The following is a 144179-nucleotide window of genomic DNA, read 5'->3' on the forward strand; positions in this document are numbered from 1 at the left end:
ATACATGGAAATAGCCTCAGTTTGGACAGAGTGATCTAACACATAATACAAGTGTAGGAATGTTAATACCATACCACCCATTGCTTCAGTGTTGTCCTTTGCCAGGCTTTATTTTAATGGTTGATGCTCAATTAAATGTCCATTCATATTCTCAATGCACATATCTAAAGGCTGTCAAAGTCTGCATAAATATCTTGTTGAAATGCATTAAAAGCACAGGACATAAATGCATGCGATATGTTGGCTTGTACTTTATGCAGTAATGACGTGCATTTACCAAGGTGATCCAAAGTAATGTACAGTGCTACACTGGATGCATTTTGTTGAGCTGCTTTTGTAACATACAGAAGTGGTGATTAAATCTTTTTCTGCCATTCACATATACAGGGTATGTGAATAACTGAATGTACATAATCTCAGGAAGGCTTAAATATAGGGAGGACAGTGAACACCACCAAGCATTTTGCAAGAAGTGTTATCTCCTTTTACTTTGGAATAACCAAAGCTGAATGGGAACATTTCACTGATGCAGAAGCTCAAACATTGTGATCATTAGGTATTAAGTATGGTTGGGCATCAATATCCTGCTTTGCACTTGTTTGACAAGGTAGCTTTCCTTATATGACAACATAAATGAAAGAATAGGACTCTTTCAAAGACACCAAGACAACTGTTCACTGACAAATCATCATAATAATCTAAACAGCAGACATAGCTTTTGAACATACTTTAGTAGAGCAAACTTAAAATTAATATTTATAGCAAGTTGCCAGAAATATGATGTCTTGTTAGTAATCTTTGGTCTATGTGTGAAGGCTGTGTGCGTAAAAGAGAAACTGACTTGGTGCAAGCAGCATAGCAGGCTGAAATAGCTTTTTTTGATGATATAACCACAAAACTGTTAGATAAACCAAAGTAGATGTTTTGAACTGCAGGAAGTAGGATGTTGGAAAGCATTAGGCAAGACAGCATAGCTCATGTAAAACACTTTCATTTATTATCATACTATTTTTATAAAGTGTTGTTTGTGGCAATTTGGTACAGTGGTTTTCACTGACGCTTCATGGCAACCTGGGTGTCTAAATTAAATACTGGTGTCTCAAGTGGTTTAGCTGTCAGTGGGTGAAAAGCATGTTAGAACAACCAACAACTGCCATCATGGAAAACATAAGAAGGATTTGATCTTTAAATCTTATAAAAATAAGAATTAAAAAAAAAACTCATCACATGAAACGGCAGTAATTCTAGTGAGACACAAATGAATATTGTAAAGGTGATTGCTTAATTTTGACTGTGTAATTGAGCAAGAATTTCACACAATGCAGATTGAGCCTTTCTGCTCCACACAACTCTGTGTTTCTCAGTATGACGGTGTTAAGGTCCTATGTTGCCTGGCAACATTCCTACACTGCACACAGGACATGATGTGCTTTATGTCAAGACAGACAAAGGCAACAGCGATATTGTGCTCGGAAAGTGAAATGGCCACAGGTTGGTGTATGACTGAAAATACAAATAAGTGCCCATGAAAGGTTTCATAAGTTATTTCTGCTGCAACCTGTTCATTCAGAAGTTTGATGGCATAAATGCTTCCTGCCTCCACTCTCCCCTTAATTTTCTGCTGCTGCTGCTGTATACACAGAAGCGCTCCCTCATTCAGATCTAATGGCATTTGTTTGACACAGCCTGTTTTTAGACCCCACCAAATACTGTTCTGTTCACAAAGACCAAACAGAGGCAGAACAATTACATCAACAACAAAAATCACCTAAAGCTCTGCGTTGCACTGTTTTAAAATTTAGACCACAGAGATTTGAGATGATAAGCCATGAAAACAGGAGTACACACACGTTTCCATGTTTTGTTATTGCTATATAGCCGACAGCTGTTTACTTACCACTTAAGCAAATTTACCATTAAATGCTACATCAAACCTGCATCTCCCCACTGACAGAAAGTTGGCACACTAATCCAAATCAGTCATCATTTTTCGATAGTGAATAACTGTAGAGTCAGTCCGTCTAGAACATGCATAATCCTGGTAAGAGGGCATAAGAAAATGTCTCGTCTTTTCGTAGCTCTTTACATGTGATCAACATCACATTTGCATGACATCCAGGAATAGAGAAAATTCACACATGCCACCTAAAGAGCTTCTGATGAAAATCTTAAAACTCACTTATTCTTAATGAAGGAGTACAGGCAGCCTATCTTTAATTTAATATCAGCCTGTTATTGCTTGGATCTTGGGAAACATTAAGGTTTAGTATTTGAGCACTGGCATAATCCTTAAGATACAATTCCTAAAGGAAAAATTATAAAGCTCAGCCGTTATCATCCATCATTGTCTTAATCACCAACGTCTATGCTCTGGTATTATTTGCTGCGCTGCAAAGACCGGCAATTAAAATATTAAAGAAGATTTGCCAAAAGTGCAGCATGAGTACTGTATTGTACAATGTGTTATAAATGTAATCTACTTTACTCATTTCAGGAAAGCAAATCTAACTGTTTACAGTCTCCAGGAGAACAGAAAAAACAGCATCTAGTTGTTAAGTGGAGCAGTGTTACACAGCCGTCACTGACATGTACAATATAATCTGCAAGAATCCAAATGTACACATGTTTGTTACATATAAAACACCATGATTTTGGATTAAACCATTTGAACAGTTGCAAGTGACAGCTGCTTCTGTTCATTCACTGCAGAGTGATAATGAATCCAGGCTCAGAGGATTAACACTCAGAGCAACTATGGCTCATGAATCTGATTTGCTCTATGGTAGATCCTGATAGAAAATACAGTGTTGGATCAAACACAGCAAGAAGTACATCCCACTTACAATTTTAAACAAAAAAGGGTTTTCAGTTTATTTTGTCTAACAGTGTTAAGAAGCATATAATTGAGATATCATAGGCAAAAAATTTACGACTTGAGCCTTTGGTTTTCCGTTCCGTCTCAGTGTCCATGTATGTGCTCTCTGCTCAACAGAAACATCGGGAAAGGGGGAAAATAAATCAAACATGCCAAACCTTTTGTTGGGAAGTTGGGAGGCATCCCAGATGTGACCTCAATTGTTGTTCTGTATGGCCACACGATCAAATTTCCCCAAACCCTCATTGTGCTTAGAACAGGATTTCTTAATCCTGGTCCTTGGGAACCACTGCCCTGCATGTTTTACATGTCCCCCTGCTCTAACACACATCATTGAATGGGTCAGCTAATCACCAAGCTGTGCAGAAGCCTGCTAACGAGCAATTCATATAAATCAGTGGGTGTTGGAGCAGGAAAACATGTAAGGGTGCATTCACACCAGGATAGTCCACAGCACTTGGTTCCTCTCTTTGGCTCGCTGGATAGTCTGTTTGCATTTCCCACTGTAAGCGAACCACACCAGGATTCACTTGCAAGACGTTTTCAGGTTTGGTCTGCGCAGGAGTTTGGATGAGCTTTTTACACCTGCCCAAGCTCTGGTGTGAATGTGCCCTAAAACATGATGCGCTGTGGGTCCCCAGGACCAGGATTGAGGATCCCTGGCTGGGAACACTGCATACAAACATAATATACATGACAAGATGCACACAAAGTAAGACAAGTACAGAATACAGTTAGACAGTGGTGAACGAGACATGAGATACCAAGCAATCATAAAACAGGTAATTGCTGATAACATAATGTAAGAACAGGCTTGAAAACAGACAGACAGCCTCTCCTGACAGGAATCTCTAGTGGCCACGCGACAAGCTTGACGTTGTTAGAGCCACAAAGCCAATCGAGGAGAAGGTCAGGTGGTTGGAGTCACCAGTGAAATGTGAGCTTGGCATTTACAACCATTTGCATCCATCCTCCTATTAACAGACCACATGGGCTTGTATGCTGATAAGCCCATTTGATGTAGGTGAGTTTGAAAAGAACTTGATGATGACAGCATGAATACATGTCAGAATTATTTTCTGCCTCTTGTTGCTGCACCTTTAGATATTCATCGAAGGTTACAGGGTCTTTTCAATCCTTTTAACATCAGATTGTTGTTTGGTCACATTTTGAGCTTGGCAAACTCCATTTATCTGATCTAGGTCATCCTTTTGAAAATAAAAACGCTATTGGCATTCAGTAGCCAGTGCTAAGCTTTTTTTTTTTTTTTTTTTTTTTTTAGTACGCTGTCTAGTATCTTTGTAGAGATGGATGCCATTTTCTCACTCAAAGTTACATCCCCTGCTGCCCAGCACATGTGACAAGTCTGCTGTTGGCCACACAGCAGTAGCACAAGGGCAAATGGGGGTTAAGTGCTGATATCAAGGGTAGCTCAGTGCTGCACACTGAGGGAAGGAAAGATAAAACACAAACAAACACATTCTTCAATCACTTATCCAGATTTCTGAAATTAAGAAAAAAAATACAAAAACCGACCTTGCTGGAAAAGTATTTATGCAAATGTTGTCTTCAATCTTGATCATCCATTCTCTAAAGGCCCTGGTATATTTCCGCACACAGTGAGCGCAGACCCAACACGCATCATGCACATGACGAGATTTGCGTCATCAATGTGCAACACGTAGGCCGATTTTTGATTTTGGTGTAAAGAGCACTGTGTGTGGTGCGAATTGGGTGTGCGTGCAAACTGAATTTCAGCCCCACTAGTAGGTGGAGTATTAAGCCCTGCTCACCAAGCAGGAAAAAAATTGACAATAGAAGAAGTAGTCGCCCAGGGTTCCGAACCGTCTAACGGTGGGAGAGCAGAGCAGGGACGGGTCGAGACAAGAAACATTAATCCCGTCAAACTGCTGAATGACTGGGTAGAATTCACCTCTGAATCTTTTTGTGGCCACGTCTTTTTGTTTTCCGTCACAGCTGCCTTGCTTTACTAATGAAGGACCCAAGAACTGAAACAGTGACCAAAATGCATGGAAACAAACAAGGATGAACTGACTGAACACTGGGGAGCACAGAGAGTCAAACATATTTAAACATGTGTGAAACTCACCAGACACAGGTGAATCACATCAGGGTGGAACAGACAATCACAGTGGAGATAAAGCGGCACAGGACGCATGACGTAAAAACCAAGGGAAACACACTAGGAACAACTACACAATAATAAGAATTATAAAAATAGACACAAAGAAAGCAGAAAACCAGAAGAAACCAGAAACAAAGAGGTCGATAACAGAAATTTCAGCAAACACAGCAACAAAAAGTCCAAACTAAGTAAAAGTATATGCCTGAAGTAACTCAGGCATCATGATCCAGGCAAGTTGTTATGTTGTGACATTACATGATGTTGCTGCCTGTGTCTGCCCTGACATTAAACAAACCCCTTCCTGGGTGCAGCTTGGGATTGTTGAGCAACACAAGATCTATACACCCCTATCCTGAGTAACACAGAGTCGTGTAGGCTTAATCGACATTCTGTGAATTTTATTTGACAGTGGTTGGAAGGTGACAAATATTTGTATATATTTTAAAAAAAAACTACAGTTTTAAATATCTTAAAGAACTACAAAGTTTGAAAGGGAAAAAAAACACCACAATATCTAGTATGTATCTTTTACTTTTTTTTATAAATGCCACATTATGTACGTTCTAGTTCCCCTGGTCTTTTTTTTCTCTTTGGCAGTTTATTATGCAGCATATGTGAAGCCCTGCAGGACTGATTATGAAGTCATCCAATTAAACACCAGCAGTGTACAGCTACCACTTCCCGAGCCTTCCACTTGTGACCAGTGGCCTCCCGGAAAGAGCGTGAAATTCATCCTTTGAAGAGCAGAGAGAGATCGGAGAACATGGCTGTGGCTTTTTTGGCTGGAGCTCTCTGTGAGTCCAAGCTCCTTTTACTTCCCCGGAGAGGAAGGGAGACACTTGTCCCACTTTGTGCTTCCAGTATCATCTTTGCTTTTCTCTAACATTCAAGATTTTCCCACACATGCTTTTTCAAATTTGAGATGGAGGATATTTCTCGAATATACAGTAAATACAATCTGATATTTTAAAAACTCCGACTTATTTATTTTAAGAGTCCCTGTAGACTCTTTCTGGTGCAAGACGCGTTCAGTCCGTGGCACAGAGCCTGAGGTTGGCCATTTTCACAGGATGCAACTCGATTCTCTCAGACAAACACACTTGTACTAAATGAATAAATAAATAAATCACTGCAACTAATACATTTCCTTCCATTTATTTCAGCTGATTATGCCCTTTCTATTATTGACAGTATACACGTTTCGTAAAGATTAGCCTGTAGGGCAAAATAATAAATGTTATTGTTTTCAGGTCAAAGTAGTTTCTTTTGAATTCTCAAAATAAATGTATTGTTTCTAATTCTCACATTGCAGTTCATCTTGTTTGAAATCAGTGAATGCTGTACTGAAGCTTAACTTAAAAAAAATTGAAGTATATTAAAGTATATATTAAGAGTTTTTTCATTGTTTGGATTTGCTTTGTGTTTCTGGATTTATAATGATGGTCTAGTTTACCTCCTGGCTTATTTTGTACTGTTTCTTCCTCATGTGTCTGTTTAGTTGTACCTCCTGCTCTTATTACCCACACCTGCCCCCTAATTGTTTTCACCTCTGTCTTGTTATCTCACCTTCCTTCAGTATATAGTGCCTGTGTTTTCCTTTGTTCTCTACCAGTTTATACTTTCTGGTAATTGAGGAGTCGTTTTTCACCCTGCATGAATCTACTTTACCTGAACCTTTTTACTTGGTCTTGTGTGTAAACCGTGTACTGAACCTATTCAGTCCAGGTAAAGACTGTTTTAAACTGAAACCTATCTTGGGCTGATGTTACACTTTCAGCCAAACCTTGTGACTGCTGACTCTTCTGGATGTAAATAGCAGATCATTAGTACATTTCTGTCAGTGATGGGTGAAAGTAGCAACAGAATAGTCAAAATCCAGGGTTATTAAAACAGAAATTAATCCCGGTACTCACAGACTGAATGTTTTCAAGTAGGTTTGCCTTTGGAGCACGAGCAAACATTAGTAATTAAGCCCGTCTGAGATCGTAATGATTATACGCTATGGGGTTTTTATTATTATCGCTAAAAGCTTTGCACTGTTGGTGTCTCCACACAGTTTTCAGAGTGATGGATGGAACTCGCCTCTGATCACTCCTTCTTATATTATTCTCTGGCCACACAGGGCAGATACCCTCTCATTAATAAACCTCAGTGATTAATTTCCACACCTTCCTCCTGTGCCTCCTCCCTTGTTGTCTGAAAAGAAAGTTGACCTCCTCATTTGTAAACACTGAAGGAGCATTTAATACCAAGGGAAAAAGCAAAAAAAGAGCGTGGAAAGAAATCTCCATAGATGTGGCAGAAACCCATCTGTACTAGTCTAAACATGCATACAATAAGTGATACAAGTAAGTGAATCATTTTACATTTTGACTTGAGAGTGTTTCATTTAAAGCAGCAGTGCATACATTTTGGTGATTTGTGTTGTTTGTCTCATATTATTCTGCCAAACAAAGCCAGAATAGTAACAACTGAAACCATGTAACGTTATTTGTTCAACACCATTTGAAAACAGGCTCTGTCAAGCAAAACTGACGAATTGTTAGCCTCAGGGCTGAGAATGAACGTCTAAATGACCGGGTTCTTTGAGCAGTAGAATAAAAAGTATGACCAATCAGATGGCTGGGTTTCTTTGTGTAAAACCACATTAACACCCCGTCACATTTTTTCTTCTTTCAGTGAACAGTCTGTTAAATATAGCGGCTAATTTAATTCCTGAGCACACCTGAGAGACTGTAATCAATTCTTTGCTAACGTAACTGTAATGGCCACCAGTGTGATATCAAGCTCTCTGTACAGTATGCTTTTGTTTTTCAACACCAATTTATTAAAATACACCTTTACTTGCTATTAAAAGGAATAACATCTATGTCCTTCCATTAAATGAGACTGTTGCATAAAGTCATTAGCAGCCTGATTTTGTCCAAGGCTAGCTTACCAAATGTGCATCATACATCTCTAAAACTAATGACAATCTGCACAATCACAAAAACACAATCTAGTTTATTGCAATAATAGTATTGGTTTTTCTACTCATCTTTATTCTAAACGAACCTTATCCTGGCTGAAATGTTATATTTAACACTGGAATGAGGTTGATTTTCATCAAACTCTCAAACAGTGAGGAACTAATTAATATCTGTATTGAACTGAATTATAACCTTTTCAGTCAAACTTACCTTTCTATTCGGGTGACATTTATTATAGCTCGTGTCAAGTGTTATTCGTTCCTTCAATCATAAATAAAGCATAGGTTATTGAAAGACTGAATCTTTTTTGAATGGTTCCTGTGGAAAATAAACTTTTGATACTATATGAATAGAAATATCTGCCTTTTTGAAACTTTAAAGCATGTTTACATTGAAGTTTGCAAACCTCAGTGATCCTGGGTGAAAAGACACATAAACCTATAAAGACCTTTTTCAATGAAAAACAAACTGAAAACCTTGGGTATACATGTCTGTATAGAGTGTTTTATATTTACATGAATGGAATAAAGAAATAAACAGTTCAAGCTGCAGGACGCATTTGCACTTCTTTAGTATATGAACGACTCGAGGCAATCTCTACCTCTCTGAAACTCTTTGACACTCTTTGACACTTTATGATGTGTATTTTGTGACTCCTTTCAGGTTTCTTTGCGGTGTAGACTGTTATTGCTGGTGCTGGAGTAGCTTCTTTCAGAAGTTACCAGACCTGTGTCAAGAGTTGCTGCTAAAGTGATAAACAAGACAAAAATGCTTGGAGAACAACCCCTTTTGAGAGCTCTATATTATTTGGACAGTGCATTATTTGAGCACAAATTGCATTGGCTAGCACCTGCACTGGAATACTTGCATTTGGTTAATTGATCGGTTTGGAAAGTTGAACAATTGCTACCATCTGATGACTTCATGTAGGCTAAATTATTATGCATACTGGTTTCTCTCTGTGTCCAGTTGGTGATTCAGTTGTGAGCCAGGCTTGAGGTGGTCTTCCCAATGAGCAGCTTTTCCAGGCCATTGTGACAAACAGCCCCTCCATAGACGGTCCCATTTCTTCTGGCTATCAAGGTGTTTGTTCGGTGCTCTTGCCAGGATGTTCATATTAAGCATTCATATGCACACATCTCAAATGCATTGACCTTCTTCTCCTCTTGTTTGGCCATTGCCCATGACTCGCATCCATATGTTGCAATAGCAAAAGTCATTGCTCTGATCATCCTGAGCTTTTTGGTTGTTACTAATGGCTGTGCTCTTCCAGATGGTGGCCATGCCTTGGATGCTGCTCTTGGCTATATGACTAGCCTTCACGTGATCTTTTGTTTGCAGCATGCCTTGCCAGTGTTAATCACTGAGCCCAGATATATAAAGTCTTGCATGTCCTCAAGCGTGTCTCCTTCTAAATTGAAACCTGTCTGAACTTCTCGACTAGGGTCCACTACCATAATTTCTATTGTTTTGGTGTTGAGCAGCAGACCTGTGTAGCACCATGAGGTCTTCTTTAGAGCTGCAGAGTAGTGTAGTGTAGTGTCACCTGCAAACCTCAAGTTGCTTATGCATCTTCTTCCAATCACAACACCTGCCTCGGACTCCTCTGTGATGTCTAAGGCATAGATCTTGTCCAGCATTGGTGACGCTTCACATCCCTGGCGGACTCCTCTTCAAATCCCAAACTGCTCTGTCTCTCCACATATTGTTCTCATGGTGGCTTCGTGTATACAATAAATATGTATTTCTCCTCTGCAATTGTGTTATCTAATCCTTCAAAATAGTATGAACAAGTGGAAACAGCCCCTAATTTGATTCACAGCTAATCGTGCAGTTGTAAGTCAGTTCTGCTGCATATTTTCTAACCAAAACAGAGCTAGAAGCATTTCCAATATTCTCAATTTCAGGGGCTTGATAAATCCGTAAGTGAAGCAGATGGAATGCATTTAAAAAAGGAAAATTAAGAAAATTGGCTGTTTTAGAAGTAAACAGTAGCATTTGGGGTTTGGCTTTTAGCATTAGCATACATCTGTTTATGATTGCAAATAAATGACCGTATAAGACAGGTGTAGCATTTTCAAAGTTAATTAGCTAGGATGGCTAAGTCGGTGTGAGCAATCAAGACAAAGGTCTTATTCAACAATGAATAATCTTCATCTGGCGAGTGATGCTTATAATACATGGATTTTCTGGGCAATGCTGCACAATTCCTTCTTCCTTAACTTAGGAGTTTGTTGTGGATTATCACTCGTCATTATGTAGCCTACAGTCGCAAACAAAACATTTGGTTTTGGATTTCATGGAGCTGCAGTCTGCAAGTAGAGGTGGGGGCTGATTTGCATATTCATAGATCTGCAAATACTAACAGATGTAAAGATGTAGAGCTCCTTCCAAGCTCTTTGGCCATGAATGGATTTTTTTTTTATGGGGGCGAATTATAATTTGAGGAACAGAGATGAGTGATGATTAAATTATCAAACTCTGAGGCACATATGGAAATTCTGAAGTGAAATCATAGATCATTTATAAGCATCTGTAATAACTGCAAATGCCTTGTGCATACAATTTGAGTTTAGACTAAAAATGAAGGTGAAGTTTCATTTTGAAAAACCTACATGATCATTTGCGAATGAGTGAAATACAGCCACCTCTTGTCTTTATAGCCATTTTTAAAACATAAATTCCACCACACTGGAGAAAATATCCCCTAAAAGAGAAAAGAAATGCCATTGTGCATTTTTCATAGCAACAGGACATTCAGTGGCTTGCATGAATAATAGATTGCATCTCCTCACAGATAAAACCCAAACAAGGTCAAAGATAAAAGCAAATGAGCAACCCTTTCCTGACAAAAGCACAAGTTCAAATCACACAGCTTGTGTTTTACTTACAGACGACTTCTGTTCAGACATAAAGACACATCTTTACATTGAAACGGTGTCTGTGTGGGGCTAATGATGGGTAAAATGCGGGGCAAAAAGGCAGTGCAAAGCTGTGCTTTGATGAATTGGGTGATTATATTCTCAAACACAAGCTCTACAAGCTGCGATGGCAGAGAGTAATTCTGTTTAGATCACACAGGAAAGTCCTGTTTACCAGTGATGTGTGAATTACACAAGCAGAGACTTTCAGTGATTCTCGCCTCAGATCATGGAGTAGTTGAATCATGCATTGATGTCAACATTTATGTTAAATGCGATTCATTAACACATGACATAATATTAGTTCCAGCAGTAGTACCTGTATTAATTCCAGCATTTGTATTTTGTGTATTATTTGAATACATATAAGTCCCCACATTTTTTCATTGAAATGAAGTACATTATTGTAATACATATGATTGGTTTTAGATGTAAGTATTCTAGCAATTCTAGTATTTATATAGCACTTTTTTAGTCATGAGGACCACTCAAAGATTCTTTACACTACAGTTTTGTCATTCACTCACATACATACAGCGTATCTATGTGTAGCGCATTTTTCTATCACTCATCTTTCATATCCATTCACATGCTGCCGGCACAAATGTGGGCTTAAGTGTCACATAGGCATGTAGACTAGCAAAGCCAGGAATTAAGACGACTCGCTACCACTGAGCTACCATTGTCCCTTCCTAGAATCCAAAACACCGTCAGGAATTTGATTGATAATAAGAAAAAGTATATAAATATACATTTTTTGTCTTTTAGGTCACATTTACTATTCTTGGTCACAGTCTTGATGCCTGATTCATGTCTCAGTTCAGTGAACCCAATCGTTTAGCTCGTATGGACTTTGCTTGACTGCTTTCATGGTAAATCAGTGTTGCCATTAATCTTTTAATGTCCCAATGTCTTGAGTATTTTAATGAAACTGTCTTATAGTCTCACTGTTAAAAAAAAAAAAAAAAAAAAAAATGCATTACCCTAACCCAACATATTTCCCTTTATTTTCCTCTGATGTTCTAGTAAGTAAATAAGTACAGTACATATATAAGAAAATGCAGGTTATTTACTTTAGTTACTTTAAGATCCAGAAACTAATCAACCTTCCTGGTTACAGCAGCAATTACCTTGACTCATTCTGTGGTAAACTATAAGCTTTATTTTGAATAAAGGCATGATATAATTAAAAGGAATGAAAACAGTAACACATGGGGCCTTAGCTGTAATCAAAACTTGCATGAGTTGGAATTTGCAATTGAAGACTTTGCAAAGTAATAAATCAACTGACAAGCGGGCCACTGGCAGGAATAAACATTTTTATTAAGTTATAGTTTTAGAAAAAAAAATCCAACACAAATTCACAAACAATTATTAACATGCACATTTTTAGTATACAAGACAAAACAGTTACTTTTCAATATGAAAATGCCGTTCTATGTGTCAGTATCTCACAGAGATCATTGATTAATACACCAGTATTAAGGTCAGAACACACTATAAAAGCAATCGGGTTGTCTTCGATGGCCATGTTTAAAAAATATATGCAAGCTATTTACACTGCACCAGGTACACTCATTCTAGAAACAACCACCACTGAAACTGATCTAACTGAACCTACAGTGCGGATATTAGTGTTATGTTGCACTACTTCAGAGTGTGGCTCCAATCTGCTTTTCTCACTTTCTTTTAGATTGTACTTGTAGTATTTAATAAAGCCCAAGGCCAGAAACTGTACTTTTATGCTTCTTATGTATGTAAGAGGAAAGGACGACAACAACAACTATACAAAATAAGAAGGCTCAGAGAAAGCACACATGTAAGCACTGTAAATAAATAACCTATGAGCTCACCATTTGGCACAGAGGTTACCTTATTTGGATAACAATGGAAATATTAACACAATTTGGATCAACACACAAGCTACTTTTAAGCCCAGTCACACCAGTGTGGTGAAAATGAATCCACTCTTTCATCCTTTTTGTGAAACAAAGCTAGTTTGTGAACTAGTCTATCACAAAAAGCACTCAAATATGAATTGCTGTTATACATACGCTCTCACCAATCTTACACATGTCCAGTGTGTAACAATTTGGAGCGTTCATTGGCAGAAATGTGATCTTTGTATAAGTGTGAAATCACTTTAAAATGAAACTTGTCCAGTTTCCTAGATTAAGCTTTTAATGTGTAATTTAAGCAAGCGACTTGCTATAGCCAGGCCACTATCTTGTGCCACTGTGTTTCTGCAGCAGCCCAAAATGGACGTGTGTTTCACATTTTGAACAAGAAGCCACACATATTTAGAAAAATTACATCCATTCTGGTCACAAACGCCACTGTAGTTCCCTGACACACATGGCAGAGGGAGAGTTGTGCTCCGTTCATTACAATCTGCAGTCTCACTTTTAGATGCCACTAATTCTTACTTACTGGACTTTTGAATTCACTCTTATTTGGTTTATTCAAAACCATATTCAAGCTATATTTCTATCGTCAAAATCCATCTCAGGATTTCTCAAAAAAAGTCATTTCACTTCAAATAAGGAGCTAATAACAGCAGCCAAACAGGTTTAATAGAGCACTAACTTGACAATTTAATGATTCAATCATGAGATTTCATTGTGTTGAATTGTGGTGTGACTGGGCTATTTTGTAGTTAGGAAAAAAAGAAAATACAGTTCTGATGGGAGCTCAATGCCCCAACAGGAGTCTTGTTCAATGTGTAATTCCAAAAGAATCAAAACCAGCCAATCAGTATTAGGTCACTGCTCCAATTCAAAGTACCAATCCACCACTACACGACAAAACACTCAAATATCTGAAAAAAATTAAGCAATACATATGAGATTTCAGGTAAAAAAAAAAAAACAAGACACAAAAAAAAGAATGTCTTTGAAGTCTTCTGGTCGTGGAGGGCATCTGAAACATCAGTGAATGTTACACAACAGAACAAGTGCAATAGGAACGTAGCCATCAGTCAATCAAGCAGTGGAATTGTGACAGCAGTTATAATGGGGCAGGAAAATCGATATCCCATTGACTGGTCTGCAGCAGTCTAATCAAAGAGCACAGAGCTTTATGAAACCAGTCAACGAGCAGATAGGACAGCCTGATTACGTCGGCTGTTTGGCCTCTGAGGTCCGCACACCTGTCCAGACGGCAAAGCGAGCACATCCAGTCACCTCGAATCAGTTCCTTGTGCTTTCATTTGACTTTGGGGTTGGGTTATGGGGGGGGTAAAGAGTGCAAAATACCAACAGCCTCCAAGCTAATGACCGTACACAGCCCCATGTTCAGCAAAGGCACGGTAATGTGTAGCAGTTCTATATCCTTCCCCATCCACGTGAACATAGTCAGGACCGCGGTAATCACAGCTCGGCTTTCACTTGGGTGGCTTTCGACAGACTCATCCACGTGATCAAAGGGTGTAAAAAATAAATAAAGTAGCTCCCTTAGTTCCTATGTTCTGTTGTTACTGTTCAGTCTGGTATGTGTCCAATAGATGATGATGATGATGGGGGTGGGTGTAAAATGACAGCTGTGCCTTTCACTCCATCTCCAGTCAGAGCTCTATTCACCACCTCGGTGTTAGCATCAATTATTCTTAATAGCCCATAAGTTGTGCCAAGAATGGAGCCATACATTTGTTATATCACAGACCATAAATTCTGAGCCCACAATGTCCACCATATATCTCAATCCACTGCGGTTTTACTAAAGCTCCCAACCCATTTTGTCTTAGGTGCTCCAGTGCTGTATGAAAATGTAATAAGCATTCCCTTTCCAACAATGGGCATCTTGAGTTTCCTGTCCCTCGTAACTAATGTCTGTGAAAACAGACAAAAGCAAAACTGTCTCCTTTGCCACATGAATCTTTCTTTTAGTTATACAGTATATAAGAAAAAAAAGAGCTCTCGTGAAGGCACTAATATCCGGTTGTCCATTGGGCACTGTGTCAGCTGGTCATCTTGGGTGTATATGGTGCACGTTCGGTGATATGATGAACGTATCTGGAACACAGGTCATCTAAATGTAGAGAAGGAACACTCCGCATGGGATCTGCTTGACATAATAACAACAACGTCTCTCTGTTCTCTACAATCCTGGCTTTTTCCACCAGACAGAGAATGCAGCGTGTGATGGGCATTTATTTTGAGGAGCATGAGGGAAACAGGAAAAAGAAGAAGAGTACTGTGCGCTAACCTAAAGCTTTGGAGTATGTGTGTCTCATACGGACTTCATTTTAAATTGGAGCTCAGAGATGAGTCAGTGGGAGGCACAGTTGATCAATTTCCTCTGCATTTTTCATGTATTTGAAAAACCTTGGTAAAAGTCTGCAATGGAGTCTTTCTTTTGGCAAAAGCTGCAAAAACTGAATGTGTGATTGTAAATGATGAGGGCAATTTTATTCAGGATTGGTTTACTTTTAAGTCCAGTGTGTAACATTTAGGATGTTGGCAGAAATTGAATATACTACTCATAAGTATGTCTGTATGAATATAATCATATCAACATGTTTGTTTTTATAACCTTTAGAGTAAGCCTTTTTAAATGTATTTTAGGCAAAAACCTCACTTCAATGTAGGGTTGTCAACGTTTTCCAAAAAATCATGCTCGAATAAATATTACATGACACGCCATTCCTTTGAAAAGGGAGTCCACAGATTTGTTTGTTCCTTTTTCATCTGTGGTGCAGAACTGGAAATACTTCCACACGCCAAATGTCTGATGTGTTTGGTGTTGTGCTTGTCTGCCCAGGAGGACGTTTAGAGTGTGTCCTCCAATTTTATGGCAAAACAACAAAACCTCACTGTCTTATTTTTGGGGCAAGGAGCTCATTCAGGCCAAGCCGGGGGTTGTGGTGGGGGCATCTATTGCACTCGGCATTAGATGTCACTAATTCTTACACACTGGGCCCTTAAAAATGGAATTTGAGGTAAATAAAATATGGACACAACCAATACTTCACCATTCCGCTGAAACGTTTATCTACAAAACACTGTATAAATTGTTAAAGGAACCATAAAGAAAGCAGCCTCTGTTACCTACTTTGGTATGGACTGTATGTTTAAAATGGATTTTAAGGCATTAGTATCTGCAGAGATACTAAGAAGATAAACATCATAACTTCCAAAAATGAAACCTTGAAAATGACCGCATTTATGACACAGGAGCAAATACAAAAAGATACCATGCGCGCAAATCATCACATCACAATCTGATGAAAGAAGTGGTGTGGTCCCTTTAAGAGTTTGGTGCAGTCGAGTCCTTTCCACTTTTTTCCCTTGTCCTGCCACTGAAGCCCGGGCCTTGTGCCAGTCCAGTGGAGGGTTAATGTAGGACAGGCTGACTGAAGAAACGGAAGGAGAGAAGGGGGGTTGTGCGCCCTGTAAGCTCTGATTAGACATCACCAGAAGACGGAGCAGAGCTGTGCACTGATGAGGACTGCAGAGAGGAATGACGGGCCAAGGGGGCTCGCTCCTGAGCCTCGTGCTCCCATACCTGAAACCAGAGTACAGCAAAGCAGCTCATGAAGAACCAGATAACCCCTCCAATCAAACCAAGAAAAACCTGCCCTCTGCTGTAATAGCCTCTAAATTTCATACGTCATCATAAATCAAACGGCAACTGTGATTTTTTATTTTTTTTTTATTTCTACGGTACGTTATTACTCGTCTTCAACAGGAGAAGCTATTTAAGTATTGTGAGAAGATTAACTTCGTAACCCATCAAAGAGGCAAGTGACAAACTGAGCCGCCTCACAATTTCGCACAGCAGCAGCACGGAGGGAGCACAGCGCTGCTTTATATGCTGTAGCGCTGTGCAGCTAGTCAACAAGGAATAATAACCCAATGGCAGAGATGGATGACACCACGCATGCATTTCTAAAAAGGTCGTTTCCCCCCCCCCCCCTCGCACTTGAAATAAGTCTATTACATGTGGTGGGAAAGGGATGCAATGAAACCAAATTAAATATTCTCTGTCAATTATTGAATCTGCACTCACTGCTTTAAAAAAAGGGAAGTGATTTGAAGACGTAATGAGAACAGTGGACTCACTTAATTTGTGGATGTGGATGGGTTCGCTGCCCACTCCTTCGCCACCCTCACTCGAGGCCTTGATCTGAATGAGATAGTTGTCATTGGCAGAGAGGCTGAGCTCCACAGTGGTTTTGTCGGTCAAGATTGTTTGGATGTCATTATAGCGATGTCTCTTCAGCAGCACCTGAGGCCAGAGAGGGTGATGCAGAATAATAAGCGAATGCCAAACAAAAAAAAAAATTAAATAAAACACGTCATCCTTGATTGTGAAGATAAATAAGACATTAGCAGCTGAGCTGGGACCTACCAAATATCCAGTGACCTTTGACTCTGTCTCCATGGCTACTACAGGATCCCAATGCAGCGTGAGTGTGGAGCCAATCATGGTCCATTGTATTTTGAGGGGAGGCCGATCAGGGGCTGGAAAAAGAACCAGAGGTGAAGATGCACTGTGGTACAGGATATGAATATTGTAGCTGTTACCTCAGGCTGTTTTAAGAAAGCACATGTTCACAGCTCCACTATTGTGACCGAGTCATATTGCACATTAGCGGCATCAAGGAGACATTTGCTGCTTCATTCCAACCAAACTTGTGTAATGTCATGACCGATCTACAAAATAAATCTGATGATAAAATGTTAATTAAGTCTCATTTAAATTATCTCTAAATTATTAGTTTGCAAACTACATTTGATCACTTTCTAAACAAGAGGACATAAAATTAAAGTAGAATGGAACAAAAAAAAATTGCTGAAAAGTAAGATTAGGTAAAAAAAAATTAAAATACTGATTTCCTATTATGATAATGACAATAAGCATTAACACCCTACACTCTTTAAATTAATGAAAAGATGGTTTGTACTCGTCCAGCTTTTTTTTACATTATTGATGCTTTTCTATGTAGATGCACTAGCTTATAAATTCACCCTATTTACTCTTGAATGATTTAAGTCTTTCAAAGAGCTGTTAATGTCCTCTGCTGACAGGTCCTGTATTTCATCTTGTAGGTGCAATACATCATATCATACAGTAACATATCCTACTAGTGTAGATTTTGTTTGCACCTAGTAAATACTACTGCCTGTGTCATCACAAAGTTCCCTGGAATAATTTGATTTAATTTTAAGCTTATTTTTCCTACTCCATATGTTTGCACATTTTGAAGACATTTTCCTTTTGTCCATTTTTTTTTCTATTTGCATGTGATTTTATCCAGTTGCCGTGCGTTGAGCTGAGTTTCGAGCCGCACAGGAAATGAAAAAGAAAGCTGAACCCTGAATTATTTTGGTGACATGAAATATGAGCATCCTGTGGTTGTCTCTACATCGCTAGTTTGTTTTAAATACATGAATTGTCTATGCAGCTGCATTCTTTTAAAAACCACAGTTTTCTCTTGTCCTCCTTTTTTTCCAAGGTGAAAGCAAAACACTCTTGTCAGATTAAATTTTACAGCCACCAAGGCAGAAGAGATTTCTATGCGTGTTGAGGACAGTATTACGTCATTGCACTGGGGTTGACATGGTTCATGAACAAGGACCATTCAGAATTGATTTTAGTGGCTGTTGGGGGGGGGGGGGCAGTGTGGACTCACGTGGTTTCTTTGTGGTGGTGTTGATGGGTGCCGACTGCGGCCCGGGGCCAGCTGTATTGAATGCAGCCACAGAGAGATAGTACGCTGTGTTCGCTATCAGCCCCGTGATGTTCACCACTGTGTCGTTTCCAGATATGCGTACTTTACCAATAGTGTCAGGCTTTGTGTCGTCTTCCCAGTACACAACCTGTTGGGCAGAAAGAGAGGAAGAAAAAAATAAAAGAAGCAAAACGTCCCTCATATGGACACAAACAGCCTTTTTTTTTGGAGTGGTGCATTTCAATGTGTTATTGAAATTCATATTCCATCATGAAATCTGAAATACTGTTTGTATTACAGAAGGAGAAGGAGGGAGCAACGATGAATAATGCATTTTTATCACAAGTGGAGTCTCGATGACTGATGCACATCCTCTCAGCCACGGTGGTTATAGAAACAAGACATTAGTAGGTCATAGGATAAGTGACCCAGTAAGAAATATTTATGACTATTGCCCATTTGTTCAATAAAACTACCTCAGCTCTTACTTTGTTCGAGGCAAATGTGAAAAAAAATAGTGTACAAATATTTCAAAATGCTTTATTGGTACAAATACAAATCTACAGTAAGGCAGGAATCCGCACTCTGAGTTTGCTTGCCTTCAGGCTATTAGCCTCCAATTATGGGTGCAGGTGAAGTGATATTTGATGAAGCAATCAGACTAATTTGTCGCTTGCTTTCGGTCATCTTCAATATTTATGTGTCTGGTATTAAATGACACAAGTATTAAGTCACTTTAATTCCAATAATTAAATTGGAATGTGAAGACTAACCCCCCCCCAGGATACTCTCACTATTCCATCTCCCACAAATAATTGTATTTTAAATTCATCAATAAGAGCTGTGTATGATAAGGACCGGAGTTCAGTTTACAGTAATCTTTTAACCAGTAATAAGTGATTACATTAAACTGGAAATGGATTGAATTTGCAGTCCTAACCATGTCTAATTAAAGCCTGAGCATCGCACACATGCAATCCACAGCTCCGGACCAATACTGCTGGTGGCCGATTGAGATTCAGCAGCTTCAATCCACTCCAGAATCACTTTTGGAGAAATGAGCTCTGTTCTAAAAGGACAACATGGCCAGCGCTATGGCAACGGGAGAATTTTGTGCCAAGGGGCCAGAGGTGACAGATATTGAAAGAGCACCGCAGGGGGAGAAAAAACCCCAGCAAAGCCCTCTTTGCATTCTTGAAAGGATGAAGGATTTTTTTTTTTCCTCTTGTGGGCTTGCTGTTAGTGCACCAGAGTATTAAGGTCAGTTTGTGATATTATAGTATTGTGCTAAAAGCAGAATCTCTGCAGAGAAACACAAGAAGATGTGGTGGAAGCTGCATGTGCCTTTTGGTGATTTTGGTTCTTGACAATCTTATTGTTCTGCCTCTGGTCTACATGAACAGAAACCATGGAACATTATTGTTTGCTGAAAACTGATTGTGTACCGTCACATCTGAATGAAGCAGCATTTGTGTTTGGGTTTTTTTTCTTTCAGCAATAGAATTCAGACAAACTTCTCAAACTTTTCGTGGCCACTTTTTGTTTCCAGTCATATTCCAACTTGTCTGCTTCACTAGCAAAATGTTGCTGTTGCCTCCTTCTGTTTTGACATGAAATCAGAAACTTTCTGTATGTAGTGTGGGGATGTTGCAGGGTGAGAACTAAACACAACTATACTGAGAAACACAGAGAGAGTCATGAGGACCTGCTAGGCTTAATACGCATTGTGTGAACTCATTACACTGTTGTTGTTTATATATAAAGGTTGTGCACTACAGTATCAAAGAAAAAGCGGGAGAAAAAAAATGTAAGGACCAATGACGAGGATGATCATGAGCTGATAAACAAGTCAGCTCAATTATAATTCATGCAGAAATGAAGAGACAAGAAGGAAGAGAATGATTTGTAGTGAGGCATAACATACCTCATATCCAAGTACTCTTTCAGGGATGGCAGGCAGGGCTGCCCAGATCACTTCAATTTCTGCTGCAGACACACTTCTTGCCCTAACCTTCTTAGGAGCTTCACTGGGGACTGTAGAAATAGAGCACTGGTGAGAACACCATACACTCATCCAATCCCATCACACACACTAATAGCAACAAAAGGAAAAGGCACAGAAAAGGTAGTAGTAGCTGTAGTTTCACTGAAAAAAGCTATTTCCCTCCCTCTCTTTTAATGGGATCTGTGACTGACATAAGGGAAGACTATCTGCCCCGCAAATTCAATTAACAGGATACCTCCCTCCCTGACAGCTCGGTGTGGTAAGTGTCTGCTAGGATTTCCTGTAATCTACCGGCATGATAACTAATATCAAGTTGACATTCCGAGCTTGAGAGGGGAGGGAAATACCGGCACTGGAGGCACAAAACTCATTTCATCATGACTATTCAAGGTCATAAGGAAAGATTATGGCTTCTCTTTTGTTAGCACTGCTCTCTGCTGCTGGGCTGTGAAGTCTGAACCACAGACAATATATAAAGTCAAAAGTGGAAATAGTCCTGTCCAGTTTGCAAGGTGAGTCTTGGCAATAACTGTTTCTATGCGGTATAATAGTTTGAACTGTTCCATACCTTCCTCTGCTGAATACACCACTGCAATCGAGCTGAAGGGCCCCTCCCCTCGGTTGTTGTATGCCCCCACTTTCACATTGAAAGGTGCGAAGGGCGGGATGGTGTCGTTGCGGAACACGTAGCGCGCCGCGCCGATTGTGGAGATGACCGCGCGGGTCCATGTGACCGTGCCCGCAGGCCTGAAGGCGATGATGTAGCCAAAGCCCTCTCCATTCTGCAATTCCTCGGAAACAGGCTGGGAGCGAAACACAAAACTGTAGTGATATTAAAACGCATACAGACAAAGACACAGACGGGTGCGTTTCGGCGCTGCACCTCCACAAGGGGCTTCTGTGATTAGTCACAGCCTCTTTCTGTGCCAGAACACTCTGCAATCACCTTTTACCTTATCTTCTGCTCTTGTCTGGCTATATAATTGTAACTAAAGTGCAGAACTCTTGAAAAGGAAGTGCTCTCTGTCCCTGCATTTGGAGGGAGAAATGGCACTTTGAGGCTGAGCCGGAGAAGGGTTCTCTCTGTCTCTTTCTCTCTCTTGCTCTCTCTCGCTCACACACACTCACTAATGTGGATCATAAAATTGCTCCATTCAATTCTGCACAATTAAGCAAAACCATTACCAAGTGATGGAGAGAACAGTAAAATGTGACAGATGACTTACCTCCCATGTTATCACTAATTCAGACTTTGTGCCGCCTCCTCCTCCAACATCAGTAGGCGCTGTATCAGGAACTGAGAGGTAAAGCCCAGAGGGTGGCAATTAGAACACCGTTTACAAAGCTCAGCGACAAGCCTCAACTGTACTTGTAGCCTTATGACAAGCCTGCCTGCCGCAGATACGAACTCCTATTTTACACTGCACAAATCCCTCCCTCCCTGTGTGCAAACACAAACATGCCACAGAGTCGAGTGAATAAATTATTTCGCCTAAATGTCACTGTGCGTAAACCTAGAGCAATGGATTTGTAATTTTTGCAAATGGCATTCGAGTCAACCCTCTCCACACCTGCTCCCACTCAGCTCTGTGTTTGTGCACTGCAGTGTGATGGCAAAGCTGATCGTGGAGGTGGAGGAGCAGTTGTGCATGTCCTTATAGGATCCTTTAGCAAGTCAAGCATCACATTTAATGTCATATAGCAAACGGTTGAAGCGGCATTTATGTCTGACACCCTTGTGTGGATGCTTAGTATTGCTGAAGCCTGGGAACTTCAATTTTCCCATTTTTCCCAGAGCTTTCAAATCCAACAAAAAAAAAGATAATTCTCCCACTTCCCTGGAAATATGATCCACGAAATATGTGACATGTATTATGTATTTATGCAGCTCTATATGTGAGTAAAGATCATGTACTGAAAAAAAGTGAATTTGACTAACTGTACAATGTTGCAGACGTAGGTGTATTCAGACAGTTGTGTGGACAATATGACTAACATGTATAACTACAATTTTGAATATTTTAGTTCCTGATAAGTGTTCACGCTGTTTCTCCTCTCTCTCCCTCTCTATCCTGCACACATGATGGCAGGAGAAAGGGACAAAGCCACACTGGTGTGTGCAAGTTATATAAACTGTGTCTGCACACAGAAAAATGACTAAACCAGGATTTACTGCACATCTTAACAATGACAGTGTTTGAACACTAGGGTGCATTTTTCTGGATATTCCAGATATTCCAGGTACTGTGATTTCACTGTGTGGTTTGGAGTTGAATTTTGTCGTGAGATGTTCTGTAATTTCAGTTTAAAATGAGAAGCTGAACTGTAGCATTTGCAACACCATTCCCTGCAACTGTGTGCACATGCTTTATTAAACATCCCTAGCTATTCTCCCACATTATACTGAATGTGTGAATCTCCCAAGTAAAAAAGCTGTGGTCTCAGTTTTAAACATCTACAAAAAAGCCTCTTTTACCACTACATTATTTTTTCTAAATCTCAATATGCTAACAATTGGATGGACTCAATCAGTATCCTACAGCAATTTACCTTTAGCGTAGCTAGTAGCTTATTTTACATGTATGTTGCATGTGGCGTGTTGATTAGTTTCACATACTTGCGTCCTCGGTCCTGGTCTTGGCTGAGGATGGGCTGGGCTCTCCCAGGCCTACAGCATTGCGAGCCACCACTCTGAACTCATACTCTACCCAGGCGTTCAGACCCACCACTGTGGCTGTCAGCGTGTTGCCATTGATCACCTCTGGCACTGCAGTGTGTAAATGAGAGCCTTAGGAAATCAGGCTACCATGCAACTTGTCTCAAATTTATTCATAAATAAGTGAATACAAGCACAGGGCAAGAATGCATGCAAGGATATAAAGGCACAATAAAAATTCAATTTCCCATTTTTATCACAACCACTTGCCCGTTAGAACTGAATTACAAGGGGTAGGAGTTAAAATCAAACCTCTTATTTCATAAGCTGCTGCTTGTGCCACCACTTTGATGTTCTAATTTTAACATTTCTCAGTTTGGGGTGCGTGCAATGCAAGCCAAGTGTGGCAACGGCTCTACAATGCAGTTTGGCGAGACCTGACAGTGCTCCGTTCAAAGTGATTTTTCCATGCACGTGTGAATCAGCTGTCACACCTTACTCCTTCACCCTGCCCTTCTGCCTCAACAGGAGTCATGACACACTACATCCACAAGATGACACGCAAAATGGATGGGTAAAGCTAAGATGTAGGGGTAAGAGGTGAAATGGGATTGAGCCTGAGAAGAAGAGAGTTTAATGCTACCTGTGTCAACAGCCTGCCAGCCCACAGTAAAAGGCGTACGGGCCTGGGTGATGTATCCAGTGATGGGGCTGCCATTGTCTCTTCCAGGAGTCCAGGAGAGCTGGGCTGTGCTATCCGTAATCTCCTCCACAGACACCTTGTCTGGAGGACCTGGAGGACCTAAATCAATCAGGGAACAAGGAGGTTGAACGTAATGAGGTGATCGCCCTCTACAAGAAGCCCCTCACAAAACTCATAAAGACTTCTAGACAGCATGTAACACCTCAAGGCCATCACACTCTCTTTAATTAAGGTCAACGTCCTTGTTGTGTGCATTCAGGGACTTCTTTTGACTGTGTGCGTGTGATGTGCAGGGCAACCAAATGATTTACTGAACATGGGATCATCAGTGGTGGATAAGATAACCTGGATGGGATCATTTGTGAGGACAGCAAAACGGGGTTAGAGGGTGGAGGAGACACCCGTGAGAAGACTAAATGATGAAGTCAATACACAGAGAAAAAAAAGAAGAAAGCAAATGTCTGTTGCCAGATTTACAATGCTGTTTGCTCTGCTGCTCCATTATTCACACACTTCCATGATATTTTGCCAATGTATAAATGAGCCAATTATAGTAATTTTCTGTGGTAAACTTTGCCTCCACAAAGCACCCGGGACAGCTATTACTGTTTGTTAAGGACATAAATACCAATGCAAATCACCAGGGACAAGCTGTACGCATGAAGCACATGCAAAGCAAAGTTTCCACAGAGTCCCAAATGGCTGTGAGTAAGCAAACTAACTGTATATAATATAAATACAAATTGACATCAGTCTGACTGAGGTCCAGTTTAGCTTTACAATATATACTAAAAGAGGCCCACACTCGAATATTTTGTTGGACTGCCATTAGTTTAAATATGATATGCACTTTCTTTGGCATTGTTTGGATAAGCTTGGGCCCCTGGTCATTCTTTCCACATCCATGTGAGGTCCACTAGATTCCATGTATATTTTGTAAAATTCCTAAATTTTCACCCATTTCTGTGGGAGTCTGTTTACGCATGATCCCTGTAGCAAAACACTTTACAGTCCAGCTTGTGGTATGGTCTTGGTTTGGTCTAAAGGGGCAAGTGAAGTCCGCCACTGCCCACTCCTGCACAACTCAGCACTCAAATAATACAATACTCAAATGGCACTCCAGTCATGAATGCCTGTGCAGAATTTTGACGCGTCTCCCCACGAACAGAGAATGTGGAAAATGTGAAAAACGCAGGCCGTTTATTTCAGTTCACAGTTGCATTTATTTTTCACTATTCTCTCGCATTTATGATGGCGTTGGATGATTCTCAGTGGAGTTAAGGTCTATAACCTGTATTCATCCATCTCTGCATCTTCACTCTATCCTCCACATGAGGGTCGCTGTGCCAATCTCAGTTGACATAGGGCAATAGGCACGGGGTACACGGTGGATAGATCGCCAGTCCATCACAGGGCCACATAGACAAACAACCATTCACTCTCACACTCACACCTATGGTCAATTAAGTGTGTCCAATCCCCATATTGCATGTTTTTGGGCTGTGGGAGGAAGCCGGAGAACCCGAACAAAACCCACACACACACACAGGGAGAACATGCAACATGCAGAAAGACCCTTGTTCCGACCCGGTCGTGAACCTGAGTGCTAACCACTACACCAACTGTGTGGCCCATAACCTGTTTTATAATGTGTTTAATAAATATATGTTGGCCCTGTGATGGACTAACTGTCCAGGGTGTATCTGTCTTTCGCCGTGTCAGATTGGATTGGCTCCAGCCCCCCACGACCCTCATGAGGAGGATAAAGTGATAGACTGAATGAGTGAGTGAGTGAGTGAAATAGGAGCATGAAAACCATTGAAAATTGAATATACCCTGGTTCAGATGTGCTATATAACTTATATATAAAGTGCAGTGTATATGATTTGCTAATGGCATTGTTTCAAATTGCAACACAATTAGTTGTTCAGTCCTAATTCATTTGCAAGCAAATCAAAAACAAGCCTTTGGATGAAATGACTTATATTTACCTTTGACAACCAAGATGGCAGAGGTGGACAGACTCTCCACGTCTGTGTCAATGGTACAGACGTACTTCCCTCCATGGTTCAGCTGGATGTTGCGAATCATCAGGTCTCCTGATATACTCTGCAACAGAATATTATATTTAGAAAACACAGCTAAGCTCTGGAAAGGACTGGTGACACTGCCTCTTGCCCACAGCATCATCTTGAAATTGCTCCAGATAGGCCAGTAAAGGTGATAAAGTGTTATAGATAATGAAGTATATAGTAAGAGATAGTTTTGACTCATCACTCAGCTTTTGGCTCAGGGAGGCTTTAGAATTTATAATAAGCTCTGCCCCAATCCCTTTGTCTCCAGGCCACTGATTTTTGCATCTCTTCAAACATTAACAACAGACATGGCAGATGTACTTGGTACAAATAACGCTATTGGCTGTCCTTCAGGCACTACCCAGGCATGCGCCCACCCCTTCTGCCCCTACAACCCCCACCAGCTACACACAGGACACACATAAATAAACATAGTCTAGTTAATTGGCAAGACAATTGCTGATTATTTTGTAATTATGGAAGCTCAAGCAAGTCTGGTGTGAAGAACTCTGAGTGTAAGGAGCAATTTTTATTTCACACAAGCCACATGTGGGAGGTGGCCACAAGGGAAGAGAACAAAGCATCACAACAAATGTTGTTCACTTTCCTGTCTGTATAAGGACAGTTGTGTTATTTGTGGCTACCTGAAGGACATTTTTTAAGGGCAAAGCTGATTCTGCATTGCCATCGTTTATTACTGTACTTTGTTTAATGTGAATAAATCTAATGAAAAGAGCAAAATCAACATTCTCTTGGTCCGTCTCCATGCCTGCCCTGTTTCAAGGGACTCAGCCCCAAGCCTATGTGTTCCTGCTGAAGATATGTATTTTAAGATTAATTGATGCACACAGTATATAAAGTAGTTCAGTTTTTTTAAACAGCTTATAGGGATAATTTAGGTGTATTAGGTGTGATAGTATGAGGTACAAACACTAACTCAGAGACTGCTCTCCCTGCCCTGGAAACCAGCTTGAGATATGGACTGAAAACACAGCTGCCATTTGGGTCACAACAAAAAAAACAACAATTTGATGATTGAAAAGCATTTTTGCTTCAGTCCCGATCACCAGTGTTGTCATTTAAAAATACATACACAGCATGCCAAGGTTACATTCAAACCCTATTATTCTGTACTCATTTTGGCACAGGAATCTACCACCTGAAAGTCACCTCTTGAAGCAGCCTGTCATGAAGCATGTCAGCCTGTGAAAAGGAGTGTGTTACTTTAGAATGGAGTCACCTGAGGGGGGTTAGCCAGGTAAGACTCGCTGCAGTCATAGCATATTTCATCACCCTCCGGTGGCATGTGGATCAGAGCTTCACTCTGCAGCACCTGGACAAGAATGCCCCATGGATCTCCACCTCTCTAAAGCATCTGACAAAGCAGAGCCACACTGAATGGCACTTCTATGCAGCCATGAGCTAAAGAGACTTCCTCACTTCTCGTTTTCTTTCTCTCTTTTCTTTCCTCCTCTCCCTTTCATCTCCTCTCCTTTTCACCTGACAGCTTTTTACGCAGTGTTTGCCATGTCTGATTTTCTCTGCGGTGTCAGCCGCCACCTGGCCAACCTGAGAGCTTGCAACTGAATGTGTGGCGTCCTGCTTAGGCAGGAAGGAAGTGAGGAGGCATATTTGCTGTAATTATGCTAATTAATTCATCAGAAGCTGTTGAGCAGGGGGACTGGTAATCTCTGTGGACGGACGGGGGGGGGGATTTTCATTTTTTTTTTCACATTGTATGCCTACATGGAGTTCAATGTCATTAAAAATTGACATTTTGTTCTCAGAGATGACGCCAAAGTTTAACATGTGAATGGCGGCGATCAGATTGCTGACCTTGAGTATGATAAATTGCCCTATACTAGGAGAAAATAACTGCGACTTCATTCCGACAAGCACTGAACAATGAGTTTGCCCTTCATCAAAGGGAACAAATATTGAACAAAGAAGAATAACTTATCATTATTTGAGACATAAGGATTTCAAATGAGCGTTCACTGGTGCCAGGTCAGCCCTTAGTTATTGCCAGGCAGCTCATTACTTAATTATTTTGGTGCTCAAGATTCATAAATAGGTATTTAAATTCAATTATGGGCAGAAGGAGATAATAAGGAAGTGTTCTCCCTTGAGGCACAGGCATTAGAAGTTGAAGAAATGAAAAGTGTAAAGACTTCATTAATAAGGACTCTGTATGACATTAAATGGCATTTTGTTAATATATTTCCACAGGTGTGTAACTCACAAAGCCAATTCAAAAGGTAAAGATCCTGATCACGGACCTGAAAGTGCCACCCATTTCGAATTTAACAGCATAAAAATGAAGCAAACCTTTATATATATGTATTTTATTTATATATATATATATATATATATATATTCATTGTCTCATTGTCATGCCTCAATGAACACAGGGAAATGAATGGTTTCTCTGGTTGGTTAATATCAGTATTATGGAAGCCCTCAGCCGGGCAGTAGAGCATACCCTTGCACACCGCACAGTATGTCCCAATTAATCCCAGAATAGCGAGAAAGTATGAGTTTATTGCTCGAGATGACTCACCCCGCCCACTCTTTCGAAGTGATCGCTGTCTTGCTGGAAGTCGATGAGCTGGCCGTTGAATGCCCACGAGAAAGAGACATCCAGAGCTGGATCGCAGGCAATCTGGCAGGGTAACACGATGCTCTCGCCAACAATAATCTCCATGTTAGTGGGCCTCATGGTGATTCTGGTGGGCTCTGGCCAGACAACAAATGACAACGCACGCATGTCAATATCGCTGCTGTGGGAACCTTTAACACCACTGTGACCTCCACAACTGCCACCTCACTCTAATTCATGGCTAAATCAAAACACGGTCTTTAAATTACCGGTGCATGTGTGTTTTTCCTGAATTTAATAAGCACTTACATTTTCAAGTCTCGCCATTAGCAACATTTAATGACATGTGCGCATCACACTTCGCACTCCATGTTCTGGGATCAATTTAGAAGAAAATGTTAAAAACAGGATAGCAGAGATGCAAGCACCTTCCCACTGATGATGGCTGCAGATTGGAGGCCTCACAGTATGTTGAGGAAAGGTCAACGTAATTAAATTGTATGACATTAAATGGTTCAGCTGTCGGTGTTTGAGAAGAATAGAAGCTAATGAGAAAAATAAGTCGGGTGGCTACACACACACACAGAGAACAGATGGAACAGAGGATTGCATGAACATATTATGTCATCCATAAATAATGACCTTCAACTAAATCAAAGATCATGTTTGTTGCTTGCTTTGCTGCTGTTTTGCATAATAAATACCAGCCATATTAATTTGATTATAAATGTTTGTTACTGTTGTAAATGAACTGTACACCAATCAGCCACACAATGACTACTGTAGATTGTAGCATATCCATAGCCTGATTTCAAAGAGTCTACGTTAAGGTAACATTGTTATCTGCTTTAGGTTTAGGGTTAATGGAGGAACTTGTATATAGAACTGTACAAAGGAAGATATTCTTAAGCTGAACATCCAGTGGAATTGGCTGAAATTTACTTTGAAAGAACTAAAAGGAAATGGTCCCTTTTCCAATTATTTGGAAAATCAAATACATTTTCTCGTTTGGATCTTTAAAGTAAGTGGATTTTCAAAATGAATCCATTTTCTTTCATGATCCCTGTGCACATTTATTACTTACATATGAGTCAGCATTTAAGTGATAGTTCAGAAGTTTGTTTGTGTAAGATAATGGCACAGAGTAATTGCTGACTTTACTATGTTCACCCTCTGCACCAAGACCCAGCTTGAGATATAGACTCTCACTCTCATTGGAAAAACAATATTTTAGCCACAAAACAAACAAATCAGCTCATCAAACTTACACTTACAACTTACTGCCTAAGCGTACAGTATCTTAAGAATATGTTCATCATCTTATCTCCCGATTAGACAGAAACTGAAGTTTGTTGTCTGCACACTCTCCCATACCTTAACCCATAGGGAATATCAGCATGTTTGGCTTGTGGGAACATGTTAGTAGCAGATATACTGCTGTGTTGTGTAAGTAAGTGTCAAACACTTAATTCACATGTAGCACATTTTTACATGCAAATGGAGGCAGCAATGGATCAACAACTCATGTATGCCAGAATCTAATAGTTTCATGTACTTTGATGCAAGGGGAGAGCTGTTAACGAAGTGACACACACTTCAGTTTCCAGTCGCAAAAAGCAGTCTAATGGCAGAGACAAATGAAAAAAAAAAAGCAAAAACAAAAGACGGAGACAGATAGAGCCTTTTGTCCATGCTTTCGCATTCATTTTGTCTGTCATAGTGCACCAAGCAGTGGAGCTTACGATGATGGATGAAACGGAGCAATACCACCGGAAATCGTGGGTGCTCTATAGAGTCAATAGTCCAGTCAGGAAAATGACAAAGAAGCAACCTACAGTTGCAGTGAAACAACTGTAAAACATGCTGCCAGAGCTTGTTGGTTTATCCCTACAGCCAGAAAATGTAGAGTGACTGACAGCCGCTCAGCTGACAAGGGGCTACCGGCGAAGCAGGTTGTCAAAAGTTGTGGCGGACATACAGAAATATTGAAAATGCTGCTCCACACAAATGAATAATATTCTCCATTAATACGATGACTTACATTTAGTGGTCTTACGTTCCACTGCCACGAAACGTGCTTTTTTCACTCTATTTTGGATCAAGCACAATAACATAACCCTTTTAAATGGTTGCTATGGTTGTTGATGCCTGCAACTTGGTACTCAGCACTGCCCTCAAGAGGATGTATTGCATATAACATGTGGAACGGACCGACTTAGAATTAGCAACAGCTATATATCTACAGCTTATAAAAGCAGCTATCATCAAAACCAACAGTTTCCAGGTGCGTCTTCTGTTTGAAATGATGATTGTTTCAAAGGGTACGACCAATCCTGAGAGGCAAATCTAGCACCGTTATCAGTGTAAACTGTGTATGTGCGCTGGGATGTAGCGGAGCTCGTCAGGTGTGGCATGACTCAGTGAAAAGGGGGTTTGCAGCACTCACCAGTGATGAGCAGTCTCCCTGTTGTGCTAGCTGTTCCAAACTGGTTCTTCGCGATGCACATGTAGCTGGCTGCATCCCGTCTGGTGACATTGGTGATCTTTAATGTTCCATTGGGAAGCAAACTAATCCTGAGGGAAGCAGACCACCATTTTACTGTACTGATCCAAGAGAAGACACAATAGTAATACTCAAGTGCCGAGCTTTGTTGAGTCAGATTTAAAAATGTTATTTGTCTCCATGATGTACTAAGGTTAGAGTGTTCTACTTCACCAGAATTACGTTTTTCAAAAATGAAAAATCCACTGAAAAAGTACCTTGACCCTGGTACAATGAAGCTCTCCCCTGAAGTCCAGTAAAAATAAATTATTTGATGCGGGTTAGCAGCAAGTGGTATGACCTATCCCCTCAACTCGGTGGTAAGCTAAACTCACCAGCACATTACTAAATAAAGAAATATTTTACAAACAGAGTCAGCAGATAAACCGATGAATAAATAAAACACGTTTAACAGGTTTGTGTTGTTAAAGTCAGCGAGGTTACCTGTATCATGCTGGGAGGTCACTGACCTGCTGGTTATTTATTAAAAGCCCAATACTGTACATGCATTAATGTGATATAATAGAACTGCATACACATAATACACAATTGTACCGAAATGAGGCTAAATGGAATAACAATGTGAAATTTACTTAACTTCTTTTTGTTTTCTTTAGATATGACTGGCTGCTAAAAAGAGCATCATATTGTAAAGAAAGTACAACAGAGCCGTGCTGAATCTAAAAGTGCACGTGATTCAGAGGCAGCTCAGAGATAAAATGCATGCTTTAAAGTAGACAGAGAGTCACAGCTCTATTGAGCCATGCATTTCTTTAACTAATGGCTTCTTTACAAATAAATGTATTATCCAAAACAGTAGCCGTGTAGAGTTTATATTTAGAGTGCTTTATTCTCTGTGCTGGCTTTACCAGTTTCTTCAGCCATTAACTTTCCATTTTAAAACACATTTGTAGTTGACAGTTCACGGGTTCTTCAAATTGAATTAACAATTCCACATTCGACCTGATTAATTTATATTTCTTAACCGCCTACATAGCACAGTTGCAATAACAACACTTTGCCAAACTAACATTTCTTCAGCTAGATGTTTTAGCGAACCACAGGAAGATGTCCAACTGCAACTAAGTTCTAAATAGGGATGAGCACGAATATTCAGTTATTCATTTGATTATAAAAAGTAATCATTTTTTTTAAAATGTGTCAGATTATGCAAATATCCATTCAGCACTGTGGACCCACGAAGAATTTATGAAATTTACCAGGGTCTTTGAGTGCATTTTGTTTGTTTGTGAATTTCCCTCTGACAAAATTATGTCTGATGTAGAAACATAATTAAAGTCTGTCTTGAATGGACCACGGATCCTTTTTGTCCTTCCTCATAAGGACTGCAGTGAAGTTGGTTTGAAGAAAGCACAAGCTGCTGGATCTGAAGGAGTCAATGTGTGGAACAGCTAACTTGATGAAACAGTTCACAGTCAAGTACCATGTTGTATTTTCCCATACTCAGTTGTGTGACTTGCTTCTCATAAACTGTCCCATAAAAGACATTATCAGTTTCTGTCTGTCTTTGTGTGTGGCAGTGGGGCAGGGTGTGTAAGTTTTCCAGATTAAAAGAACATTACAGCACAAAACCATTTCTCTTTTCCTGACAATTAACTCTTACTTGTCCTGCTCAGTGCTGCATTTGATGCCATCAAAGAGATCATCATGGGATTAAAAAAAAAAAAATGTCATATTTCGATCATAAAAGACCTCACTGTAAATACTGTTTGCATTGAGCCACTGCCTTCCAAAGAAGGTCTGATAAAAATCTCCTAGCAATGAGTTCTGCAGATTATTCAGGGTAACAAGGGACAGCAATGTGAAGGCATATCACAAAGCTCTGTGCATGCACAGTCACCAAAAAAGGTAATTATGAAATATGTCTTTCATCATTTGGGTGACGCTACTGTTAACTGGTGTGGTATTCAGAGACAAAATGTGTGCTGAATTCATTTTCTAAACACTGCTCCAATTTACAGCATGACTGCGTATATGAGACATTTCCAATCCAGTGTCCTTAGACACCCAGTGTTATGCACCTTGAAAGGGTACGTGGGCTTCACATAGAGAGAGCTAAATGTCATTCAGCTCTGGGAATTTGAACAGTTTTCTGTAGCTGTAGCTGCAGCTCCAGCCAACTAAAGAGACTCTGTGCTTTTTTTTTTTGACAAGATGCTTGCCTCGCATTGTTCCCTTTCAGACTTCCTTTTGAATTAGCAGCATGGGACGGATTGATATAGCACAAAGTTAAGCATTTCTTTAGAGAGCTGTGTGGGTTTGAGCTGTTTGCTGTGTGTGCCTGTGTGCATCTATGCTCCAAATTCTTGGTGTGTGCGCGGACTTGCAGTGCGGTTTAGTCACCATCTGAGCTTTTCTTCTTCCTCCATTTAGGATAATGAAAAGTGTACAGATGGATTGCTCAGATGTCTCATTTTCCTGCCTCTGATTTGAATGAATTTTTGAATTGTCAACCTCCAAGTAGTCCGTTAGCATTGTGTTGAATCTGATCAGGAGCTCCGTCGCATTTATTAAGACGCCAGATTGAGACGAACGACAATCTAAATGAAGCACCACTTTAGGAGGTTGCTCACTGTCTGCATCATGTCAGTGTTCTGTTCTTCTGAGACTGCTGAACACTGAAATCTGTGACAGAGCTTATTTACCAATCCCAGATTAATGTGTAACAGTGTGAGTTTTACTTTGATTTGAAGGACACATTGACGGATACCTTCAACTGTGACTCCATTTGATAATATTTTATCTCCATAAATATTGCATGCAAGCACCTTTGATACAATCAGCTAGCATTTGCCTCCCTCGCACCAAGCAAAGTGCAGTTTCCCCGGTGGCTACCCTGCTCTCGGTCTGCTCATTAGACTTTTATTCTACGCATTTGCGCAAATGCCAAATATGCAGTTCAAACAAGTCAGCCTGCAGTGAATATGAATAAAAGCTGCTATAGGAATATGCACTTAGATTTTCTTTTTACCTACCTTTCACTTCTCTGCAGGATCTCGTTGCCTTTCTTCCACAGGCTAATTGCAGGGGGCGAGGCCTGAGGCTTGCACTCAAGAATGACTTCGCTGCCTAAGCGGGCTTTTAGCAAGGCCCTCAGTGGACTTTTGGAGAAACTGGGAGGAGAAGCTGTTTGTTGGGGGAGCAAAGAAAAGGTGTGAGGCACAAAAATATAACCTAAACCTTTGCAGATCAGCCTTGCAATATCGTGATCTTCTCTGCTTCTTTATTTAGTGAGCTCTTGACTCAGGAGGAATGCTGTACAGCTTAAAGTGATATTTGTTTTTGTTTTGTTTTTTATTCTTGCCGTATGACATACTAATACATATGGAACCACTTTCACTGAAAACATGGCTGCCAGTGGGGACAAATAAATTCAAGACACTTAACATTAAATTTGCAGCACCCTTATGTCTATTATATTCTAAGATCTCCCAGATAGACAACATTTTCTGACTGAAAATGGTAGTTTGTAAACTGCTTAGTATCCTGCCTCATACAATCACACGTAAACCAAACCTGAACTATGCCTCTAATGCTTAACACATGCAATCCCCCCTTACCATGACTTAATGCAAAGGTCGCAGCTATGATCCATTCTCATCATCACATTTTGTTAGCGACCATTTGGACACCAAGTGTCATCATATGTATCAGGACAGAATTGAATTTCCCTTAGAGCCAGATGGAAGTCATCAAAGCTTTTGCAAATAAATCCATACCCACATCTACATGACAAAGCATGCACAATGCCACAACGCAATGCGATTGTAGCATCCAAATCAATAAGATGAAATGACTGAAAGTACAATGAGACACTCAATCATATTCTTTTTTTTTTTTTTTTTGCCAGCAGAGCCCACAGTGACATCAAATGAGTCTGCAGACTGATTGCTGAGGAGCAGGAGCAGACTGCTGGGTTGTATCTTATCTTAGCAGATGATCAAACACACAGACAGATAAGCGGCATAAAAGCAGAGCGAGGGAGGCCATCTTACCTAACACCATTAGTTGGGCACTGGAATAAATAATGCCATGTTTGTTTTCAGCCACACACTGATACATCCCGGAATCCGACACGTTTAGCGCAGCGATGGAAAGGACCCCATTTTCGATTTGTACCCGGCCCTGAGGAGGAAAGAGGAATACTTATGCATATCCACGGCAAGGCCCGTCTATTATGTCCAAAGGCACAGCAGCAATTACCAGTGCGCCATGACAGGAGAAGGACAGCCGGAGCGGAGAAAGAGAGAGAGAGAAGCCTAAAGAGCCTTGTGGCATTTTGTCTATGCTCAGTTTGGAATGAAGGAAGAGATGATGGGAGAGTGTGAATGAGAGAAATATCAATTATTTTCTATGGTCTGATTGGGAAAACTAAAATGGTGGCTTGGATTTTTGACCCACTGACGGTCAGAGATCCTCAGGGGGGAGTGGCTTCTCACATAATTGTATATGCGTCCAGAGAGCTTGGTATAATAATGATATGATATTGGTGAGGTAAAGAGCAACCACATACACAGTGCTAACATAAAGTGAAACAAATCTAGATTGAATATGGTTTTTACAGCAAATTTAATGTATGTAAGGGGGTTGGGGTGCACATTGTGTGAGAAGTGGCAGAAGCGGCTCATTATCACGAGACAATGACTCTGTTTCTTCCTATGATGTGATATTTGTCCTGCTCATTGTAATGTATTCTTAATCACATCATACTTTGTGTGAAAAGAGATCACACATCGAAATTCACCTCCAAATTATTTACAATATTGAACCATTCAGTCTTTAGTCTGGTAAATGAGTTACAGAGGCTACTCAGTCTCTTGCAAAAGTCATTTCAAAATGACGCAATGACCATAAGGGGAGGACAAAGATAACATGTAATGTAAATCAAGTGACCAAGAGATAACGCCTTGATGCATCTACTCTGCATTCTATTCCTTTCCAGCACCAACAAAAACTTCCTACACTGCCAAGAAACCTAAAAAAAAGGGAAAAGGCTTCAAGGAGACTTAAACAATAAACTCAATAAAACATGTGTCAATATCAGCAGAGAGTTTTCTGAGATGGAGAGATTGCCTTGGGTCCTCTGTTGCGCATAAAGCTAGTTTGTCTCTGCTCATCTGATGAGAATCACTCAGGACATAGAGCTTTTGATCCCCAGACGTAAGTATTTTTAATAACCAAGATAAAACTCGACAATCAACTGTTTTTAAAGTGATCCTGCTGACTGCAACTTTAAACACAATCTACACAAAAGCTCACAGATTAAATCTTCTAGTTTTAAATGGATTTAAGATCTGGTGATTGCCAAGACCATAGAATATGAAGCACACCATTGTCACACCTATTCACACATCTGAATTCATTATGTTTCACATTTTGCCCATTTGCACATTGCAGTTGGTTTTACTTACAGTATAACATTCAAACTAAACAGGTCTCCATACCTCAGCCATCACTGGTTCCCCATTTTTCAACCAGCTGTAGGAAGGTTTAGACTTTCCAGTGGCCTTGCACTCCCAGTATAGGTTTTCCTCTATGGACAAAGATGTGTCCGCCATTGTCTGGAGCCAGTGAGGTTTGGCTTGGGGAAAAGAGAGATTACCACTTTAATTATACAAGCAGTGGATTAGTGAAAGGCAGTATCACAAATCATAATACTGTTGAAGCTGCCCTAGCATTAAATCACCAAAGTTTAAACTTAAGTTGATTATGAACACAAGGAAATACACAAGTGTGTAAATGCATGTGGATATTGACTGGGAATAATGGGGGGGGGGAGTGTCTATCTACAGTCTATCTTGCAATTTCATGGATTATCATGCCACTTAGGTTATAGACAAATAGGTTTTATGTCTAACAAATGAGATTCAAACTGCAGGTCACATGTTCCCTATCCAAATGTGGAAATCTGTAACGAGCACACATTTAGTTCTGTTTCTCCATGCATTCACTCTCATCCAATTTGAAATGCTCCACTGACCATGGAATGAAATACGACCCCGCGCAGAATTTTTGCCTCGCCGATTCTCCGCCATACATTCATACGTGCCCGCGTCTTCCTGCTGGAAATTAGGGATTTCAAGGATGGCGTTTGAGTTCTTCATTTTGATTTTGCTGGGAAAAGGGACCCCACTCGATCTCCTCCAGCTTATCTCTGGGACAGGGCTACAAGAAAGAGGAACAAAAATGATGGCAAATGTCAGTCGCTATGATCAAAGCGCGATTAAGCAGAGAAGAACCGCTTTTGATGCAAAAGCCTCGGGAAACATTGCTTCCTATGTATCAAACTGCGATTACTCAGATTTCTGAAGCTCTTAAAATAACTTTGATTTCTGTCCTTTCATGCTGTGGCTCTTGCTCTCACAGGACTTGCTGAATCTGAAAATGAGTAATGTCATGCTTATGCATCCTTAAAGGTCCAGTGTGTAATAAATAGGAGTGTTTGTCAGCAGAAATTGAATATACCCATAAGTACGTTTTTTACGATGGACTCACACATCAGCGTAGTTTGATGGTGGCCAGGTCTGGCTGGTTATGGCTTTCGTGCTGAAGGTAAATGTCTCAGGTGAGCAGAGCAGTGTCTGTCATAGTTAATTACAGAGCATAAGTTGCTGGTGTTGCTAATTGGGTGCACTTTGTCCGCGAAAAACATTAATAACAGGGAGACACTCTGTGCTTAGCGCTGTTGCCTTGGAGCAAGAGGACCCAGGTCAGAACAAGGGCCTTTGTGCTTGGAGTTGCATGTTCTCCCATGTGTGTGGGTTTATCTCCAGTTACTGTGGTTTCCACCCACAGTCCAAAACTCATGCAGAGGTTAACGGCACACTCTAAACTGTCCGTATGTTTGTCGATGTGTTGGAGACCCTCATGTAGAAGATAACGCAGTAGAGAATGAAGAAACAAAGAAGAACGACATCCTTATGTGAAGGTCACCCCAGAAAAGGCAAGGGTGAATGGAAGAGTCCTCTGTTTGCTGTTATCTGGGGTGTCACCTTCAGGTCTTACCCACTGGACCTTTAAATCATCTTGAGTAGCACTAATTCATACTTATTAATGCGTTAATTAGCGTACAGCTTATGTCACATGTGCACAATAGGGCTCACTCACTTTCCAAGAGCGAAACATTCCAGCTTTACCACCGATTCCTTTGCAGCTGGAAGTGAATCGGGGAAATGAACTTCTATTTTAGGTTCATATTCACCCATTACTCCTGCAAAAGAGAGACAATTGATGACAAAGCGTTTTACATCACTGATAGAAGGCACACATTACACCTGCAATGTATCGAAGTGAGAGCAGTAACACAATGGTACAGCTATGACAAAAGTCTTGACCACTGTAGGGCTGGTAACGAGGGAAGGAATTGAAAGGTGGCTTATAAAAGATTCAGAGAACACATCAGGGTAAAGTCTTACTTTGCAGAGATTTATCACCTGTGGCAATGTGATTTAATTTATGACTTTATTTATATCCGCGTCACTAAAGGATTCAAGATGTCTTAACAGAGATAGTTGCATACCCTTTTACTAGTAGTCTAGCAGTCTGTGCGTACGGAAATGCAGAATGTGGAAATGCATCCACATCCCTGTCACCTCAAGGCATAACTAGTATTTAACTTGTGATTGAGTCATACAAAATCATTCAAACCCTGCTCTAGAAAGCTGTGGCATTTCTATGTTTTATGCAACCAAACCAAATACAAATAAAAGGGATTTTTCACAAAATGGTACCCACAACAGGGCTCTGTAGAAGATGATGCAACTGATCTATGAAGATTTCTCTGAATATTTTTAGCAGATTTTTTTCCCAGGCCTTTTTTTTTAATATTTATGTGTATATGATTCAAATAACACGCATACATTCAATTTGCGATATGTGATCTGATATATGTATGGAGTTAAAAGAAATAGTCAGACATGTTTAACACAAGTTTAGGTTCAAGGTTCAAGGTTCAAGGTTTTTATTTGCCATTTGTGCTTAAACAGACAGTCCAGGCACATTGGAAATCTTGTGCGGGTTCTACGAGTCAGTTGTAGGAAACATAAACACACTTAAGTATAAATATAAATATAAAAGTATAAAAGTAGACCTCAAATTAAAGTCTATACAGAGTGTAAAGTAATAATAAAAATAAGTTTGCTTGCATGATTTAAGTTTACGATTGTTTACTCGTCTTTAAAAAGTGATTTTGTTAGAGACGTAATTTGCGAGGTGTTGCCACAAACAGATTACAGGGCTGATCTGTGATTTGTTTTCTGGTCAGAACAAAAATAATCTAATTATATGAGACAGGCTCTAGCATCTTGTTGGAATGTATTTTCGTGAAATTCTGTCCGATAGTCTGTCCAAGTGAGATAATCCTTTATACAGAATAACTGGTTTAAACTCCTCACAAGCATCTGCATTTAATTTAATCATATTATTCTCACAGACCACATAACACAAGCCTGTACCAAAAAACAGCAATTAACACAATTTAATTCACCATGACAATAAAGGTCAGTCAAATCAAACAATTATGATGTTATTATAATAATAATAATAATAATATGCCTGGAGGTCTGACAGATGTAAGGCTCAAATGTATTTCCAAATACTGTTAACCTTTATTTAAAAGTCATAGTGTATTTTTTTAAAGAGATAAATAGAGCTGCTTGTAGTTTTGTTGGGCGTTCATAAATGTGCTTCTATTTCGGCTGTTCAGAATGATATGGGTTGGATTCCTGATTTCTGACAAAAATCAGTCACATTTAAAAATAGTGAAGAATGACATCAAAGTTATAAACTGTGGAATAAACCATTTACCGTCACTCCTGAGGACCAGTGGAGTTGGAGAGCTGAGCACTTTCTCCCTAGTGACGGTGTTGTTCACCACACAGGTGTAGTTTCCAACGTCTGATGGCTCCACCTTAGCGATGTAGAGACTCCCAGTCTCTTGGGAGATGAATCGACGACTGTCTTGTTGGACAAAGAATGGATATTCGTTGAAAATCCATGCGAAGGCCAGCTCTGGAAAGAACAAGTAAAACTATTAACTGTGCACATAACTGTATATTTTTGACTAATTCATCCAGTCATCCATTTTTCCTTTACTTATCATTTGAGTTGTGTAGGGGAATTCACTTGAATAACAACATGAATAATCTCAAGGCACATTCAATTCAACAGGTATTAAAAAAAACAGGTAGCCTAAAAATGTTGGCATGTCGTTTTTCACTCTTATCTCAGTTTCCTTAAAAAAGAGATACCATGACACGGCAAATGTTATTGCTATCACTGCAGAATAAATGATTGACTTCAGGAAAGGGAGCGAAACAAAATGGATTACAGTGCGTCAGTGACACATGGCATCCTTTCCCTGGGTCCCTCAGTGACTTGGTTCATGGGAGGCACAAATGAAGGTAGGAATGGACAGATTGATGTACAGAGGTGGGAATATATTGTCATGCACCCTTCAAAAGTAGCAGGTCTACCACAAGAAAGGAGAGGCCCGCCGTGATGAATTACCGTGTCATTTTGAGAAGTGCACGCTTCACAGACTCGCAAGACTGGGGAGATGTGCAGTATAATCTACCACTTTGGAGGTGAGGGGGCTCCTAGTCAAAAAGGTGAATGCAGTGACTGTCAAGCTCTTCCGACAACCCCCCCCATCACCACCAGCCCCTCAAGGGAGCCAGCCTCTCAGCTTTGGATGGGATCAAGCGTCAAAGTCCAGTGCAGCAATGCAGACACAAAGGTTCCTCTGATCAGGCAGCAGTTGGAGCAACATAGTTCAGAGTCAGCATCACCTCCATTTGAACTGTTGTATGTGGCTGTAACTGCCTAACCATTGAAAACAAAGGAGGGACTGAGAAGGGCTTTTATGAAAGCGCAAAACAGATACTACTACTACTACTACTACCACTACTACCACTAATAATAATAATAATAATTTTCACACTAAAGTCAGCATTTAACAACGGATGTGTTACTCTTACATATAATCAAATATCTGTTTCATTTAAACCATTGTTAAATGAGTTCACACAATGCTTATTGAGCTAATCAGACAGTTTCACACTACTCTATAGCAGTGTTTGCATCTCATATCACTCAGTGATATTCCCCAAAGTGATTAGTTTTAAGTCAGTGCATATAGAGGGGAGTGGAAAAGTTGTAGTAAGACTGAAAATAATACAAAAAAGCAACCACGCTCTAGAGGGCCCCATGGTTGTCACGACAGGGGCTCACATTTAAAAAAACAAACAAAAACCAGAAAGACAACTGTAACCTTTGACCATCAAAATCAATGTTTTTTTCTCTTAAAATATCATGTTTTATCTATGACATATATACATATAGATACAAATATATTCTGACAGCTACATAATACTATTATATAATGCCTCTGTTGACAGTTATTGCTAGCATAGAGAGGCATACAAATGTATTAAAATAAGAGTTGCGATGATATATTTAATGAGTCATATCTGAGAGATGAAACAATGAATGTAAGAGTAGAGGAAAAAACTTGCAGCAAGAGTCCATGGAAATGATGCCTCATATTATGTATAAGACAGTTCAGCTAAGACCCAGGAGGAAAAAGAGGAAGAAAAACACAGCAGCAGAGGGGGAAAGAAAGGCAGAAAACAGCATTCATTTTCACAATGTGAGAAAAAAACAATTGTGCGACAATTCGAGCAGCCAACTGCATATAAGCCTATGTTGGATTGGAAAACTGTCAAACTGCATTTCACACAGAGTACTCTGACCCATTATCCCATAGAGCAGCTGTACAATACACTGTTCTACAAACGGTTCTCTTGTGAAGGAAATTGGTCGTTCCAATGTGCAAACTACTGTATCAAGAGTGGGGCATGCTCGGCTCCATATGTTCACAGTGTTTTGTAGAGTGGTGGGGCTGAGCATTCTGCATCTTTATCTCCTATTTGTACCATCTCATTTATAAAAATACTTCCTACCCTGCTTCCCAGTGGAACAACTGAAGCACTTCCTGGAAATGTGGACATTCATAGTTATGAGGCTACAGTCACCAGCTGGTTAGCTTAGCATATAGACAGACACGTATAGTCTGGCTCTGTCTGAAGAATGATATTTACCATTTTTCTAAATATAATATTGTCATGTGTGTTTGAATAGAGCCAAAACCAAAATAACTGGTAGGATCACTGAAAAACTGACGATTGCTGAGTCTCATCTCCAGGCAGGGATGTAACAGTATTGTCAATTTAACACAATAACAAGAGTGTCAATGCCATCAAGGACCTGTGACAGTATAAACCAAAAGTCTGTGGGGCAAAAGTCTGCCACAGTGAAGCAGAGCAGAAGGGAATGACTACAAAGACCATTGTCCCATGCTTACCCATCATCCTCTGCACTCCACTCGTGCCTCGAGAGAGTGATTATTGTAGTGTGGTTTAAAGGACTGGGCTTGGCACAAAGTTAGTGAAGAAGTTGGACTATTTGATGTGATCTGAAAATATCTGAGTTCAATGGTTCAAACAGTTGATCACACTGTTGTTGGATGATGGAGTAACAAGAGGAAACGAAACACAAGTAACTCAACGACTCATTCCGCACAAAAAAAGCTAAAAGCGAAAGTTAGCTTAGCCTCAGTAATTCGGAATGCATCTTACTCACTAAGGATGGGTGGACTTCATGAGTCATATTACTATTACTATATTCCAATATAGCTTCAAATGTGGGTAACAGTAAATAGCATACAATACTGTGATACATTTAGTAGCATAGACCTGTTATAGCATTATCATAAAATGTGATGCTATTACACCATTCTCTCCAGGTTATTCGTATTCTTATTCTTGTTATAAGTATCTTTATCTTGGTACATAAATAAATAACACCATATGTTGCCTACCCCAGTTTCAATCCTCTGACAAATGAACATTATATTTAATGGATGGATGTGAGTGTGGTATTGATCTTTAAAAATAACTCTCTGCAAGAAACCAAATAAACCTATTTACCCAAAATATCAAAATATTTCTCTAAGACCTATTTCAGAGACACATAGCGTAAATAAGTAATTCATCAAAGGTTGCCATGTGGAATAAGTGGAGACAATTCTTCTGAGTTGCGTGTAAATGAAAAACAAACAAACAAGAGGCCTAGGCACATGAGTGGCATTTGGTAAACTTACCTCCAGAGTGTGCAGGTGGTCCACATAACAGAACCACTCCTTGGCCCTCGCGGACGTTGACAGCACTCCTCACCGTTTGGGTTTTGAAGTTATCAAGAACTGATGAGTCAAACAAGAGCAAGATAATTAAACGACAGCTCAAAAAAAAAAAAACATAACCGTCACAGAACGAGATATCAGATGGACATAAAGTGCATTTTTTTATATGACCATATACTCAGGGGTGTCATTGGAAAGGATAGTTCTGAAAATGGGGAAAAACGTTTTCCTCCTGTCACTGATTCACTGAGACATGTGTTTGGTGTTATATTTTGAGCACTGGGACTTTAATAGGACATCATTGATTGTCCTGGGACACCTCCTAATAGCCTCTGACACTTTCAAAAGCATCTGGGGTGCTGATGAAACAGACAGACCCGACTTGGTGACATTTACTCTGCTACACAACACTTAACACAACAAAAAGATTAGGCTAAAATGAGATACAATGATGGTTGGGGAAACGCTGTGCATGGACTGAGCAAACATAGGCAAGTGTGCATGACAAATGACAGTTTGCGGTGCCAGCAGCAATAAGTAACATCATTATTAAATGTGGTGTAATCTTGCACTTAAAGGCATTAGCTCCCCCATCAATACTCTCAGCACATTCTCTCCCCTGCAAATGAATGAACAGTTGCTGGCAGGGGGGAAAAAAGAAAAAAAAAAAAGTAAACCTGGGATGATAAACCGTCCCTGGCTTCATGACTGATGGAGGGAAGCTGCCGCAGTCTACTCGGTTCTCTGTCTGCAGCCTCTGGCTAACAGCCTAGAGTAAGCCTTCCAAACACAAACAAAAGAAAGTCAGTGTGACCGATAAGGGAAATTAGGAGGAGGAAGATTATGGAGAGAAGTGGAACAGAGTGTTGGTAAGATTAATGAGCCGCTCTCTGATGACCGCAGTGGAATCAAAGAGAGCCAAGTCACGGCAGGACACCGAGGAGGCCACAGGAGAAGAGGGCTGACTTGAAATACAGACAGAGGCAACGTCCTTCTGATCTCACCAGGCTGCTTAAGTAAATACGGAGTTCATTTCCAATCGTCAGTTATGATTCTGGGGAGCGAGATTTACACGCCTCGATGACGGGAAATGAAGCCCAACATTACATTGGTTGATAATTATACCAGCAACAGAGAGTGTAACGGAGAGTGACTAATAATTACTTATAAATGAGGACGGGATGACTCCTTTGCCCAGATCATAGAAAATGGCACAGAGAAGGTTAGAGATGATGCCGGGCTCAGTGCTGGAGGGGATCCTCTTCTGTTCTCTCTGACTTCTGTGCAGGAGACTAATGGGCTTCACTGGAGTGAACTGACCACACACTGTAACTCTGAGAGCTAGAGGCCAAACTCACTGTCGCTGCAGTGGTTCCTCTGTAAGTAGGATCAGTCTCTGCCATATAAAAATAGCCGTCCTGGAGATTACACAGAGTGACCGTTACAGCTCCAAGATGATTGGTCTGGGCAGTGGCGCCACCATAGCCACATTTCCTGTTATGCATTTGATCCAGAGGTCAAGATTGAAGATACTTTTACCTGCTCACTTCACATCCATCTCAGTGTATGTTTGCTTTTTATACGAAAAATAATTATTTTGATTTCTATTACGAGATAACACACTAGATACATCTTTGCCTTTAATGTGACATGGTCATGGCTAACCTTGTAGCAATGTGTTTCTCAAGCCTTCATTAGGGAATCAAACAGGTCTCATGGAACAAAAAGGCTATTTTAGCATGATGTTCCACCAGTTGGAATCCAGTTGAATCATTTGCAAATTTAAATCCCAATTGGAAATAACCCAATTAATAAATCATAAAGGCTGAAATGTATTATTTCTATTCGATATCCGATACCACCGACTCCCAAATGTATAAATGCTGTGTCACACTTTAAATTTCTCTCACTCAAAATCCCCTTGAAAGTACAACTTTGATAAACACCCAAACTATATCAAATAAATTAAATATTGGATTACTCAAAAGGCAGAAAATAACATTTGAACTATGAATCATTCTGTGTCTCTGTATTTATATCCATAAATTGTCCCTCCACATATGACACATGACAATTGCGAGAGAAACTTTTTAAATAATAATAATAAAAAAAATAGTTTTACTTAAATCACAATATCTCTCAGAAAAAATAACAATTCATTATTTTCCCCCAAATGGTTCAGGCTCACAGTGTAATCACCAAAGCTCACAATGGGGAACAAGACAACATGCAACAGAGGGATCCAACTGGTTATGTGCTATTTTCAAATAGTTGCTTACTGACATAATCGGGAGACATGCGGCGACATTGTAGGCTCACATTTCCATTCACCCTTTCCATTAAGTTCTATTTGTGCATCTACCAACTCTTTGAAAATGGCCCCTATTCACCATCTAATTGCCAAGTTTGTCTGTCAGTTGTTTCACGCTGGGCAGGTGGTGCACAGTGGGCTTATCACAGCTTTTACACTGAAAACAGTTGCCTAGTGCAATGGGAAACAAAGCTGATGAATGTGGTGGGAGTGAACAAAACGTGAACATGGCGGGCTATGGAAGCAATAAACAAAGAGTCGAAAGAGGTAAAACACAGCTTAGAGCCAACTGACTGCTGGGTAGGTGACACAGCCAACTGACCCATCATGTAATTTGCTGGAAGAATTAAAATCGATGCCACATAAGCACCAGGCAATTGTTCTGCAATTTCCACGTTGACTTTCGAGCATCGCACCATCATCTCTGCTGCACAACCTGCTGTCAATCTGTTCTACCACATGCCAAAGGTGTTATATTAGAATCACAGCCTGTGACTGGAGAAAAAGACTTCCCGTACTGTTCGTGTTCGACGTCCGACATTTTTGATTTTAGCTTTTATATTTTTTTGCCACACACCAGAGCAGTGGTCGCCCCCCTGCTCAGAACTGCATATGAAAGCAATTCAATTGTTTATACTGCACAATATCAGATCATGCCGTTTGGATCATGGCAACATTTATGAGATCAGATCCCTCTGTAGCTTAAAATGAAAAAACACATTAGTTCATTAGTTATTTCAAGCTAATGAGGGCTATGAATTAGGGTTGTCACTTTAATCTAACATTTGGATATATATATATATATATATATATATATATATGTGTGTCAGAATTACTGCATGATATAGCAGAGGGTGCCCTGAGCACAGCTTGGCCTTAGATACACTTTGATTGCCCTCTTTTTGTATTTTGTTTTATTTTTTCTCTAAACTAAATCTAATCTAAAATACTGGACACAACCTCCTCCTGAGTGAACAGTTATGATCTAACTCAATCATCTAAAAGGTGTCATAGGTATTGTATTTTCTTCACCATGGATGTATTAGAGTAATAATTAATAAGGAATCACAACATATTTAAAGGCATAGCTTGTCCCATTGTATTCGTTCAAATTTGTCTTACTGCTTTTTTTTTAGAGACTGTGAAACAGCTGCCATGCAATAAGTTGTATGAACAAAAAAGACACATTATCAATGAATCAATTAAACATATTGCATAAAACACACGCGTGAAGAGCAACACTACAATGAGGTCACAGGTTTCTTTGTCAATCAGGAGCTATTGGTTACACCTGTGTTCTCCCACAGCTGAAGGCAATCAGCCTGGCTGGAAGGTTATTTAAGCAGGTTTCACCCAGCACAGATGATTTTGTGTCTCCAGAGGGTCAACACCTTCAGTTGACTTTCTCTTTTGCTTTTTTTTGAATGGGAGTTGGTTGGGATTTTGAAAATGTGTATTTTCCCTTTTGGTCATTTGTTTTGTTCCCCCAATAGCCTGTTTGTCCCAGTTTTTTTGTATGTTTCCCAAACTTTGACCTTCAGGTCTTGTTTACAGCAAACTCGGTTATGAAAGAGCTTTTAATGACACAAATGGGTAATGAGTCTGTTTATGAGGGCAGATAATTGTGAAGCACATCAGGGTAACTAATTGTCCTCTGCAGCACAGGTACAGGGGAACGCTATTTCAAGGTGTGTCTGCTGAACGGGGTAAACTGCTGAATACGGGAAACCCTGTCTGCATTTTTATCTGGACAAGCAGTTTAAAAATGAAGGCTCACATTGTGAACAAATTTACTAAAAAAAATTGCCTATCCCTAAACGTAGACATTAAATTAAATGGCCAACAAAGTGACCCACACGCAGTGGAGGAATTATGTATTCTGTAACAGTCTGTCACAGACGGCAGGTGACATTATTTTATTCCTTTTTTAAAAAGTATTTTGTCTAAAACATCTAACGGCCAGACTTATTTGCTGACCCCTGCGTTAGAGAACTTTCAAAACATCGATCACAGATATGATGGATGTGGCCAAGTTTTAATATTTTATTCGTAAGAGATTCAAACAAATCATTTCTGAGTGGTGAATCCAGAGACTTGGAATCTTACCAAAAAAATGTGTCGCACTGTCTTCGTGATCAGCCAGGAAATGGTTTGACAGTTACTGGTCAGCTATTGCTGCATTCTGCTCACTCGTACGTGCTACACAACTGGATCAAAACCTCACAGATAAATATGAAATAAATTACAATTTACAATCAATTTGGTCTCATAAATATTGTGTCTGTGAACCTCTCACTGCAGGGTCATTTAGTCAAATCTGTTCAGCTCAGGTAACACCGTCGCAATTGTCGGCAGGGGTGAATAAGTCCATAAATGGGTCCAATTATCCTCTTAGTTTGTGGCCAAGCTGTTGCGACCTACATCAGCATGCTGGAAGCATCCATGAGAACAGGACTTTAACTCCTACCCCCCCGCCGACCACTCTTCCCCCAGATATCAAGAGAGACCTTGCTTTTGCAGCCTTGGTCTTTCTTGTAAACGCACCATTTGTGGGAAAAGGCGCAACTGCCAGAAAGATGGCAAGTGTGGAGTGAGTGAAAGGTGGACACGAATCTGTGCACTCACAGGAATCACCCGCACTACTCTGCATCTGATTGTCTGGCTTTGATAATCTTATCTAAACTACACAGAGTAATGCTGGTGGTGCATTCAATGTCCAAGGAAAAAAAAACTGGATTGCAGCACCTGACCCACACAGTGACAGGATGTCAGCGACGTGATGTGCACACGTTCAACTGCCAGCTTCCTTCGTTAAGAAGAAGCACTGCCATGTGTCTGGCAGCAAGTGAGACAAAAAAGACAGTAAAAAGTTGGGATTTAGTACAAATGTGGTTTTTTTTTAGCCTTTTTTTTTTTTAATGCTGCAATTGATTGTCCCACGTCTGACCACACTTGATGCTCATCAAAGTTGAGTTTGAGACCCCAGCATTAGAAGGTGGTAAACTGCTGCCATAAAGTGATGAACACAGTCAGAAATAATCCTCAGACCGTGGCATTTAAACAAAGATTTATTGGTATTGACGGGCCCAAACAGTGACAAGAACACACAATGAGCAGCAGCCTGATTGTTGACAGAAGGCAGGTTGGCTCCATGGATTCATGCTGCTGAGATTCATTACACATTAGTGCTCATGAGTTTGTGTTCACTGAAGCCACAGATTTCTGCTCTTGTCTGCCAGGGTTGGTTCCACATTTTAAACGTCCAGTGTGTAACAACTGGTGACATCTTAAGGTGAGACATGAGATCCAAACACTACCCTACTGAGAAACAAGAAACCAAGTCATGTGGAACTGTAATATGTTTAATCAGCATTGTGAGAACTGTTTTCACAATAATTTAGATGTTTTTTTTTGAATAATTTGAATGTGTGGGTGAATGGCAAAGCTGCAGTGTATACGCAGCTTTGATTGTCATCAAGACAAGAAAGGCACCATGTAAATGCAAACCATTTACCATTCAAACTATTTTGTATGAGTATACTGTATGTGTGATTTCTGCCATTTAACCCTCAAACATTTTACCCACTGGACCTTTTTTATTTTATTCCACACATCACTGGTTGTTTTTAAAGCAAAGGTGAACTGTGGGAAACTAAGCTTCAAGTTGGGGCAGGCAAAGCAACATGAAACACGTCAGTGTCATCTTGGGGCAATGGCCATATTATACATAAAAAGCAGAGTTTTATCTGTGCTGATCTTCTAGACCTTCCTCAGTGTGCATTAGACAAGACAATAAATGTCAAGCAATACTGCCCTTCACCCAATCCCCACAATTGAGATTCATTACTGAGCCATGGGGATAATGGCAGCCTCATCTCCTGAGAGGAAGTGAAAGGTTCTCCATCCTTGGGACATAATCAATAGTCAGCAGGCTTGATCAAGAGACGAGGCTTGTCACAACAGTGCCTGTCTGGAAGGTAGGGCCCCACCCTACTGTATCACTTCCAAACCAGCTTTTTGTTTCTTTGTGTCTGTTTTTAAAAAACAACAAAAAAAGGCAGCAGACAACCTGTCATTGTGATCTGCTCACAATCTGCTGTATATATTACACAGGAGAGGAAGAAGAGGCTGGTGATTTACAATGATACAAACTTCCAAAGCACTATTTGTGTTCATCTGCTTTAAAGTCTGGATCACAGGGTCTGGGCAAAATATGAGTCAATTCAGACTCGGCAGAGTTGCTGTCAGAGTTGGAACCACTAATGAGAATCAATGGAGTTGTGAGGCAGTCAAAAACCACCTCGCCCACTGTGTTTGCTGCATCTGACATTTCATTCGATTACCAATGCCCCTCTTAGAAATCTATTCCCGGGCAATTTAAATGAGAACATGGAATAATACATTTTAAAAAGACGCCTGCTCAATGAGCACATTACACAGCAGATACAAAGAGATGCCAGATTGTCATGACTGTGTCAGAAATTTGCAAGCAATTGTGGGATCACTTACATGCAAATTGGAGGCTGGCTCTGCGGCTGAGGATGGAGCCCCATGTGTTGAAGGCCGTGCACTGGTACAGCCCCGTGTCTTGGTCCTTGTCCAGTCTGCTAATGATCAGGCTGCCCCCAGACATGTGACGCCGGTAGTCATTCCCCAGATCAATGAATGTTCCGTTTAGTGACCATCTGGAAAAACGCAAACACAATCAGTTGCTGAGGCCACTGGAGATGCACGCTCAAAGTGTTTTCCACAGAGATCAATTTGATTGGGCCACCTACATTACGCTGAGGAGACAAAAAGTGAGTGATGCAGAATATAAGGTTGGTATTATAGCAGGTGTAAGGAAAAAGGAAACTATCTGATGAGTGTACTGTTATAGTAGGTTTTCCAAAGCTTGGCTTCATTATTTTTTTTTTTGTATTTAATTATTTGTCATTAATCTTGGCAACAATTGCAAACTTGAGCACATTTGTGTCTATTGATTTTTCACCTACTTGCATGATAACTTAGATTTTTTTGTTTTTTTTGTTGAGGGAGGATGATCATCTGAGCATGCAATATCGAAATAAATACAATAAACAATATGATAATGAGATTTCCCATTGGAAGAAATGTTAGTAGGATATTTAAAGACAACATGCTGACAGATTTCAATTACACTGTGTAAATTTAAAGGGTCTTTTGAGCAGATAAGAAAAAAACAGAGTAGTTGCACTTCTAGTAAAAGAACAATTTAAGTAATTACAAGATAAAGTCCAGCATTCAAAAAGATGCACAAATCACGTACAATGTGTTAAAATGAACATGATTTATATATCACCGTCCGCATTATACCTCCTGAGCTTTAATTTAGGGAGTCACACTGAGATTAGAATCTGTTTTTCAAGCGAGACCTGGACCTAGTTAGTATCATCTTTAGTATTTAGCTCATCATACCAATGTTGTAGTGCAGACAAGTTGTCCCACAACCTTGCACTCCTGTATACATGTGTGTTAATCTGAGTTAGATTTGAATCCCTCTTACATCAACTCTGTCAGGTCATGTTTTTGTTAGCATTGTCCATTGTTTCCTGTTTTATTCTGTTGCTCACATTGTGTTGCTTCCAGTGTGTTCCCGTCATTGAAATGACCTGCTTCACCCTTGATGAGTTTCACTTTTCAGTTTGCCTTAATTGCATCCAGTAAGTGTTACAGCATTTAGCTTTTTTTCTACAAAATAAGTCTTTATTTTTTTTTAACCTGGTCTCCACCTCTAGTCTTTCTGATTCTGATACTATTGCCATTTTTGATTGACAACCCTCTTTGTGTGTATTAGTCTGCATTTGAATCATCAGTCAGTCCTTACACCCAGTGTCTTAACCTTTTCTTTATTTTATTAAAGTTACAAATACAAATGGACTGTGCGGCCTTGGCAGGTGTATGCTCTCTGAGTGATTTCTAATTAATTTGTGCTTGTGCGTGCTTCAGAATTATTGCCGTGACACCTCTTTATATTGCATTGTCTCCAGACTATTTCCCTCAAGGAAAGGTCACAAGAGATTCAGTCATACAAGCAGAGTTCAGGAAGTGACAGCTATTAATCACAGCTACCAACAGAGACAAAACACTGAGCACTGTTGACGCTGAAGAATGAGCGCAAGTTTATATCTCATTCTCTGAAATCTGGAAGCTGTCAGGCTGATGGTGACTACAGCACTAGAGTAGCCGAAGATACTGTCTGTGTTCCGTGGCTGCAGATTGCTACGGTGCTATTCATACTAAAATGAGAATACAGTACATTCCAGTAGCGGCATTTTCTCACCATGAGTTCGTCCTCATTTTTGTCATTTAATTCTTGGGGACACTGGGTGTACAACTGCTTGCATAATCTCAAGCAAGCGTCCATGGTTTCTCTTTTCTTGTCTCTGTTAACCAAAACAAGAGTGTGTACCCCCAACTGGACTGGCGAGTGATGTGCTCCAGGAAGCATGCGACTACAGGTCGAGTCCGCATGGTCATAAAATGTGGAGGTGCTCACACTCATCCGCGCTCATAAACACCACGCGCACCACTGCAGACATGGGTAGATAATGATATTTGCGCCACGTGGACCCCTGAAGATATACGGAAAGTATGACCCAGATTTGAAAAGTGATGCCTTCAGGATCACTTTTAGCTTCCATATAGAAACCTGGGAAGAAATAATGTAATTGGTATGCAGTGTGTCGTGTGTCTCTGCAATGTTGGACCATGAAATGACAATCCCAGTGATAAGGATGGGGGGGGGGACAAAATCAATATTTTTGTCTTACACATCCAGGAAAACTAATATACAGTTAGAATGATGCTTCATGTGGTCTAAAAGCTAGTCAGGGCTCTCCCTGCCTGACAGAAGAATCCAGGCTCCAAGATAAAACACGGCTTTGTCTTTTCTTTACTCTCTGATATCCCACACAGCTCCATTCTCTTAATCTAACCATGTCACTTTTGTCACCATTACTAGTTTTGGATGCTTTTCTTTTCGGACAAAGCTTGTATGTGCCTGTATAAATAGCACTGGGCAATTTAAGAAGACATGTTATATCATTCAAGTGTTTCTTGATGAAGACCCTGTATTTTTCCATTTGAATTCTCCTCCCTGCGTTATGCCAAAAGGGAGGATTAAAGCATGTGCAGGAAAGAGAGAGGGGAGGTCAAATAGGAAAGGATGAGAAGCTAGTTAGACTCACAGCCCCCAGCATGATAGAATGAAACGGTGAGAGGAAGGTGGTTAGCTTGGACACATCACACACCCCAGGAGCAGACAGCAGGTCGGGTATAGTGGTGTTGCTGCAGTGTCAACACAATCAGAAAAGCCAACCTACCTACGCTCACAGCAGAGAGAGAGTGACAGGCTCTGATATTAGTCGACGTGGAGGAACATGTCACCACGGGAGTTCTACCTTTTTGTCCACACTTGCGTTAATCCAGAGAAAGCGGATGTGATTTGAGAAAGGGAAAAACAGGTGCACATGAGCTGCTGTCACTTGCAAGGTGTACTGCAACAGTGCAGTCCGTTGGTTAACATTGATGCAATTTGAACTAGGGCTAACTAAGTGCCAATATTCATTCATCGATCCATAAATGAGTTTGGCCCATAAAATATCAGAAAAATATGAAATACTGTGTGTCAATGTTCTCTCAAACCTCTGACTGACAAAATAAATTAAAAAAAAGTCTTGTTTTTCCACAAATCACACTCACACAAGATATTCACTTTCCTGTTACATAGGACCACAAGAAGACACTCACATTTAAGAGGTTGAAATCAGAAATCAATTATCGAAACAGCTGAACAATTTAGTCGTTGTGGCTCCAATCTTAACCATTTAAGAATAATCCAGACAAAGGAACCCAGCTCTTCCAGGCTTTGCCATAACCAGCTGAGACAATAAGGACTCCCAGTATTTCTTTCTCTTACGTAATGCACAATATAGTTAAAAATGCAGTGTTATTCTCTTTCTTATTCCAATTCTGTTGTGACCCAGAAACTGACTGCAGTGTGTCCAGCTCCACCCTTTAGGTTTTGAACCACTGTGATAGGTACCCCAGAGGAAGAATGCCAACAATCTTACAAGATTATTGACATATAATCTGTACTAATTCCTTCATTTTCTGGGGGATTAATAAAGGCTACAATATAATATATAATAACTCTGATTGAGCACATTCTTGTCAGACACATGACTTTTTTCTCTTATGACATTATTCTCAAATATTTAGAAGCAACTGTTGGCTATATTGTGGTACTGTGTATTCTTTTCCGCTCTTTTTAGCAGATTGGGAGACTCTAAAGGAGTCCCACGACAAATCTTAGTGTCTATTTATCATTGCACAGTTTATGTAATTTGGTGAAGAATAATTTGTTGATGTTTGCCCTTTTGACAGTGATTATGGTCCTATTTGGTGCAAATACTGAAAATCCCTGCAGGTCCAACTGCCGCCAAAACCTGCAAAAATGGGGTTGTGAGCATTTTAAAGACAATGTTGATAAATTGTACTGTCTGTATCCTCCCATTTTCCCTAACCTTCATGTTGTTGGTCTTGATTCATTATGGGCTCAGCTCACCTGGACTCCTGCTCATCACCTGCAACTCATCTACTTGTCACTACTGCTACAAGAGCTGCTGCTTTCCTGACTCATCGCCAGATTGTTTTGTCTACTCCCGTGGTGGTATTTAGCCTCTGAATACCGAGTTTCCCTTTCATTTCTGAGCAATTAGTAATTGTGTTCCCTTCTGCTTTAGTCTCATTGCTGCTTGCCCAAGATTCAGCCACCTGTTAAATTCTGATTTGGATTTTCCTGTGGAGAATCCATCAGGAGCCCCTGGGATCAGTCATAAAACCTTTGTTGATTTAATTCACTCTAGAACCTCCATTGACCAAAGATTCTACTTCTCGGTAACATTAAACTTAACTGAACTACTTACTGTCTCTGGGTCTGCTTTGGATTTTTAGTGTTGCTCTGAGTTTATTCCTATTCCTATTCACTATTACTGAGACAAGACTTTTAATTTGTCTGGACAAATGAGACAGTGCACGTGGATGTGAGGACCCAATATCGAGACATTAGATTTTTTTTTTAGTGCTACTTCTTTTTCATACAGCTTTTCACTGTTACTAACAATATGTCTAAGAAGGGTCAAACATTGCAAATAAATATATCATAGGAAGATTTTGTAATTGCTTTAGTAAATTTGAGGGAGGCAGAGTAGAGTCAGTCCAGTTGAAAACATGGTGAATTTAAAAGCACATCAGTTGAGCACCTCCCATTGAGTCTGTATGACAGAGTCCAGGAGAACGGCCTTATTTGCCATGGAGTGCTGCAGGCGTGTGCTGATCTAAGCATGCTCCAAATGAACTCCCCGTGACCTTGAGGTTCACATCAATTTTGCATGAGGTCTCCTCATCAAATAGACTGGGGATTGTACTGCAGCAGCACTGGGTCACCTGGCTTTCCTCGAGGCTCGACACCCACAGAGACAGCAGTGATCACGTAGACCACGTTTTGTTGGCTCACACACACACGCGCACATGTTTGCACAGCTATTCTTCCTCAGACACTGCATTAACATGCCTTCCTCTGGACAGCCTAAAAAAATCATTATCCCAAACCTTAACCATAACCAATTAATGCCTAACCTTAACCTTACCACAATTTGAATCTTAATTAGTGCCTCAGAAATGATGTTCTGCCTCATTAGGACCAGGTTTCAATCTCCATGAGGACTACTGGTCCTGACAAGGTCATTGTTTATGCTAGAAAAGCTCCGAAAGAGGTAACACATACAAGAACACTCACACACACACACACACACACACACACACACACGCACAGAGCCTTAGAGCTGATAATGGAAATTTAACTGCTGACCAGAGTCCTCTCTCTGCCATCATGTTAAGAATGTTATTGCTGCTGCTTTTTAATAAATTGATGCTCATTTGGCTTGAAAGCAAACAGAGACACATTTTTTTTCTTACACCTCCCTGTGAGTGTTTTTATGTGCCACTGTGGATTTGTGCATCTGTGTATATATGTGTGTGTCTCCTTGTTTTTAAAAAACAGATACAGTGCACAAATATGCAGTATGTCCATACATTACTGTCAGTACAGCAGATATTCTAGGCCACCTCTTCTTTCATCTCTGTCAAACACATACATTTTGCATTTTAACAACATTAAAGCTTACATTGTTATTCAGTACACCTCCATATCTTCACATATGATTAGTCTCTTATGTTTAAACATCTCTGTTTGTTATACATCAACTGTTATTGCATGCATGTCCGTGCGCGGATATGGCTTAAATATGTTTTCATAGTGTTTGCATCATGTAAAGAGCACATATATATGTGCATATATATATATATATATATATGTATATATATATATGTGTATATATATATATATATATATACTTATACAATACATACTGCATCAAGGTGTTTTTCCCCAATTACAATTAAAGCATTTGAAATTTCAAACATTTCTGCTTGTCTGGCACCAACAAAGTCAATTAAATCACTTTTCTCACCCATTATAATGCTAAGTTTGGACTTCAGCAGCTCGTCCTGACCACCACTCCATGTCTAAATGCTCACATGTGGTCAGCTGATTGGATATTTGCCTTAACAAGCAGCCTCACAGGTGTACCTAATAATAAAGTGGCTGGTGGGTTGTAAATGTAAAGCAAATGTATTCAGTGTAGTCACCAAGAAACCACAGAGGGGCAAAAAAAAAAAATAAATAAAAAAATCAATGTCCATATATCTGCCTTCTCCAAATGTGAAAGTATAAGCGGTTATTTCAGACCAGTCCTGCATTTTTCAGCCTATTGCATTTCAAATGATCTAATGCCCAAGGGTCACAGATTTTCCTCACCGCATAAAAGGACCAGTAACCTTCCAAAATATAAAAATCAGCTCAGCTTGAAAGACCTTTTGTATTTGACTGAATTCAGAACAATCACAGTCTAATTTGAAGTGAGATTTTTTTTCCCTCTCCTGTAAAATGGCTTAAGGAATGCACCTTTTAGTGCTGATTTCTTTGATTTATGAAACATCAGAGTTGTGCATCAGGAAAATAATTTTGTCATAGCAGATTTTATTTATCAGGCCTGGAATAGAAAGACATTTAATATAGAAGTATTTAAAACAGAGGGGACAAGAGAATGAGAGACAGTTAAATATTATTATATATATATATATATATATATTATATATTATTATCTCTACGCTGAAATGGATGTTGTTAAGGTATAAGTAAGGTAATCTTTAATAAGGTATGGAATCATTTACATGTATTGTTTTCAAATGGATTGCAACTGTTCATATACACAAACCATTGGTTTGAGTCAGACTTCCATGTCATTACTATATGTACTTACTGGCAAAGCACAAAGCTATTTCCAAAAAGAATCACCAATTGTGGTTAGGTGTCCCAATTAATAATCTCTACCTCCTGTAATGAAATGAAATATCTTAAAATATTGAATGAACGGCACTTTTGGCTCGTCAGTATACTCTTTCTTCCATGTTGTCCTCAGCAAGCAAAGTGGAGAATTTTCCAACACCTGAGTGAAGGCACTGACGTAAAAGTGATACTGCCCCCAGGTCTTCCTGTAGTTCACCGTAAATTAACATCTTTGGGAACCTTCTTTTTTTTTTGTATTACACAATTTGTAACCATATTTTTTATAGTCATTGAAGCAGCCCTACTTTCATAAAATGACGTAAATGCAGAATCAGTCACATCCCTGGATTCCTGTTCCAACTTTTTCTGGTGAGCACCTGTTCAGCAAACTTGATTCCATTTGTTTTCCCTCCTGTAGGTTGTTGGTTCAATCCCTACACGCCACATGTGTCCCCATGGGCAAAGGTATGATAGATGTGTGATAGAAAAAAGAGCTTCGCATAGTGTAGATGTGCTGAATTGAAGGCAAAACTGTAACGTCAAGCAGCTTTGAAAGGTGGAGTCACACAGTTGCCTGAAGTCACATACTGTACATGATCGCAGACATCAGCCAGAGCACTTTCTTATTCCCTCTTCCCAATCACTGCTGTACCCTTGATGCTGTGTTACAGCAGATTCATAGTAAACACAGTGACAGGTGTGTATTCATAAAGCAGTGCTCCGAGCCTGCAGTGTGCTTTGTAGCTACACTCGACTATTTGTCAACTGAAGAACTGTCAGGATCCTGGTTCGTACACTCGTACATGTTGCCAAGTGGGCGAAATGAAGGTGGAGTGGAACGGAATGGAGCTCTGGAAGGTTAAAAGCAAAATCATGTAGTGCAGGTATATCTATGGCAACAGTAACTCACAGTCGCTATCAGCGTAAAGGCAAATTATGGTCTCTATCCAGAATTTACCACATCTGCCTTCTCCATCTGTGTTGTAACATTTAAATCAACGAGACTGAAACTTGTCAAACACCCAAACTAATCCACCCTCATTTCACTGTTACATATCACCAATGTGTAATTTTCTCAAAATTACAGGTGTAATTATGTAAATGTTTTTATATTTAGATTCTAGTTTCCACTCTTCATCATCTTTGCCTTCTTTCGTTGGCAGCTGATGTTTTTTTTTTTTTCCTTTTTTTTCATTCACTGCAGCGCAAAGTGATGAGTTTGTAAAGTCTGTAAATTCCAGCCACTGGTAATGATTTATGCCAATCAAAAGATGAGGCTGGCGATACTATACAGTGTATATTTTTTTTCTTACTGTCAATATATTTCATTAAAAGCCCTTTGTCAGCAGTTCTGTGTCTACTCACTCTGGCATATTTTCATCCTTCCGAGGCACTGAGCTCCACAGTTGCCCACATAAAACACACTTCAGCGCCACGCCGCTGCGATGGCTGACAAAGTTGCTTTATTTTCATTTACCTTGCTGCTGACATCAATCCCAAATCCACCTTCTGCTGCTGCTGCAAAGACCCCACCCCCTGCAGCACAACAAACATGTTGTATTCCAGAGCAGCAAAAAATGTCTGATAAATCCACTATTTCATCTTGTTCGAGTAAAATCTGATAAAAACTGCAGCACTTCACTAATTAAGGAAATTACTGAGCCATTCTTTTTTTGTATTGTAACAATAACCTATGTATTGTCAGAGGTTTTTGAAGATTTACATCTTCAGTAAGAGCTGGTGGGCTTTGGGCTGAAAGACACATGCACGGAATTTGGAAATCAGATATTATTCACAGAGGGACTGATGGTGTGTTACTGGTTTTGTGTCACGTTTGCTGACAGTGTCAAATTGTTTAATTATTACATCCATGTCTCTTAGGCCTTTCTTCACGGCTTTTTAGTATTTAAATACCGCCTATATATAATGACAAAGTAGATATGATGCACACTAATCACAAGGACAGAGGTTAACTCTGTCATGTATCTCACTAAGCACTGTCAGGTCTGGCACTTTACTCTTGCACATTTTGCACTGTTTTCACAGGTCTTTAATGCCCTCTTTGTACAGTGTTTGTAACATGTTTAAGGTTTTATTGACACATCTTATGCCCGTATTTATGTGCTTTTTTTTGCCTTATGTTTTTGCAAAAAAAATATTCATGACAAAATATAAAAAAACCTCCTATTTGATATGGTGCAATCTTTATTTTGTCTACAAAAGTAATGACATTTATGACAAACTAAGCCGATATGGACAGAGCAATTGTTTGCTTAGCTGAAATATTAACAGTATATAATGTTAAATGTGTATATTAAAGCAAACACATGTTTTTTTTTTTCTTAACAGTAGGTAAGAAAATGAAGTGTACAGCTCTGAATGTAATACCCTCTCACTTGGCATATCTAATTAAACAAACAGTGTTAGTGTGCAGGCTGTAGGCTTGTGCAGGGTTTGCAGACTCTGGTGAAAACCACAGCGTGACCACCTCCTAAAGGCTTTTTTTTTTTTAAAATCCGAGTTTGCTTTTGAGATTCTAATTACAGTGTTGGTGAAATGAATGGCCATGGGTTTATGCTTTTTATTTTATAACCAGGACAAAAGTCCTTGCCTGAAGGGAAGCAAATCAAGGACAATCAGCTTCAGAATAACAAATAACATTAACATTAGGTAACATTAGGGACGAAATATAGCATATTTAGAAGCATTATCAGAAATATCAATCCTATGGTGAGACATTGATCAATCAAACATAAGTTCTTCCTTTTAAACCCAATTTAATTGTATAAAGCAGCTTGTTAAATCAATTTAAATGTTAGTAACATAACACAACACACTAAACAATCACTTTTTACACATTTATCAGACAGGATGCAATATTAATATTGGTTCTTATAATCATTTTACTATAGCAGCCTGGCAAATCCAATATACACTCTTTTTTTTTTTCTGATTTGGTGTACATCTGGCACATACGCTGATAAATGCATCACTGTGTGTTCATTACCTGCTGTCTTAAGCTTGACGGCTGTCCAATTATGAGAGAACAACTGTCTTCTGCTGCCGGACACACAGTTGATTAAAGCAGTAAAACATAACCACAACAGTGCACTCGAACAAACAAAAGACGCAGGAAAACAGTGTGAGGTTTGTGAGCCGTGAGCCGCTGACACACACTCTATCTGGTCCGCTGTTGTTGTTGGATACAATCTCAGTTAGTGGAGCTATAGTAAGAAGATAACATTCTTAACTTGCATCAGTTTTCTTATGAGGGTCAGGGAAAAGTTGCAGATCCAGCACAGAACAACATGTCTCGCTGTTGTGTTCGAGAAATAATTCTGCTTTTTTTGCAGTGTGGTTGTGTAGTCAGCATTAACTGTGCTGTGCATGCGCATAGTGCATCACCATGCTGGGCACCATCCTGAGACATGGACAATAACTCTCCCTGAAAACATGGCTGCCAACAGGGCGGCAAGGACAACCCGATTTAGTCCTTTGAGAAAATCTGTGATTTTCTGCGATACCACACAATACCTGAGCCACTGCTGCCTCCATCAATGAGTTCCAAGGTCTGGATTTTATTAGGGTTTGAATGTGTGATATGATGCTTTAAAAAAAGTTGTTTTTTAAGGTTTGCTGCAGCAGGTGGACCCTTCGCGGCAGGGCATTTGTCGGCCGCACTAGAAAGAGCCGGCAAATTGAATTTGGAGAGGCCGAGTCGCTGTGCTGTGATGCATTTTGACACCATCCGGCCGACAAATGCGACCAATGGAGGATGCAGACCCTGAATTAGGACACCGCTCATGTCTCACACTGCTTGGTGAAGTCAGCGCTGATGTGTCAGTACCTCATACAGCCACAAAAAAAAAAATCCCTGAACAATCACTTAAATGCTAACATAAGAAAACCTCGACAACACAAGTGACGTTAGAGTGGTCTTAAGTTGTGGGTGAAATAATACGGTGAAAAGCAGCAGATTTGGCCTCATCCTGGGGTAGCTCGAGTTGCACAACAAGTATAATGATACCCCCCATTGCTGTGCCTCGACCATGTTTTCAGCACATACACATTATGGGAAATGTAAGCATTTAGTAGAATGTCACTCACAAGGTTATTGCCTCTCTCTCTCTCTGCTTGCTGTGCATCTACATGGTGCTGACCAAGCTCCGAAACACAATCTACCACGAAAAAAATCCAGCCAGCTGCCATTTTCAGGCCGGCTTCCTGCACCACGAGGGAATTGCCACGGAGATATCAAAGGATCTGTGGTGCAAATGAGTAGCTGGAATCTCCTTTTCTCTGCTAATGATTTCTTAAGCCGCACACCATGTTATAAATCATCATCTTCATCCGTGCCGTGGCTTAAATCTTATCATTAATAAAGTTAACCTTGCTCATATCTAAAGTGTTGGCATATTCATCATTGAGCACAGTGGTGGCTCCCTAAGACTAACCCCACATCATAGCCTGGGCTGAAAATAGACTTTTTTTTCTTTTCTTCTTTATTTTTCAATTAGAAATTGCTCAATTAAGCAGCCAATCTTTGAAGCCGCACTTTTCCTTGAACGGTGCATAATTGACGCATGAAAAAAAACGTTGTTCTTTAACAAATCAATGGCAATCAACGTTATCAGTAACCTCTTTGATTTCCATGCAAGCAGCGGCAATCAAGATTCACAAGCAATTAAGCAGCAATGGAATTTCACCGTCGGAATGAATGAATGTCGAGACTGTTCCATTTCTGTGGTCATTTTTACCTGTACTGCGGAGGAGGACTCCCCTCTGCCTCACATGTGATGGTAGCCTGCTGGTCTGGGGAGTTGATTGGTAAAATGAGGTCACTTGGCTCCGTCCTCCATCTTGGCCCTTGAAATATGACATCGTCTGTACAGACTGGGGAAAGGGGAGAGAAGTCTATAGTAGAACAAGCCAGAAAATTGTCTTTTTGACCTCAAGAGAAAATACTGCGCGAAGAGACTATATATTGTGAGGACAAACAGTTAATCTTACTGAAATACGGGAAGTTGTTGACAGTGTATTACTTTTTCAATATATAGTATATTGACTGCTATTCCCTGAAACCTTTTTCAAATAAAATCAAAGGAGTTCCATCAGGATAACTGCCATGCGATGTGCTTTCTAGAGGGTGAAGTCATTTTATTTGTATTATTTAACCGTATTGTGTTACTAACTGCTAATGCCGACCAATTTTGTCACTCTTGCATTTTTCTGATGAGCCTTACAAATGAGTGAAACACTGACTATTACAAATAACTACATTTTCACCCATTATGTACACTGGTTTCCATAGCGACAGGTCCAATTTTGGAGATATGATTAAAATCCTTTTTTTTAACAATGCCAATGGGGAATAACAAGGACATAACATGTTATGCAAATAAGCCATTACACTTTAATTGTCAAGGGAATTAGGGTCACATCCACCAAGAATTGAATCGTTTGAATTGGACTTGGCTGTTGAAAAAAATGAATGTTCCACAATTTGCTCTCTTTGCTGTCAAGTAATATTTTATTAGAAAGCCAGATTTGTTTCCTCATTTCTTATTCATATATATGCATATCACATAGACACACTGAGTCCATAACATAGATAAACAGAATTGAAAACGCAAACACAAACAAACAAACACAAAACGGCAACAACATAATATTCAGAGTTCCAACAAGATGCATAGCCAATATCTTCATCATAATATCCTAAAAAATCATCTTCATACAAATGTTCACGATGAAAAAACCTTGTGACACTATATTTCTCATGAGTCTGTTTAAACTATTATGCTATTCAGTCTAAAAACATCCTGAAAGTATATGATTTTTCCAAAGGCGAATAATACATTTACTTGAAATTAATTATATGATAATTAGTTAAATGAAATCATATTAAAAAATGATTGAATTATGGATTTTTATTAAATATAATTGAGCATTTTGTTATCTGCATGAAAATTAGGCGTATCGTGTAACAAAGACAGGGGTTTATATGAAATATCTGTAATGCTGTTTAAGTAGATAAGTGAACTATAATCCATAAAGTTTGGAGTTCATTGAAGCACTTAAGACATTATGAAATGCCTGATTTCTGAACAGGGAGACAAGTTATCTATCCGATCTAAAGAGTGTCAACTATGCTAATTATAATAGCATAGTTTCTTATTAAGAAACGCGCAACATCTTTTTGCAGATGCTATCAAAAGCCGTTCACCACTTCAAAGCAGAAGATAAAATGATCTCAGAGCCTGACTGGGCAGCTGCCTCTGTATCTTTCAGATGAGCAGCTGTGTGTCCCCTTTGTTGACAAAGGCAAATCATTGGAAGCACGGACCTCTCACTTCGCAGTTTCATCCCTACTGAAAAAGAGAATATCTGAATTTTCAGTCTCAACTGACAGTCTCGAAATCACAGACTTTCAGAGGGCAGTGAGATATAATGTAAGTTTTCTCTGCATCTAAATATGGTTTCTTGCTGACAGTGAGCTGGCGACCCTCAGCCATCATTACATTTACAAGAGGTTATGCTCCTCTCTGTGAGGACCGTCATTGCTTCAAGGCAGATTGTACACTCGCGACAATAAATTTAGATATGTATACTTTGACAAGAGTGATGATGCAAGTGATGTGGACTTTTAAGATAAAAGAAAAAAAGCAAAATAGACAAGTGTAATTTTCTAAAAGGACTGTAGAATGATCATTGTGATGTCAACTGTGATATCGGTATCGGATATGAGAAAGAGGTATCTAGCGATCTCAAATTTTCAGTGTCTGGGGAAAAAAAAAGAAATAGACAAGAGGTCTATTTCCAATCAAAGCTGTGTTTGTAGCTAACTCCTGTGAGATGTCTGTCGATGATGTCGCCACTTTGATCTGCTCTTCAGCTTTGTTGCCCTGTCCTTAACCCTGATTTGACAAAACTCACATCGGACAAAACCCAGGTGTTCGCTGATCTACACAAATAATGTTTAGGTCCCACAATTAAAGATGAAAAGTCTACATGAGGGCCGTGACTGCTGTCACGTATGACAGTCTCTGAGGCACTTCTTTCTGTCTATTTGTGATGCTTGGCACATTTAAAAGTGTCTTGCAACGGAGAATACATCAAAACAAGGCTACATTTCAACAGCCTGGTGTCGAATGATCTATTAATAAATGGTCACACCACCGCTATCACATCAGATTCACTCACTTTACACTGCCTTTACAGCCTCTCCTTAATGTGAATATAAATAAAATGTCATGCAGGCAAACATCTTAAGGTGTCACTTTGGTTTGTGTGCAGGTCCAAGGAAATAGAGTTGGACAACATGTCACTTCAGATGTCATCATCAATGCTATCAGCTGGACTGAATAAGAAATAGCACCTACAGGCAACAGCCGAGGCCCTGCTAAAAAACACTTGTCTCCTAGGAAGGTGAGGCTGCTCGGATCGTGCTCCCTTGAGAATTGCATGTGAATTACCCATGAGCCAATTTGAATAACATTCATTGGGATTTACAATGTCATTTGAACAAGGGTTGACATTCTGGTGGAGTGTCAGTGTTTCTCTAGCTCAAATCCCAGGTGGTCACACAAGGGCAGACTGAAGTAGATTGTGCTAAAATGCAGTGCTGGGTTCATTTCATGGATACTGATAATGATCTGGACCGGCCATAAAAAAGGAATGGGATTGAACTCCCAGGTTGTCCCTGACAGTGCACTGTAAATGTGCTGCAGGGACACTGCTCTAGGGAACAGTAAAGGACATAGACACTGGAATGCTGCGCATATAAAGACTGCAACCTAATCAGTGTAAGCTTTTATCATCAAGACAATTTTCTGAGGTTGTTTGTTTATGATTCTGTCCCTCCAAACACCAAAGGGCACTAATAGGTGAACCGCACTTTTATAAATCACTGACAATGACCATATTTTGTTCAAATGTTTGTATTCTGAAACGATAGTGTACAACTTTTCGTTACATTCAGGCCATTGTCATGGGTTCACACAATGCTGATATAGCCTGCTCGCAACACACAAGTGTGTTTCTCCATGTCTGTGGTGACACAAATGGCGTCTTTCCACTTTATAGTACAGACTACTCTCGACTCTACATGGCTTGGTTGGTTTACCATTACAATAAAGTACCTCCTCAATGTGAGTGGGGTCGTCACGTGTGTAAAACATTTGTTTTACACACAACACAAACACACAAACTAGTGACTTGTGAAGCAGTTCATTTCGATGTACTGAATCATTAAAATCATCATTTAATTAAAAAAAGATAAGCAGTACTTCCTCCATGACCGGAGCACAGACTCCGTCTGACTGAAATACAGCGGCAGAGGTTGTGATGCGGCTCATCGCTCATGATCGCAGGCTTTCAGCAGTGCTGTCGCTGAATACACCAGACTCCTCTGTTAAATGATTGGAAGATTTTAGACTTTTCCTTGCTATATGTTGGAGATTAACTCAGATTTTCAAGATTGTTAAGTCTCTTTAACGCATCTACAGTTCGGCATTGTCCACTTTGATTCTTGTGTCGGACGTGTTGCTCATGCCTCTTCCTGAGATGGCACTCTGACCAATCCGTGGCCGGCAGTCTGACGATGTCACGCATAGTATCGGCTCAGCACGGTCAGAACCTCGCCTGAGCAGGTACTAAAATAAGTACCAGGTACCAGGTTCTATCACTAATGGAAAATATGTGCAAAATATGAGTCGAGCTAGTAGAAACATGCCAAAAGTGATGCATTTTACATAACGCAACTTTAAGTCAAGGTATTATCCACAGGTTCCCTGAAACAAAACACTAGCTGTCACCAGACCATTTAAATGAGCTGTAAATCCTCACATGAAACCACTCAGTCGATCACGTCAATGAATTCAGTCGAAGTCTCAATCTGTGCATACATTACAGTTCCCACCCCCATCTTAAACATGGAAATAGTGGAAGAAAACAGAAATAAAAATATGAGAAAAATGTGATACTATGTAAGCTTAAAGAATTTGATCATTTAAAGTTCATGGACGGCAAGAAGACTTTGAATGCTGCTTAACATTCTAACAACAAGTCGCTAGCTGAAGCAGAAACCTTCCACCGTAGCTGCACTTAACTGTGCATAGTAATGTACTAAGTGAGACACATACTCCTGGGAGAGACCAGGAAATGAAGACAAGCACTGATACGCAGAGAAAAGTAACTTAATACTGTGTGATCTGAAAAGAGAAATGAAGACAGCGCAGAGATTTATTACGATTTAATGATTTAACTAAATGAACTGCCCTTTTTAATTTATTCCCTGAATAATAGGACCCCTGGTTTCTCTTTTATTATTATTTTTAAATCTTTTGGTGATGTAGGCATATTTTCTTTTCACTTGACATTAGAAAAGAGCATTTATGATTTTCCGTGGAGAGAATATTTATGTCTTGACTTTAATGTGCAAATGGGCAAAAAACATAATTTAATGATAAATTCTCTGATATAGGTTAGTTGCTGGCTACACACGAGCACTGAGACAACTAATTAAATATACATTGCACTTAATTATAACAGCCTCATAATGTTTTGGACCTTTGAGGAAATGTTTCTCTATCTGGAAAATGATTTCAGTAACGCTGCCATACAGCTGCCTCGCTGAGAATAAGATGCTGCTTAACACCTAATCTGTCTGTAACCAGAGATGTGCATTAAGTCCAAGGTGGAAGAAAAAAAAACCCTCTATCCCCTGTCATTAACATTCATTAAAGAGCAAGTGTTTATTCAGAGAGGTGTCATTTTGACATAAACCACGACAACAAGTGCAGTGCAACTCAAATATAACGTGTTAAAGTTCCTTACCTGCAAGGCATCCAGTGATTGATAGCAGAACAATTTGTCTCCATGGGAACATCATCTTCAGTTGCTGAGGGCTGATACGACTCTCATCCAATTGCTTGTGAACGGAATACTCTCCCTTGAATACAAGGATTTTAATCTGAAAAGGAAAGTAATTATGGATGTGATTAAAATGTGACATTTTGGTGTAAATAGGACAAGCATTCAACAGGAAAACACGATTATAGCGCCGCTAAGTTACATAATTGCTTCTTATTATTTAGCGGCATATGCAAGTAAAGGAAGTGAGAGGTGAAAAGTGAAAACTGCAGCAGACAAAAAAACCTGAGGATGCAGCCCAGTGGCACAGAAGACGAAGACGCAGCTGCCACATGTGAAAATGTTTTCTTTCACTGTGCTTCTTGTTATTCATCCCTAGTCTAACGAGCTCAATACAGCAGCTTTAAAGAGAAACGAGTTAGAAAATGATTGACCTCAAAAGACACTTCTCTCTCCCCCCACTTGACTATTAATAGGAGCTCACAGACTGTGTACCACCATTCCACAAAATGCCACTTCATACTTTAAAAAAGATGATTGAATGTAAAGCAAACAGGGAGTTTGATTGTATTTTATTTTATTTCATTTTAATATAGATGTGTCTTCTATTCCCCTGGATCAACAACGAGGCCACAAAGTTAAACAGTAAAAATGACACATTTTTACTAACAGAAGAGGACAGAAAACATACAAATTGGACAATAAATTGTCAATTGGAAGGTGTAATACAACAGTTTCCACAATTTAGATCACTTTGCTTGCCACAGGGAGAATGACTCTGCCTGCGAAATCACCTGGATGCTTTTTGTGACTCACAGGACGCTTTGTCAAACCTGTCACAATGACTCATCTGCCATTACTGCAGTGTCACTTCGAGGGCACTGTATGTTTTCAATGAGTCTGAACGTGCATCTGTGTGTCTATGCAAGCGACGGGGACAAAGAGAGAGATTTTAGTCGATTGAATTCAGAAATGGGAAGACTTGGACACTGGGAGTGTGAGAGACTGGAGCATATAACAAAAGGGTTTTATTTCCCTTTTTGTTTTAGACAATCCATTAAGGAGAATACCAGCGCAAAGGCAAAAACAAAAGGCATAGCTGAACATGGGTGACATTTATCAGGGTGGGCAGACAATCACAGTGGAAGTAAAACTGACAGAGAACACAATCAAGACTACAAACTAAAACGAGAAGCAAAAGTAAATAAAAAGGAGAGGACAATTACAGAATAAGATGTTATTACTTGACGGGGTATCATGTGCCAGTGAAAATAGAAGGGAACATTCTTGTTGTTTGCTTCCTTTCACAAAGTACTATTAATGATGAAAAACTAATTTTGAAGAGAATATTTAATGACACAAAAGGTGTTATTAGAGCATTTTGGTGTGTGGCATCTGATAACCAATCAGGAACTCAATGTGGTTGGCTGTGTTATCTTTTCCAAAGGTCTCCGTGTTTGCCTGGATTTTTAAACATCTCTATTTTGGGGGCTCTAATGTGCCTGGGTGGACAGCAGGTGTATCCAGAACAAAATGAATGCATTTTTAAATGAAAATGTAGTCGTGTGGCCGTATCCATAAATCGGTTTAGTTGCCCTGAGGAGTGCAACTGGTGAAATCTGCCCTTTTGTGGCTCAGGGGAAGCTTTGTCAAACTTGTGACAATGACTTTGACTGTGTCATTAGCGTTAGTGTCACCAGGAGAACACTGTGTGTAAGTCATTACGGTGCTGCGATCGTATGGGCGAAGGAACGTTTGGAAATTCACTCATTACTTTGCAGTCACTTATCTCAGTAACGCTGAAACTTTGACGTGTTCGGAGTGGGCTTGTTTAAACAGGAGTTGGACAGTTGGTGACACTTTGTGAGATTGGTACAGGGTCTGTGAGTTTAGTGTAGGGGCAGGAGGTGGGGGGAGGTAAGAAAAAAACAAGAGAGATATACTGCCAGGTCGTTTTTTGCATTGTAGAATGGTAGCCTTTTACTGTAGATTTATATTTGCAGTAGGCTACCACTTCAAAGGATGGATAGTGGTGGTTATACTCCTTCAAGGAGCATCTGGCCAGTGGTTATCTCTGGTTTCTGAAGCACAAATTGAGTATTTTTACTACCCTCTGGATGGGATGCTAGTCCATTGCAGAGTATTTCCCCTTACACCTCCTTTCATGCTGAGTGGTGAGCAAAGAGGCATCCACTCTAACCACTGGGTGGTCTGGCAGTACAAAAGTCAAACACATTTGAAAACTAAATGTTCTTGTTACAGCTAGTGTTGTGAATTGTGTTGCAGTGGTGTGCAATCTTAGAACAGTGGGTCCCCTATATAACAATTTTGAAATCCAGAGGAATTTGCTTGAAAAACAAGTGGCCTGCCTCCATATTAGACAAGAACTGTCCACAAATAGACGTGGAAATGAGAGTGCACTTGAGGAACACTTAAGAGCACATGAGTTAATCTGTTATATGCATATGGGACCACTGGCTTTTTATTTATAACATTGCCTCTACTAAGAATAATTATACATAAATGAACCCCATTGTACAATGGAAACCTGTATGGCCATGCATTGTCTATCCAAAAGTCACATTTAGAACCGTTATACTAATGTGATGACTGTTTTATTTCAAATATCAAGCAACTTTCCAATTGACGGTAAAAAAACGAAAACTGTGACTTTCGGTGTGGAGTCAAAAAGCATCATGGGAAATGTCGGACCCAGTTTTGGTTTTGGTTTGAGCAAAGGAACTACAAGTCAGGAAACCCTAGCTTCTGCGGCATCAATTTGGATCCTTGCTGTTTCTGAATTCTTCCACTTTACTGAAAGATGATATATGGATACAGCATGTCATAGGCCAGTGTTGGCAGTGCAACATAGAATAGAAGAGGAATACTGGGTAATGAAAGATGTTGTGCTGGGCATTTACAGTAACTTATTGGATTAGAGAAAATGTGACACAATCACAATATCTGATAATTATACTCTGATAATAGATTGAACCCATATCGCTGTCTACTATTACCTATATTATTGTCACAGGGAATTATTTGCTCCATTAGATATCCTATCTATCCGTTGATCAATGACCTAAATGGCCATTAAAACTTTTCTAATGTGGAAGTGGAAGCGAGATCTTTAAGGCTGGAATTGCAGTATCAGTGGCACAGGAGGGGCTTTGCTGCAGCACTGACCTACATCACAGTAAGTGGAAACTGATACTCCTCTCAGGATTAAGCATTCAACTCAACCCCTTATCCTTTCACCACAACCTTGTAGTGCCGAGTAACCCAGGACTATGTTTGGAATTCTTGAAATAGACCTAAATACTAACCACTCGCTTGTTTTGCCGACTGGAGAGTCTAAGATTTGTGAAGGTGTCAGTCTGAAAAGCATGAGTGCCTCTGTGCTTCTCCCTGTAGAAGCACAGTGGCTTTGTCAGGGAGGGAGCCATCCCTATTTTTTCTGATCATAACATAATGGCTGGTATTAATGTAGCTCAACTGTCCCTGTGCCAGTAATTGTTCCTTATCTGGTGTAAATACCAGGCGCAGTGAGTTTCAGAGTGGATTTCCTTGTGTCTTTCAAAATTTAGAGGGCAGCTTTGTCACTCTAAAAACCCATCACGCTGGATTACATGGTGTCCAACTCAACTGGAGCCACACAGAATAACACACAAACAAAACGAGATGTGCTGCATTTAATGCAGTCTTCTTACGGTAGGGATGCTGAAGTCAGATCCTCTGAGTTGGGCAGTAATATGTTACTGTAATATTCTTATTGTACCCAGTACCAGTAACACTGAGATTGCTGGTGTTACTAGATCACAATTTTTTTTCTGAGGTTCCCATACATTATTCAGTTCAGTAGACATGACGCTGTTTGTGACACTGACACAATATCACTAACATACACACCACAGCACAACACAACACAAACCAAAAGCAGCTGACAGGTGTGTGTATGCGTGTGTGTCAGAAAGAAAGAGACAGAGAGATCATGGCAGTTGCTGGAATGTCATGACATTTTCTTGAAATCCTCTGTTTTACTGTGATATTCTTTCATGTTTTTGTTTTTTAATCATTAGTATGATTTGATCTTGTCATAAGGAATATGGAAAAAACAGTAAAGGTTGGGAGTTTCTTTGAGAGGCTGACGTGTTTTCATTTCAGTTAAGTGGACTCAGCGCCATAAAAACTTTTTGACTGTATTTACAAAAGTAATATTACTATGTGCTGTCAGCGATGAATTCAAAAATAAATATATACATTGTGGCCAGTATTCATGTGGAGCATCTCACACAACATGTTGTTTACACATGCAGTGTGTCACAGCTGCCCGTACAGAAACAACAAAAGCAGCATGTCATGTGACTTAGGAAAAATGAAAAAGACTGCCACTTAATCAGGAAGTGAAATAAATAAATTGATGAAGCTGCAGCTGCTAAGAGACGGTAAGAGATAATTCTTCTGCTTCTGTCAAATAATCACTTTGCCTGAATCACTTTATCAGACTGTTTGCAGCCTGGTTCATTCATCTGTCCAACCCTAATACACAGCCTGCATGAAGCAGAAGGGAACTAAACTGGAACTGAAGTCCCGTTACATTCAAATTTCTGAAGTAGAAATTGTGTCACCTCACGTTTATTGCACTTGTTTTGATTTGAGATAATCAAATACATCTACAGAGGTCAAGTTCATTAAGTCATTTTCTTTACATTTGTTGCATAAACATATTTAAAATGCAATTAACTGCTTTGCTCATTATTACTTTTTAAATGAGTCGTCATTACACTTCCTGAGTAACTTGACCGACGCTGCCATTCAGTGCAAATAGACTTAAGGTGGTTGAGAGAAACATTACCTGGAAAAGCCTTTTTTTTTTTGGCAGGTTGGGAGTTACACAGTTTGGTGCACAGTGTCTGTGCTGATGTGATGGATGTTTGTCCCTGAGCACAGCTTCATTCTGCAGCCTGTAACACCTGCAGTGACATTTTTATTCTCTAGCATTTTCTTTGTTTATTTATTTGTGGATTAATGGAATCGTTAGAAGATGCGGCACACTGTACAGCTGTAAGTACGGCCATTTTGTTAAGACGTGTGTGTCACCCTGACTTGATGAATTTCAGTTTGAAGGGGGGGACATATTTCAGTCGTCCTCTGTGGAGCGCTTAAGTATCTCATGGTGCCCCAATGGCCATTTAATACAATTTGGAACATAACCGCACACCAGTCGTTGCTCCCAGAAAACTCTCATTGGCATATAATGGGCCTTGATGCATTTCCTGTGATCACATGTGATCGGCTCTGGCGTCAACCGTTCAAATACACACTGATGTCAAGAATAAAATGTGTCTCATCTTAGTGGGGTTTTTTTTTGTGTGTGTGTGTGTGTGTGTATCGCAAGGATCTGGCAATGTGATAAATATCCCAATGTATCCCAAAGTAGTCTATTTTATGAAAAACTCTCATACTAAAAATAACAAAGTGATATATATATGTATATAGATATGTATATGTATGTGTATATATATACACATATGTATATATGTATGTATGTATATATATATATATATATATATATATATATATATTTACATATACATATGCATACATACATACAATATACCGTTTTCTTAGTTTAGTGCGAGGAGCCAACTCATGCTCAGAGGGTTAAATGCAACACAAACCACTGTCGGTAATATTTCAGATAAATAGAATCTATCCACCATTACAACATGAAATATTGTATTTTAGTGCATACATTTTTCTTATGCCCACAGAGTGTCTGTGTGCGAGAATGTGCGTCTGAGTGAACAGAGTGACTGAGCGAGAAAAGAGACAAAAGAAGATCATGTCAATCAAAGGTGTCTCCTTGGTGTTGTCACATGAAATAGGTGTTAACTAGAACACGAATGAACTCCTACTGTATGTCGATCAGTGTTAATTTGTGGCGGCAGCTATAAAATTAACATATGTGCACTGATTAAAAAAAAAATAAAAAAGATCAGATGACCCCAGACCCCAGCTGAGGAGACAGTCTCTAATGTGTCCAATGGATCGATTATGGTCGCACCTGTTGTTTGAAACAAAAGGGTCTTTATTAACAACCGGGTGACGTTTCAGGGCCAAATCCATCTTCACGTCATTCTTGGGTCTGAAACATCACCTGATCAGTAATTATGCGATTCTTCTGGGAGCAACAACCGGTGCAAGGTCACTATTTGTCATTTTGTCATTCCTGTCCAGGATTGGACGTGTACGCCTTTAAACACTTTCTATACTAATAACAAATATTTGTCATTTTGAGGTTATACGTGATATTTATTTGGACCTTCAAAAAAAAAAAAAAATACCAGGTCTAAACATCACCTGAAGCTTCAACAAATTCAGAAGAAAAAACGCAGAGAAAAGTCAGAACAACTCCCTCTGGGCTTCAAGGCGATCAAGGTGAGGAGTCATTTTCTGTCTCGGACTTTCTCAACCGAGCAAGAGATTGCTCTGCCAAATGTAATGAGGCATCGCTCTCCACTCTCCCCCCACAGAAGCTAAACCTAATGGAAATCATTGGCTAAACACATTCCAGAGTAAATGAGATGACTTCTTGGTTAGTGGGGCTGTTGTTTGGCACATAATTGATAGGAAAGGTGGTTAAAGGCATTCATTCCCCCCCTGAGGGCAGCATAATTGCAAAAAGAATCTAATAACGGAGGGAGAAAAGGAGAGCGCTTCCATCATAACGGCGTTCGTGCTCAAGGTCTGTATTCAGATCACACTCAGTGCATAAGCAACACAGAGAAACAACAACAACAACAACAACGACGAAAAAAACCAAAAACCCACTTCACTCTGATAAAATTGAACACCAATGGCACAATGCTTATGAATTCACTACAGCCTGTGATGCATTCTTCTCCATTTAGTTATTGTCTTTATGACAGTCTGCTGCCATATCCATTAAGCCATTCAGCAGGAGAACCTGGGAGACGAGGATCTGCCACCAGGGACGGACTCAATCTCCATGAACAGCTGCTCTGTGCGTTCGCCAGTGAGTGAAGAATTTATAATTCACTGTGCATTGATACCTACTAATTCACTCTGACTGACTTGAAGAACCGTGCGCAAGTCAATTTCCACGCAAGCCAGCGAGGATAAGTGCATTCTAAATAAAGCGATTTACAGATAAAAGCCGAGATTAAGATCTGCGTTTCGCAATTTAGGGAGGAGCAATATACTTGAGCTGAAATGAAAAGAAGCAAACCGTGGGGCTTAGGAGGAAAATTGAGTCTTACTCCAACTGTGGAAGGTCGCGTGTTCGATCCCCGGCTCCTCTTGCCTCCATGCTGATGTGACCCAAGACACTTAACCCCAAATTGCTCCTGGTGACCATGTCAGCGGGGTTTTAATGAGTGTCAATGATGTATAATAGAAGAGGTGTCACATATAGATGCACTATTTGAATGTGTAGCAATGGCGTTGGAGTATATTGTGTGAACTAGATCTGTGTAAATGTGTGTCTAATTATTATAGATTATTCATGTTCGGTTGCAAATTAACACAAATTGTTTTCATGCTTTGTTCTTGAATAATTAAGGTGAGGCAATTCTTCAGTATCCATCAATGTTTTATATTGATATCATGTTTATACATTGTGCAAACACACTTTGAGGCAACACATGATTGCCATAAGATGGTAAACTGTAATCATGGGCCATATTAATCACGGTAATTATCAATAGTGACTGATTTGAAACTTTAATTACCATAACTTTTTAGTCATATTGCCTTGCCCTATTTATAACCATGAGTCATGAACCATGGCTGAATGAAAATCTAAAAAGATATCATTAAACACTCAGATTGGAAAACCCAAAGGCCAATAATTCACTGTAAACTATCTTCTCGACGGTGTATAAGTAAAAAGCAGTTTGGAGACAGATATATTGTTAAGAGAACTTTGAGATCTAGACCTGGTTTGGCCTTGACTGGGTCACAACAGTGCATTAGGCCTATTTCTAAGGTGAATGAGTGAATAATTCTTCCTATGCCACATAATCCACTAGAGCTATGTGCTTTCCTTTGGCACATCTGAAATATATAATTTGTTATGAGGAAAATCTATATTAAAGATATATTAAAATGTGTCTATATGATAGTGTATCACTTATTATGGCTAAACGAATAATTGCAATTGTTTTGATTACTATTAAGATCATTATTATTCATCAATAATTGGGTCAAGAAAATCTCTTCAATTCAATGTTGTGTTACATTCTTTCTATTATACAAACAAGGACGTGGCCCGAGGGAAACTTTGCAAAGATTTTAAGGGCCTCAAACATCTGGGAAGGTGCACTTTTTCCATGTAATTGCCCTTTACCACACCCATTCCCTATAGCATGAAGGAATTGGGTAAATGCGTATTGTCTCCGGAGATGAAACGCTTTATTTTAAGCAAGAATCAAGCAGGCACTAAAATAAAAGTAAATAAATAAAAAAATACAGCAGCCACGTAGCCTGTTTATGATGTGTCGCACGGTGCATAAATGAATAAAACTATTAATATAAGAGAGGGGCGGTGTATGAAAAGGTGATATGTGAAAGTGAAATGTCACTTTTGAAGAGCACCGACCTTATCAAACATCTTTTTTACACAGAATACATAAAACCTGTGATATCATATTCCCCATGAACCCACCGAGGTCAATATTTTAATAACAATATATGTATATATGGGTGATTTGATAATCATATTAATATGCATATACTTTGTGCATTCATATTTTAAGGAATAATTCATAACCGCTGTCATTGTTTTACCTCAGACGTGTGAAGCGTCTCTCGTTTTCTGTCCATAAAGATGTTTAAAACCACAAATTATTGTTACTTCTTTGATTTTTGTGTCTGGGTTCAAGTTATTTTTTATTTGTCTGACAATTGTCATAATTATCAACATCAACCTATTTGATATCCTCCCTTCACCTTTTATTTTTTCTCAATATTAAATATCTGTTTGCCACAGTCTGACTCAACATCTGGGCAGGGCACTCTGCTCTGTCTCTCTCTCTCTCTGCAGACATACACCATACAGCTGTGTAGTTTCATGTGAAAAAAATCTATGAAGACAGCAGGACGCCCCGAGTGACTCCCTACAATGTTAAACACGGCTGTATCCCTCAGCTGCTGCCGCTGCTGCTGCCTCTAACACAGGGGCAAAAGAGTATAAGTGCACTTAAAAGAGCAGGGGAGCAGCGATCCATTTCTCAACCCCATCATCAGCCAGGCACACTTCCAGACCCTTTATCCTAGATACAGCCACAAAAGAAAATAAATGACTGGAGGTCAAATATGAGAAGCTTTGAATACACAGTAACTCCCTTTGCATTTGTGTTGCCTTCATGTCATTTCAGCGCCTTATCCAGGGTCAGGGAAGAAACTGGCCGTGCCATACACACAACTGCTACTCTCCTTGAAGCAAAAAAAGGGGCTTGTTTTCTTTTTTTCAAAACAGAAGGTGCAACAGAAAAAAAAAAACTGCTGTTATTACTGCATGAAAGGCTTCACCTCTCATTTGGTTAAATAGGTGGAAAGGGATCTATAAATAAACTCTGAATATAGAGGGGGGGGGGGGGAAGATAAGAATCCCTGCTGAATATACTGGCATAGTTTATAGATGAAGCAAACTGAGCGTTTGTCTCTCTCTTTCACTCATTGTTGGTGTTGCCCTTATGCAGTCTGCATGAACAAAAAAAAAAAAGAGGAACAGACCACTGGTGGCCAAATACTTGGCTTACAGAGAAAAACTGAATATGTCTTAGCTGCTAATTTCTCTTGCAACTATCATAATCCTGTGAGTCTTTAGGAAAACACATGCAGATGTTAGGATATTACTGTATAATGGTGAATGGCATTCAGATACAATTAAATGACCATTAAGTCTTTTTTCCCCTCTGCAGAGACTCTAATAATTCCCTTTAACAAGTTAGAGAGAGAGAGGCAGAGAGATTTTCTTTTCCCCACTCCTGATGCTGCTGTGGTTATGTGTGACTGAGCAGGGCAGCACCATATGGACTTCGTCCTAGATGAGGGAAATGAGCCCCAACAGTGGAAATTCCCAGTTGGACCATGCAAACCCATTTGAGGCTCGTGTAGAAAAACGCAGCCATCAGTATCCTCTGAGTGTGTGTGTGTGTGTGTGTGTGACCACTGTCATGCTGCACACAGTCTGTGCCCCGAGGTGAATGTCGGAGAGCCATCTCTCCACATGGACGAGGCTCATTTATTTAAGATTTAATTGATGTCCTTCTCAGTCTAATAAAGTCGTATGTGATGCACTTTATTTTTACACACCAGAACACATGACTTTATATGTAAAAAAAAATGTGTGAGATTTCTGAGCAAATACTCACTTGTTCTTGGATGCAATAGTTCGTTTCCTCTTCATTAAAGTGCTTTGATTGTAATCCCACTCTGCGTCGGATGTGTGAATAACATCTCTCTCGCACAGCAACTCGGGAAGCCAAAAGAAGGGCTCGCACTGTGCTCCAGCGCTGCTTTTACGCTGCGCTGCTGAATTCCGCTCCTTTTCCAAGTGTGTCTCCACTCGCTCTGTGAGGCTGCAGCAAAGCCTCCGTTACTTATAGGTATAAATTCCACTATCAGTGATGGACTGAGGATAATGGTTACAGGCGCGGGACGCAAACCTCCTTCAGATTACACTCCACAAGACGCAACCAAGAAGCAGAGAGGACAGCGGTGCTTCCTCCTCCTCCTCTGAGCGGAGACTCAACATTGTACGCATCCCCGGGCTCTTTTCTCTTTGTGCGCAGGGAAGAAGCGCCCACTGGTGACGCGTGAAAACACCCATCGCAGCAGCAGCAGCAGCAGCAACAACAGCAGCAGAAGCAGAAGCAGCAGCAGAGTAATGCGCCACCAGCCTACTGGCACCTGTCATTCCACTGTTTAAAGCCAGTGCAAGTTTGCTTTCTTTCTTAATTTCTGCGACAAACAACCAATCTTCAGTGGGTAAATAAATCATTTGGATTTGGAGAGAAGGAGCCCACTATTGCTCCATGAGATAAATGGTGGAGCAAGAGGGATTAGTGGAGAAAGGGTCGAGTATAAAGTTAGGTATTACTCGCCATAAAAAAAGTGATATAGCACACAACAGAGACGACACAAAACAAAAACGGACACAATTCACTGACTATAATAATTAAAAATAAGCCATAATCACATATTAAAATGTAAGAATATCAATGCCGTAAACAAAAAAGCAATACAAAAAACATAATTTCCATAAAAACATTAAAAAAATGTGCATGAGTAAATCTAAAGCAAAACCTCCAAGATAATTGTATTTTTGTGCTGAGTTTGGAGCATGTTTAAGTGACATAATTAACACAAATAACCCATTTCCAGAATCAAATACAGGTATTCAATAGAGCACAATATCTCCACCGAGGCCAAACAAACCCCACACATCTGACAAATTAACATCATCATAAATTGAAAATTGTATGCAAGAGATTGCAATTACTGCCAAATATGTCAAAAATTGCTAGATAAATGAATGAATAACATATTACCTGACTCATGCACCAACCATTCAGTATGAGAGGAGGAAAGAAGCACATTGCTCCAATGATTAACTGTAAGACTTTTAAAGACTTTTAATGCCAGACATTTCTGCCCAAATGTTTATTCTCACCTAAAACAATTCAAATGTTGTTTTGGTCAAGTGGAAAAAAAGTAAGAAATCCTTTTTAAAAAGTTATTTTTTGTTGTTGTTTTTTTCCTCCTAGAAACTAGAAGTGATCACAACAAATGACCTTACAACCTTTTAAGAACATTGGTTTTAGATATTTACTTTCAATGAAGTCTCAATTCCATTGTAAGTCGCTTTGGATAAAAGCGTCTGCTAAATGACATGTAATGTAATGTAATGTAGAAGTCCATGTTTTAAGATGAATATGCCCATTACCTTTTTAGATTCCTCCTGCTAGTGCAAAGAAAAATAAATATTTCAATTTCAATCATAACCATATTGTCTGTATATCACATCTGTATCCTCTGCATATGTATGATAAAGATAAGTGGCAGTAGATTTGGGGAATGTATGATAGATTTATTTATAAAGGGGGACAGAAGTGATGTACATTAGTGACACTGGCCTATGAGAGGTGATGTTTTAAATTAGGCTCGTATTGTGAATCAGAGAATCCAGAATCCTCTCCATTGGATGTGGAACAGAGTCCACTCAGACAGAGCATGTTGACAAGAGGAAGAGGATTTCATCCTAAAAATACTGCACTTATTCAAGCAGCTACACTACGAAGTGTATTTGTGCAGTAGAGGACCACACAGACACACAGGTGCTCGAGTGCCTTTTGGTCTATAAACACTGTGTCACCTAATTTAAAATTCATTGTTTTCATGATGTAACCATCTGAAATCATACAGCAATTTTTTTTCCTTAAAGTCTAAGCTCTACAATTGGATTCAGTCACATGCTTATGTACAGACAGGCTTAAACTCTAATGATATTCATGTTATGAAACACACCTGGGGGATTCAAGATTCATGTTTGGAACAAGCACATGGACGCACATGTTCCAAGAAGGTTTTGTGATCTTAAAACTAGTAGGTTTAAAGTAGCACTAATTCACATTTTGTACTGTGATTTGTGCGAAGGTACATCCCATGATTCTGTTGTAAAATGGCTGCAATGTAGGAGCCAAGTGCAGGAAAAACAAATCTAAATTAAATGAGTTCACTGGGGGGTTAAAAAAAAAGAAAAAGGCACTCAGAAGCAAACGTGATCCAAAAACAAAGAACACATAAAGTCCAAAAACTCAGAAACAATGGTCAGAAAATGATGGCGAGAACCCAAGGAACAAACAACACAATCTGGCAGGGTGTGATGGAGCAAAATAAAACTCTAACCAAATCAAGATAATGAAAGTCCAAACAAAACACTTAAGTCCAAATAAATCAAGGGTGTATGGACGTGCAGAGATAGACCTCAGGTGGTGTTAAAGCACCTGTCCTGTTGCCCCTCTAACCAGTTAGTTAAGATAGTGTCCCTTTATATTAACATATTTAAAAATGTACATATGTGTGTATATATGCACATATAAGGTATATCTTAAAAGCTATAGAAATCTGGATTCCTATAGCAGGTATGACACATGCGACAGACAGCCGAGAGTCGGCCTGTCCGTCCGTCAGTGTCACTCTTTTTAAATGGGCTGAATGTTGTGTGGCATATGCAAATATAAAATAAGCTGGAATACTAAGTGACTTCAGGAAAACGTCCATGAGGATCAGTACCTTCAGGGGCTGAGCTGAAGCTCAAGTAAAATAACTAAAAAGTGTGGAAATAATGGTCTAACATTTGCAGTTTGGGTTGTAATTTCTGTCAATCTTTTTGAAAGTAATTCAGTAGACATTTAGTGAGTGGGACAAACTCTGCATGAGTGTAAGGTTATTGAAATCAATATGGAAGTACAAGATTCGCCACTGTAAGGTTATATTCATCCACCATCGATTGAGCAGTGACAGTGTATAGTTATAGGTTTTCAAAAAGACTCTTATTCGAATTAGGATTGTATGTAAAAAGTTAATAACGTCATATGTTTTCCACTGTACAAAAAGCTATAATAAAATCCGAAATAAAACATTCAAATTCTCAAAGCAATTAATGGCATCCAGTGAAGCACATACCTTAACCAAGGCCGTGCAGTTCTCTGTCTGTCATGTTCACATTATTAGGAATCTTCACAAAAGAGGAAACTGAGACTTTTTTGCAGGATTTTGCAATTACTGTCAGAAATTGCAAAAAAAAAAAATGAAATAAATAAATGAATGAAACCTCACAATATTGAGGTTTAGTTTACTGGACCTTGTCCTTTTACACGATGCAATGTGTTCTTCCCTGATTTATATGTACCTTTCTTTCACACAAAAAAATAAAGCGAGATCGTGTACTTTGTGTTTAATCCCACTGACAGATAAACAAACCGACAGAGGTGAAACCAGACCTCCTTTGCAGAGATGATAAATGGGATAGTGCTGATACTAAGGACGTGAATGGAAGTAACGTCAAGCTATATGAAAAGATAAAAACAGAAAGAGGAGAGAGCGAAATCATCTCTGGTGCAAGCAGTTTCATATCAACTTCAATTGAATTGTCACCTGGATTGGAGATGTCACACAGTGCAATGAAAGTCGTATGCAACGTTCAAAAATATGTATATATAGTATAAGGAAGTAAGACACCTGTCCTTCCTTGGACAACTCCTTGGACAACCCTTTATCTTTTTGGAGAGAGTCAATCTGCTGAGGGAGGTGACCCTTTTTCCTCTCATCTCTCATTTTTGGATTGAAGGCGGAGGTGCTCGTATAGGCTCAGCTTTGCCATGGGTCTGCCCAGGGACCCTGTGATGCCAGCTTAGGGTCAAGGGGGCCCCAGCATGGTCCAAGCGATCGAGCATGACCACAACCCCCCTAGAAAGTGATCATTTATTCCATCTTTCTAGGCTGTCTTGTACTTCCTGTAGTAGCATTAAGGTTCAGTTTGAATAGTGCATTTTGATTTGATGAGATGTGGATTCCAAGATATTTCATATGTTACTCTTCCAGATGAACAGTCGGCAGAATCTCGGATATTGCCCAATTGATAGAGTGTTGATAGATGGAAGCGAAGACGATGCATTTGTAATGTATAATACAATTGATTTTGTGATCATTTTGCAAACTTGTCAAGTTTCTCTATGGAGTGGAAATGGCTTAGATATAGCGCCCCTGTGTGTAATGCATACAGTGGCTGAAATCCAAATGAACTAAATCAAAAGAGATGAGGTGACAGGATCAGTTGACCTTGTCAAATGCTCAAAGATTGGCATCAATCAGTCATCCATTTTGCGCTGGGTACACAAGTAGTGATTGATGAATGTTTTAAGGTCTGTTAGTTCCTCTAGTGTTCGGTTGATATCTTGGTGTGATTTGGAGTGTAAATTATTGACTGGTCCAACACGAAGAGTTTAGAGAGGGTAAGAGGTTGGAATTATTTCAGCAATAGGGTGTAGCCATGATGGCTCTCACCGCCACGTGTAACCTCTCGCGATTCTAAGTGGCTCATGTCTGGCTCTTCTGCTCCCTCATGGCTCCCCTGCTTCCCTTCGGATTCTTATGGGTGACATCATGACTGTGAGAGAAAATTCTAATCTTCAGCCAACTTTAACTTGAATTACTCACAGGCAGTGTCGCAGTTCTCCTCGGCGCTGAGCTGTCTACAATGAAATCCTTCAACTTAACTCATCACTGACTCCAGAGGTTCCATCGTTGGTCATCTCACCTGATGATCAAAATCTCACATCACTTGATTAAAATGCACCTTCCTATACTGAACGTTTCAAATGATTGTACAACTATTTGAAGGGAGCATTGACTTGTTTCTGACACTGAGAGAGTTTTATTTGACAAAATCAATTGAATCCATGGGAAACGATATTCTTATAGTTGCCAACGCTTAATCACATTATATTTCAACAGGATCGTGTTTTATTTACAGAGCTGACATTATTTTTTTGTGAAATTAAATGGATTTTGTCCACATACTCCTTCAGTCCAAAGACATGCAGATTGGGTTTGGGAACATTAGAGACTCTAATTTATCAGTAGGTGTGAATGTGAGTGTGAATGGTAGTTTGTCTCTGTATGTTGGTCGTGTAATAAACAAATGGACCCTGCTGCCTCTTGCCCAGTGTGGGCTGTGTTTGGCTCCAGCCAAAAAAAGGGTGCAGCTAATGAATGGATGTAACCTCTTTATCAGCGTATGGATTTACACCACTATCTTATTCCCTGGGTCTAATGAAGACCTGGAAACTCTACTGATTACCTTATTAATCACTGCATAAGTCACATGTTTACTTAATGATGATGATTATTTTGGGGTCAGTCGACAAAATGGGACGTCCTCCCACTAGAGATTTCTAACAATGTCTCGGAGGAGAACATTGCATGGCTGAGTTATTGGATATGTGAAGAAAACCTAGGATAATGCCATACTACCACTTCCAGTCCACGTAGTATGAACAATACTGGAATCAAACAAGACTCAATAAAAGAGAGCTGGGGAAAGAATAGCATTCATGTTAAGACTGTGAAATTCACACTTCAAAGTGCAATGGCCACCTTTGCTTAAGGTGTTAGGGGAGGAAGGAAGTGAAGCATGTCCTGTACATGTACATGTTTTACTCATTTACATGACAAATAGCTTTTGAGTAAATCAGGGGGCAACTGTGGTTACAAATTAAGCTTAAGAATCTGAATGAATGGATAGTCGTTTGAGATGAATCATTTTGTTTTGCAAAAGTTGTTTCACTGGTATATCTGGTGAGGATGCTCAATTTAGAGTCTGCAGACAATTTATGCTGCAGACACAACCTGGTCCACAATGTCACTCGTCTTTGGGCATCGGTTTCACGTTGTATTGGTATCGGACATTAGATTCCTGTGAAACTAACATGATACCTGATGATCTTCAGAGAGAAGAGTTGAGACACAGAACTAGAATATGCATGTCAACATAACTCATTAAACAAAGAAGGGGGGAAAGAGAGATCTACCACTTAAGGTGCATGTAAAGCAAAACATGAAACATACCTTATCCTCACCCGACAGGAAAATGTGTAACAAACCACCCTGCCATATTGGAATGTTGAGTAAAAAGTCACTAACTGTTGAAAAGTTATGTTTCAAATCATTTGACATTCAGCAACATTCTCTGCTCTGAAATGCTGGAGGCATGTCCGCTAGAGGAGACAAAGACACACACACATGCTGGTTTTGTTTTGTGTGGACACACATTCCCTAGACCCTAAGCCATCACAACAAACTCTTACCCTAACCCTAAAACCAGGTCTTAATCGTCAAAAAAGACTGTTAAAGTTGTGTGGACCAGCCAAAATGAATGAAGGTCCACACAGCCTACATATTTGTGTGGACCAAAACAGGCGAACATCACTGTTCTTCAGTCTTTGTACAGAATACTAACATAAACACACTGGAATGAAACCTCTTTTACAAACATGTAGAGAGGTGATGTTCAGCTGCTTTGGACTGGGGGAGTTCTGTCCTCCCCTGCACTGCACCACACACACATACATATACTGTATATGCTTTAGTGGAATCAAAGCAGCTGAACTTCACACTCTGATATCAAACCTCTCTTTGAACAAACATGTAGCTAGGCCACATTTTCACCATTTCGGTCGCAGTTTAATGACATTCTGCAAACAAACACAGAGCTATCGAGTCCTGCAACCTGACAGCGGGAGTTTGCTGTTCTTCTTCTCTACTTCATTCCCTCATTTTAAGGAATCTGTGTGTTGTTTTTGCATCGAGGTCAGACACCTTTTCAGGACAAAGACATCTCAGTTAGCTAGCAGACCAAAGGCAGTAGTGTGGAAGCAGGTGCAGTACTCATGATTGAATGGGTAAACTGCTACAGAATTTGAGGAGGAGCTAATGCTAATGGCTCCGGTGTGCCATCGAACCTTATTTCTAGACATGCCTAAAAAATCCTGGACGGAACACTGAAGAGAAACTGTTCCGTCTGTACTCCATAATACCTTACTCCACACTTTCACGTGTTCTCTGCCAAAATGTTCTAATGTGTTAAGAAGAGAAACTACATTTGCTTTACAAGGACTCTAAACTCTTTTACCCATTTTATCCACACTAATCTACTGGGTGGAAGCACAGTTTGTAATTGGCATGTTGTCAGCCGGTGTGAAATATGTGCATGCGTGTGTATGTGTACACTTAATGATCATCTCATTCTCCCAAACAACCCAGTCATAAGCTGTGGCAGCCGTTCTCTTTCAACCCAAAGGAAGACTTGACATGCTGTCAATAAGAGCGAGAGAGAGAGCGAGAGAGAGAGAGAATTTGCTAAAGAGTGAGCAGCAAACACTCAGCCTTCCTTTCACCAACTTGTCACTCATCATGCTAAGTAAATATTGCTTTCACTGGCTTGATAATTGTTGTAAGTCTTATGTGGTGCAATCCGTTTGATTGACTAAAATATTAAAATGATGGAGCTATGAATATTTCATGTCTCTGGGCACGTGACAGACTGATAGAAATGTGTGAGTCGGGGGTGAAATCCCATTAAATTTGGTCATTTGGTGTATTATTGGTTTAGGTGAGGTTTTTCAGAGTGGGGGTTGTCTGGTCCAAGAGTAACTAAGGTGAAGAAGTAAATAATTTAAGTGCTCTGCATCTGCAGGAAAACATCCATTTTAGAGAGCACACGTCCTGCTGAAGTCTCCTGGATTGAGACACTGTAGGTCAGCAGGTGCAGAACCGCTTTCTGTAGCTCAATCTGAACTTTAACCATCAGTCCTAAAGAAAGCCAATGTGCGTTTACAATCAATGTACAAGTCCCAGCATTGCTACATTTTTAATGCAGTACAGTAACATAAATAATTGGACTGTGCAGTATCTCAATATAATCTATGTGTTGCCACATATGTTTAGGTACGGCTGTGTAAATCGGAAGAGAACATTTTGCATCATGGTATCAGTTACCAATGCAAAGTCAAAAATCCACAATGGTTATAATCTCATCTGCTTCCAGGCTGTTCACTGTCCGAAGAAAAGGTCCGAAAATGAAACAACAAAACAATCGATGGCTGTGCATCGATTGTCTGTGCTTCATCTGCTGATAAATACATAAACCCCACATGGCTCACACTTTGCTGCTAAATTTACAGATCCGTTACATCAATCAATAAACCTGTCAGTGGTGCACATCATGATCTAATTATGCACGGAATCAACAGACAGAGCACAAAGTGATCATTTACTTACAGCCACAGATTGTGTTGTGCAAACTGGGGAGAAATATGAATACTGCAACTAAATGAACTCTCGAGCTTCATATGACACGCCAGAAAACTTTATGCTGTTGTTGTTAACCCTTTAGACACCAACCTGGTTTTCTCTCCATCATTTACAGGCTGTGTTGTTATTTTCTAGCAATAGGTTGAGCTACTCAAAAATGTACAGGGACAGTGACCAGTTCACAGTGAAGTCCACACTGAAAATGATCTCCTCTCCTCAGGACAAGCTGTTCTGTCCAGCAGTACAAATCCTAACAGCTGAGAGGACAAACACCACACTGACTAATGTCACAAATATTCTTTTCAGCTTGGCTCCTCGAGGAATATACAGGGAGGAAAGTGCATTTCTTTTTATTTATTGATTTGTATCATCCTTGCCATTCGTAGCCGCTGTGGAAAACCACAAAAGTGTATTCAGAAAGGTCACAGTCACACCAGGTGTTGTGATATATCATTATGAAGCGTTGTGTTTCACAGCATACAGCGGGAACAGCAGGAGATCTTTTCTGTTTGAATTGCACTTAAGATGTCAGGAAAAACAACTAGACACAGGGCAAAGAAGAAAAGAACCTAAGTGATATTGTGACAATTACCATCTGTTAAAGCTTCAGTGTGTAAGTTCTGTTCCCAAAAATCTGGAGACTTTGGTCCACATTTCAACCAATAATTTTGATGTATCACTATTTCACTCATTTTTCAGAGAGTCAGGTTTATTTTTTTTCCTTTACCTAAAGTTCCCTTTCAACATTTGTTTCACCTTTGTCATGTTTCAGGGTACGAGGGTGAATTCTGTGACCCAAAGTTAGATCAACAGGACCATTGACGGGCTTTCCAGGTGAATGCTCTGGTTAAATGCCTACTACTCTAGCAGTGACCCCCAAAGTGGTACTACTACTACTCCCTTGAGAGGGATGGCCTTGTTGATACAAGTACCAAAGGAATTCAATTTGTCATATGAATCGACATGCCAAATCAAATTCGCCTACGATGCCCTCCGGTTCAGTCTCCTGCTTCTCTTCAGTTTGGTGCCCTCCAGGTCCAGCATGGATAAAATAATCCTGACATCCTCTTTCTGTACAGACAGGCCCTTTTCCAGGCATCTGGCAAACATAACTCAGTAGCCAGAACCTTGGAGTTCCCTCCAAATGAAGTGCATTGAATCTCCACACTTGGGAGGACTTTGCAGAAGGCCATTGTTTCAATTCCGGGATGGGTCAAGGGTAGGGGTGCAAGGCACCCAATCCCCCATTGCTCCCTGGGCAATGCAAAGTCATTGCAATGGAACACAAACGTTTGCTCTAAACATTTTCCAACTCTGACCCCATGGAGAGCTCTGTAGGAAACTGTAGAGATGGCTGTGTGTGAAAATCCCCGTTAGATCACCTTTCTCCAATGCATAAACAGGGAGTATAACGTTGAACAGTGGGTCTGTCCTTGTACACTTCCAGTCTTGAGCAGTTAAGTGTGCATTTGTGTTCCCCCAAAGCACTGGGCAAATGTATCCAGTGTTTTTGAAAATGACGAGGCGTGGTACACTTTAGCTCACATTTGAAGCCCACTTGTTCAAACGATGCGGTAGTGCAGAATTCAGAGCTACAGTGCATTTATCCCACAATCCAGCAGCAGCCCAGCTTTTGCTTTGAGGACTGAAAATAACCAACCCACATGAAGAAGCGGAGGTTTATGACATGCATGGATTCAGCATAAACACACAAACACTGCATAGTTATGGCACAAACTATACACGTTGTTTTCTTCCCCCGAAAGGAACCTTTCACAATAATATCCTGTGTGAATGCTCGGTGTATTCTCGCTTGTTTATTGCTCTCATCAACTGCAGTACTGTAGCCTCTATTCAACTTTTCTTCTATATGTTAAAATGCATAAAACTCACACTGCATCTTAGCTTGAGTGACATACTTTATTATTATGTGGATGAGTGGCAGGATGTCCTCATTAGCACACCGTGCTTCAGAAACCCTCTTGTGTGCTGTTGTTGGCAATGACAGGGCACACATCATACAAGTCACACTTGATTACTGGCAAACACAGGGTGTGGGTATCGTGGCCAATATCAGATCCCTATTTTTACTCTCATGAGAATCACATTATATCACGCTGTACTGAATTACAGCAAAGTCTGAATTCAGTGATTCTTTTTTTAAGGCAAGTGGAGACATTTCATGTTCACAACATAAAGTGACTCAAAGTGCTTAACATATAAACTCAAGACATGTCGATGCATTCCTTTTACAAATGGACAGAGACGCCACTGCAGCCATGGGTGAAAGACTACTGTGTTATATACACAGAAAGAATAATCGTTAAGATTGACTCACTTGAACGCAACAGTCAAATCCATTTGAACACAGCATATTTATTATATACCTGCTCTATTTTTGGTGTGGCAGTTGCATTTGTGTACCATTGGAAACACTTTGGAGGCCCGGGTAACATCACACAGAGAAGGAGTGTGATGTCAAATCAGTGCTATATACTGTATTTACAATAATAATATTTGTAGTATTTTGGTAATATTTGTTTCCTGATATTTTACAGAATGTTGCATATTGCATTTTTTCCAGGATGTTACAATTGGAATTCACAATGTTGTAACACACCGAGGAGTCTTGTGTTTTGTTTCCTGTTTTATTTTGAAATAATTATCATTGCCTCTCGTTTCAGTTTCTGCTTCCTGTGAAGTTTCCCTCCTCTGTGATTACCTGCCCCGCCCTGATGTGTTTCACCTGTGCATCGTTATCCCTCCACCTGTGTATTTAGACTGCATGTTCTCTGTGTCTGTGGCTAGTTTGTCTTGTCTGCCGACCAGTAAGCGGCCTTGTCTGTATTTAAGAGCAGTTACTTTTGTGTTGTTGTTTCTTTTGTTGCTTTTTGGAAACCTGTTTTGTTCAAGACCAGTAAAAGGTGTGTTTTCCTCTCAAACTGAGACTGTTGTCGAGTTGTGCTTTTGAGTCCACATCCAGTGTTTGTTCGGCCTGATAAATGTGTTGTACTGACTAGACGCATTTATATCATACACTTTGACTTTCAACAATGTCAAACAACTGAGTTGACGGAAATAGACTTTAGGCTCATTAGGGTTTTATATCCTGTAAGTCAATATAGTCTGTCTGAAATCCACTGCACAATTTAAATGTTTGTCAACGTACATGGAGACCTTTTGGACACAGGTCTAGAGATCATAGAGAATGTCATAGGACAGAGGAGACTTCTGAGGAACGAACACAATTTTATGTTCAATAGATTTTGAGACAGGAATTATAAATTCCAGGAATATTTAGCCTACTCAAGGACCAAACGGCAGTTGTCATATTTTTGATAGACTTGATGGGAAGAGGGGGTGCTACAGAGCAGATAGTAATGTACCTCTACTGTTGTGTAAATTAAATCAAAGTAAAAGCATATTTTGACAAGCCCTGCCACTGTTTTCTCAAGACAGCGGGGTCAAATCCTTGTACCATGTATGTGAGTAACAGACGCAGTAGGGTTTTTACATCCAGTCTGCTGCAAAGACTTGTTGTGGCTCAGTACTTTTACATTTAATATACATTTCCTTGGAATATATATATATATATATATATATATATATATATATATATATATATATATATGTGTGTAACAATTATATACATTAATTATATAAAATATCTAATAACAATGACCTCATCTGCAGATTGGGAACCCCTGCTCTTGTCTTGTGCTCTTTAGTGTCACTGAATTGAAAGAAGAAATTCCAATGTAAAGAAAATCTTAAACTGGGATTCTTCATGCTTACTACCACAACTGTGACTGCTGCATTGTTTTGAGCTGACTGATCCATATTCTGACCCCCCCTGAGGAGGAAGTGCACATGTAAAAAAAATGTTTTATATGTCGAATTATTAAAGACTCATGCTACGGTGAACTTTCTCACTCTCTTCATCGTCTGGTTTGAAGTTTCTGCCTCTGTGAGGACTCTGTATGTGGAGTGGGAGGTTAGAGAATAAGCAAACCAAGTGGAGAGTGATCAGAAAGATGAAATGCACCTGAAGGTGTACAGTGCTTCCCAAGAAGATGTACAGCTTTGAGTGAGCGGAGGGAGTGCTTTTATTTTTTTATTTTTTTATTTTTAAAGCTCCAGGCTTGGCAGAATGCAGTACACTGTGCGTATTGTTGTTACTGCCAGTTCTCTAAATTTGGAGATACAACAAGTGAGAATAACACTTTATTTTTTTATCTGTGCACTTTTGGTCTGTGTTGCAAAGGCAAAACAAGAGATGATGCACCTCAGTGTAAACTTGTCAAGGGTGAAACAAATGGAAAAAGTAGAAAAGAACTTTTTTATATATAACAGCACAGTGTTTCCCATACAGTGCATAGAGGATTAAAGATCTATTTCGAAAGACCTGTGTATGTATATATATATATGTATGTATATACATATATATATATATATATATATGTGTGTGTTTGTTTATATGTTGACCCTCTTTTTAAGATGATATACCATCTCAATCTTAATCACAATATAAAGTGTAAATAAGTTTGTCTCAATCACTTGTAATACCATTTCAACTACAATTTCTGTTTCTTTTTTTTTTGATTTGTTAACCATTTCCAAGTTATATTTGTTTATTCATAAATAAGTCACTACTTACTGAAGGTATTGTGCATTTTAAGTATTTTTGTGATAGATGGGCTTGCTTGTTTTTCAGCATTGAATCCCAGTCTGGTGTCAAAGAAGAGTGCAACACACAAATCGGGTCCCTTTGAGAAAACCGGTGCGTGGGAGTGTTTGTACAAGTGTGTGCATGAGTTTACTGTACATCCGGTGAGATGTTTCAAACCTGGTCTTCAGATTATCTCCAGAGATGTAATATCTGGAAACATAGAACAGGTATATTGTATTGTATCTCACAGTGTAACATCAGTACAACTTAAGACGTATGAGGGTGTAACATAATGAATAGTTGGACAACGTATAGCAGTTGCTGTAGAGTTGTCCATGACAGAACTGTGTATTTCCTTCAACCTCATGATATGATGCACATTGTTATACATAGTTATTATTAATTATGTCCACATCTTACACAGGATTGACTGCAATACCTTACCTTACCTACCAATACCTAACAGCAAGGGTCAAAGCATTATTCAGCACTGCACCTGCAGGTTATGTTCATGTCTCAAGACCACAATCACCTGCCAACACAAAATAACACAAGTGCACTGACGCCTGGCTGCTTCTTGACAGGGAACAAACCCATATATATTACATTGACTGTATATACAGCCCCACTTCAAATATCCTAAATTAACACTTTAATGCTGACATAGTGCACTGCTTCATTTTGGTTTTTTTTATCGTTTTTAAGTAAATAAGAAGAATACTTTATTATACTATCAACACTGCTGATGCACCACAGATGTTTTTTGTATCCTGGTGAGATTTATCATTTTAAAAGCAACGCAGGTGTATTTCTGTCACACTCAAGAAAACACTGCACCTAATTGGTTTGACATTTTGGTCACTTAGATTTAGATGAGGAGATTGATAGCTTTCAGAATTTCCACGTGTGAAACATCAAACGGCAAGCAGCGGATAATCATCTTAGCACGAGTAATGGAAGCAAACAAAGCTGCAAACTCTCACTTCATGACACTTTGTATCTTATTTGTTTCAATAACACAAATATGGATGAATTTAAAAATGTAATTTGTGCTATAACAGGAAGACATGTTTTATGATTTCTCTCTGGATGTGACTTCCTCTGAGTCCTTTATTTTCAAGTTTTCTGAGGTTGAGAAATTATTCAGATTGAAGACCAAAAAAAAACACTCAATGACACTCTGTGTGAAGGTCATTCTATGCTAGATTACCATTGATTACGGTATATGATTACGCCAACACTAGCTCTATTAATGTTTAAAATTCAATATATAACCTTTAAAAATGTGAGCATGTCAACCCCATTTTTAATCATTTGGAAAAATAGCCTCTGCCAACTGTAAAATTACACTGCATTGTACAAACAACTTAATTGTCATTAAATATTCATCGCTACTAAGCCAACAATTGCCCACAGTAGATGGTAGAACATGTCCTAGTCATGCAAATTTAATACACTAACGTGTGCACTATGCAGCAGTTGCTTGAGAACATTCAATAGATTGAGAAAATGAATCAAAAGCTGAGCACCGAGACACACTTTTTATCAATGAAACATATATACTGGCTGATCCAGAAGCAAAAGTCTGTTTGAAGCTGCACAGAGTGAATTCATACATGCTCTTTGATGCCCCCAGGAAGCAGCAATAGTAATTAGTTTAATTACACATTCAAATTGTACATATTTTTTTTTTTTATTACATTACAGTTTCCTGGAAATTCAGTGTTCAACAAAAGTGCATATATAGTTTAAGTATAACAACAAAACAAGACAATGTATTACTTATGCATACATGCGTACATCAATTTAATGTTGCAGCTGTTTAAGATATGGCTACTTTTAAAACTCCTGAGTAATAGTGCATCATAGTTTTAATGTCCATGTTCATTTTATATTTTTATACATATGTTAATTTTCATGTTGACATGCTATTTTATATTGTGTTTTTATATCAGCTATCATATCATATCATCACCTTTCATTTTCTATATTTGCTTTGCCATTCAGGGCGATGTGGGCTGTTTTTCCTTTATAATTGCATTATTCTGTACTCCTTTTCCCTTCTTATTTGGAAAGCACTTGGTGCTCAAGATCAATTCAATTATTATTCATTAATGATCTGGATTTTGAAGTTCACTTTTTACATTGTAAAAAAATCATCTTTTTTTTTTCCATTCTCACCTAATGAGCTCCATGTAACTTGCACTTTTCTTTGTAGGGAAGCACCTTGTTACATATTAAATCTTAGATCTGACAGTGGCACTTTACAGCCGGTGCAGCAGACGCTAGTTCAGTGAATTCGAATTTCCAGCCTATAGATTGAACCACAGCCATCCTCGGCTTTGATTCCGTGAGGCTGCTGCTTTCACTGACCTGAACATGAACTACACACTAACATTTCATGACCAGTGAACTCCGGAAGAGTTGCAAAAGGAGTGTTAATCAAACACCGCATTCCTGCAGAAATGAAGGAGCTTTGGAGGTTGCTTAAGGAGGTTAGGGATGCATAAAGATGGCGATAAAAACAAATTAGGCTGACTGCAAAACATTAACCATTACACACCTCCACACGCAGCCTTCCACAATCTGTGGGTAGCCTTGAACTCAGAAAGTTGGGAGGTTTAAAGTCAGACATGTCAAATTAGTTCATTATGTGCAGCACGCTGCGACACATTTCACTTTAGCGGTGTCCTCTCATAGCTACTCGTTTCATCTCCGTCCTCTCCCTCAGGTTATGGTCCTTCTGCGTGCTTGCATATTTTACCGTTTTGATAGACATTTAATCACATCCGTGCTTCATGTTTTTCCTGCACTCTGACATAAATAAATGAGTTCTATCCAGTAATTGATAGTGCCTTGTTTTGGTGCTTTCTCTGCTTTCTCTTAAAAGGCACTAAATAAGAGATTGGGCAATGTAAAATGTGATGGGAAATGTGATGAAAACAGATAATGCATTTATGGGTGTGAGTTTGTAAGTCTTCAAGGAGCATGGAGGTGGTGAGTAAAGCGAACACTATTTGCTCATTCACCAGCCTGAACTGGGTGTCAATTAATACAGAGCTAAAATAAATATGTAGGCTGCTTTATTTCAACATGCAATGGCATAGATTCCTGTGCTTGTTTAAGGCATGTGACCTTTCACATGGATAAATGCAGAACAGTGAGGCTTTTAAAAGGAATGACATTTGAGCGTAATTTCTTCTGCTGCATATCGGGATGTTAAAGAGAGGCTATCAAAAGCAGGCCACACTTTAGCCTCATTTAAACCAAGTGGTAGAGTTTGGTTCAGTTCTCTATGTGTGTGTGTGTGCTATGATTGTAAAAGAAAAATCATCAATCACAATCGTTTTAGTTACAAAGGGTACCAGATAAACAGATTTGTTTGACACCCCTCTGTTTGGGCGGCTAACACACTAGTTCAGCACCTAAAGTGTACAACTAAATACACTGTAGTCCATTCACAAGAGGAATAATATCAGTATTCACTGTTTCACATTCCTTTTCTTCATTAAATTCATTGGCAAGTTACAGTCGGTTGCGCTGGTATGATGCCACACTTCAGGCAGGTCAGGGTTTACTGGTCTGAACCGTACCGTGGTGAGCTGAACTGTACCGTAACCAAATTATGCAGCTTTTGGTAAAATGCGTGTCATACATCCCACCTCCTTTCATTTGTCCTCTAATCAAAACACGAACCCCAGAACACTGAGAGTGGTCATTGACCGTGAATGAATGTCGGCTGCATTTTCTTTGCCATTTTAACATGACCTGCTCGCTAATGCCCGGCTATTGTTGTGCAAAGGGCAGTCATGTGCTGAAAGAACATGGGTAAGGTAGTGCACAGATAGGCGATCATTACCATGTGGTCTGAATGTAATGATTGCTTGTGTTCAAAGGGCTATGGCCTGAACTAGAGTGTGGCCAAGTCCAACAGAATACGAACCACACTGTGCCTGAATCTGACACACATTATTTTTTAAAATTCTCTCATCCTCTGATCAGTATTTCCTCAAAAATAATGCATGCAGTTGCATCATGTCATGTCCATCCACTATTGAATTAAAAAAAGGAGCGTGTGAGAAATCAATTGGCTACAGCCAGTCATCTCACCTGTCATTGCTCCTGCTGAGCTGGCTTCACACCACCTCTCATCGCTGAGTGTCCAAAGCACACTCATTTACACACGTAAGCCTTGTAATGTGCAATTTGACCAACGCCATTTCAATTTTTTGAACCAGACGTTTGCAGCTGTCACCCGCAACCACCTGTACCTGTTAGATCACACTAGGTGTGGATCACGCCAGTGTCCATTTATATGTGCTGTGCTTTGCCATCAATTTCCCTCTAAATGGGAAGATCATTTTCAGAATTGATACCATGTTCTACTGAAGAAGACCTTCAACGAGTGAATGAGACCATTAACTCCTCGGGAAAAGGTTATGGCGTTATAAATCAAGTGAGAATTGGGCTCATTTTTTCCCCATAGACTTCCATTCAAATTGGGTTGTTCTTGCAATCAGCATTATCACTCCCTGGTGGCTACTCAATAAATGGTTCCTTTTTAAGCTGGGGACACACCACACAACTTTCACAGTCGTTACCACTTTTGAAAAGCAGACACTAACTGAGCGGTTTCAACAGACGCACATTTCACCACTGCCGTCTTCTGTCCTATCGTCTTCTGACGCAATTTCCTGTGTCCCACCTACTCATTTTTTCATTGGCTGTTGGCAGTTGGGTCGGTAATCTGTACACACTACCCAGTTGCTTCCAGATTGTGTCGGCTCAAAACATTCAAATATGTTTGATTGACTGCGACTGAGGTTGGGTTGTGTCTGTTACCCTCACACACAACAGATTTCTGTGCCAACTGGCCATGCCGGCTGTCCCCAACTATAGTGTTGAGTGGTGGAGACTCTGCCCAACTGTGAATCGTGGGTAAAATTGGGCATACAATCTTGTAGTGTGTCCTCAGCTTTTGTTGTTAGACTCATCCTGCAAACCAGCATCGGGCGTGGGAGATGTGCAATGACCTTGGCAGGCAACTCATCTTTCCCAGCGAGATCGTGCAGTCAATTCTGAGACCAGACATTGTGATGTGGTCCACAGCTGCATGATTGAGTTGACTGTTCCCTGAACAAGAGGGCATATCAGTGGCACACAATCTCAATTGGCTCAAGTATTCAATCCTGGCAGCAGACTGCAAAGAGGCAGGTTGGGCAGCGTCCATCTTCCCAGTGGAGATCGGGTGCAGGGGTTTTGTGGGCAGGTCAGTGATCCAGCTCTTCTGGGCGACAGGAACAACTGACGCAAGTCTGGAGAGGGCCACCAAGGAGCTAGCAGAGGAGGGACAGTGTAAGTGGTCAGACACCCCAATAGGGTCAGATTCAGGGGGTGGCAGGGCGACGTCCCTATGTAGCCACTTGCCCCTCCCCCACCCAGAGATGTACTGGCTAGGGGGCAAAACATCAGTGAAAGGTGGCACCAGCTGAAGACCCTGCATCTGACCCAAAGTGCACCGGAGGAGGTGCGACAGGCAAACCAAGCAACTATACTTTATATTTGGCCTTTGCTGTGAAACCATCAGAGTTAGATCCAGGTAGTATAAATGCTATAGTTATGACTGCACACACACAGTGTAAATGACAGACATGAGAGCTTTCATTCACATTTATATACATTACGCCGCACTCTAAATGAAAAGGCCATGCAGCTGTGCATTGCCCCCATCGCTCGAGTGCACAGCTAGCCACACTCGAAATCCTCTGAACTTCTCATCACTGTCTGTGTTTGTACCTCCCGCTCATCATGTCCACCCACCACTGCATTAAAAAGGAGAGCACAATTAATCAACTGGCTACGGCTGTGCCGATCAGTTAACCTGGCACTGATCCTGCTGAGCATGTTCACCTCCCCACACACAATCTCAGGCTGACCCAACCAACATGACTGAAGAACCGACCCAATTAGGATTTTAAGATATTTGTAAGAACCTGGCCCAACCTGCCAGGCTCTGCCGGTTGAAGCCCTATTAGCTTTCTTTTTGTTGCCTTTTTTTTTTTTTTGGAATTTCAACAAAAATAATAGATAAGAAGTGTTTCAGCAACATGAATGACTTGAATGAATTTTGAATATAGGTCACAACATCATCGTCTGTACACAAAGTTTTCTTATACTGCACGGTGAAATAAATGTGTTGCATTTGCAATGATACAGCGTGATCGGTTATGACACAGCAAAGGAAACCACAGCAGTGTGAAAGGGATATTTTTTTTTTTTATATTTCATTTCCATGAATGGTGTGGAAGAGCAGAGACCACTTAGGGTGAAAAGTCAATAGTGCATGTAGCTGAGAGCCTCTCAGTGATTGCACATGGCTTTTCGGGCAGATTTTCACAAACTGATATTCAGAGATGCACTGTAAAAGATTCCGAGAGAAAACCAGTTGTGGTATTCATCCCATTTTTTCAGGCAGGAAGGATCACGGAGACGTAAAGCGGTGTTATTCATGCGCTCCACCATTGAGCCCAATAAGTAGCTGCATTTTCACATGGTAACGAGCGAGCAACCGCATCACAGCTGTTTGTCTTTACCTGCACAGGTTTGTGCGCTTTGAGCCAAGACTATGAAGCTGTTCCTGTTGTTTTGCCACGTGTTTCTGTTGAGCTGGGGCCTTTGTTTCTTGGCAGAATGCCACCTTACAAACCTGTGCCAGAGGAAGTGTGTCATGCCCCACACAGTTTGGTTTGTAGACATGCAAACGCAGCATATAATCCATTCCATTTGATAGCTTTCTGGCGTGAATTTGAATGGCTGTCACAGCAACTTAAGAACAGTTTGCTGTCAAAACTGAAATATTATATCAACACTCATCTTTTAGGGCACATGCTCACTCCCCTCAAGCCATACTGCTCTCTGTGCACTGAGAATAGCTGTTCATCCACAATCCTGCTTGGCTCGTTATGTGAAACCTTCAGCAAGAAAGTTTTGAAATACAAGAATTGAGAGTAACTTTCAAGAAGCCAATAAAACAGTCTCCTGGACAAAGAGGCAGTTGGCAGCCTTCTAACGCAATTGCAATTAAATTATCTCATTTCCAATCTGTCCCTGAAGAAAGTCCTTATTAGAGGTACACTTTCAGTTTCTAATAGTTGAAGAGAAAAAGAAAACTGATCAGAAGTCATTATAACATTTCCTTTAACAAAGCTGATCTTGGATACAGTCAGCCAAGACGATATTGCACAGCTGAGCACAAAGGACCAATCTAATTAATTCTTCCTTCAGCCTCTGGGTTTGTCAGTGAAGTAGAAACCTGGCTGGCATTGTTAGGAGATGTAAAGTGGGTATATGAGTGAAGAAGGAAACTAAAAAATGTTGGTCTTTTTTCCAAACAAAGCACTTCTTGCAACAGGCCTCATTTTTTTTGAAACACCTACATCTGTATCTTATGGGTGTTCTGAGTGTAGTGACAGTCAGCTTTGCTGTGCAGTGAGGGGTGCGTTATCCGCCATAGTGCTCTTCAGAGTGAGTGAATACCTCTGGCACTGGTTTTGACCTTGTCATTGCATGCCGCATTAAGGGTGAAAAGAGTGAAATCACACTTGAGCTGCCAGAAAATGCAAATTGAATCCGTTTTTTTTGATTGTATGCAGCGTGTTCTGTGTGTGTTTGTGTGTTCAGACTAATCTGGATATGCAAAAAAAACAGAAAAGAAATGTTTGCAACATTTAAATGACATACTCTTGTAAAACCTAAAGCATTGCTAGAGAGAGGGTATAAACATATATCGAGTCACATATCACAGATTCATCCTTTGACTCCAGGAAGATTTACTGACATGCAGTAACAATGCGAGTCCAGGTGCTTTGAGGTGAAAAACGTCTGGTGCTTTCCTTCAAAGAACTGCGCTTCTGCTGCCGCAGAGGCCACTAGCAGAGCCTCTGCACCTTATCCCAGAGACTACCATCCATCCTGCACCTGAAAGATGTCAAAATGTGAGCAGCGCATCATTAGTCCAGAAGAGAGGAGGTGGATAAAACTTATCATCAATGCACCATTAACCTTTAATGAACTGGTGCTACATTTCAGAGACAGAACTGCTCTGAAAGTCCCCCCCTTCCCGGGAGGTCAATATCCTTGCACCCGGCTGTGCTTGTCAACAGGATTTCTTTGTCAGACACTGTATCACTTAAGTGCTGCGTTTGGACACGGAGAGGGTCACACTGTTTAAGTTCATAACCGTGCGGCATTGTCAGAAATAAGTGGTTCCTTTAAACCTCGGAGGAGTCATGCGTTGATTTACAGAGGGCTCCCCGCTGCGCCGCGCTCATCAATAGAGACATTCTGTCATGTTGTAATAGCTGTTGTTGATGTTGATGAGGTATTATTTTTTTTACCCCCACACGCTGACTGTTTCTGTGCTAATTAAGTTTGGCACATTGTTGATGTGTCTGTCACAGTGGGTCGGCTTGGCTCATAGTGACAAAAAAAACAACTAACTAACTGAACTAATTCCATTCACCAGACCTTCTTCTCCCAGCATGAGCCTGACCACCACTTATGGTTTACTTCTGGGCTGTCCACACGGAAATTAGTCGACGTGAATTGGATAAATTTGAATCGCCTCTGTGTTTTTCCACACAGAAATAGTGTTTTTTTAGCCCTGAATTTGTCTGAAAATGTCTAATGACGACTTATACACTGCTTTGGAAAAACGATGATGTCATAATCTGACCTCATTGTCTTCTCTTCTTGTGCTTGGAGATTGTTTGATCTGTTAACTTTCTGATAACTTTTCTTTCTGTGATTGTATACATTGAAGTGTGTATTCAAGTGAAGCTCTATTTTTAAAAGTCTGTACACGGCGCACATGCCATGTGCGTACGCTCAAGGTCCTCTTCTCCAGTTTTGTTGTATTTCTCCACACATATGTATGCAAATGACAGCATGTTTATGGAAAACCTTTTCAAAATGACAAAGAAAAAGATTGCTGTTTTGTTTGTGCGTGTGGATAGAGCCTTGAGTGCCACATTCATGCTTTGTGGTGCTTTTAGAAAGATAAATAAAATATCAGCTACAGCATTAGACAGGTTGTGAACATGCTGTTATTAAAGTGGCCTTGCCATGGCTGGACAACGGAAAATGCTTTAAAACAAACTCCTGGCTTTATTATTAGTGAGCAAGCAGTACACTGACATTTGGCCTGTACAATTTAGTGGCAAGCTAAGGGAGAAACAGCTACATGTTAATCTAATTTACCCACAGCGCTGGGGGATTCTCATTGGCTCTAATAAACAGGATTTTAGGAACCAATATTAGTTTCACACATTTTTATTGCCTCTGCCTACATATACTGGCAATTATGCCATAATGACACAAATGAGTTCTCCCTAATTTCCCAAGATTGCCTTAACGCAGTGTCTGAGGGCCATGTAACAGGCGTCTACAGGCATGTAGCTGACTTTTAGGGAGCCGCAGTAAGAGGCTAATGGAACTGTAACCAAGTAAATCATGAAAAATCTCTGTATTCCTGCGCCAGGGAGGTCGTGGGTCAAGAGCCTTACTGTAACTCCACTGTTTATGCCCTAAATTAATGTGAATTTAGCAGTGTTTTTCTGTGTTTAACTGTATAAATCGTACTTCAGAAATCACATGACAAGAGGTTCCTGTAATAGCCAGAGCTGTTGTAATTTCACATCGTAACACACAAATGTGTAAAAACAGAAAAGCCAATTGTTGAAATGATAGCCTGTAAAATAATAATGATCGAATTTATTCTGAAATTCACAGTTGAAGCCGATGGAATTCTGGAAATAATTAACAGTATTCAAATATGATGCAGAATAGAAATGTTAACACCCTTTCGACTCATCGGAGACGCTGCATGATTCCTCATGGTAACACTGGGATAATGGCAGACAGCAATGCAATTAACTGAACTTCTTAAAATCATACACTTATTATATTCTATACTATAATATGCCTATACTTTATGTCTTTGCATGTCTATCAGTGACATGCTATATATACCTGTAGTGCCATTTATTTCATTTTTTTATTCATTTAAGAGTCAAAATGTTTAAGTCTCTTGGTGATCCGAAATCTTTACTAACCCTAGTTTTTGCTGACTTTAAAACACAGTTGTTGTTTTTTTCCTGTGGCTGTGTTTGATTTTAAAGCAACACAATGTAGGATTTCAATCTTCAAGGTTCATGTGTCAAGCCTGAGCAGGTCTGTGTCGCCTGTATTGGCACTTTATGAAACGTCTGGATTCGGTGCAATGCCACAAAAAGAACGACAACATTCTACTTCACAGCGTGCATCACAGGATGAACCTTTCCAAACACATGAAACCTTTAAAACTGTAATGTGTGACTTATAAACATGTCTGTCTCATTCACACCATTGTCATGAGTTAACACAATGCTGATTCAGTCTATCAGCTCCACACGTTCACCTCTGTGTTTCTTACACAAACATTCTCACACACAGTGAATTCTACTGCTCAAAAAACGCAGTCAAGGATACGTGCCTCTAGACCCCACCTGCGCCTGTGCTGCTGGTGTATACACACAAACGCTCCCTCAGTCAGGTCTGATAGTCACACTTGAAAGAGCATTCATTATTATATTATATTATATATATATATATATATATATATATATATATATATACATACATATATGTATATATATAAATATATAATATTATTATTATTATAATAATATATCATCATTTCTGGTTACAACAACTAAACAGAGGCATAATTACAACATCAACTGTATCAAGCGTTATGCACTGAAAATTTGACCTCTGACAACACATCATCATGATTTAATGACTTAAACCAATACATTTCTCACATGGGACACTTAAAATGTGTCTTGAAATATAGCATGAATCCAGGTATGTTGTTTGTTTCCATGTGCAGTTGTGTATGTGACGGCATGTTGCAGCACAAGGTCAGGCACAGTTCTCTCTCTCTCTCTCTCTCTCTCTCTCTCTCTGCTGCAGCCTCCTCAGTCGCTACAGTGGTTAAGCTGAGGCTGATTCCAGTCTCTGTGAGTGAGTAGATATGGAGGTGAGTCGCGTATTTCCATCCTGACAGACTCAACACGCTCTAGCCTCCTGGGACGCCACACCAGTCATCCCAGATAGCACATGGCTCACTTTTTCCCCCACATGCTCCGAGGAGCGTGTACACTAGTTTTGTACACTACATCGACCAGTCGCTGAGACCCTGCGCTCGCCTTTTTATTTAAATGCGATAAATATTTAATTGGCAAACGTGTTGTGAGAGATCACACGAGCAGGCACAAAGGACCCTCAGCTGAATATGCAACACTCTTGATAAATATTTCAGTATTCCATTTCCCCAACCCCCATTTGACTCACCAGGAACCTGGAGCTGATCCTGGCAAGAATTAAACATGTTTTTCTTGTAATGTTTATTCTCTAAAAAAACAGCTCATTGCCTCATTCCAAGAGGTTACTGTGTTGGGGCTTGAACTGGCGTCCATTTAAAGATGCTTGTTTTCCTTCCAGTGACATAATAAATCATCTCACTGCTCTCTCTCATGTAGGTTAGTAGCACAGAACTAATAACACCAATAATCCTCTCACTAATACAATATCCCCCGCTGCCTTCCTGCGTCTATTAATAGTATCACACACCGTAACATCTGCCTCGTGTTTTTACTCACATCCAAAACCTTCTGTGAATCACATCTGCACAACTCTCTTTAATTCATTTATGTTTCCAACGGCACAATCTGCAGGTCTGACAATAAAGCAATTTTGAGTCTCTAATGTTAACGTTATTTGTTTTATCGTTGAGATTCACATCTGTTTCTCCACAGGGTATGAAATGAAACAACAAAAAACATCATTTCACCTCTCCATCTAAGGATACATTACATTTTTACCGAAAAGAAAAATGAAAGCCGGTAATTTCCAAGGAGAAGCTTGCTGCACCTTCTACACCAGTGTGTAAAATGTAGGTTACATAAATGGAATTAATTAAAGTAATTACACTGATGTTTTTGTTTTTATTCCTTTGTGTGTTTGTTTACAATCATCTCAATGTATAATAGAGGCTTTCATTTCCAAAGAATGACCCCCTCAGGTGCTGATCTTCTCAACCAACGTCGACTTGTTGTTGATGTACAAACTGAACACCTTTTGGGTTTTTAATGGTAAGTGAAGGCTACCAGTTGTTCTCCTACGTGCTCGGAAGGGTGATGATGAGGTGAGAGATATTCAGCCGCAACATGAAACTTCACTAATGGATGTTGCTTTGTCCAGTGTGCCAAGTACCACCTGAGAAAATATTGAGCTCTCAAAGTAACACCATTATCACCAATGTTAAAATTACAGTGGCGTAAAGAGGTCGAGCAAAGTCAGCTACGGAGGCAGATTTATTCCTAATAAGATAATTTGCTCTCTCATCATCCTCCTCTTCCTCACATATACCTCAAACAGTGGTATAGTGAAATTGGCTTAAGACGGAGCGAGAGATTAGGTGACTCTTATTATTATTATTATTATTATTATTATTATCATTGGTTTTTTTTTGTTATTTGTTTCAAGTACCAGAGGAAGCTTGCGTACCACTGGTTGTACACGTACCACAGTTTGAGAACCATGGTTATATACCTTTAACTTCATATTTATTTGTTTGTTTGTTTATTTTTAAACTGTGATATGTGTGTGTGTAGATTGGAACTTTCCAGCCTGGTGTGGTGGTCTTCTCTCATATGTTCATAAATTCATAAAAAAAACAGAAGTCATTATTTAATTATTTAGTTTCCCGCGGCGCAGACTGCAAGTCCTCGTACGCAAACTCTGCAGGTGTTACCTGTTTACTGTTTGAGTTCCATATTTGTTTCTCCACATGAAACAACTTGGATCTCACAAAAACAACATAAACCTTTATTTCACCCCGCCGTAAACTTTTATAAGCCAGAAAAAGGCTGGGAAATAAAGAAGACCAGTAGTTTGTACAGCGAGTCTTCACATACTCACTGCAAATAAACATTTCAATATTTAAAAAAAAAACAAAAAAAAAAACAGTATTTATTTTTTGTTGATTGTATCCTTGCCAGTCTGGTGTGGTCTTAATGAGAGAAATTTATCAATAAAGCAATTGTTTATTTAATTAATTAATGTTTCCTTCTTCTCTTTCTTCCTTCCTTCCTCTAATTCATTGCGTGTAATGCTAACTCCCCGGGGTATAAAATGAAACAACTTAGATTAGTGCAAAAACAACATTAACTATCTACTCCATCCAAGATAAACCTTCATTTTTAGAGATCAGAAAAAGGCAAGCAAATAAAGAACACCAGTCATATTCAAGGGAAGTCCTCACCTGAACATGTTTGCTGGACTTATAAAGTATTTTTGAGTTTTGCATTTGTTTCTCCCCAGGGTATATAATAAAACACTTTGCAAAAACAACATAAACCATGATTTCGCCTCTATATCGGGAAATGCATTTCATTTTTAGCGACCATAAGAGAATAGTAAATAAAGAACACCGGTAATTTGCAAGGGGAGTCCTCACCTCCATATACTCTGCTGCGATAATTGGGGTGTTCCATATCAATTCGGCAGTGGCTGTTCTCTTCCAAGAGAAATGCATCAATAAAGCAAAAGTTCTATCTCATCTATTAGTGTGTGCTTAAAGCTGTTTTGAGCCTTTATAAGGCTAACTCTTGAAGTGTTACTTTTTTTTGTTTAATGTTTGAGTTTTGCATTTGTGTCTCCACGGGGAATAAAATGAAACAACGTTGCAAAAACAACATAAACCATGATTTCACCTCTATATTCGGAGATGCATTTTCTTTTTTAGAGACCAAAAATGAGAACAGTAAATAAAGAACACCAGCAATTTGCAGGGGGTGGTGGTCCTCACCTCCATATACTCACTGCACATAAAACATTTAAATATATATATATATCCTTTTGGAAAACAGCAGTATTTATTTTGTGTTAGTGAAACGTCCCGTGCCGGTCTGGTGTGGTAGTCTTCCTCGTATGAGAGAAAATTCATCAATAAAGCAATTGTTTAAGGTCCCAGTGGGCTCCAGCATGGCTTGTAAAATTTATGAGCAGCAGTACAAACAGACAGTGGATGGATCGAAAAAGGGTCCCGGAGGCAGCCGGAAGAGAGTCCTTAGCAATAACAACACAATCAATCACATCCAGCACACGTCACATCCAACCCCGGGCTCCACCAGCAGTGCTTTCAAAACATATTCTCACATATTCACATGATTGCAGCTCTGTCATCATATCTTGCTGTGGGAGCGTCTGTTTTTTTTTTTTTTTTATATCATTATTATTATTTTTTTTTATTATTATTGTATGTGCAAGTGCTATATAAAGAGCTGCAATCTTCAGATACTAATATTTATCTGTCCATCTGTGGGTTATTTAAAAACAGGTTGTTGTGTAATTACATTTCGTGTGACAGGCTTGGCAGCGATGTGTATTTTACACTTTCTATTTATTTGAATGTTCAGCAAAGGATTTTATTTGTATAGATTTTTTTTTGTAATTAATTTGATGTTTGTCAGGCGCCCCTACTGTAAACTGCAATCTTGCTTTGTTGACATTAGACTGGGAACATTGTGATGTATGATCAGGGTTTATGGATGGTCAAAACACACCATCCTTCTCCAATATTGATTTAATCTCTGATGACACGAACAGTCAACACCTTAAGAAAAAAGTTTGACTGTAGACTTAATAAAGCCCCTTTTCCACTAGCACGCCTTGGCACGGCACGTTTTTTTTCCGTTTCCATTAGCGAAAGTACCTGGTACTCTGCTCTCACGAGTTTTCCGTGCGAGCTGAGCCGATACTATGCGTGACGTCGTCAGACTGCCGGCCACTGATTGGTCAGAGTGCTGTCACAGGAAGAGTCACGAACAAGACGTCCTACACAAGAATCACACTGTAGATCAATTAAAAAGACTTAACAATCCTGAAAACATGTGTTAAAGTCGCGGCACTTTCACGCAGACCTGTTGTGGTGACTCCGCCCACGACGAGGTGAGCTGAGACCATGTAGTGGAAACACGGCTTTATAGGTGAGTAAACTGAAATAATGGTAATCTGAAGGTGACTGAATGCTGGGCAATTTCAAAAATCGGTCGGGTGTATAGAGGAGGGAGGCATTTCTTTCCTGTGTACGATAACAAACATAAATCAGTAAATTGCAGACTCCAAAAAATGAAATGTAAATAAATATTTCACAGTCTACAACTGCACACGCATCCACTCAAGTCAACAAACACCAGTAATATGTTCACGTCACAGTCATTCACTCAAACACTGAGGAGTTGCAGCATAATAAAATACTTTGCCTCAGTGCATATCATGAATTGTTTTGATAAAGCGGCAACACTTTTCATTACAGAGCAGTAACAACGCGGTAATAGTGTGATGGAGAGTTAGAACTGTGGTAATACAATCTTATGTCTAATGGAGAGGTGTCACACTTGGGTCCAAGCTGCCAGCAAGCTAATAGAATATAATACTTAATGTATTTGCTAGCAATATTTCTATGATTATTATAATAATAAAAAGACTTTTGAAATGTTATTATTAAATGTTATATTCAACATCAAATTTCATATATAAGCTTGTTTGATATTTAAATAAATTAAATTCTAATTAATTTAAGATACATTTCACTGTTTTTGATATGAATAGATTTAGCAGAGTTTGCATCATTCATATGCTTTTATTGTGAAGTATACATCCATCCATATCATAACACCTATACTTTAAAATTGTGCAAAACATCATTATGAATGTCTGATCAGAATGGAATGGAAGATTTTAAGCTATAATATTATCCACCTGTTTTTACCTAGTTTCTCTAGACCGGTCCCCATGGACCAGACACGCAGACTACCATCAGTGTAATGAATTAGAAGTGACAGTTAGTATATTATCCAAACACACATTGTGGGAACATATCTTTTATACATTATCACTTTAAATACACTGACATTTGATTTATGCTCAAAACGAACCTAGGAAAGTTGAAAGCTGTTTTGTGCGTATGCAGGCGCACAACCTTGGATGAACACTCAAACGGGGAGTCACTGAGACAGCGAGCACCCCGGAAAGACGTGGGTGTCTCATCTGAAACAATAAGTCACATGTTTTAACTTTCTCACTCACTCAGGGACCTTAGTTAGCACCAATTCACGTCTCCTCATCACTCACCGTCAGTCACAAAATCATTACCATGCTATATGAAAAGGGTGTAGAAAATTAGTCACACATTAAACACAGTGAAATGTCACAGACAGTGCAGCTGCCCTCAAAAGTGAGAGAAATTTGAAGCAAGTGATTGAAAACTCTAGTTTCCTCCCACAGTCGAAAAACATCCAGAGCTTAATTGGACACTAAAGCGACCGTAGGTGTGAATGTGACAGTGAATTCTTGTTTGTCCTGTGATGACTTGGCAGCCTGTCCAGGGATTAACCCGCCTTTCGCCCTACGTCAGCTGGCACTGGAGTTCAGAGAGATGTTATAGCAACACAAATTTGAATAGAATCTACTAATACAGTACAGACTTCTGCTGTTTCAACACATTGCTGACCAGTTGGATTCATGTTCCTTCGCTGGTTACTTATTCAAGTTCACAGAAATATGTAACTGGTAAAAGACAAACAAGGTTTGTACACGTTTCGTTGTTGTTGCTCACAACTGTTTGTCTTTTTTTGTAAGTCTTCATAGTATCAATAAAATGTTCAAGTAAATATTGCAGTTTCACAGTCGGAGAGATTGCCTGGGGTCAACTGTTGCGTATCAAACAAGTGCGTCTGTCTGTGCTCATCTGATGAGAGAAGCTGCAGGACAAACAGCTGCACTCACAAAACATAAACACAAAACATCCTGTACATGAAACTCAGCAATCATCCTTTTTTTTTTGCCTCAGTGAGCCGAGTGCATCTTTAAAGTGCACTGTTAAATTGCAAGCGGCCACTTTTCTTGTTCCACACCTGCCCTTATTCTGCTTCACTTTTTGAAAGTCGATAGAAAAGCAACATATTTTGAGTTACGTGGACAAAAAAAGAAATAGACAGCATCATGAAAACAAGATAAACTATAGACTACATAGATTGTACAGCAACAGTTGTGATACTGATACTGCATTTGCCGGTATTTCATATTAAACATGTAGCGCATAAGTTTTAAATACAAAATTGTGCATTAGAATCAAATTGCCAAGTGACTTCACAACTCTGTGTTTGGATCTTGAGTCCCCCCCGCCAAACTTCCCATACTGCACACAAGTAATTTATTTCATGTCAAAACAGATGAAGGTCTGATAGTATTGCTTGACAGAGTCCATTTTCAAATGAAGGACGAAGCAATAATATCAACAAAAAAAATCCAAAATGGTTTGTGTCATTTTGACTATTTCCTATTGCCCTGATGTACAGTATGTTCACATTTCTGATAAGTTTGGTTAGGGTAAGTTATTTTACTGTATAAAAAATGTTGTGAGACATCATGATTGACAGGTAAGAATTGGTCAGGTACAATGGGAGACAATGTAGACATGCCATCCATGTCTTCACGTGACGTCACCCTCCTTGAGGAACGCCTCCTGTAAGGGCTTCCTCATGCAGCCTTCACGGTAACGTTTCACTGACACAACTATGAGGAGACAAGACTGGGGTTGTACTTTCACAAAAAGACAATTCAAAGAGAAGACATTTGTTTATTTGTGCCATTAGACGTGCTTCAATCCCTGGGGAAGAACACTGGGGGTGAGCAACCCTAACCCTAAGTGCACACAAGTGTGGCGTTCTTCTAATCACTGTATTTAAATCATTTATATGTTAATGGAGTCTTTCTGACACCTTTTATTTTTGTGAACCGACCAGGTCAACTCCAAAGACATTACATTGTTTTCAGTCTGAATGATTTACAGAGGTTGATCAGGTTGTTATTGAACGTGATGACACGTTGTAATTGTTTTATGTTACCTCCCTGAGGACTATACTGATAGCAGTTTAGAAGTTGTGCTTATTCCGGCATATGTGCATTAATACTTTGAGAGCTGATTTGTTGATTAATGTGCACGGCCCTAATTCAATAAATAATGCAAATAATATTTAAAAAGGACAGATATTTACCACCACGCCAGCACAGCACAACAGATCTTAGCAATGTTAACCTTTTCTGTAAGTCACATTGACTTATACGTGTCAAATCTAATGACCACACTTCCAGCCACCAAGGAGAGGAAAAGAGAGAAAACATGGGTATATTTGAGCAGCACGTCGAATTTTATCAACGGTTAAAATAATGACAGTGACACACTTAAACTTTTGCTCAAGTTGTATTTGTATATGTTTAAAATAACACAATTGTGATTCATTTATCAAAGATATCTCTTGGAAATGTTGTCGTAATGCTGAGCACAAGGTGTGGAAGGAATGTTACGCACAAATCTGCTCTTGTCATGACAAAACTGAAGTAGGTGCCTCTCACTCCATATATTTATATATATATATATATATATATATATATATATATATAAAGGAAACACTGAGTGGCCTGTGTTGAATAAAACATTTCAGGTTTCTACTTTGTTCAGTTGTTTTCTTTTTCGCCCACTTTTTTGTTTAGCTCGTTCCATCCGGCAGTCAGAGCATTTCCAACTCTACATTCTTGAATGAATGATGTCAAATTTAAGTTCTGCATGTGCTGTCTTTCATAATTTCCAGATCAGTCTGTCTTCATTATGCCGGACAGGCACCACACAGTAACAGCCCATGTTTCCAGGTGATTTGCTGGCATCCTGTGATGTAATATGCCGATGTTTTTCTGCATCTGTCGGATTTAAAATGTTTATTATTGTTGAAGTGATGCAAAATGCAAACAAACGCCGACTCCGGCGGGTGTCACATGACTGAAAACCTTCCATGTGTCGTCATTACTCATATTACAAAATGTATTTGTGTGAACTTTAGCTTTCAAGGGCGCATCCATACACTAAACAGCAGGTTTCTACCAAATGAAGTGTGGTTTACTCTCACCCTTGGATATTCTCATAAATACAACAAAAATACCAGTTATAAACATATCTCAGATTGAATTTAATCACTTCCCCTGATGTCTTGGATTCCCTTGATGCACTTGTTTAACTTCTGGGGTCTCTCAGTGTTCATGCACTGAGAGACACATGGAGGGCACATTTGCCTGTGGCACGCTCACAGCATCAGTCAGGAATCTGCTCATTACTCTTCCCGTGCAACAAGTACTGAAGCCCAGACTAGATTGGTGGGAGTGGACAACAATTTTAGCCTGCAGAGCTGAAGCACACGCAGAAGCACACACCCTTCTGATCCGTGCACATGAATTTACAGTGAAAGGAGCTGTGGAATTTCAACAGGATGGAATAAGAAATGAGTAACATGCACTGGTTTGCTGCATGCACTGCAAAGCGGTCTAGTTTTACAGCTACAGTGAAGAGATGGTGGGAAGAGACGGCAAAGAGAGGAGAATGATAGATCTATTTAAGCATCTGTAAAGGAAACCACATGCTGTGCTTACTTACACCTCATTGCTTTGTCATTATTCATCTGTCTTTTGGAAGACGAGCACGGCACAATTCGTATGCATCTATCATAATGCATACAAATCAAAGACAAGTCTGTTGCATTAATCATTCGACAGTGTTCCTCAGATGTGAATTTTATTATCACGTTCAGCCCAGTCAATACACAAACTCCCGCCCTGACATGATCCCTGAAAAATTAAACATCTCTGAATCGTTTATTTTTCCCCCTGCAGCTTAATCTCTTTCGCTGACATGTTCATGATGGTTGCATGCTGTGTTGTGTTATCAGGGCAGATTTATTATAGCATTTGAATGTGGCTGCCTCAACAGGCGTATTTGAATAAAAGTGTCCGCCTGCAATGATTCACAAGCACGACACCAAAAACATTTTTTTGCTTTGGGATTTTAAAATGTCACACATACATGAGACTCCGAGACGGCGACATAAACACTTCAGAGCCTCTCTCACGTGTCGGTGTCAGCATCACAGCGTTGCCGGTGTTACTGCCGCCCTCACTGCAACGTTTCTGTGATATAAATCACAGGCGTTCTCTCGAATGAGCTGTTGCCATAAAGTGATACAAATTAAGGCTGACTCAGAGTTGTGTTCAAAGTATAAATTTTGATAGCAGAGTTCTGGTGAAACGCCTGGTTAGCGAGCAACATGAATTTATACATTTCTATGTGACATTTCAGTTTTTGGGGATGAATGTTCGGTGTTTACGTACAGCGCTTCTCAAGATTTGATGACCACTCTGTGGCTTTACGCTATAGTTTCTGCTATCCACCAATTCACACCCTTTCACATTTATCCAGAGCCTCTAGATGTAGTGCTTTTATATCACACATCCTTCTCACATCAGAAACTATTTGCGATTCAATGTCACTTTGAGGCTCAAGTCCTTTTTTGGCATGAAACTGAAGTTTGTAAACCACTCACTCCTCACTACAAAATCCTTGTATTAAATCCCAAGTGACACAAACGTACCAAACGGCAGCAGTAGACCAACAGTTCCTGTGTTCCTGATTCTTAAACTGTTGATTTTCCTTGTGGACTTTTTGTGCAGGGAGGTTACAAACTTGAGTCTCCAGCCAGAAAAGGCTGTCCATGTCCGTAGACTTGAGAAGGTGTAGATTTGATTTTATTATTATTGAAGTGGCTAAAGAACGTTTTTACAGGGTAAGTTATAACGAGTGTCTGGGTCATAAAATCAAATTACGAAACCCTGAACTTTCTCTTTAAGGATGAAATTGGTGACTGCATGGAACTTTTGAGTGGATTGCATGTGCTAAGGCAGTATATTAGATTGAAATTGAATGAAACTTAATTTTAGTATGGAAGGAACTGAAGGAATGTATCTGTGAATGTGCAAGCAACTCTCTGCAGACCAAGTGTGGAGAGACCTTCACCGGTTAATCAAGGCGTAATATAAATTAGGTCCACAGGATTCCTAACGTTGAGGGGAACAGTGCACGTTTCGGTGCACGTGGACTGAAACTTTGTCACAGGAGCCACTTTGAAAACTCCCTCTGTCACATTTATCTCACTTGTTCTCAGTCGGTCTCTCTCTTCGCTCTCTGTGTGGTTCTTTACTCTCTGTCTCTGTCACTCTTTCCCCTGCAGACCAACACTGTAATCAGAGTGTGGACTCTTGTCTGGCGGCGTGAGATGTGACTGACCCAACACGCTACACCACACACACACAGTGCCTTGTGCTGTTGTTTACCTCACACCTAATTCAGTCCTTTCTCCAAGAATTCACATTGCGCTGCAATCGAATTGCTTTTGCACATTTGTTTTCAATAAAATTTAGGGAACATGAACACAATGTTATGCAAATCGTTGCTACTTCCCTTCTGAACAATCACAAAACAGCACAGACTCAGAGGAGATATGAGTATGATGATGCTTTGTATGGCTCAGTTTTGTCAGGCACCGTCAGTTGTGTCAGTTTTAGTTCAGTGTCACTTCCTGTTAGTCAGTTTTAGTTCAGTGCCACTTCCTGTTAGTCAGTTTAAGTTCAGTGCCACTTCCTGTTTTATTTTGGTAAGAAGTTTTCTCTACTTCCTGTGAGCACCTTGTCTGTCTTGTTCTGTGTCTCGCCTGATTCCCTGATTGTTTTCACCTGGTGCTCCTTACCCTCACTCCCTACATATACTCCCTTCTCCCACTTCCTGTTGCCTGTGCGTCTTATGGCCGTGCCACTTGAAGTTTGAACCAAGTCAGAGATCTTTTGTTGTGTCAGTTTAGCTTATGTTCTTGTTTGTTTTCTCAGTCATTTCGAGTCAAGTTTAGCTTAGTGTTTAGCCTTTTCCTGAGTCATTCCTGCTCACCTTTTGTTTGCTGGTTGAAGGAGTCAGTGAAGCTCTTTTAAAACCTTCTGTTTCTGGCCTTGTGCATTTGTGTCCAAGCTTTGTGAGAGTTTGTAACAAGTTCAGGCATTCACAGACAAATCTGTCTCATTAACCTTAACCACTCTCACCAAACGAGGGCCAAAACTCAGGAAGAGAGCCCCTGCTCACTTAATCTGAGGACCCAACCCTACTTCTGCTATTCCCCCCTCTGAAACACAGATTAGCTTGTTGAATTTCCTGAACCAATAAACAAGCAGCAGACATAATAATAATAATGGAACTTTTATTTGTTTTCTATAGTGATGTTTTGATTAATGAAGAGACATCCAATGTTTTGTTCCCTTGACTTTGTAACGTCCTGAATAGTCTTGTGTTCTGTTTCCTGTTTTATTTTGAAATAATTACCATTGCCACTTGTTTCAGTGTGTGCTTCCTCTAAAGTTTCCCTCCTATGTGATTACCTGCTCTAATGTGTTTCACCTGTGTAACCCTCCACCTGTGTATTTAGCCTGTAAGTTTCCTGTGTCTGTTGCCAGTTCCTTACCTGTATTTAAGATCAGTTGCTAGTAGCCTTTTTACCTCTTTTGTGTTTTTGTATCTTTTGTTGCCTTATGGTTTTTGGGAAAAAAACACAATGTCATTCAAGACCAGTAAAACGCGTTTTTCTGTTCAAACTGAGACTGTTTTCGAGTCCACATCCAGTGTTTGTTCAGCCTGATAGATTTGACTTAGATGATCAGATTGTTTCAGAGCTGTGTGAACACAGAGATCTGAGTGTCCATTCCAATTTTCTGGAAATTGTATGTATGTATATCTGGCATATGGCCATAGAACATGAATGCAAAGCATATGTATGCATATAGGATATACGTGTTTATACATATGCATACATAAGTATATCTATACACATACATACCAATGTGTGTGCTTGCACAGTGCTTGAGAGGAAAGTCACGTTTACATCAAAGTCAGATGTCAGAAGACTTGTGTAGTTCTTCACGTGAACCGTCAAATCTAAATTGAATCGGTACTGAATCAGATTTAAACGATTTGGCCTGAGAAGAAAAATTAAGATACACAATTGAAAATTGCGACTTGAAAACCAAAATATATAGAATAACCAAACAGCAGGGGACAGAAGAGTTTGATGTACTTATTTTTTTTCTTGATGGAAATGACATTTCTTTGCATTTGAAATGAAACCTCTTTGATACCAAATGCATGATATTTATTTTAGACAGTGATGAAACTCAGCCGTGGAGCCACAGACATAAACTGTGTTCAAACAAAAAACAATTACCGAAATCAAACTGTACATCCTGTAGGATGGCCAAAGAAGTTTTAGGCTGAGCCTCTTAAAATTGACTCTGAGCTTGGTCAATATACTGTGTCCTGGTGACCTGTAATCAAGCGGGTGGTTATTTTTGGGCAAGGTTGTGCTGCACTAATATTCACAAAATGGAAGCAGTGAGATTTTCATTGTCGACGGCAAAAAGAACAACAACAATGTAGCTGTTTGCCAACAATGGCCACCTGTCATTGAAATCCTGCAGTGACAACAATGTGAGGAGTCAACCACTTCCATGAGTCACCAGAGATGAGGGAGGGAGCAACAACAAGCTCCTCTCAAGTTCGGTCTGCCTACTACTCTCCACACATATCTCCAGGTTCTTGGTAAAGGCTTAGAAAAACATCACACTTATTTAGATATATATGGAGGGATAGTGGAATTGGCATTGTTTTCAGAGCTGGTTTTTTTTAAGAAGAGGAAGCCCAATATAAAAGTAAATTTAAATGTCACCATGTCTCAATGTGGCTTTCATTTAAATGTGTTTGGACATATTATGTGTTATTCTGATTGTGTTCAAACGTGACACTCCCCATGGTGTCAGTCGTAATAATGATGTGAAAGCAGATGTGAAACAAACAACACAGTGATAGTGTTACATTTGTCCAGTTCTCTGCTGTCCCACCTCACACACAGCTTTGTTTCTTTTATGGAAACAAGCATTACGGCCCTGTGTTGAACTGGATCCTAATGTGACATTGGGAAGTTGGAAGTGATTCTCAAGTTAACCCTTTAACACTGAGTGTATCGCTGACAACACGTGTGCACAAGTGAACTTTGCATTACACGACTTTCTCACCAGGGCGGAGGTTAGGTTAAGTTTCCATTTATTTGCCTGTTTTTGGACATTGAGACAAAAACTCCAACAGATGTTATTTCAAATACGTTTTATATTGTTCTAAGTTCAAATTGAACACGCAAAATCTGGTGTTCATGTACAACTAAAGTGTTTTTTTTTGTTTTTCTTCATTTTAAATTGCAGTAATTTGTAAATAACTGCCAGATACTGAAAGTTATTCTGGAAAAATGTTCAAAATCACTTACTCACAGGACATTTTCTGGCCCTTTGATGATTAAAATAAGCGAATAAAAAGCAAATTACAGACCCTGACTTTAATCTGCATTTACCCATCTCTTGTACACATAAAGAGTATTATTTGAATATTGTTTTCAATTCATCCAGTCATTTAATTTAGTGTAGATTTAGTGTAAACTTGGGTTTTTTAGTGTATGTGCAAAGAGATGGTCAATTTTACCTCCCTCGATTGAACTTCTGTCTCTTCTCCAAGTGGCGTTCTTTCCTGATGGCTCCATGTGCACCTCTCTGTCAACTGCTCTTGCACAGAGCCCAAGGCTTCAGGCTGGGAATGGGACTCACCCAGCCAGCCTGTCTTTGTAACACGACTGACACCTTGGAGACAAGCACACAGCATGGCACGTCTCATCAGCGCTGTTAGACGGACCAATGCCTGTGTGCTGCGGGCGGCGGCCTTGGCTGATTTGTGCACAGAGTGATGACTGAAATCACTCAGTTTTACATGAAGGCTGTGTTCTATCTGCAGAAGGAAAACAGACAAGAAAATGATTCACAATGAAGCACGATTTTTTATTTCTTTTTTTTTTAAGGAGAAAGACACAAATTGCATAAAATGCTGCAGTGCTTCGAGGACACAATGAGATTTGGCTTCAAATGAATGAAATACATACTGATTTGGAAAGAGGCACGTTAAAAGCTAATCCTGTGGCAGAGGACTTTAAATTGCAGTACTCGCTCCTCTTCCCCCACTTTTAAACATTTGTGCGCTCTAAGTAGTCAGCGAATTTTGCTCTTTTAAACTGAAGTTAAATTTTAAATTAGGAAAAAAACAAAAGCAATCTGCAGAAAAAGCTTTTTGTGCCTTTCATGCTTTTAAAGGCATTAAGGGCTGCAACCACAAGCCGTCATGAAAAATTGATCACCAAGGGGAAATAATAACACTTTAAAACCCTGTAAAGTAGCAAGTGCACACACAGTTTATAAATAGGACTATTTACTAAACCAAAGGAAAGGTGGAAAATTCCACCTGAATGCAAACTCTTCAGTTCTTCTCCATGGTCCATGGTCAACATTTCAGGGCAGAACATTTGCAGTTTTAGAGAAGAAAATAAAAAAACCTTGATACATTTCAATCAATTCTTTAGTTTGAGTAACGATTTAGCTGAAATAAATGATGAGAGGTGGGAATTAGAGCTCTCTCTTGCAATTAGTCTTTTCATTTCTAAATATAATTTGGCTTAGTTGAAATGCCATGGCTGTGATTTCACAGTGTCTGTCTCCAAAGGTCAACCCAAAGGCTCTTCTCTTCTCTTCTCTTCTCTTCTCTTCTCTTCTCTTCTCTTCTCTTCTCTTCTCTTCTCTTCTCTTCTCTTCTCTTCTCTTCTCTGCAGTCACATCACCACATTGCTGGAGGATCCCAGCAATCTCAGACCCTCACATTTGTGTTACAGTAAGAGCATCGTACAGGCGCCCACTCAGAAACAACACATGCTTTGGTTGCATGCATACAGAAAATTCCCATATGGCAAAGGAGGGGACGTGACAGAGTCTGGGAGCTGACAGGTAGTGCAGTCATGATAAAAGCCAAAGGCGATCTCAGTGTAGGGCTGTAAAGACTGCATGATGCAAAACCTGAATTTCACACCACCAGAAAAGCGGGTTGTGGAACCTAAATGAAGGGGGAAAAAATGACTTTTTTTTTATCCAGAAACTCTTTGATTAAAAAGTGAAACCTTTTTTTAAAAAAAAAAACAAAAAAACAAAAAAAACACCCACAGACGTGTAATCTTTGTAAGACTTTACTATGAATGTATGGTTTCTATCCTAACCTAAGCAATTCTGAAAAGCATTTCTTTTCAGAAACAAGCTCACAATGAGACCATTAGGGTTTCTATAGCAGTCTGCTGTTATTGTAGCGCCATCAGAGCAGCGCTGGGGGATTACATGGTTTTGCAGTCTCAGATGGTTGCTCTGAGAAACAATTATCTGATTGCAACTTGAGGCTAAGGGATAAAAGGGTGTTCAGTCTCCATGGGGGCCTGTAAAGCAATACCAGGAGTAAACTCCCCACAGTGGAGGCAATGTGTGCAGCAATACAGTGATATTTTTGAAAAATACACCTCATAAACACAGTGAGTATGAACGGAAATCTGCTCAAATCTGCTCATTGTGGCTACAAAAAGATGTCAGCTATAAAAAGGGTCAGTCAAGAACCCAAATCTTTTCTCAAAGTACAAAGTCAGTCATTTTTAATAATGCGAGAAGTGAAATATCATCATGGAAAATTTCCTGAAATTCCCTCTCCTTTTCACAAAACAGCAAACACGAAACCCCAAAGTACAGCTACGCTCACGCAAATCAATATCAAGTAGTTGTGTCAAAGCTGTTGTATCATTACATAAAATCAAACAGTGCTGTCTAACAACACACAAAGCCAGCGAATGCATGGACACGACTCAACATTACACAACTACAAAAATGGACTACAAGGATGTTTTCACATTCATGCACTTAAGAACTTATGAAAACAATGTAAATGCAAAATAATCTGCATTATATGACTTTTCAGTGACCGGTGTCAACCTTTCTTTCTGCTTCAACATCATAGTTCTGCACCGGGTCAATTAATTATCCCGTGACCTCTACTTTATCCCAACGTGGAACATTCATAAAAAAAAAAACAACAACACTTTTTTGGCAGGAAGCCACACTGTTCAAACCCACAGATGTATGTACAGGACAGCATAGCAGACAATGTGTCAGGCAACTTGTCTTTCCGCCAGCTGTATTCATAAAATGTGAAGATGGTGTGATCGCTGTTGTGCCAAATATTTGGCAAGAAGCAGAGGAGAGAGCACTTCACCAGATCACCAAAGATCATGAGAGATGCCAGAGGTGGATCACTGCCAAGAAACATGCTCAAAGCAGGCATGAAAGACGGAGTGATGGGAATCCATTGGCAACAGAAGATTCCCACTGATTCCCAGTGATCATGTGATATCAAGTAGAGAATCCAACGCTAATAGTGTTATAGTTATTTCATGTGGATTTACTCTCATGTATAGGCGTTCGGCAGAGAAGGATTAGGAAAGTTTAACACAAAGTTCAAGAAGTTGTATTACAGAAGGTCTGGAGTAATGTCTTCTCTGGCTGTTTTCAAACTCATGAAAAGCACTGTGGAGGCATTGTAAAGGTCTCACACTTTTTCCACCACATGAGGGTCATGGGGAGCTGGAGTCAGTCCCAGCTGACATAAGGTGAAAGGCGAGGTACACACCAGGCAGGGTGCCAGTCCATCCCAGTGCCAACACACAGAGACAAACAACCATTCACTCTTACTTTCAGACTTACGGTCAATTTAGAGTGTCCAGTTAACCTCTGCATGTTTTTGAACTATAGGAGAAAAGCAGAGTGCCCGCAGAATACCCATGCACAGAAAGGTCCTCATTTGGACCACATCATGAACTTGGCAACACTACTCCAACCGGCACTGGCACCATGGCTTTTCCTTCCACCATGGTGGTGCAGGAAAACAAAGTAACCTGATGTCTGGAGCTCCATGTCTCGGCTGGTTCTGTTTGCATTGCAGAAACGGTTAATTGTGGGAAGACTGTTGTATTTCCCACAGTGAACACAGCACTAGTTTGTACATCAACAATGAGTCTCCTGTGGTGTTGTAGTAGCTGTGTGGTGTGGTGTTACTCTTGCCGTTGACTGAATTGGTTCCACACAAACACATGTGCTCACTTATGATTGGTGGTGTGTTCACAATGACTAAAGACTGTTCGTTATGTAGGGACTGTGTGTCTTTCTGGGTCAATTGCTCTTTAAAGTGATCTTTTTACAATTGGGTATCTGTCAATATTGAACCCCAATCTGATACTTATTTTGCCAAGATAGGAGCTCTGTACAGTACATCAATTTTAAAAAAAGAAAAGAAAAAGAAGGTCAATGTCAGTAAAACTAGACTATCCTTGGCGACTACTTCTTCTGTTGTTGAAAGGTTTTTTTCTGCTTGGTGAGCAGAGCTTAATACTCCACCTACTGGTTGGGTGGATGTTCCGTTCACACACGCTCATCCAACGTTCTCCTAAATCTGGGCTGCCTGTGTGTGTTGATGACGCAATTTCGCCCGGTGTGTGTTGGGTCCACGCGCGCTGTGCGTGAAAGTATACCAGGGCTTTTAAGCATGCGTGTGTGTGTGTCTACACATACACATTACATCTTAGATATACATGGATATACTATTAGTAAAGAAGCCCGTGGTCAGCGCCTGTGGAAAGCTCTGCAGCTGCAGTAAAAGATAGCGGTGAGATAATCAGGGCAATTGCAGATTCCAGATCAGTTATAAACTGCCCAGATTAGCTTCAGTAATTGAGATCAGGATTGGAACATCCCTATCATGCTAAATATGAGGATGTGGTTAGAGAGTAATTTTGTCAATTGTATCAACCAATTTGCAAATATTTAAAATGTTGCCAACCATGTGATTCATTTGTTTGAACAGTTGACAGGGTTGAGTTGAAAATGGGGCTTCGAGGTTTGGCAAACGTGAAAAACTGTAATGCATCTCTAAACTTCTTTTTTTGGTGTCAGAACACATGTAGTTTGGAGAAACAGTTAAGACTATGTGTTCTCTTTTGACATCGAAGGCAGGCACGTCAGAATGATTTCTCTCTCCTTTTAACTCCACCCATGACCTGAGAATGACCTCCGCTGCGCTCATTATTTATTATGGCTGTTGTTTCTACTTTACATGAATTCTCAGTGTTGTTGCTGGTTGCTGCATTAAAATTTGATCCAATTTCAAATGTATTCTTCTTCTCTTTTTTTTTATTTTTTTTTTATTTTTTTTCCAGGAAGTGGGGCTGCAGGTTCCCACGTGATTAGCATTTTGGCAGAGATACAAACGAGTTCTCACCGTGCCAGTGGACTGAGGCGGGATGCGAAAGGATATGAACACAGAGCCAGGCTTATTGACTTCACAGTGTAGACTTCTGTAGGAACAAAAGTCTGACTCATACAGTAAAACATGCCAGCTGGTGACATACTTTATGTATTTATTAATTAGGATTCTTGTTTTCTTTTTTATGCTCTCAGGTCACAAGCGAGCCTCAAAGACGAGCTAGGCTAGACGTATGCTATAAATCAAAACATAAAGAAAGAAGTGTGCACCTCTCCCGTCATGCATCTAGATACATGGGCTACACGAGGATTCTGGGAAGGTGCTGTTTATTTATTTATGTTGGAGTGATTTGACTCAAATCAATACAAAATGGCTCGATACAGCACAAATCTTGGTTCGGTGCAGACAATTACAAATAAGAACAAGCCAAATCTACCACTGCTTACTTTCAAATAGATATTTCATAAAAGAAGAGTATTTTTTGTGTATTTTTTTATTGACAAGACAAAAATTTACGCACCACAGGTTCTGTGAGGACATGAATCATTTCAGAACGGCCTGCTTACTGGTGTTGTTCTTACTTTGCTCCAGTATGAGCAAACATTTTTACCAGTGTAATAAAGTATAAAGTGAAGTCACCCATGCTCATAATATCAAAATAAAACAGCATTTCAGAGACATCCATTTGTCTTGTTTCGTAATGTCTTAAGTGCTTCAGCCAACTCATTTCAACTTGACGGGGGGAACGCAGCAGTAAAGCTTCGTTCACAGTAAAATTAATAGATGTATAGAAAACAACATATAACACAAGGGAAATTTCACCGCATTTGTAGCGGCCCACTGACAACGGCGCATTTGAATCTGCGCGTCTTTAGGATACCATTCCAAACCATTCATCAAACAGTCATTTTCAATTAGGACCTCATTTGGAGCCATGCATTTGGTTATAAACAACTGATTAAGAAAAAAAAAATCAATTCCAACAGTCCTGGGCCTGCGAAAACTGTGTGGCTTGAAAACAGTGTGATACCGGGCACAAGAGAGTACAAATAGCAATTACCAGGCTCACTGATTTGTGACAGACTTTAACAAGATTTAGGACGGAAAAGGACAGATCCAGCACTATTGTGATTTTTCAGGCCATTGCAGAGGCCAAGGAGTGTCAAAACTTTAAAGACAAACAGCTTCTCCTGTCGATACACTGATGAGTATTTTTCTCTCAACAAAAAAAAAGACAAAACAAAACCTGAATTGTCCTACTGCTGTCAAAGTCGTAATGCTGTGTGCAACAAAGAAGCAACAAAACATGACACCATATCCTACAATTAACTAATTAATTCATTTTAATTAACTAATTACCATCCTGGAATTAATTAACATCTAAATATAAATTCATTGGACCTCCCCTCTCATTTTATAGTCCCATTAATCACAGCAGTCAGTGTACCAATCCCTCTCTTGGCAGTGTTAATTGTTGAACGGTAATGAAGCTACAATGGTCTTATGAGAGTGAGAGTGAGGTGTGATTGATTAACAGCTGAAAGATCATTGATTTACTGGTTTCTTGCTTCTCAATAAGCACCGCGATTTCATGGCTTCAGCTCTGAGCCCTTCAATGTAGACCATAATTCCTTACTGAAAGACTATTTAATATTCTTTGTTGAAAACCCATCCCACGTGTCTGGGGGAAAAAGAAATCTGGTAAAGGCTGCAATAGAAAGCAATACAACTACACAAGGTTGGTTAGTGACAGGTTCCCATTGTCTTTATTACAGTATTTCAAAGACTTCAGACACCTGATTTCCGTCTTTGTTTCTTCACAAAATTCTTTCAATTCAAAATTTGTGTGATGTTTAATTAACCTGTTCCTTGTTTTTGCTTTAAAATTTAACATTTTAAAGTAAAGTCACTGTAGTTGTATAATCATTAACCTCAACATGGTAATTTGGTATTTTAATTGTGTTCTTGTGTTTTGACCTTGCTTTTCAGCGAGGCTATAAAATCAGGGCAAGGATTATCGAAAAAAAAAAACAGCTTTTGCTTCAAGGATGGCATATTTACATAAATGTTACCAGCTATGCTTTGTCAGTGCCAAATAATAGACACAGAGAAACACAGCGAGCGTCAAGTGTAGCCAATAGTCTAAGTCAACATTGAGTTAACTCATTTGTGTGAAATCCAAGAGACATTTGATTACGTTTCCGCACAACCATTTAAACATGTATTTTTCAGAAAAGCATTTCATGCGCTGCATCCTTTTGAAAATACATATTACCATGCATGTACACCGCAATTATAGTTTGGTTAAAAGTGTTGATTATGTTGATGAATCCAACGCTAATTATCACCCAACTGCAGTTAAGTTAAATGAATCGTTTTGGCTTCATGGTCTTCAACTTTAATGTCTCTCCTCCTGCACTCTCATCAGCTTTGTTCCCGGCCACAGTTGGCAGTTGTTTTCAGCTCACTGTACCCCACCTGCTCAGCTGCTACTGCAACTACACAGCAGACAGACTAAAGTTTAAGAGGAGAGTGAACAAGGTGCAGTGCCGAGCCACTAATGAGCCTGCCATTACCCCCAGGAGTTGGTGGGGAGCAAAACGGAGCTAAAAGGAGAGTGAATAATGGAGTTAATCATGATCAGATTCCTCCAAATGAATGCTTATTTAGGTTCTGTGCTTCTGGATTCATAATGTGCAGCTATATAACTCATCGTTGTGTTCATCGCTTTTTTCCCTCTCCCCCACAGTTGCAAAGATATAAGGGTTTAAAGGTGGCAAAGGATTGTGGTTATGCAAAACAACAGTGTGGTTAATGTAGATGTATTATTATTAATTATAAAGGCAGTCTGATTTTCTGCTTGCTTAATAAAGGGTTTACCAGATAATGAGATGTAGAAAAGGCAAGACAAGGCAAGTTTATTTGTACAGCGCCATTCACAATTCATAGTGCTTTACAGAAGCGCGTAAATACATAGGAAATTAAAACAAAATCATTTTTTTAAAAATCAACTATAGAAAGTAGAAATTTATAGAAATAAAAACAAAGAATTTTTCATCTGTTCTGTGTTTGCCCTAATTTGTCCTCGATGTGAAAATGAAATTAGTCACAGGGCTTACACTCCCACTCAGCGCGAGTCTCCAAGATTCGACAAGTGCTCTTTTACCTGTTCTTCCCATTTCATCTAATCAGTCCCCCTTCAACTCAGAGAAACACCGAACAGAGAAAGCATCTGTTAACATAAAATTAATAAAACATTGGAATGTAATTTAAAATCATTAAACATCATTTAACAAGCAGATGTGAAAGTTGAAGTGGTTACAATTGAAATAAATATCAGAAAGCTGCATTAAACAATAATGTTTTCAACCCTGATTTCAAAAAGCTGAGAGTGTGTTCGGGGAGTTTGTTCCACAGGTGAGGACCATAGAAGCTAAATGCTTGGTTCTGACCCAGGGGACACTAGGTAAACCTGTCCCTGATGACCTGAGGGGTCTGGATGCTTCATACCCAACGAGCAGCTCTGACATGACTATTCAGTGACTTGTAGACCAGTAACAGGATTTTAAACTCGACGTCAGTGTAGTGATTTAAGGACAGGTGTGATATGGTCCATTTTCCTGCTGCTGGTCAGGACTCTGGCAGCAGCATTCTGGAAGAGCTGCAGCTGCTTGATTGATTTTTTTTACTGAGACCTGTAAAGACACCATTACAATAATCTAACCTACTAAGAATAAATGTATGAACACGTTTTTCCATGCCTTGTTTGGACAGAAATCCTTTCATTTGTGCAATGTTTTTGAGACGATAATAGGCTGATTTAGTGATGGTCTTTATGTGGCTGTTAAAATTCAGGTCTGGGTCCATAACTACATCAAGATTTCTGGCTTGGTCTGTGGTTTTTAGTGTCATTGAGTCAAGTTGGCCACTGACCTCAAGCCCGGCGTTTTTGTCTTTTCTGCATTGAGCTGGAGAAAATTTAAATCCTCCAGTCAGATTTAGCAGATAAATGCTCCATACTCTTTATCAATTAACCAAATGGAGGAGCCGAAATGCAAAGAGCCTCAGGGCAAATGCATGAGAAATGCATTTTCATAAAAGAGAGACAAAAAGGAAATGTACTTGGTTCAAACAACCTGCCTAAATGACTGTCACCTCGAATCAGTTTAATTTGATTTTGGAGCATTAATAAAGCACCAAAACAGCTGCTTTTTCAGCACGACTGTGTTGCGCTTGTAATTATGGTAAGTAGGCCACAGTTTGCCAAGACACAGATGAAGAAAAGCTAATTAACAAAATCACAAAATGTCCAGAGGTGCCAGAACGTGTCTCACTGGGGCGTACAGGCTCAGCTCCAAGCTCAGTGGCCCCTTTCTTTGCGTGTTACCTAAATTTCCTCTAGATTATCCTGACTTCACCCAGGGCATGCTGGGAGACTCCAGCCTCATGTAACCCCGGTGATGAATATATTTGCGTTTTTTTAAAATAAAAAGGGAAGATACGATCTGTCTGCATCTATGCAGATGTGATAAATATGGTCAATAGCTAGTCTAATGCATGAATAAAACATAAACACCATGGAGTAAACACATCTGCTCCACAAGCATGTCTGCAAACCTGCCAGACAATATCATACTGTAATTCAACGTATTGTGATATAGAGAGAGAGTCCACTCCTGCAAGATGCCATGTATCTCTCGGAATCATCAAAGGACACATCAATCTCTTCATTTATATTTGGCTCCCACGTTTGCAAATAACACTGTCTGTCATTGGCAAACATCTGCGCGTTGACTTTCACTATTACCATACCATACTTTTGACAGGGAGAAACTCTCTCCTATGCAGCCCTATGGCACACTGTCAGGTGAACACACTGCCTTATCAATCAATATCATATTTCACTTTGAGACACAAAGCTTTTTGTTGTAAACTGTCATGCATTGTTTCTGTGGAGCCTGTCGGACAATACATCACCCCTTCACGGCAGCAGAAACTGAGAGTAAAACCAACAAAACAATTTTTTGTACCTGTTTCATGACAGTGTGCAATGCATCACATTCCTTCTGTGTGCCCAAAGGATAATAAGTCAAGGGAGAATTATTAGTAAGCGGCCACAAGGTGGGGGAAGCAGGAGGGACATGGGACTGCTGGGTAATGAGATTTCACATCTGGCATCTCAGTCGGTGTGGCCACAGGAGCTGAGGCGATTACCAAATCTCTGAGCACAACGACTTGGGTCTGTCTGGAACATTAAGCTCTCTGTGTGTGCAGATCTAATTGATGAAGATAATAACACCTTTCTTACAGAAAGGTATTTTCACTCGTTCAGGGAGAAGCATTGGTGCATGTACAATAATCCATAGAGAGCCAGTTTGTGCAATAACAGGATCTTGAGACTGTCGTAAAAAAAAAAAAAATCCACCAAATGACTGATGCTAAAGCTAACAGGTCACAGAAAAAAAATAAAAATCCATGCATCCATGATATTCCCTAAAGTCCAGGGCCTTGAACCTTGTTGGCATCAACAGGAGCCCTACTGGCAGTTTTACAGCTGATTCTGCATGTTGAATCAAAAAAGCCTCGCTGTCTGTCAGTGTGAGAGATCACTGTGATTGGCTGTTCAGCTCCACTCAATCAGAAGATGAGAAGAGACACAGAAAAGATGAGGCAAATAAATGACTCGCAGCAAGGAGACAGCATCAATGAGTTCATATTCACTGCCTGTCCAAAAAAAAGTCACATTGTCTCATATCAAGCTTAGCGCCTATACTACAAGCCTGCGGGGGGGCAATTTTATGATCTGGGGTTGCTTCACTTGGTCAGGTTTAAGTTTGGCAAAGTCATGTGCAAAAACATTAGGTCAGCAGACATAGTCCAAGATGATAAAGCCAGGATTCATCAGGCTCAAACTGTGGAAGAATGGTTCCGGGAGCATGAGTCATCATTTTCACACAGTAAATGATCACCACAGAGTCCACGTCTTAACCCCACAGAGAATCTTTGGGAGCTGCTGGACTTAACATAGTGGTCCAACTCAATCATAAATACAAGAGCTTGCAAAAAAAAAAAAGTAATGCAACTGGGGATTAACTGCATATAAGCTTATCGAAGTAATGCCACGTTGAATGCACATCTAGCTAAAGGTGGCTCAACAGAAATGTGAATATGTGTGACTGTGCATATGAACCTCCTTTTATAACACAGGGAGCGAATGTCTGTATGATGAACGAGTGACAAGTTAAACAAACACTTTAGTTTATATGCACCGTCACCAAATAGGTCTTCACAGACTTCAGCCACCTGCTGTTGAGGAACGTTTCTTTCTTCATTTCTGCTCAAGAAGGTGCAGAACACACTTGCTGTTGTTGGACAGCTATTGTGAATGAGTTTACCTTTTTGTTTCCCCCAAAACATGCCAACTGAGGCAGCATCACAGTTGGTTACAGATTTTTTTGGTATCACTCAAACATTAGCGCTACCATAGAACGCAAGGTAGACATTTCAACACTGAGAAAGTAGGAAGAAGCAGTTAAACAAGCAGGAGTGGCAACAACCATGCCAACTTAAAGGAGTCTTGGAAGTGTGTGGGCAGTGATGTTACATCCTTCGAAATGTCATCATCATCATAAAGAGATTATAAATGAACCCTACCGTAACCCGCTGTGTTTCTCAAACAGATAACAAACTATCATGATGAAAGCAAATTTGTGCACAATTTAACGTTTTTCCCCTGCCATGTAGGTCATGGCCAGTTATGGGTCTGAATTCAGGATTATTTAAAAAAACATAAATCCTGCAAAACCTTGCAAGATTTTGCACTGTGACTATAAGCTTCCTTCCTCTGGTAGTTGACGTCACGCAGTCTCGTCATGCATCACTCAGAATTATTATGGGTAGGAGGCTGTTCCAGTCCACAGACTTATATTCCTGGCAACATACACTGAAATTCAAGCCCATTTCTATTCATAAAAAGTAAATATGGTAGTTGTTGTACCCCAGGATGCCGAAACAGTCAGGGACAAGGAAAGGGTAAGAACATTTTACCGGATTTCCAAAGATCCCGAGAGACAGCAGAAGTGGATCACTGCCACAAAATGTGCTGGAAGTGAGAGTGATGGGAGCCCACAGGCAAGGGATTCTGCTCGTGTAGTGATCACTTCATATCAGGTAAATAAATTGTCTGAGCATTCTCTGGAGATGAAAGCACATCAAAAAGTTAAGATGTTTAGTTGCCGCAATCTCCTGTTACATTTTTCATTAGTGAAAGGCAAATGAGTTCAGAGTTAATATCTGAAAATATACACATGAATGCACTTGAACACTATATGCACTTACTGTATATACATAAATAGAAAAACGAAACCCTGGCCTAACTGAAGCACCGACAAGGCCATTAAGCCATTATATTCTAATATGTACTCGTATTATGTTGTTGTGCTTCTGTTTTACTCACAGTTAGTGTAAACAACTGCACTTGGCCCACACATCTTGAACCCTCTACATGTCATGTATATGTGACACAATAGTCTCAGTCCATTGCTTCTAAAGTAAGGCAGTAATAATCAGTCAAAATATATTGACTGTTAATGTTACAGAGACCTTTAATAAAAGTTGCTCATTGTTGTACAGCTGTGTTCCTCCGCTGGGTCAATGCAAACGATTCGCCGACTTCACCTTTGTTGACCGATGAGTCAATCTGAGAAAATGAGAAGTCATTAATGCTCTATACGACGATGCTAATTAGATATTTTGTTTAGCTATCCACTGCCAAAGTATTTTTTATCTACTCATGTACATGTTTGTTGATTGTCCATGGCAAAGTGTGCTGTATCCTAGACAAGTGAGCAGTTGAGACAGTTCAACACAAGGTTTTGCATTGCATACATAAATCTTTTGCACAGCTTTTATTAGATTATTTGCCTTGAACAATATTCAACTGCCAGCAGAGAGAAGGAGCCGGAGGGGCAAAGGTAGAGGCACCAAGCACCAGGCTGGGATCTATCACACCAGGCAGGTGTAGGCTGAGGCTAAGATTCCTCTGACCCAGCTAACAATTTTTGGTTCCCAGAAGGTTCTGGGAATGTTACCTTTTGGTTGCGGGAATGTTCCCTGAAGGTTCCCCCCAAGGTTCTCCTGTGGTTAATAGAGAAAGTTTTTGTTTGCACATTCAGTTCCCAGAACCTTACATTGTCACGACCTTCATACAACCTTCAGAGAACATTCTCTGACCCTAACAGGAATGTTGTGTGGATGCCACCACAGGAGAGCATTTAGGGAACATTAGGCTCCTACCTAACCCTCAAGGAACGTTCTCTAAATGTTAGTTTTTTGGTTTGGTTGCAACTAACCTTCGGGGAACATGCTTTGAACGTTGTGTATAAGTAGCAGAGACAGTGCAGAACATGACAGCAGGTATACATTGAATCCCACAACCAAGTGAGTTGAAATAGTGAACAGAAACATCTGCACCAAGTGTGGGTTGAAGGTCCCAGAATCAAGATGGAAGATGCCAACAAAGATGTTTGGTTACGGTGGTCCCATTGGCGCTAGGAGCTGTAAAATCCAAACTGGAATGGCTCCAGCAGATTCCAGGTACAACATCTTAGATGTCTGTCAAGAAGGGCTACTGCACACAACTCAAGCTTAAAGGAGGTGACACAACATTCTAAGTAAATCTTATTCATGAAGCTAATATGATAGATTGTGTCTTTGCTGCTACTGAACTTCTACTCTATCTTGCACAGATTTTGTGTTGGTTGCAGTGGGACCATTCCTTGGGCCCATAACGGATACACAAGCGCACACACACATATATAGTTTTACAAAGGCTCATGTGCCAGACTGTCTTGGCCAGGAGCAGTAACTTCCTGCACAGAGCATCAAACATGATCTTTGCAGAGGCTCACAGAAGGGACACATGATTCCTGCAGTGTGCACCTACACCCACACTGACAGTCACCCCAGCCACCCACCAGATGCCTCAGTGGAAGAAAGGAGTGAGAAAGAAAAAACTGTGCTTAAATATGAGGTTTTTCCGAGACATATTTTCCTCCTGGTTGTCTTCCTTTTTTTTTTAAAGGATTTGTGGTTCAGCAACTCTTTAACTCAGCATTTAGTGAGTAATCTTCCTCTTTGCTGTCTCCTGCTCCGACAATGAAGATTTCCACCACTTTTGTTTTAAAATCAGTGTGAGCTATCATGAATTATGCAGCCATAAGCCAGGTCTCTACAGCTGTTCAACATCACCCTGGACACTGAGCGTGCCACCAAATTAATATGAAATCTGCCTTCCATTATGAATGAGGGCCAGGTGTGCCTCATTAAATCTCCAGAGCACACACACACACACACATGCACGCACAAACAGTGGGTTGAGTTTGAAGAGTGTGCTGCCCTTGACTAGCTGGTGACAGGTACAGAGAGAAAGGCAGGCAGAGGACTCGATGGAAATCACAACATCAAACCAGTCGCTGCACTCTGACTATTAAAATGCAGAAGCAGGGGGTTCATTTATGGACATTAATTATTACTGTTTTCTAACTGTGCACTTTAAGAGGCCAGTTTGATCCCAGTGTGGTTGTAGTGAGACATTTGTGGAAACAGCTGTCAAATAAATCATGCTGTACGCACAGTGTCGTTTGTGTTAAGTAATTGCAGTGCAGTGGATGCCAGCAAAGTTGGAGAATACCACGTTTGCTACTGTTCGGGATCTGTGCGCTACTCCTGCGGCTTCATTTGTGGCTCTGTCACATGGAGTGCACGAGGACATATTGTGCATTGTCTGTCTTTCCATCTGGTCGCACACGTCACAGATTCACCAGTGGGACCTGCAGTAACAGAAGCCAGATGATTGGGGATGATTCAATGCCCAGCTGGTTGAATCCTTCGGAGCGGCTGACTGTGCTGTGGGAGCGCGGCACCACCTCACATCGTCCTCCATCTGCCGATCCTGGTGGCACCACTTCAGAGAGCTGGCCATGGCCCAGAGCAAGGCCCGGTGCCCTGCCCAGCTTATCCCCTTGCCCCCGGGCCCTCATCTGAAGTTGTCAGGCCGACCCCTCTGTGGCACAGTGCCAGCTGCGCTATTGAAATCGCTCAACAATTCATCATGGCAACATAATGCTGAATAGGCACTTCCCTTTATTTGGCTATCTGTACAGAATGACCCAGATAGACCGCTGACAACTTCACTAATACTGTCAAGCGTAAGCTTCAAATCTTAAAGTTCCACTGTGTAAAAGTAAGGTGAAATCATTTTCATTTGGCAGAAAGTAAATATAATTATACTTATTGTTTTGCATATTTTCTGTATGATGTTGTTTTTCACAACCCCAGAATTAGCCATTTACATTTATATCAAATGAATATATATGTCGGCCCTACTAAAGCTGCCATTCTTGGACTGCCATGTTTTTAATATATAGCCTACAATGGACAAGAAACATCTTTTGAGTTGTGATGCTAACTGAGAGCTACCTAGTTTCTCCAACATTTGTAAGGGAAGGATGAGGTGAGGGATATTCAGCTGCAACATGCAACTTCACTAATAAGTGTTTTGGGGTTTGTTACACTGTGTTTCTTCAGCAGCATCAGGAGATGGTCATAACCAACATTCATGGTTTTCCTCTAAGTCAAGGATCCTTCCTGATTTGAGTTGATCCATCCAAGTCAGGTCCGACAGACATGAGGCAACCTGAATTCTTAACACATCTAATTCATGGTTGCATGGTCTCAGGTACGCAAAAAGTCTGTGGACTCATTCCCTCGTATATTTTTAGGTATTCTGCACAATGACAGTCCAGCAGCATTTTTGAAATTCAAACATATTCCCTGACTGTAAGAATCGCTCACAGCACAGCAGAGAGTATATTGGTGTGGACAAGCCCGCGACTTTGCAAACATAACCGACTCCATCAGCTTGACCCGCAGTCTGGAGGCTACAGCTGTTGCTCCTCCCGCTCCACTTACCCAGAGCACGCGTCTGCCAGGAATCCCCCGCATCATCAGCAGCTCATTAAGGGTTTATTTGGTTCCTTGATTAGAGCTCTGCCCAGACACTACACATACCCTCAGTATCTGCACTGACGGTGATCAAGCAGCAACAAATATCAAACAAATCAAAAGACGAAGTGGTTTTTTTGTTTGTTTTTTCCCCTGATGGTGCAGCTCATTATAATCAGCATTGCATTCCATGACTATGTTTTTTACTCATTGTTGTTGGATGTATTAGTATGAGACAGTTAAATCAATGTACAAAAAAGGCCATACCTCATGTTTCTATTTTTAGATGATTCACCTACATTTATTGGACATAATAAAAAAAATATAGTGGCATATATATATATATATATAGGTGTATATATCATCCTCCTCCTGTGGAATGGAGTTGAGACAGGAAGCGTGCTTAGACCCCCTCTGCCGGTGAGCGGATAAGTTCCTGCCCCAACACTTCTCTCATCTTGATGAGCTGTCTGCCTTGAAACAGCAGCTGCCCCACAGAGGTAACCTGCACCGGCAAAGAAGATGAAAGGGAAGAAGAGAAGTAGATGAAGAGCACTTTGTGCATTTCTCCCCGCTTCCTGATACTGTTGATATGTTTGTGTGTTTGTGTTAAGGCCAACTCGAAAACGACAGCCCAATGAAAATCCTGATGGACTGTCATGCATAGCCTCGTCGTGTTTACTGCACTTCAATGCAGAGAGACCCGGTCAAAAGTTGACAGTCAGATTGTTAAATCAGATTGTATTTAAAAGACAGAAAGTGCCTCAAAGCCCATTCCCTACTCATTATTAGACTCAATAAACAGACACCACAGATAACCTGGTGCCCTGGAAATATTATGTGCAAGTTGAAGTTATACAACTTGAGATGAGAGCACTGCTGGACCAGTCCAGATGAACACCGAACATCTGCTGTTTCCAGCTTCTTAAATGCGTGTTATTGATGTGTTCATTGTCATATGTTAGTCCTTCCCAGAAACTGGGTCGGGATGACTCACAGATGAGTCATGGAATATCGTTTTTGGGTCACAGAATAAATTAGTTTTTTTTTTTTTTCTTTTCTTTTTACGTAAGATTTACTGATTAACACATGCATAAAATTATATTTTAGTTAATTTATCAAGCATTGCTCTTTAAAAATAATACTTAAAATAACATCCGCTGTTTAACACAGCCTTTAACATCAGTCGATTCGTAAAAAGAATCAAAGAAATGTTACAATATGCACAAATGTGTTGTAATTGCAATGTACAGTATATTGTTTCATTGGGTCAGACAGTTTGTCATCTTTAAAACCTTGGGAAACATCATCATACATGATAGTTCATGAGGAGTCTCTTTCGACTGATGGTTTGACGAGTTCGGCTGAGGCAGATTCGAAGGTTATTCTTTTTGTGGAAAAGCAAAATCAGGAAATCATTGTTCCAAGCGGAGTTTTTCAATTCAAATAAATTCACTGGTGTGATACACAAGTAGGGTACTTTTGGTACATCCATGGATATGTCTATGTACATATACTGTAATATATAATATATAAATCAGCTAACTACTCCCAGTGGACTGCAGGTAATTTATCCAGAAAAGAACTGAGACATGTTAACCTGTCATTTGTGCATTCCTCCATCCCAACAAGAAGAGAGACACTGTGCCGAACACTCATATTAATGACACACAAACTGCAGTTCTTGTCTTGTGCTTTGATTAACACAGCACTAACATCTGGTGAGAATGTGTCAGATGTGTGACAAAGGCACAAACGGCTTCATAAATCTGGCCCTGATTGTCTTAATGATGCAGGGAGTGTACAGAGCAGCAGATACATTGCTGCAGACAATGCAATCTTTTTTATTATTATTCATATTATTATTGTTATTGTTCTTGCACATTGTGTCTTGTGCTTGTGCCTTGATGGTCACACTGTACAATCAATTGGCAGGCCACAACATGGCACTTATCACTTGTATCCACTGACGACGGTAAAGCACGTTCAGAATAGCTGACTTCATCCTCAGCAAGAATAAAAAAAAAAAAAAAGAGAGTGACAGGCAACATACATTTAGGGAAATATGGAGCTACAGATGGCTGGGAGATGCAAATAATATGGCGCGTCTGTTGTGCAGCATTCATTCATGTTTAGTTTTCTGTCACAGCAGTATAGATTTCAGTTTTATCTCAGTAGTGAGTGCCGCCAGAAGTCCAGCTAATCCCCTGAGAGCCAGATTGTTCTTTGGTCAGGCAATTAATCAGGCATGGAGATCCCCCCACCCCCCAAGCTGTCATATTCACAACTGATGTGACCAAAAAAAAAAAGAGTATCAAGATTTATCGATTGGCTCAGTTAATCCTCGATATCTGATAAAAATGGTGGAGTATAGGCAGACTTTCTCAGTAATGATCCGATGGTGAGACTGCATCTTGTTATTCCTTAGGAATAACAGTGTCCTTCACATACCAGGAAGGATGCCATTTCAAAATTCCTTGTTGAAATTATTTTAATTTGGAATTTCTTTTATTAATGCCATAGAGCACAGAGCATCTAGGCTGCTCTTTTCCCTTACAATATTAAAATATATATACAGAGGCTATAAGGATGTTGACACTGGCTCATTTTTATGAACAAAAATAGAAGACAAACTTCTGCCCAAGTGTCACTATTCCCATTGATTTATTTATTTTTAATATGCAACAACAGAATTAATAATAACTTTGACTCAACAACATATCAGGGCACGGAAAAAAACGCATTTTGTGAAGCCTGAAGTTGTGACCAATAAACACACACACCCAGGATGTCCATAAAAGGAGTTGTGTATTATTCCTACAGCACTTTACCAAGGGTGCGCCTGAGTACTCAGGGTTAAATTGTAAAGTGTACAATCACATGTTTGTATGAGTTGTTGTTTTTCACTACCCCTATGTGCTTTTATATTTTTTATCAGAGCCTAGGTCCCGCCACTTTTTTATAACTGCCTACAAGTGAAGGCTATAGGTTTTCCAACACATTTGGAAGGGAACGGTGAGAGGAGGAATATTCAGCATGCAGCATGAGACTTCACCAATAAAATTGCTCAATTTTACACACTGTACCCAAGTCATTTGTTATAGGCTGAAAAAGGAATAGCTCCTCTAATTTGGAAAATTGTTTTTATATTCTCACTGATATTGGCAAACGAAGAAGAAAAGATATGACATAAAAACGTGACAGTGGCAATGGCAGGAAACAATAGTGAGAATGAGCTTTGAAGCTGAACAAAGTACTGTCCCAGTCTCCACACGCTGAACATTCCAGTATTTATAAATCTCTTTCAGATACAATTAGTGTCTAATGCCAGTAATCAGTGCCAAGGAAGCAGCAAGCCAGGTTTTGTAGCATCATAAAAAGATAATGCTGTCGAGTCTGGGTTGTGGATATGTCACCCAAATGCAACACAGTTTTATGTATATTTTAAATAGTTTTTTGGTAACAGATGTCATTTTTATCTCTGGACACTTTGCTTGTTAGTGACAGCCCTGCTTTCAACTCAGTCGAAATATAAAGTAGGGCATCTTAAATAAAGCCAAACCTCTGACTCCTATTCATGCTGCTCTCTTCTCATGGTCGTCACAAAGCTTTTCAATCAGTACACACCAACATAACTAACTGTGGTCACGCGGTGCGTTGAGGGACCGGAGTATTTATCTCAATCAAAATAACAATACACAAAATGACTCCAGGGTGCAGTGTGGGATCGTGAGCTTCATCTTTCTTCCTGATTAAGTGACTGATCCTCTCTGTGTTATTTCCTAAAGTTGCTATGTATACCAGCTTTCTTTAAGTTGAATTCATCACACGAGAACAAAGCACAGCACATCTTGCCTATACTGCACCTTTATGTCTAACTGCAGGCGGCAACTTACCCAATTAGAAAGTTATACAGAGACTTCTATCAACTTTAATTTGACCCTCAGCCGTCACCTTGGTGTTAAAGAGGAACAAATCACCACTTTAGCTCCTCAGTTTTTGGATATGTTTTAAAACGAAAATGAGAAAATGTCATGATTATGTGTCATAGTTTAATGATTTAATGAATGTACATGTTTAAAATCACTTAACATCACTACCCTCTGCACTACTGTGATGGAGAACCATGACCATGACATTTGCACAGCCTCCGTATGTGGCACCGTAATTGCCAAGAAATGTATTTTGAAGCTGTGCAAGTCTGAGTCTGTCCCTCAGTAATGTATCATTGCTAAGGGTACATGTGGAGAGTACCATACTGCAAGGTATAAAATAAACAACAGAACTCCCTGTGCACCTCATTGTTTTCTCCCCAGCAGTGTGACTGTGATGTTTAGTTTGTGTGCTGCCCTTTTGAGACTCTGTGGCTGCTTTTGTCCTTTTTCACTTGGGATGAAGGGATGTGGTTGGACTGGCATCATCTTTGTTTTATTCCTCTGTTTACTCATCGTGGAGCATCATCGTGAAGAATGGAGCGGACGTTTGTTTGTATTTAAAAGTTGCGCACGGCAGTCCTCACCCTCAGTAAAGTACGCTGGAATTGTGAGAACTGACCAAAGTGTCCGTAGAAACAAAGCCAGTTGTGTACACATACACACTCCTGATTGCATTTGAGAGGAAACGTAAAGTAGAGCATGTCGTGTGATTGGGCCACAGCTGTCAACATGACTTTGAGCAGAGGCAATTTTCATGACAAGAAAAGGGAATAATTACTATAATAAACAACGGGATGCATCTTGTCCTCCTAACTACAGTGGCTAAGGTGTAAACAACAACACAAGCACTATTATGAATTTGATCAATGGGGGTTTCTTCATTGAAACAGATATTCATTTCACTCTTAGCCACATATGTGCCCATTATACACTTTTTAATATGTTGCTGCAGTAACATTGCTTTCACTATGTCCTTCAAAACACATTTAAAAGATGAAGTACGCCAGTGTATTATTTGACCATGACTAAAATCTATAACCTACAGTATTTGTGCACCTCAAGCAGAAATGTAACATCAAGAACACCATCAAATTGGATTTATGCTGCTTGTGTTTATGACATGGGTCGTTTTCAATACTCTGTAATTTGCCTTTAACAGCTTAAGACGTGATTGTATCGTTGCTAGGCAACGTCAGCTGGAGTCAAAGAGCGTGTCTAAAAATTGACATAGTCTTGAATGTCAGTTTGAAGCCCAGGAAGTTGGATGGAATTAGCAGTTGGCCACCAGGGGGTGACTCCACTGGTGGCCAAACAGAACCCAGTTTGAATGAAAAACACATTTAAATGCATCTTTTTTTCTCACTTGATTTTAAAGCCCACATAGGCCGGAAGCTCCAATTAACGCTGCGTTTGTGTGTGTATCTGCGTCATTACCTCGTTTATGAAACCCTAAAACTTCAGAACAAACAGTTCAGCCACTGCTGAGAAAATAGTGTTGTATTGTTTTCCTGGGCTCTGCGAAGCGGATCGGCACTTCCGTAGTTTGATGTCGTCATCAAAAATCCTCACCACTCCTCTCACCACCGTAGCGCCTCCCGGTGCGGGCACTAGTCCAGGCACATCCGGTTGCGTATGTGGCAATACGTAGTTCATTGTCCTGGTAACTGTCAGGTGTGCTGCAGTTCCACCCAATCACCGTGGGAGACTGCCACATAAAGGCGGGCGTAAAGCACCTGTCAGCCCCTTGCTTGCTGGAGGCTGGGTCGCGTCACTCCTGTGCTTCCTCCATTTCCGCGTTTGTGTGGTTACAGGTGGGCTGCCGGCTGCACTTCTCACGTATGTCGCCCATCCAGTGCTAATGTTATTGTTTTATAAAGGTCCACCTGGGTATTGCTGCTGGCTGCGCGCTGTGTGCCGCTCTGTGTGCGCCGCTCTGTGTGCCGCTCACTGTCCGCCGCTGGTCGCTCTCGGGGAGCGTGATTCCTCCGTCCCACGCTGTGTTGGCCGGGATCGCCTGATCGGTATGTAGTGCAGTGGTCTTAGCTTCCTCCTCCAGCCATTCATAATTCGCTCATTGTTTGTTCACTTCATCGTAGGACGACTGACCGTAACGGCGCAGCGCCGACTAATCCGCTCCTAGAACCGCTGCTGCTTTGCTTCCGCTTTGTCTCTTCACTTAAAGGGTCTTTGCCTCATTTAAAGAGAATATTTGGACTGGTTGCTGTGCCTGATTGGAGCTGTGTGTTTGCGGAACTGATCGCCCCGCTTGCGTCGGCATTTGCCGCTCCGCCAGGTCGCTTGGTAACGCTGTCTCCGATTGTGGGCAGCCACATCTTAAACTGCGTGCGTGTGTGTGTGTGTGTGTACTTGCATGAGAGGATATATAACATATATTTGATTTTGTTCTTTTGTGGTAATTTCTTTACTTTCGTTTGTAATTTGTTTTGCTGTAACCCATAATTACAATTATTCCGTTCGTTTTGGGTTATTATGGGTTGCTTTCCAATTGCTTTTATATAGAATTTTGTTTATTTGTCATTGGGTTTAATTATTATAATTCCTGCACATTTAATTCTTTGATTTCTCTTTTGTTATTAGTTATTGTTGTTTCATTATTTGTTATTTTCTAATTGGTTGCTTTCTGGTCGCCCCCATTCAGGTGCTGAGCCTACGGTGGTGGATTGGTGTCCTGGTCACGGTGTCCCCTTTTTGTTGTGTTAGCACTTTGTAGCTTTTTTTGTTTTGTTTACTTTTATTTGCTTCACGTGTGGTGTTCCTGGGATCCCCTTTTCTTTTGGATACGGTTTATCGCTGTAGGTCTCAGCACTGATTGGTTCCCCTTATATGTCCCCTTACGTGAGTAATTATTTTATATTATTTTTAAAATAGAAATTTGTGTAAATAAAAGTGTTTTTGTATTATTGAACTACCGTCTCTGTCTCGTTGCATAACGAACCTCAGTGCCTCCCTTTATTTGGGGTTAGTTCACTTATAAGAAATCCCTGGGTGAAATTCCCAGGGTGGCGTTGTCTGGCAACAATTAAATTTATCAATGCTGCCTTAAAAAGGCATTCCCCCATACCTCGTGTCGCCACACGTACATTCAACCGCAGAAGAAGAAGAACTACTCTGGCAGCTGAGATGCAGAGCATCCACCGTGCCAGAGGGGGAGCTGTGTATCTGAGAGCTGGCCTATCTATTACGTCACTTCCAGGTACCTGGCCAATCACAGTACAGAAGGAAAGCTCTCATTGGCTGGCCAATCACAACACAGTCCTGGTTCTGGGGGTGTGGTTTTGGTCTGAAACAGCGCGGCTGACGAGAGCGTCAGTGAGGAGATATTTTGAACGGCTCATTTGCAGCGATTAGGAGGATTTTAACCATGAAAACAAGTTAATATATGTAAGTAGACCTCCATAACTAACATATATGTGTGATACAAGCATTCTATGTCACCTTTAAACTTCAGCAACCTTTTTTTTTTAAGGTGCTAATGGTCTCAATCGCTAGATTTAGGTCTATTTGTGTAAATTCCATGCAGAACCTGTTCAAGGTGTGTGCGATTATTTGACCAATATCTCTTTTATGGTTCATTCAAATAACATCAGAGTCGTCACTGCACACACAAGAACAGCCAAAATCACCCGTTTGACAGTTATGCCATAATTCCTCAGACAGACAGATGTTCCTTGCATATTTGTTTACCGTCAAAAAAAATCCACTTCTATGGGATCCACAGTGTTTAGGAACATCAGCATAAACATTGTCAACTCTCCACTTACGATGCTATGAAAGTGACATGGGGGAAGGCATTCAAACAGGACCTCGTTGTACCTCATTGTGGAAGAATTAGTGACATTTAAGGACTCCTCTCCTCAGCCCCGTCCTTTCCCATAGCTTGTCAGTCGTTCCATAGCGCAAAGGATGTCAGTTGTCTTAATTTGCGGAATTAGTTTATGGTTCAAATCACCAAAAGCACAGTCTGGCTAGTTTGTCCGTTATGTGGAAACTGGAGTGTGAGGCAAAGGCCTTTGGCAAGGAAGCTCTTGCCTTTTTCTGACATGAAACCAAATTATTTATTTATTTTAAAGCCATCGTGCACTTTTACAAACTCCTCCTCATGAGTAGTACATTCAATGTCAGCCAAAACATCCTCCTAAATGTTTTAGGCTTTAAAGACACTGATAGCAACATTAATATACTATATATATATATATATATATATATATATATATATATATATATAGTATATGAATGTATGTATGTATGTAAAACAACAAAGTGCTTTTCTGTTGTTGTTTTTTCTTTCTCGCAATTGTCCTGTTTAGCTGTAACTTGATGGTATTTGGTATTTGCTTGATGTGTCTGTTTTTTACTGTTTGGCAGGTGTATGTTGTATTTTGTATTTGTTTTTATTGTAAGACTTTTAGGTCTGAACAGCAGAGGCACCAGAACATTGAGCCTTGATCATTTCTTTTGTTCCAGCCTTAATGCACATACAGCATATGTAACACAAGGCAACACAGATGCCCAAATTAATTGGACTTTACGTGAAAATTGTAATTGCAAAGGAAGTAACATTGATTAAAGATACACAGTACTTGTGTGATACAAATGACAGCTTATTTAGCCATGAACATATGATGCACTGAATAAAACATATCATGATTTTGGTAAACATTCAACACAGCCATGAAAAATGCTGATGACAAAACAAACTCTATTCTGTGCCTATTCCTGAGTTCCCCATCCAGTTGCATGGTCCTAATCAGCGTGTGCCTTTTCCCCAGCTGTCACTGAATTGTACATTTTCACATTTCCATTCTCAAGGAAAAAATAAGTTGACTTTCCCAGGAAAGGGTTGCAGTTGAGATTTCAGTTTTAGAGCCTGTAGGGTCAAGACTGTAGTTTGGAGGTAAAGCTTTGAACAAATGAAGTGTAAAGTTTGCTGTCACTTTGACAAAACTGCATCCAAAACTAATTTAGATATTTAATATCACAATTAGTATAATACACAATTCACAATTACATGCCATGCAGCCTGTGAACTGGGAGGTAAAGGGAATCATCCTTTGTTTTGATTTCCAGGTCCTTGGGCAAAATGCTTCACTGACACTTAGTGTGGCTGAAAGTGTTAATATAAAACATTTAGTTGTTTGTCATAGATCTATTTAAAAATCATCTCCTACCGGGAGTTATAAAACAAGTTGTATGTTCACCTTTAAAGGTGCAATATGCCAGTGTTTCCCAATCCTGGTCCTCAGGGAACAGTGCCCTGCATGTTTTAGAGGTCGCCCATGCTACAACACACCTGATTCAAATGAATGGCTCATTATCAGGCTGCTGCAGCATGGGCAACATCTAAAACATGGCACAGGGCACTGTTCTCTGAGGACCAGGGGTTGGGAAACACCACAATATGCAACACTCCGCCCTCACAAGACATCAGGAAACAAATGAGTGTGTTACTATCAAGGCTGTCATGCTCCGCCTTCGTCTCCTCCTTTCATCTCTGCATGCAATCAGTTCACCTGCGGCAGGAGCACACCTGCTCCCAATCTAATCATCAAGCACCTCTACTTATTTCCTGGTTCTGCAGTCACTCGTCTCCACATTGTTACAGACCTCTGTGTGGTAAACATCACCGCTCTCCTGAAGAAACCTTCTTACTCTAGTGTCTAGTTATTGCTTGTTTCTCTGCTCGTGTTAACTCCTGTGCTCACAACTCCCTCCCGCGTGCATCCTGCGCACTGACGCTTACCTTCTAGTTTCTGCATGAATTCATCTTGTCTGTTAATTCATTAATATTTTTTTTTTTCTCCTTTATTTAACCAGATAAAAGACCCATTGAGATCAAGATCTCTTTCACAAGCGTGACCTGGCCAAGAAAGGCAGCAGCACACATCATAGTTAAATAAAAAACAGGAAGGGAGCAACTACTGTACAAACATGTACAAGAGTACAACGAGACAAACAAAGTGCAAGAGTTGTGGTCACAGTAACAATTTAAGAACACAGGCACTGTTCAATGGATTTCTGTTGTCTGACTTTTAAGATGGAGCGGAAAGCTCCCAGTGAAATAAAAGCTTGCAATTTAAGTTCAGTTTGGAGGGTATAAACTGGTGAGCTGCCTTCTGTCTTCGCCTGCCTGCTCTTGGGTCCATCACCCCACTCTTAGCCAGTCTCCCAGCTGTATTTGAGTACAGCAGGAAAAGACTCTGTATACAGTGGTGGATGTTCTGTATATGATGTACAGTATGCCATGATTACTAATTTCACTTGAACATAGCAAATAGACAGTGGAAGAATGAGTGACACTTGCAGAAAGTAGGTCAAAGTGCCCAGCTGAAGGTGACACTCCGGATTTACTTCCACAGAACGCTTGATTTTCAGCTTAAAAAGTGGAGAGAGATAAACCCAGGGTTAATATTGATCTGGCATGTCCATGTTTCTGCAACAGAGAACTCTACAGGTCCCCACAATGATTCAGTGCTAACCCTCCTCTTGAATTCTTAAGTAACCTGATGTCTGTCTCCTTTGGTGACCATGCAGCTAACTGTTTAAGTATATATTATACACATGCTTCAAGCCGTAAATGTACATGGGATAAAAATTTTTTATCAAAGAGTAAATTGTTACTGTTACTGGATACTCACTTTTCATCCTGCTTGTCCCATAATTACAAATTAAAATGCAATTATGAATGTCAGAATATTAGTCTTCAAGGCGTTATCGGTGATTATCACACACGTCTCCCACCACGCAGTACATTTCTTATTAAATGTAACTATTACTCAATAAATGTAAACTGTGTCTACTTAACACCAGCAGAGGCCCATTTAAAGCTCTAAGTGCTTGTAAAACAAACACTGTAATGTTGTTTTTATGGTTTGCACTTAGGCCTGTAAAGAGGCTGTATACCATTAAATATATTGGACCAGGGGGCCACACACCTGCAGGGGTGAGTTGTGCCTGTGGAGCAGTAATCCTCTGTCTTCCTACAGCAGTCACCAGCAAATGAAGCATCCTCTATAATAATACAAACACCAGAGCAGAGCACTCTGCGGCAAGGTGTGTGGCACCCACATGATGTATTCAATAGAGAAAGGGAAAGGTCATATATTCTTTATTGAGATGTCACCTGGGCTTTTTGAGGATGGAGAACTCACTGAAAAGACTCAGCTGTTTCTTTGGTGAGAACTGACGCGTTTGAGACGTTGGTGGTCAAGGCTGTGGCGGGAGTACTTTCCATTTGATGTTTGTAATAATACTGACATGGTGATGAAAGCTTGACTGATAAAGCGCTTTCACTTTGTGCAGTCTTTCATCCGGCCTCCAGATTATGAAACACAATTATGCATCCCTGTGCGGTGCATCACTCGATCTTTCCAGTCTGACTCAATCAAGGACGTGTCACCATCTCAACCTTAACTCTGCTGAATGTGTTCTGCTAAATGAAAGAAGGGGCGGCTGTTATTATTCCCGCAAAATACCTGCGATCTCCAGAAAAAAGAAAGAGGTGCAACAGAAAATTGTCAGCGAAGGAGACAGACAATCTGTGGAGAAAGTCTAAAACCCACAATGAGCTGCGTCTGATATGTGCACCCCTCAGTTCCTGAAGCTGATTTATAATGTAGCGCTGAATGAATTTAAATGAGTGCAAGACTGTTCAAGCCTTTCTTTCTGCCATGCGTGCGTATTTATGCACTGTGGATGTTGCTTCTTTGTTGGAGAGGAACTTCCCGAACCCTTGAGTTGACCACAAACCCAAACCAGAATGTTCCAAAATTGACACACTGTAATTTAAAGTACACGCACAAGAAAAATATGCCTATGACTCTTTTGAAGAAGATGCCACAGAAGTAAAAAAAAGGTATTATTATTAGGTACACCTCTACAGGTGCTTGTTGATACAGAAATCTATTACATGGCAGCAAGTCAATGCATTTAGGAGCACGGTCGACCTGACGACCTGCTGAAGCTGAAAGCTGAAGTGACTTTAAATGTGGCGGGGTTGTTGGTGCCAGACATGTTGGTCTGAGTATTTTCAGAAACTGCTGATCTACTGGGATTTTTGAGTACAACCAACCTCTAGAGTTTACAGAGAGTGGTCCAAAAAAAAAAGAGGAACATATCCAGGGAGCAGCAGTTCTGTGGGTGAGGAAAATGCCTTGTTGATGCCAGAGCTCAGACACAAATGGCCAGACTGGTTTAAAATGATAAAAAAAAAAAGGCAACAGTAATTCAAATAACAAGTTATTACAACACAGTTAGAAAGAAGATCATATCTGACAGCACTATACATCACACCTTGCACACAAGACCACACCATGTAACACTCTTGCATATTCATTAGGTGTCATATATGTACAAGTGTTGTTTCTTTAATTGCAGACTGTAAATGTAAGGCAGTTTTTTTTTTGTCAGAAAAACAATAGACAATGTAGTAATTATATGTAACATGTTTATGTGCTTTTATTTTAATGTTATAATTCAAAGAAAATGTTTTTTTCAATTTTCAAAAGAATATGTAAACAAGGACAAACATCTGTTATTCCTATCAATGTGACAGCTGGATTCGTTTTGAAGGAGCTCTGTCTTTCTTTGCTCTATTTTCTGCTGGAAATGACATTTATATGAAGATAAATTGTTTCCCTAACTACGCTGCGCTGACAAACGTAACTGCTGTCTGGATTGAATTCAAGGAACATATTTAGAGTGAAATGAAACACTGCTTTTAAACAGCGAAGTAGACTTTGACGCCGCACTCCCACAGCAAGTTTGATGAAATGTCGAAGTCACTGTGACCTGAAATGTAACACTGAAATAACAATATCAGCACAGTATGCAGATATTGTTATATATGTTCTACCTTGCAGCAGACACTCATCTTAAATACAAATTTAAAGGGTTAGATTAGGTTTCTTGAAGTGAGGTACTGACATACAGTCAGGGCTACACCCCAGCCCTGGGATCCAGCTTGAATCGCTCACTCCAACTTCCATAGAACTTCCTGTGGAAAAAAACCACAATTTACACACTTAAAACCTAACAAAAGATATGCTTGTTTAAGTCTATGATACAATAAGAATACAGTACATGTATTGCTTTGTTTGGCCATAAGACCAAAGAAAACGGAAGTTTGTCAGTTTGCCAACCACTCACCCCCTTCAACAATTTCCAAAAGGAAAATCAGTGATTCTACGTCACAGAAAATATGAGCTGTTGATCTGCTGAAACTTGCCTCCCTTAGTATATTAAAACTGACTAAATGAGGCAGAGATAGACAAGCATCTCTCATGCGTGTGAAACATTTTCTCAACCCCCCACAACCCTCATGTGGAGGATAGAGCAGGAGAAAATTGATGGGTGGACTTTGGTGCAACCAAGTGAGCAGTTTACAAATGTCAATTTCCAATCATAGTTTTAAA

At 39.9% G+C, this 144179-nt stretch overlaps 1 protein-coding gene across 1 annotated transcript; it reads right to left on the reverse strand.

Moving 5' to 3' along the window:
• Window positions 1-12221: 12221 nt before the first annotated feature.
• On the reverse strand, window positions 12222-77790 carry cntn3b (contactin 3b). The gene is made up of 23 exons (XM_058631765.1): window positions 77399-77790; window positions 66963-67098; window positions 61883-62018; window positions 50204-50379; window positions 43345-43443; window positions 39990-40193; window positions 38292-38394; window positions 37165-37349; window positions 36629-36765; window positions 35180-35309; window positions 34160-34310; window positions 31068-31195; window positions 28583-28758; window positions 25939-26056; window positions 23888-24046; window positions 23206-23355; window positions 21815-21885; window positions 21157-21391; window positions 20508-20617; window positions 18545-18731; window positions 17260-17372; window positions 16971-17136; window positions 12222-16413 (listed from the first exon to the last, which is right to left on the reverse strand). The coding sequence occupies exons 2-23, from the start codon at window positions 67015-67017 to the stop codon at window positions 16319-16321; spliced, it is 3084 nt and encodes a 1027-aa protein (XP_058487748.1). The 5' UTR covers window positions 67018-67098; window positions 77399-77790; the 3' UTR covers window positions 12222-16318.
• Window positions 77791-144179: the final 66389 nt, after the last annotated feature.

This window comes from Solea solea, chromosome 6 (assembly GCF_958295425.1).
Source record: "Solea solea chromosome 6, fSolSol10.1, whole genome shotgun sequence".
NCBI classification, from domain to species: domain Eukaryota; kingdom Metazoa; phylum Chordata; class Actinopteri; order Pleuronectiformes; family Soleidae; genus Solea; species Solea solea.

Excerpts from the sequence above, each read along its gene's own strand:
- cntn3b (XM_058631765.1), bottom strand. The coding sequence starts at position 67,017 with ATGATGTTCCCATGGAGACAAATTGTTCTGCTATCAATCACTGGATGC. Across the intron at positions 24,047-25,938 it reads TGCCATCTTGGTTGTCAAAG|GTCCTCCAGGTCCTCCAGAC; the intron begins GTAAATATAAGT and ends TGATTGATTTAG. Across the intron at positions 20,618-21,156 it reads GGTGTATTCAGCAGAGGAAG|TCCCCAGTGAAGCTCCTAAG; the intron begins GTATGGAACAGT and ends CTATTTCTACAG.